Source organism: Tachyglossus aculeatus, chromosome 3 (genome assembly GCF_015852505.1).
Source record: "Tachyglossus aculeatus isolate mTacAcu1 chromosome 3, mTacAcu1.pri, whole genome shotgun sequence".
Classification (NCBI taxonomy): Eukaryota; Metazoa; Chordata; class Mammalia; order Monotremata; family Tachyglossidae; genus Tachyglossus; species Tachyglossus aculeatus.
Window position 1 is genome coordinate 12,272,716 of NC_052068.1, and position 144,179 is coordinate 12,416,894.

Genomic DNA, 144,179 nt, shown 5'->3' on the forward strand with positions numbered 1-144,179 from the left:
AACGGGCTCACAGTCTTGAAGGGAATTGATCTATATTGATGCCTGTTTACTTGTTTTGATGTCTGTCTCCCCCTCTCCAAACTGTTAGCCCGTTGTGGGCAGGGATTGTCTCTATTGCTGCTTTGTACTTTCCAAGCATTTAGTACAGTGCTCTGCACACAGTAAGTGCTCAAGAAATACAATTGAAAGAATGAATGAATGAATGGAGTCAGAAGAACCGGAGTTCTAATCCTGGCTCCACCACTTGTCTTGCCGTGTGACCTTGGACAAGTCACTTCACTTCTCTGTGCCTCAGGTACCTCATCTGTAAATGGAAATTAAGATTGTGAGCCCCACCTGGAACAAGGACTGTGTCCAATCTGAGTAGCTTGCATCTACCCCTGTGCTTAGTACAGTGCCTGGCACAGAGTAAGCACTTAACAATCTCCATCCCCCTCTTGACCTTTGGGGATACCAGTATCCACATGGATGTCTCCAACAAGCCTTACATTCATTCATTCAATCATATTTATTGAGCACTTACTGTATGCAGAATACTGTACTAAGCGCTTGGAAAGTACAATTTGGCAACAAATAGTGACAATCTCTACCCAACAACAAGCTCACAGTCTAGAAGAAGGAAGACAGACAACAAAACAAAACAAGTAGACAGGCATCAGTAGCATCAATATAGATACATAGAATTGTAGATATATGCACATCATTTATAAAATAAATAGAATAATAAATATGCACATATATACACAAGTGCTGTGGGATGGGGAATGGGGTAGAGCAGAGGGAGGGAGTGGGGGTGATGAGGAGGGAAGGAGGAGCAGAGGAAAAAGGGGGCTCAGTCTGGGAAGGCCTCCTGGAGGAGGTGAGCTTTCAGTAGGGCTTTGAAGGGGAGATGTCCACCTCCTCTCACTCATCTATTCACTCCTGCTCCAGCTTACCTCAAACACTCGCCAACTCAGGCACCCAGTTGATCTTGAAATCTCCAGTAACTGTACAATCTCTACCCCCTCCAATTCTGAAACTCCTCTATCTCACCTGCTCCTCTTTCCTATACGCCCACTCTCCGACAAATCTGTTCTTTTTCCCCACATAGACCTCTGTTCTTTTGACCCCCCACTTCAACTATTCTATAGCCATCCTTCCCCAGTTGGTCTCCATACCCAAACGACCTCCCCCTGATGCACAAATCAAAACACTCGATACCACTCGACACCACCCTTTCCACTGAACTGAACTCTCTTGCTCCCCTGCCCCTCCTCTGGTCTCGTACCACTAACCCACAACCATGGATCACTTCCATAAGTTGGCTTCCTCCGCTCTCGTGCCCAAGCTGTGGAGCGCTGTTGGATGAAATCCGGACATCTCCCTGATCTTTTCCACCTTAAATTCATTCTTATCTGCTTCAATTTGGCCCTCTCCACTGCCTGACAACACATCTCCCTCCTCATTCACTCTCAAACCCACTGCCCCCATAGCTACTCCAGACACTTAACCCTCTCCTCAAACCTTCCGTCCCTGCACTCACCGTCTCTTTCCCCAAGTGACCTGGCCACATACTTCATCATCAAAATTGAAACCATCTGGAGTGAGCTCCCTAAAAATCTCCTTTGTTTCTCTCCAATCCCCACCGCCCCACCCACCCTCTCCTTCTCTCCCTGTGTTCCCTGCAGTAACTCAGGATGAAAGGGCCTCCTCTCTAAATCTATCCTGTCTAACTTTACTTCTGACCTCATCTCCTCATAACTTTTTTAAACACTTGTCCCTTCCCTTCTTCCTTCCTTGACTGCCGTCTTCAGCTGTTCACTTCTTCCCCTCTACTTTCAAACATGATTATATACCCCCTATGCTAAAGTACTCTCCCTTGACCCCATGGCTCCCTCCAGTTATCGCCCCATCTCCCTCCAACCATTTTTCTCCAAACATCTTGACTGAGTTATTTATCCAGCCTTTCTCCACTTCCAATTCTCTCTTTGATCCCCTCCAATCTGGCTTCCTCCCCTTCACTCCACAGAAACAAACGCTTAGTACGGTGCTCTGCACACAGTAAGCACTCAATAAATACGATTGAATGAATGAAACAGCCCTCTCCAAGGTAACAATTGACCTTCTTCTTGAAAGCTTCTCTCTCTCCTAATCCTCCTAAATCTCTCAGCTTCCTTCGACACTGTAGACCGTCCTCTTCTCCTTGAAACTTTAACTAACCTTAAATTCACTGACTCTGTCCTCTCTTGGTTCTCCTCCTAACTCTCTGCCCGCTCCTTCTCAGTCTCTTTTGCTGGCTCCTCCTCTGCTTCCCATCCTCTGATAGTGGGGGTCCCTCAAGGCTCAGTTCTAGGTCCCCTTCTCATCTCCATCAACATCCACTCCCTTGGGGAACTCATTCACTCCCAAGGCTTCAATTACCAACTCTATGCAGATAATTCCCAAATCTACAAGTCCAGCACTGATCTCTTGCCTTCCCTGAAAGCTCACATTTCCTCAGTCAGTCAGGCTTTTATTAAACACTTACTTTGTGCAGAGCACTGTACTAAGTACTTGGGAAAGCACAACAGATATATTTCTTCCTGCCGGCACCTCAAACTGAACATGCCCCTAACGGAGTTTCTTATTTTCCACCTAAATCCTGTTCTCCCCGGTCTTTCCCATCACTGTAGCCAATACCATTATCTTCACTACCTCACAAGTCAGTAGCCATCATTGTCCTCAACTCGCCATCCACATATTCAATCTATCACCAAGTCAGGTCGGTTCTAGACTGTGAGCCCACTGTTGGGTAGGGACCGTCTCTATATGTCGACAACTTGTACTTCCCAAGCGCTTAGTACAGTGCTCTGCACACAGTAAGCACTCAATAAATACGATTGATTGATTGATTCTACCTTCACAACATTGCTAAAAACCACCCTTTCCTCTGTATCCAAACCGCAGCCATGCTCATCCAAAAGCTGTATCCTTATTAGCCTCCTCGCTGACCTCCCAGTCTCTCATTCATTCATTCATTCATTCATTCATTCATTCATTCATTCTTTCAATAGTATTTATTGAGCACTTACTGTGCACAGAGCACTGTACTAAGCACTTGGAAAGTACAATAAAGCAATAGAGACAATCCCTGCCCACACCAGGCTTGCAGTCTAGAAGGAGAGAGACAGACATCAAAACAAGTAAATGGGCATCAATATAAATAGAATTATAGATATACACTTGTATACATAAGTGCTGTGGGATGGGGGAAGAGCAAAGGGAGCAAGTTGAGGTGATGCGGAAGGGAGGGAGAGCTGAGGAAAAGGGTGCTTAGTCTGGGAAGACCTCTTGGAGGAGGTGTGCCTTCAGTTGGGCTTTGAAGCGGGGACATCCAAGTAGAGATGTCCTGAAGACAGGAGGAGATGCGAGCCTGGAGGGAGGGAGAGAGAACAGGAGAGGAGATGTAGATTTGGGGTCTCCACACTCCAGTGCAAACTTCACTCTGCTGCCCAGATCATTTCGCAACAGAAACACTCAGTCCATATCTCCCCATTCATCAAAAACCTCCAATAGCTGCCCATCCACCCCTGCATTAAACAAAAACTCCTTACCACTGGCTTTAATGCACTCATTCAGCTCATCCCTCCTACCTCACCTTGTTGATCTTCGGTTAGAGCCCAGCCAGCACACTCTGCTCCTCTAGTGCTAGCTTACTCACTGTGTCCTGATCTTGTCTAGCTCACCACTGACCCCTGCTCTCTCTTCCTCCCTTCAGGCTCATGTCTCCTCCTGCCTTCAAGACATCTCCATCTGGATGTCTGCCCGCCATCTAAAACTCAATATGTCCAAGACTGAACTCCTTATCTTCCCTCCCAAACCCAGCCCTTTCCCTGACTTTCCCATCATTGTAGATGGCACTACCATCCTTCCCGTCTCAAAAGCCCACAAACTTGGTGTCATCCTAGACTCTTCTCTCTCGTTCACCTCTCACATCCAATCCGTCACCAAAACCTGCCGGTCTCACCTCCGCAACATTGCCAAGATCTGTCCTTTCCTCTCCATCCAAACTGCTACCCTGCTGTTTTAATCTCTCATCCTATCCCGACTGGATTACTGCATCAGCCTCCTCTCTGATCTCCCATCCTCCTGTCTCTCCCCACTTCAGTCTATACTTCAGGCCGCTGCCCGGATCATCTCTGTGCAGAAATGCTCTGGGCATGTTACACCCCTCCTCAATAATCTCCAGTGGCTACCAGTCAACCTACACATCAGGCAAAAACTCCTCACTCTCGGCTTCAAGGCTGTCCCTCCCCTCGCCCCCTCCTACCTCACCTCCCTTCTCCCCTTCTCCAGCCCAGCCTGCACCCTCCGCTCCTCTGCCGCCGCTAACCTCCTCACTGGGCCTCGTTCTCGCCTGTCCCGCCATCGACCCCCGGCCCACATCCTACCTCTGGCCTGGAATGCCCTCCCTCCGCACATCCGCCAAGCTAGCTCTCTTCCTCCCTTCAAAGCCCTACTGAGAGCTCTCCTCCTCCAGGAGGCCTTCCCAGACTGAGCCCCCTCCTTCCTCTCCCCCTCCCCATCCCCCCCGCCCTACCTCCTTCCCCTCCCCACAGCACCTGTATGTATGTTTGCACAGATTTATTACTCTATTTATTTTACTTGTACATATTTACTATTCTATTTATTTTATTTTGTTAATATGTTTTGTTTTGTTGTCTGTCTCCCCCTTCTAGACTGTGAGCCCGTTGTTGGGTAGGGACCGTCTCTATATGTTACCAACCTGTGCTTCCCAAGCGCTTAGTACAGTGCTCTGCACACAGTAAGCGCTCAATAAATACGATTGAATGAATTAAGGTCACTGCTCCTCCAAGAGGCCATCCCTGATGAAGCCATCTTTTCCCCAGCTTTTTGCATCTTCTGTGACCTTTGGACATAATAATAATAATGATAATAATAATAATAATAATGGTATTTGTTAAGCGCTTACTATGTGCCAAGCACTATTCTAAGTGCTGATTTGACATTCACCCGACCTTCAACTCCACAGCACTTAAGTACATATCTTTGAATTATATATTAGAAATTATTTGTCTATTCATATTAATGTCTGTCTCCCCCATCTAGACTATAAGCTTGTTATGGACAGGGAATGTGTCCGCTAATTCTCTTGTATTGTACTCTTCCAAGTGCTTAGTACAGTGCTCTGCATATACTAAGTCCTCGATAACTATAATTGATTGATTGATTAGCAGATACCAAAAAAATAAGCAGTCAACAAGTACAGTTGATTAACTGATTGATTGAGAGTCTAGCTTTGAAATGATGTTTAGTCATTTTTCTGAATCTAAGTAGAACCCTAAGGATTTGTAAATCAATCAATCAATCAATCAATTGTATTTATTGAGCGCTTACTGTGTGCAGAGCACTGTACTAAGCACTTGGGAATTACAAATTGGCAACATATAGAGATGGTCCCTACCCAACAGTGGGCTCACAGTCTAGAAAGAGCTTTAGCTTTGAGATTTGGGTTCAAACCCCCCTCTAATCCTGCCCCTCTACTGCCTCTCTCCCCTTCTCTCCCTGGAGGTGGCGAGGACACCATTCATTCATTCATTTAATCGTATTTGTTGAACGCGTACTTCGTGCAGAGCACTGTGCTAAGACCTTGGGAGAGCACAATACAACAATAACAGACATTCCCTGCCCACATTGAGCTTACAGTCAGATGACTGCTGATCCCACCTGCCAAGGATTAGGAAGTATCTTATTCCTATTTTACAGATGAGAAAACAGAGGCACAGAGAAGTAAGGGTCTTGAGCAGGGCCACACAGCAGATAAGAGGTGGAGCTTGCAAAGGACCCCAAGACCCCTTGCGAATTATAAGGTCCCTGTGGGCAGGGATCACATCTAACAATTCTGTTGTCTTGTATTTTCCAAGTATAGAGTGCTCTGCACCCAGTAAATGCTCAGTAAATGCCATTTATTGGTTGACTGAGTGCCCTGACTCCCAGTGTGAGCTTAGTACAGTGCTCTGCACACAGTAAGTGCTCAGTAAATATGATTGAAGGAATGAATGAGCTCTTTACAATAATGTGAGCCCCTTGTTGGGTAGGGATTGTCTCTATCTGTTGCCAAATTGTACTTTCCAAGTGTTTAGTATAGTGCTCTGCACACAGTAAGCGCTCAATAAATATGATTGAATGAATGAATGAAAAATAATAATAATGATTCATTCATTCATTCATTCATTCAATCGTATTTATTGAGCGCTTACTGTGTGCAGAGCACTGTACTAAGCACTTGGGAAGTACAAGCTGGCAACATATAGAGATGGTCCCTACCCAACAACGGGCTCACAGTCTAGAAGGGGGAGACAGAAAACAAAACAAAACATGTAGACAGGTGATAATGATATTGGTAGTGGTATTTGCTAAATGCTTCTTATGTGCCAGACACTGTTCAAAGAGCTGGGATAAATGCAAGATAATCAGGTTAGACACAGGCCCTGTCCCACGTGGGGCTCACGGTCTTAATCCCCATGGTACAGAGGAGGGTACTGAAGCCCAGAGAAGTTAAGTGACTTGCCCAAGGTCACCAGCAGACAAGGGTAGAAGGTGGGATTAGAACCCATGACCTTCTGACTCCCAGCCCCGTGCTCTGTTAGACTACACCTCTTCCCACAGTCCTTCAACCTTGTTTCAGAAGCAACGTAATCTCTTTTCAGTTTCCATCAGAGACAAGCATTCCCTCTCAGACGGAGTCTATGAAGATCTCAATAATATCCCGTTGGAGGAGAAGTATGAGGAGATCGAAGACACTGAAGACAACCCACCAGGGGAGCCATACGATGACATTGAGGAGATCGGTGACCAGCTAAATGAGAAGGAGGCCAGCCCATTGGCAGGTCTGGGGCTGTTTCAGGATCCTTTCTACTGCAAATCACTGATCCGAGGGTGATAATGACAATAACAACAATAATAATAATATTTGTTAAGCGCGTACGATGTGCCAAGCACTCTCCAAAGTGCTGGGGTAGATATCAATCAATCAATCAATCATATTTATTGAGCGCTTACTGTGTGCCGAGCACTGTACTAAGCGCTTGGGAAGTACAAGTTGGCAACACACAGAGACAGTCCCTACACAACAGTGGGCTCACAGTCTAGAAGGGGGAGGCAGAGAACAAAACCAAACATACTAACAAAATAGAATAGATATGTACAAGTAAAATAAATAAATAAATAAATAGAGTAATAAATATGTACAAACATATATACATATATATGATAATCAGAACCCACATGGGGCTCACAGTCTAAATAGGAGGGAGAATAGGTATTGCGTCTCCATTTTGCAGATGAGGGAACTGAGGCATCAAAGTGGAGTGACTTGCTTAAGGTTACATATGACGGAGCAGAGATTGGAACCCATGTCTTCTTGCCTCCGGATCTGTGCTCTAGCCACTAGGCAATGCCACTTCTTTTGCTGCTGTGAGGGTAAGCCATAGCCCAAGGTGGGCAATCAGTAGCAACAATGTTGGACAGGGACTGTCTCCAACCTGATTATCCTGTATCTACCCTAGATATTAATACAGCGCCTGGTACATACTAAGGGTTAAACTCACTGTGGATGGGAAATATGTCTGTTTATTTTCATATTGTATTTTCCCAAGTGCTTAATTCAATTCAATTCAATCGTATTTATCGAGTGCTTACTGTGTGCAGAGCACTGTCCTAAGCGCTTGGGAAGTACAAGTTGGCAACATCAATCAATCAATCAATCGTATTTATTGAGCGCTTGCTGTGTGCAGAGCACTGTACTAAGCGCTTGGGAAGTACAAGTTGGCAACATATAGAGACGGTCCCTACCCAACAGTAGGCTCACAGTCTAGAAGGAGGAGACAGAGAACAAATCAGAACATATTAACAAAATAAAATAAATAGAATAAATATGTACAATAAAATAAATAAATAGAGTAATAAATACGTACAAACATATATACATATATACAGGTGCTGTGGGGAGGGGAAGGAGGTAAGGGGGGGAGATGGGGAGGGGGATGGGGAGAGGAAGGAGGGGGCTCAGTCTGGGAAAGTCTCCTTAGTAATAATAATAATAATAATGGTGGTATTTGTTAAGTGCTTACTATGTGCAAAAAACACTGTTCTAAGCGCTGGCGGGAGATACAAGGTGATCAGGTTGTCCCACTTGGGGCTCACAGTCTTAATCCCCATTTTATTCATTCCTTCATTCATTCAATCATATTTACTGAGTGCTTACTGTGTGCAGAGCACTCTACTAAGTGCTTGGGAAGTACAAGTTGGCAACATATAGAGACGGTCCCTACCCAACGGCGGGCTCACAGTCTAGAAGGGGGAGACAGACAACAAAACAAAACATATTAACAAAATGAAATAAATAAAATAGTGAATATGTACAAGTAAAATTAATAGAGTAATAAATCTGTACAAACATATATACAGGTGCTGTGGGGAGGGGAAGGAGGTAGGGTTGGGGGGTGGGGAGGGGGACGAGGGGGAGAGGAAGGAGGGGGCTCAGTCTGGGAGTTGCTATTCATTCATTCATTCAATCGTATTTATTGAGTGCTTACTGTGTGCAGAGCACTGTACTAAGCGCTTGCGAAGTACAAGTTGGCAAATGTGCCAAGAACTGGGGTAAATATAAGACAACCAGATCAGCTACAGACCACCATTTTACCAGGGCATGGAGAAATTAAGTCACTTGCACAAGGTCTCACAGCAGACAAGTTAAAGAGCTGGGATTAGAATCCAGTTCCCCTGTCTACCAGATTTATGTTCTTTTCACTAAGCTATGCTGCTTCTCATTTATATGTCTCTATTGGGAACCCAAATGTTTTACGTTTTCCAGTTCTCTGATCATCCTTCTGGTGAAGGACTGGGAAACTCTATATCCTACTATACAGACGGAGAAGCAGCGTGGCTCAGTGGAAAGAGCCCGGGCTTTGGAGTCAGAGGTCATGGGTTCAAATCCCGGCTCCGCCAGTTGCCAGCTGTGTGACTTTGGGCAAGTCACTTAACTTCTCTGGGCCTCAGTTCCCTCATCTGTAAAATGAGGATTAAAACTGTGAGCTGCCCTGTGGGACAACCTGATCACCTTGTAACCTCCCCATCACTTTGAACAGTGCTTTGCACATAGTAAGCGCTTAATAAATGCTATTATTATTATTACTATCAGTTGGAGCTGCCTTGGATCAGATGGATGGGGTCAAATCCTTGACCAAGTGGCAGGGCAGAATCCATACCTTAGTTCTGATTCTCTCTTCCTAACACTTTGCCTGCACTTGGCCCCCAGACTGGACTTCCTTCCTGCTTCAGATCTGCTAGGCCATGGCTCACGGCTCTTGGAATTTTCAAATTCCCACTGGAAGCCCCCTTCTCCAAGAGACAATCCCCAACCCTCAGTCATTCTAGTAAATACTGTAAGCTCATTGTGCGAGCTCAACGAGGTGGATCAAGTTTGAGGCTGCCGATGGCACCAAAATCTGATTTCCAAAAACTCTTTCCCATGTCTCGTGCCAGTTCTCCCTGAAACTCCCCTGGCTAGTTCTCTCTTCAACTATTATGCGGTTGGGCACCTTTCTATAGAAATTCTTCTAGACTGTGAGCCCACTGTTGGGTAGAGACCGTCTCTAAATGTTGCCAACTTGTACTTCCCAAGCGCTTAGTACAGTGCTCTGCACACAGTAAGCACTCAATAAATACGATTGAATGAATGAATGAATGAATTTGTGGAGTTTCCAGATACCTGACTGGTATCTTCCCCGCCCCACAGCACTTGTTTATATTTGTACATATTATTTACTCTATTTCACTTGTACATATTTACTACTCTATTAATTTTATTAATGATGTGCATATAGCTATAATTTTTATTTATTCTGATGGTTTTGACACCTGTCTTCATGTTTTGTTTTGTTGTCTGTCTCCTCCTCCTAGACTGTGAGCCCATTGTTGGGTAGGAACCATCTCCATATGTTGCCAGCTTGTACTTCCCAAGCACTTAGTACAGTGCTCTGCACACAGTAAGCGCTCAATAAATACAATTGAATGAATGAAGGATGCCATCCTGGTCAAGTCTTCGGTTGATCAATAGTACACACTGAGCATTTACTGTTTGCATAGTACTGTACTAAACACTTGGGAGATTTCACCATCATTAAACAAGTCCCATATTATCCATCTTATTCCAATAGCAAGCAAGATGTCAGAGAATTTTAGTGGAAAGTGACTTGCAGAGTATATGTGTAAGACCTGGGTTCTAATCCTGGCTCGGCCATGAGTCTGCTGTGTGACCTTGGGGAAATCACCTTACTTCTCTGTTCCTCAGTTACATCATCTATAAAATAGGGATTAAGACTTTGAGCCCAATGTGGGACAGGGGATTTATCTAACCCAATTACTTTGTATATACCTCAGTGCTTGGTACAGTGCCTGGAACATAGTAAGTGCTTAAAACACCATTATTTTATTAATTATCATTATAAATATTTAAATTACATCACTACAATAATAATTATTATGATCCTTCTATTCCTCCTCCCCTCCTTCTCCTCCTTCTCTTTCTCTTCAACTTTTCCCTCTTCTTCCACCTCCTCCTCCTCTTCTTCTTCCTTCTATTTCTCTTTCTCCTCCTTTTCCTCTTCTTCCTCTTCCTCCTTCTTCTTTTCCCCCTTCCACTATTTCTTTCTTCTCCACTTCCTCCCTCTTCTTTGTCCTTATCCTTCATCTCTTCCAACCCCATCTCTATCTCCATCCTCTGAAGAAGATAAACTGAGGATGGAGGAGGTTTTCCTGAATAATAAAAATAATAATGCTGATATTTGTTAAACGCTTACTATGTGCTGAGCACTGTTCTAATTGCCGGGGGGGTGGGATGTAAGGTAATGAAGTTTGTTCCATGTGGGGCTCACAGTCTTAATCCCCATTGTACATATGAGGGAACTGAGGCACAGAGAAGTTAAGTGACTTGCCCAAAGTCACACAGCTGACAATTGGCAGAGTGGAGATTTGAACCCATGACCTCTGACTCCAAAGCCCACACTCTTTCCACTGAGCCACGCTGCTTCTCTAGTAGCATGATCACAGGTGGACCAGCTAAGTTTCCCAACTGTTTCTCATGGATTTGTTTTCCATGAATCACTTGATTAATCAGGCATATTTATTGAGAGCCTATTCTATGAAGATCATTTTATTAAGTGATTGCGAGAGTACAATATATTTAGTTGATGTGATGCCTGACCTCAAGGACCTATCAGGGTGACAAACAAACTATATACACTCATTTTTCCATAATGTGTGTTTTTACTGTATGGTTTGGGTAGAACACTGTTGGGAAATTTGGGAACATTGTTCTGACAAAGTGCCTCTGTCAGGATATGATGCTTTGTGATGTTAAATAATAATAATAATAATAATAATTATGGTATTTGTTAAGCACTTACTATGTGCAAAGCACTGTTCTATGCAATGGGGAGATACAAGGTGATCAAGTTGTCCTACGTGGGGCTCACAGTCTTAATCCCCATTTTACAGATGAGGGAACTGAGGCACAGAGAAGTTAAGTGACTTGCCCCAAGTCACACAGCTGGGACATATGGGACATGGATTGTGTCCAACCTGATTGTCTTGTATCTATCACAGGGCTTAGAACAGTGCCTGGCACATAGTAAGCACCTAACAAATGTCATTTAAAAAAATGCAAAGAGTTTTCATTCGCCTCTTTCTGTTTCAGGTTGGGCTTCACAATCGCTGGATGGAGTTGTCCCATCTGGAGTGGAAGAAGAACGCCTATCACCGCCTCCCGGCTATGATGATGTTGAGTTGCATAACTTGGAATATTATAATCGTTGAATTTGAACATGCTTTGCTGGAAACCTCCCTCCCTGCCCACCCCGGACCCATGCCTTCCCAGTCTTTCCTTCAGTCTTACTCTCTCTGAATTAATTTGCATGAACTTTTGAATATCCTTTGAATGTTTCCCCTCCTGCGTAAGTACTGTGCATTGTGCAGCTTCTTAAGCTTTGGCTGGTTTGTCCAAGAAATGCAAGACAACTCATTTGTGTTTTGCCCTTCAAACACTGTCTGCACTTTGGTGACGGAGCTCTGCCTTTAGGAAAGGAGATCATTTGTACCCTGAAACGTCTTTGAAGGATGTGATCTGGGTTCTCCCTGGAAGTGGGTTTCAGTCAGATTGATAAATTTAAGAAAGGTGGGAAAATCTGGAAAAGATGATGGAATGAGGAACAGATTTGGTAATGCCAATTCTGGATCCACGTCCTAACTTGGGAATCTAAGGGAATGGAATGACTCAATCAATGCAGTGCACAACCCGCGGCCCTACCTGTTCCAGGTGTTGAAGGCTGCCATAGGGATCATGAGGTGAGCCCGCTGTTGGGTAGGGACCGTCTCTATATGTTGCCAACTTGTACTTCCCAAGCACTTAGTACAGTACTCTGCACACAGTAAGTGCTCAATAAATACGATTGAATGAATGAGGTCATCCCGAGGGGAGGGGCAGCAACAGACTGGGGTTTTCATGGGGTTTATGAGCGGGACAGGGTCAAGGAATGGCATGCAAATGTTGAGAAGTTAATGTTTCAGGTAGCTTGGTTCTTTCAATCGCCACTCAGAGATTCTTAGATTTTTCAGATCTTATTGGCACGAAACAAACAAAAGAAGCCACGTCCCCACTTCCCTCCAGACTGTAAGTTCCTGTGGACAGGGACTGTGTCTACCAACTCTATTGTATTGTATTTTCCCAAGCTCTTAGTACAGTGCTCGGCACACAGTAAGCGCTCAATAAATACGATTCATTGATCAGCAGGTGGCAACCACGTGGACTGTGTTTTACAAGAAATTCGGTAGGCTGAAAATAACAGCTGACTCGAGGGGATCTGGGGCATATTCATGGATGAGTTACAGAGGAAAAGTTAAGGACGTAGAGGAGAAAATCTGGGGTCAGTCCAGAATTTAGCTACCAAGATTAGGAACCACCAATCCACCTCCAGCTCAATGTTCACCTTATGGAGAAAGAAGAGATCCTCTAGGAGGTCTGTACTGATATCCCAGCTAAAAGGAAAAAAATGGACACTTCTCCATGATCAACGTGTTGAGGAGTACCGAACAAATCACCAGTGGCTTGTGTCACAAATCACTCGGAGACAAAAAGTTTTGTCGAGAAATGTCTCCTGCATCTGATGAGGCCCTCCAGAACTCAGACAGGAAGGAGACTTTCTCCAGAAGCCTGCATGTCAGCATGCAAATTAAATTAATGAACAAATGCAGCAGGTTGTGGAATGCCAAAACAGAAGAGATCCAACAGCTTCTACACAATCAATGATAATATTGAGCATTTACTGAGTGAGCAGAAGCTGCTTGAGAAACCTTCAGGTTAGCATTAAAGGCATGATAACGTAGTGCATAGAGCCCGGGCCTGGGAATCAGGAGGTCATGGGTTCTAATCCTGGCTCCACCACTTGTCTGCTGTGTGGCCTTGGGCAAATCACTTCTCTAGTACTCATTTACTTATCTATTAAATGGGGATTAAGACTGTGAGCCCTGTGTGGGACAGGAACTGTGTCCAACCTGATTTGTTTGAATCTATCCTAGCAATTACTACAGCGCCTGGCACATAGTAAGTGCTTAACAAATACCATTATCATCATCATCATCCTATACCTGCCACCAAGGCACCTTCTTACCTCACCACAATCAAGGAGGGAATCCCGAAGGCACGGCAACAACAATCCATTATTCTCCACAGCACACCTACTCTTGAAGATGAAGCCTTTCAAAGGATACAAAACCTTCCAACGTGTGAAGATAAGGCATTTGTCCCAATGGTTGAAGGAGTTACCACAGCATTCAGAGCCATGTTTACATAAGTAGCATAATAATAATAATAATTATGAAATAATGATGATATTTGTTAAGCGCTTTCTATGTGCTTTCTATGTGCTATCACAGTCTTAATCCCCCTTTTACAGATGAGGCACTGAGAAGTTAAGTGACTTGCCTAAAGTCACACACAACTGACATGTGGCATGGGCGGGTTTAGAACCCACGACCTCTGACTCCCAAGCCCAGGCTAAGCAGCATGGCTTAGTGGAAAGAGCATGGACTTGGGAATCAGAGGTTGTGGGTTCTAATAGCAATAATAATAACAATAATGGTATTTGTTAAGTGCTTACTATGTGCAAAGCACTGTTCTAAGGGCTATGGGGCAACAGGGTGATCAGGTTATCCATGTGGGGCTCACAGTTTTAATCCCCATTTTACAGATGAGGGAACTGAGGCACAGAGAAGTGAAGTGACTTGCCCAAAGCCACACAGCTGACAATTGGTGGAGTCGGGATTTGAACCCATGGCCTCTGACTCCAAAGCCCGGGCTCTTTCTGCTGAGCCACGCTGCTTCTCAGCTCTGTCACTTAGCTGTGTGACATTAGGCAAGTCACTTCACTTCCCTGTGCCTCAGTTCCCTCATCTGTAAAATGGGGATTAAGACTGTGAGCCCCACATGGGACAACCTGATTACCTTGCATCTACCCCGGCACTTAGAACAGTGCTTGGTATGTAGTAAGCACTTAACAAATACCGCCATTATTATTATTGTTATTTCCACTAAACCACGCTGCTCCTGCTTGGCCCAGTGGAAAGAACCCCACTAACATGAGGCCTCCACAAAGCCTTGCGAAGACCAGAGATTGAGGAAGCGGTCCTTGTGGCTATGTTTTGGACTCTGGGCTACAAGGAGCCTGCAATTCTTCTTTGGCTATAGCACTCAGTGGATTTGCAGTTTTATTCTGTGCATTGGTCCTTGTCTCTTATGTGGTCTTGGTGTTTAATTGTTGGATAAAAATAATAATAATGGTTATGGTATTCGTTAAGCAGGGCCCGGGGTCATCAGAGGACCCGGCTGTTAATCCCAGCTCTACTCCTTGCCTGCTGGCTGACTTTAGTCTCTACTAAGCACAGGGAAAGAATATTCAGGTGGAAATTAAACACCGTCCTTGTCTCTCAGGGGCTCATAATCTAAAGAATATATGAGAATGAGAGAGGACTGTAAGGAGACACATAGAGAGGGATCAAACAGCACGGCTCAGTGGAAAGAGCACAGGCTTGGGAATCGGAAGACATGGGTTCTAATCCCGGCTCCGCCCCTTCATTCAATTGTATTTATTGAACGCTTACTGTATGCAGAGCACTGTACTAAGCGCTTGGGAAGTACAAGTTGGCAACATATAGAGACGGTCCCTACCCAACAGTGGGCTGACAGTCTAGAAGGGCTGACGGTCTAGAAGTCTAAATATTACTCTATTTATTGCTCTATCTATTACTCTATTTATTTTACTTGTACATATTTATTCTATCTATTTTATTCTGTTAATATGTTTTGTTTTGCTCTCTGTCTCCCCCTTCTAGACTGTGAGCCCACTGTTGGGTAGGGACCGTCTCTATATGTTGCCAAATTGTACTTCCCAAGCGCTTAGTACAGTGCTCTGCACACAGTAAGTGCTCAATAAATACAATTGAATGAATGAATGAATAGAAGGGATAATAATAATGATGGTATTTGTTAAGCGCTTTCTATGTCTGCCGTGTGACTTCGGGCAAGTCACTTCACTTCCCTGTGCCTCAGTTACCTCACCTGTAAAAAGGGATTAAGAATGTGAGCCCCACGTGGGACAACCTGATTACCTTGTCTCTATCCCAGTGCTTAGAACGGTGCTTGGCACATAGTAACTGCTTAACAAATACCATAACCATTATTATTATTTTTATCAAACAATTAAACACCAAAACCACATAAGTCTTTTAGACTGTGAGCTCACTGTTGGGTAGGGATTGTCTCTATATGTTGCCAACTTGTACTTCCCAAGCGCTTAATACAGTGTTCTGCACACAGTAAGTGCTCAATAAATACGATTGATTGATTGATTGATTAATAAGAGACTAGGACCAATGCACAGAAGAAAACTGCAAATCCACTGAGTGCTTAGCCAGAGAAGAATTTCAGGCTCCTTGTAGCCCAGAGTCCAAAGCATAGCCACAAAGACTGCTCCATCAATCTCTTGTCTTCGCAAGGCTTTGTGGAGGCCTCATGTCTTGGGGGCTCTTCTCTTTCCCGCTGGGGAGGTGGAAGGCAGAGTGGGATGGAGGCTTCTAGATGATGCAGAGATGAGCATGTTGTGGTGGGGGTGTGTGTCCCATTCATTCATTCATTCAATTGTATTTATTGAGCTCTTACTATGTGCAGAGCACTGTACTAAGCGCTTGGGAGAGTACCATCTAACAGTAAACAACATTCCCTGCCTACAATGAGCTTCCAGTCTAGAGGGGGGTCCCTGGGGAGGAGTGTGGCTGTCTGGTACTTGTGACCCTGGGTCTGCAGACCATAATAATAATAATGATGGTATTTGCTAAGCGCTTACTATGTGCAAAGCACTGTTCTAAGCGCTGGGGAGGTTACAAGGTGATCAGGTTGTCCCACGGGGGGCTCACAGTTTCAATCCCCATTTTACAGATGAGGTAACTGAGGCACAGAGAAGTTAAGTAACTTGCCCAAAGTCACACAGTTGGCAATTGGCAGAGCCAGGATTTGAACTCATGACCTCTGACTCCAAAATCCGTGCTCTTTCCACTGAGTCACGCTGCTTCTCCGAACAGCATACCGAACACAGGGGCCCTCAGTGGGGCAAAGGGGCTACCCGACTAGCTTGACTTGTCATTTCCGTGCCTATATGTGGGACCCTAATGGAAATTGTCATTGACTAATAATAATAATAATGATGTTGGCATTGGTTAAGCATTTACCTTCTAGACTCTGAGCCCATTGTTGGGTAGGGATTGTCTCTATTTGTTGCCGAATTGCACTTTCCAAGCACTTAGTACAGGGCTCTGCACACCTTAAGTGCTCAATAAATATGATTGAATGAATGAATTTACCATGCTCCAGGTACTGTACTAAGTGCTGTGTTGGATATAAGCAAATTGGGTTGGATCCAGTCCCTGTCCTACTTGGGGCTCAGAGTCTCAATCTCCATTTTACACATGAGGTAACTGAGGCACAGAGAAGCAGCGTGGCTCAGTGGAAAGAGCCCGGGCTTTGGAGTGAGAGGTCAGGGGTTCAAATCCTGGCTCCGCCACGTGTCAGCTGTGTGACTTTGGGCAAGGCACTTAACTTCTCTGTGCCTCAGTTACCTCATCTGTAAAATGGGGATGAAGACTGTGAGCCCCCCGTGGGACAACCAGATCAGCTTGTAACCTCCCCAGCGCTTAGAACAGTGCTTTGCACATAGTAAGTGCTTAATAAATGCCATCATTATTATTATTATTATTAAGTGAAGTGACTTGCTCAAGGTCATACAGCAGACAAATGGTGGAGCTGCGATTGAACTCATGACCTTCTGGCTCCCAGCCCATCCACTACACCATGCTGCTTCTTATTGAACCCCTCTAGAATTCATCCCTCAAATACCCTGCCCCTCTGTGACCCTTCCCCTCTAGAATTCATCCCTCAAATACCCTACCCCTCTGTGACCCTTGGGCTCTCAGTAAATCAAACCGGAAGCCAAGCTCCTTATATTTTCCCAAAAACCAAACCTGGATGAGATTTAGCTGCTCTCACGTGACTCCCCTTCATTCCTAGGGCTGCAAGGAAATTGTCACCCAAGGAGTTTTCTCTCTCATTTTTTAAAATGGTATTTTTAGGCACTGTTCTAAATACTGGAGTAGATACCAGCTAATCAGGTTGGACATTGTCCCACATATGACTAACAGTCTTCATCCCCATTTTACAGATGGGGTAACTGCAACATAGAGGAGTTAAGTGACTTGTCCAAGGTCATACAGCAGACAAGTGGCAGAGCTGGGATTAGAACCATTGGTAGATAACACTCTATCAAGAAAGTCAATTTTGGATGAGTTCCCAGTGACCCTGGGAGGAATAGAGAGAGGTTGGGAAGGAGAGAGCATTCTGGAAGGAAGGGAGGGAAGGGAAGTGGGAAGGAGGGAAGGAGGGAAAAAAGGAGGGAGGGAGAAGCAAAGAGAGAGAGAGAGAGAGAGTCAGTCCTTGGAGGGAAAGAGGGAGGGAGAGACAAAGGGATGGAGGGAATCCTGGAAGAGAAAATCTTAAGGAGACCCTTACTGTGTAAACTGTACTCTGCACACAGTAAGCGCTCAATAAATATGATTGAATTGAATGAATGAATAAACTTGTTGCTTCTTCAGCACATCTCAGTGGAAAGAGTGCAGGCTTGGGAGTCAGAGGTCATGGGTTAGAATCCTGGTTCTGCCACTTGTCAGCTGTGTGACCTTGGGCAAGCCACTTAACTTCTCTGTGCCTCAGTTACCTAAACTTTAAAATGGGGATTAAGACTGTGAGCCCCACGTGGGACAACCAGATTACCTTGTATCCTCTCGAGTGCCTAGAACAGTGCTTCGCACATAGTAAGTGCTTAACAAATGCCACCACTATTATTATTCTTCCTACGCACACTCCAAACACTTCCTCCAGCCTATCAAGCTCCTTAGTAGTGAAAGTCGGGAAGATTCCCCAGGAAGAGTAAACCCAACCCTCAAGTCGCAAGCCCCAACCCAGATCCACTAGCCACAGCCTTTGCTGCCAACACCAGACAGAAGCCCCAGATCAAATCTTCTAGACTGTAAGCCTGGTGTGGGCAGGGATTGTCTCTCTTTATTGCTGAATTGCACTTTCCAAGTGCTTAGTACAGTGCTGTGCACAGAGTAAGTGCTCAGTAATATGATTGAATGAATGAACAAATGACTAATCACCTGCTGGCAGACAGAGGCTTGGGTGTCTGTCCTTTCATTCATTCATTCATTCATTCAATTGTATTTATTGAGCACTTACTGTGTGCAGAGCACTGTACTAAGCGCTTGGGAAGTACAAGTCGGCAACATATAGAGACAGTCCCTACACAACAATGGGCTCACAGTCTAGAAGGGGGAGACAGACTACAAAACAAAACATGTGGACAGGTGTCAAGTCATCAGTCCTGGTCCCAGACAGGCGATGGCATCTCCTCCCAATCCCATCTGTCTCTATCCCACTTCAAGGCTACTGATTCCCTAAGTTTTAATTAAATTCAACTTGAAAACCTGGACCACTACCACCATCCTTCCGGTCTCACAAGCCCATAATAATAATAATGATTGTACTTTTTAAGGGCTTACTATGTGCAAAGCACTGTTCTAAGCACTGGGGAGGCTGCAGGGTGATCAGGTTGTCCCACAGGGGGCTCACAGTTTTAATCCCCATTTTACAGATGAGGTAACTGAGGCCCAGATAAGTTAAGTGACTTGCCCAAAGTCACACAGTTGACAGTTGGCAGATCTGGGATTTGAACCCATGACCTCTGACTCCAAAGCCTGTGCTCTTTCCACTGAGCCACGCTGCTTCTCCCATATAATAATAATAATGATGGTATTTGTTAAGCGCTTACTATGTGCAAAGCACTGTTCTAAGCACCGGGGAGGGGGGGGGGAATACAAGGTGATCAGGTTGTCCCACGGGGGGCTCACAGTTTTAATCCCCATTTTACAGAAGAGGGAACTGAGGCACAGAGAAGTGAAGTGACGTCCAAAGTCACACAGCTGACAATTGGCAGAGCCAGGATTTGAACCCATAACATCTGACTCCAAAGCCCGTGATCTTTCCACTAAGCCACACTGCTTTTCTTATCCTTGGATATCCTTATCCTTATCTGTCATATCCTTGGCGTTTTAATAATAATAATAATAATAATAATAATAATGGTGTTTGTTAAGTGCACACTATGTGCCAAGCACTGTTCTAAGCACTGGGATAGATACAAGGTAATCAGGTGGTTCCAAGTGGGGCTCACAGTCTTCATTCCCATTTTCCAGATGAGGTAACTGAGGCACAGAAAAGTTAAGTGGCTTGCCCAAGGTCACACAGCGGACAAGTGGCGGAGGCGGGATTAGAACTCATGAACTCTGACTCCCAAGCCCGGGCTCTTGCCACTGAAGCCATGCCGATCCTCAGCTCCTCTCTCTCATTCAACTCACACATTCAATCTGTCAATTTTCAATTAAAAATTCAATTTTGTTGCTGAATTTTACTTTCCAAGTGCTTAACAATAATAATAATAATGATGATGGCATTTATTAAGTGCTTACTATGTGCAAAGCACTGTTCTAAGCGCTGGGGAGTTTACAAGGTGATCAGGTTGTCCCATGTGGGGCTCACAGTCTTAATCCCCATTTTACAGATGAGGTAACTGAGGCACAGAGAAGTTAAGTGACTTGCCCAAAGTCACACAGCTGACAAGTGGCGGAGGCAGGATTTGAACCGATGACCTCTGACTCCAAAGCCCCGGCTCTTTCCACTGAGCCACACTGCTCCCCCTTAGTACAGTGCTTAGTACGGTGTTCTGATTACATTCATTCATTCATTCAATCGTATTTATTCAATCAATCAATCAATCAATCGTATTTATTGAGCGCTTACTGTGTGCAGGGCACTGTACTAAGCACTTAGGAAGTACAAGTTGAGTAAGCGCTCGATAAAAAGAATTGAATGAATGAATGAAAGAATGAATCCGTCACCAAATCCCATCAGTTCAACCTTTAAACCCTGCTGAGAAGCAGCGTGGCTTAGTGGAAAGAGCACGGATTTGGGAGTCAGAGGATGTGGGTTCTAATCCTGGCTCGGCCACTTGTCTCCTGTGTGACCTTGGGCAAGCTACTTAACTTCTGTGTGCGGAGCACTGAATTAGAGAGCTTAGAACAGTGCTTTGCACATAGTAAGCACTTAACAAATACCACCATCATTATTATTATTCTTTTCTCAGATTGAAAGAGTTGTTCTGACATACTGGGGACTTGATGAAGTATCAGAATTGTGTATATCTAGGAACTGTGCTTGGGTAAGAATCTTGTACATTTAGAGTGCTGGGAATTTCTGCTGTCAGTGTGGCGTGGTGTCAACGGACAGACTGTTAAAGTTAGGCTCTGATCAATCAATCAATCATATTTTTTTGAGCGCTTCTATGTGTAGAGCACTGTAGTAAGTACTTGGGAGAGTAGAATATAAGAAAGTTGGTAGACATGTTCCCTGCCCGCAGTGAGATTACAACATAAAGGGAGAGGCTCTGATCATTAATTATTGAGGGTCAGCTGGGTCTATCTGGGTCTATCATTCATTCATTCAATCACATTTATTGAGCGCTTACTATGTGCTTGGAATGTACTAAGTACTTGGAAAGTACAATTCGGCAACAGATAAATAATAATAATAATGATGGCATTTATTAAGCGCTTACTATGTGCAAAGCACTGTTCTAAGTGCTGGGGGATACAAGGTGATCAGGTTGTCCCACGGGGGGCTCACATTCTTAATCCCCATTTTACAGATGAGGTAACTGAGGCTTAGAGAAGTTAAGTGACTTGCCTAAGGTCACACAGCAGACATGTGGTGGAGCCGGGATTTGAACCCATGACCTCCGACTCCAAAGCCCGTGCTCTTTCCACTGAGCCACGCTGCTTCTCGACAACGGGCTCACAGTCTAGAAGGAGGAGACAGACAACAAAACAAAACAGTAACATCCATAACAACAAAATAGATAAATAGAATTATAGATATATACACATCATTAATAAAATAAATTGAATAATAAATATGGACAAATATACACAAGTGCTGTGGGGAGGGAGAAGGGGGTAGAGCAGAGGGAGGGAGTAGGGGTGATGCGGAGGGGAGGAGGAGCAGAGGAAAAGGGGCTCAGTCTGGGAAGGCCTCGTGGAGGAGGTGAGCTCTCAGTAGGGCTTCGAAGGCGGGGAGAGAGCTATCAGTCAGGGATTTTTTAAATCAATGAATCCGTGGTATTTATTGATTATTAACTGTGTGCAGAGCACTGTACTAAGCTCTTGGGAGAGTACAGTTCAGTAGAGTTGGTAGAAACATTCCCTGTCCACTATGAGTCTACTGTCCATTGCCAAGAGGTGGGTCCCCTTGGGCTACCTGAGGGGGTCACTTTGGCAACCTCAACAGGACACCTGGCCCTTCCTGCACACCCAGAAAATTAACAAATACCTTTAAAATAAAGACCTGAATGAGTTTTGAGGTATCACCAATTTAGTAAGATAGTGACCTTGTTGTGAGCAGGGACGGTATCTGTTTGTTGTTACATTGTACTCTCCCAAGCACTTAGTGCAGTGCTTTGCACACAGTAAGTGCTAAATTAGTAAGTGCTTAATAAATGCCATCATTATTTAGAGAATCAGCATGGCTTAGTGGAAAGAGCATGGGCTTTGGTGTCAGAGGTCATGGGTTCAAATCCCAGCTCCGCCAAGTGCCAGCTGTGTGACTTTGGGCAAGTCTCTGGGCCTCAGTTACCTCATCTGCAAAATGGGGATTAAGACTGTGAGCCCCCCATGGGACAACCTGATCACCTTGTAAACCCCCCAGTGCTTCAAACAGTGCTTTGCACATAGTAAGCACTTAATAAATGCCATTATTATCATTATTTATTTAATAAATAGAACAGTGTTTTGCACATAGTAAGCACATAACAAATGCCATTATAATTATGATTAAATATGATTGAATGAATGAATGAGTAGATGAGACCAGGATGACTCTTTTCACTCTGAGGCTTTGTTCTCTATCTCCACAGTCCTTACAGGTAAAGTGTCTTCATGTTTTGTTTTGTTTTTGATGGTATTTAAGTGTATGCTATGTTCCAGGCACTGTACTAAGAGCTGGGGTACATACAAGACCATCAGGTTGGCCTTGGTCTGTGTCTCACCTGGTACTTACAGTCAATCCCCATTTTACAAGTGAGGTAACAGAGGCACAGAAAAGTTAGGTGACTCACCCAAGGTCTCAAAGCAGAGAAATAGAGGATCCAGGATTTGAACCCAGGTCCTTCTGATTCCCAGTTCCATGATCCATCTGCTAGGCACCGCTAGACTGTAAGCTTCTGAAGGTGAAAATTATGCCTATTTGTTCTATTGGATTCTCTTAAGTGCTTAGTGCAGTGTTCTATGTAAGCGTTCAATAACTACCACTGATTGATTTCATCGGTACATCTACACTGTCCTGGCCAAATGATTAATGAGTCACCTAAACAACGAGCTATTGGATTGAAGGAAAGGAACTTAGAGAGAAATGATCAAGGTAAGAGTGGTGTCCACTTTTCATTGTAAATGTGGGGGTGAGAAGGGGGCAAGGATTTTAGGAGAAGCCACATGGTCAGTAGAAAGACCAAGAAAGGGTGTAGGAATCAAAGGGATTGGGATTCTAATTCTGCCACTGCCACTTACCTGCTGTGTGACCTTGGGCAAGTCTATTAACTTTCCTGTGCCTCAGTTTTGACATCCAGAAAATGGGGATTTAGTAGCTGTTTTCCCTCCCCCTCAGTCGGAGCACATGTGGGAGCCCTTTAGGTAGGGATTGTCTCTATTTGTTGCCGAATTGTTCTTTCCAAGCTCTTAGTACAGTGTTCTGCACATAGTAAACGCTCAATAAATATGACTGAATGAATGAATGTGGGACAGGAACCGTGTACAAACTGATTAGCTCGTCTCTACCCCAGTATTCAATTCAATGCTGAACAATGGAAAGTGCTTAGAAATATTCTCATTATAGACATCTCTATGGCTTATTGCATGAACATCCAGATCAAACCCACTTTCTCCAGACTTTGGAAGGAGTTGAGAGTCTCTCTTGTTTTAAAGATTGCTAGATAATAATAATAATAATGGCATTTATTAAATACTTACTATGTGCAAAGCACTGTTCGAAGTGCTGGGGAGGTTACAAGATGATCAGGTTGTCCCATGGGGGGCTCACGGTCTTAATCCCCATTTTACAGATGAGGTAACTGAGGCACAGAGAAGTTAAGTGACTTGCCCAAAGTCACACAGCTGGCAATTGGCAGAGACGGGGTTTGAACCCATGACCTCTGACTCCAAAGCCCGTGCTCTTTCCACTGAGCCATGCTGCTTCTCTATGCCATTTCTAGTTCAGTGAAAATATTTGAGAAAATGCCTGCCACTTTAAACTTGATGAGTAGGTTGATGATATGTATTGAGCACTTACTATGTGCCAAGCACTGTGTTCAGTTCTGGAGTAGATCTAGAGTAATCAGATTGGACACAGTCACTACAGCATGGATTTGGGAGTCAGAAGGACCTGGATTCTAATCCCAGCTCCATTGCTAGTCTCCTGTGTGACCTTGGGTGACTCACTTCACTTCTCTGGACCTCAGTTCCCTCATCTGTAAAATGGGGATTAAGACTGCGAGCCCCACGTGGGACAGGGAATGTGCCCAACCTGGTTAGCTTGTATCTACTCCAGTGCTTGACACACAGTAAATACTTGACAAATACCATCATCTTTATTATTATTATTACACTACACAGAGATCACAGTCTAAGAGGGCAGGAGGGAAAGCAGGAAGTTAATTTCCATTTTACAGATGAGGAAACTGAGACACAACAAAATTTAGTGACTCGTCAAGGACAGGCAGCAGGATCTACTCCTTTTTGGGCTCAGGGCATGCAAATGATGTAGATAGTCGGCATGCGAAGCTACATATTTGCAACCCAGACTAAGTAATGCCTAGCAACACTATGAGAATGTTCAATGCAAAATAGTTTTCTGGGCAGGACATTTGAGGAGAAGGGAAGACAGTGGTTGATCAATTAATCAGTCAACAATATTTATTGAGCATTTACTCCAGGCAGAGCACTGTGCTAAGCACTTGGAAGAGTACAATAAAACATGAAAAAACTTGTACTTCCCAAGCGCTTAGAACAGTGCTTTGCACACAATAAGTGCTCAATAAATATGACTGAATGAATGAATGAATGAATGAGGAAATTAGGAGCAGGTGCTATTAGTCTCCAGCACTTCAGTACATCCAAGAACAATTTTGATATGGAATGGAACATCCATCACTCATTGATATTTTCAAGCACACCCATCGAATGGAGCACTTCGTACAGTGCTCTGCACACAGTAAGTGCTCAATAAATACGATTAAATGAATGAAGGAGTCTTCTCTGTCAAACCTATAAAACGGTAGTCAAAGTCAACTCAGTTCTGACTGACAAGTCCTGCAGCCTTTGGGGAGGAGCCAATCCTAACCCAGAAGGAAGGATGTGGTATAACCTAGTGGCTAGAATAATAATAATAATGATGGCATTTATTAAGTGCTTACTATGTGCAAAGCACTGTTCTAAGCGCTGGGGAGGTTACAAGGTGATCAGGTTGTCCCATGTGGGGCTCATGGTCTTCATCCCCATTTTACAGATGAGGTAACTGAGGCTCAGAGAAGTTAAATGACTTGCCCAAAGTCACCCAGCTGACAACTGGCGGAGCTGGGATTTGAACCCCTGACCTCTGACTCCAAAGCCCGGGCTCTTTCCATTGAGCCACGCCGCCTCTCCATGGAACCCGGGCTTGGGAGTCAGAAGGATGTGGGTTCTAATCCCGGCTCCTCCACTAGTCTGCTGTGTGACCTTGGGCAAGTCACTTCACTTCTCTGGGCCTAAGTTACCTCATTCATTCATTCATTCATTCATTCATTCAATCGTATTTATTGAGCATTTACTGTGTGCAGAGCACTGTACTAAGCACTTGGGAAGTACAATTTGGCAACATATAGAGACGGTCCCTACCCAACAGTGGGCTCATCTGTAAAATGGGGACTGAGATGGGGCTCACAGACTGGGACAGTGTCCAACCCGATTTGCTTGTATCTATCACGGCACTTAGTACAGTGCCCGGCTTATGGTAAGTGCTTAACAAATACCACAGTTATTCTTATCATCACTAAGAAAAGAAAAAGACATGGTCGCTGGCCTTGGGGAGCTTACAATCTACTGAACTGAGGGAGAAGCAGTCATTTCCAGGCTATACCCCAGAAGTTTCCACCCAAATGTTCTGACAAGCCCTACCCACGTCCTCCATGGATCCTCTCAATTAATCAATCGTATTTATTGAGCGCTTACTGTGTGCAGAGCACTGTACTAAGCGCTTGTACTCTCACAAAGGACAGTCAACCATCAGCCGTGTCAGCACAGTACGTGAACACAATATATGCCTTCATCATCACTATCCATTATTAGTGATTGTCATCTATTCTGTCAAACTCTAAGGTGCATTCATTCATTCAGTTGTATTTAACGAGCGTTTACTTTGTGCAGAGCACTGTACTAAGCACTTGGAAAGTACAATTCAGCAACAGAGACAACACCTGACCACAACAGGCTCACAGTCTAGAAGGGGGGAGACAGACATCAATACAAGGAAACAGGCAACAGTAGCATCGATATAAACAGAATTATAGATATATACACATCATTAATAAAAAATAAGTAGAATTACAAATATGTACATATATACATGGTTTTCAAACTGTATGGTATTAATAATTATGATACTTGTTTAGCACTTACTATGTACCATGCTCTGCACCAAGTGCTGGAGTCGATGCAAGATAAGCAGAGAAGCAGCGTGGCTCAGTCAAAAAAGCCCAGCCTTTGAAGTCAGAGGTCATGGGTTCAAATCCCTGCTCCACCAATTGTCAGCTGTGTGACTTTGGGCAAGTCACTTAACTTCTCTGGGCCTCAGTTACCTCATCTGTAAAATGGGGATTAAGACTGTGAGCCCTCTGTGGGACAACCTGATCACCTTGTAACCTCCCCAGTGCTTAGAACAGTGCTTTACACATAGTATGTGCTTAATAAATGCCATCATTATTATTATTATTCATTCAATCGTATTTATTGAGCGCTTACTGTGTGCAGAGCACTGTACTAAGCGCTTGGGAAGTACAAGTTGGCAAGACGGTCCCTACCCAACAGTGGGCTCATTATTATAAGTAGGTTGGACACAACCCCTGTCTCACGTGGGGCTCAAAGTCTAAGTGGGAGGGAGGAGGATTTAATTCCCATTTTACAGATGAGGAAAATGAGGCATGGAGAAGTTAAGTGACTTGACCAAGATTACACACCAAACTGTGAGCAGAGTCAAGATTAGAACTCAGGTTTTCATTCTCCCAGACCCAGGCTCTTTTCACTAGGCCACGTTGACAACTGTTCAGAAAGGGTTCCTGTCAGTCCTCGTGACCCAATCGGTGGAAGTGGCTACACATATGCTTTCTACCTCTCCCTTCCTCTCCCTCCCCAACCCCCACATTCATTCATTCATTCAATCGTATTTATTGAGCGCTTACTGTGTGCAGAGCACTGTACTAAGCGCTTGGGAAGTCCAAGTTGGCAACATATAGAGACGGTCCCTACCCAACAGCGGGCTCACAGTCTAGAAAGGGGGTGACAGACAACGAAACAAAACATATTAACAAAATAAAATAAATAGAATAAATATGTACAAGTAAAATAAATAGAGTCATAAATCTGTACAAACATATATACAGGGGCTGTGGGGAGGGGAAGGAGGTAGGGCGGAGGGGATGGGGAGGGGGAGAGGAAGGAGGGGGCTCAGTCTGGGAAGGCCTCCTGGAGGAGGTGAGCTCTCAGTAGGGCTTTGAAGGGAGGAAGAGAGCTAGCTTCGTGGATGTGTGGTGGGAAGGCATTCCAGGCCAGAGGAAGGATGTGGGCCGGGGGTTGACAGCAGGACAGGAGAGAACGAGGGACAGTGAAGAGGTTAGCAGCAGAGGAGCGGAGGGTGCGGGCTGGGCTGGAGAAGGAGAGAAGGGAGGTGAGGTGGGAGGGGGTGAGGGGATGGACAGCCTTGAAGCCGAGAGTGAGGAGTTTTTGCCTGATGCATAGGTTGACTGGTAGCCCCTGGAGATTTTTGAGGAGGGGAGTAACATGCCCAGAGCATTTCAGCACAAAGACAATCTGAGCAGCAGCGTGATGAATAGATTGAAGTGGGGAGATAAGGGGAAACACACATCGTACCTACAGGCAGTTCCAACATGCTCTGTGTAGCCTACGGACTGACATGATTGTCTATCCTTGTCCCCAATGACTGACCATCACTATAAGTTTATATGGCTGTAAATAAATATCCTACTGAGAGCTCAACTCTTCCAGGAGGCCTTCCCAGACTGAGCCCCCATTTTCCTCTCCTCCTCCCCATCCCCCCCACCCTACCTCCTTCCCCTCCCCACAGCACCTGTATATATGTTTGCACAGATTTATTACTCGATTTATTTTGCTTGTACAGCTAGCTTTATTTCTATTTATTCCTATGCCTTGACCCCTGTCCACATATTTTGTTTTGTTTTGTTGTCTGTCTCCCCCTTCTAGACTGTGAGCCCACTGTTGGGTAGGGACCTTCTCTATATGTTGCCAACTTGTACTTCCAAAGCACTTAGTACAGTTCTCTTCACACAGTAAGTGCTCAATAAATACGATTGAATGAATGAATGAATGAATATTCCCCCCTCTCAGGGTTGCAACTGGAGAGTTTCCAGTACTCTACCAGTCACGAATACAGGAGGGAGAGTCAAGCAGAGGCATCAGCATGGCTCAGCGGAAAGAGCCCGGGCTTTGGATTGAGAGGTCATGGGTTCAAATACCGGCTCCGCCAATTGTGACTTTGGGCACATCACTTCACTTCTCTGGGCCTTAGTTACCTCATCTGTAAAATGGGGATTAAGCCTGTGAGCTCCCTGTGAGACAACCTGATCACCTTGTAACCTCCCCAGCTCTTAGAACAGTGCTTTGCACATAGTAAGCTCTTTATAAATGCCATTATTATTATTATTATTATTATTATTATTATTATTATTATTATTATCATCAGTGTGGCTTAGTGGTAAGAGCACGAGCTTGGAAGTCAGAGGATGTGGGTTCTAATCCCACCGCTGCCACTGGTCTGTTGTGTGACTCTGGACAAGTCACTTAACTTCTCTGTGCTTCAGTTACCTCATCTGTAAAATGGGGATTAAAAGTGTGAGCCCCACGTGGGGTAACCTGATTACCCTGTATCTACTCCAGTTCTTAGAACAGTGCTTGGCACATAGTAAGCACCTAACAAATACCATTATTATTATTATTATTATTATCATACCCACTCCATTCCTAGTTTGGCCAGTGGCTATCGAGGCGCAGGCAATCTGCTACAAGTTAAATCTCACCAGTGCTGGGGAACGGTGGTACGGGAGAGATCGAGGGCAGAGACTCATTTACTGAGTGGAAGGTGGCAATGGTAAACCACTTCCAGATTTTTACCAAGAAAACTCTATGGATACACTACCAGAATGATTGCAGATGGAAGTGGGGCATTCTGGGGGAGATGTGTCTATGGCGTTACTCTGGTTCACACATGACTCGACAGCATAAGACAACAACAACGTATAAACATCCAGGTTGTCCTGAAGCTTGTAACATTTATATTTATTGAACTCCCACTTGGCGCACTGCATTGTAATAATAATAAGATGGTATTTGTTAGGTGCTTACTATGTGCAAAGCACTGTTCTAGGAGCTTGGAGAAGCACAAAACAAACAAGTGACCTATTCCCTTCCCACGAGAATCTTACACTCTAGTGGAAGAAGCAGACATTAAAAATACTTTCCACTAGAGAAGTCAAAATAAATAATCAAATGAACATTTAAATAAACGTATTTTTAAGAACGCTGAGCCTGAGTATAACTAAGTTCTTAAATGCTAGAGTTGGATGTTCTATCTGCAAGTGTCACAGAGGAGAGAAGCAGTCAAGCAAAAGCTCCTCACTATTGGCTTCGAAGCTGTCCATCCCCTCACCCCCTCCTACCTCATCTCCCTTCTCTCCTTCTCCAGCCCAGCCCGCACCCTCCGCTTCTCTGCCGCTAACCTCCTCATCGGGCCTCATTTTCGCTGTCCTGCCATCAATCCCTGGCCCACGTCCTTCCCCTGGCCTGGAATGCCCTCCCTCCACACATCCGCCAAACTAGCTCCCTTCCTCCTTTCAAAGCCCTACTGAGAGCTCACCTCCTCCAGGAGACCTTCCCAGATTGTCCCCCCATTTCCTCTCCTCCTCCTCCTCCCCTCCTCATCCTTCCCTCTCCCCCTCCCAACAGCACTTGTGTATATTTGTACATATTTATTACTCTATTTTATTAATGATGTGTATATAGCTATAATTCTATTTATTCTGTTGGTATTGACACCTGTCTACTTGGTTTGTTTTGTTTTTTGTCTGCCTCCCCCTTCTAGACTGTGAGCCCATTGTTGGGTAGGGACTGTCTCTATATGTTGCCGATTTGGACTTCCCAAGCGCTTAGTACAGTGCTCTGTACACAGTAAGCGCTCAATAAACACAATTGAATGAATGAATGAATGAAAAGGAATGGAATGGACAGGCCTCTGCTTGACTCTCCCATCCATAGTCAAGACAGGTAGAGGACTGGAAACTCTCCAGGTGTGACCATGACAGGGGTTGGGCATATAGTAAATACTTAACAAATGCCATGGATATGATTGATTGATTGATTATTATTAATAGGTTCTTTGATTCCCAGGTCTGTGCTATTTCCAGTAGGTCACACTTCCTCCCTCCCATCTAATCTATCATCGTCCAGGTCCTTTCTGTGGTCTGAAATGTCTTCCCTCATCATATCTGACAAACAATTAACTCTCCACTCCTTCAAAGCCTTATTCAAGGCTTCCCTAAGCACTCTTTTCCTTTCTTTCCACTCCCTTCTGTGTCACCCTGCCTTGGAGGGGGCTGGGAGTTAGAGGACCTGGCTTCTAATCCAGGCTCTGCCACATGTCCGCTGAGTGACCTTGGGTAAGTCACTTCACGTCTCAGTTCCTCAGTTCCCTCATCCGTACAAAGGGGATTAAGGCTGTGAGCCTCATGTTGGACAGACACCATATCCAACCCGATTATCTTGTATCTACTCCAGCACTTAGTACAGTTCCTGGCACACAGTAAACACTTAACAAACACCATGGCCTTCTGGATTTGTTTTGCTTTCTCTTTATCGATCGATGCATTGTGACACACAAGTTACCTAGGAAACAGAATTCTGAGCAAAGCCCTTTGGCTGTTTGTAGGTCTCTTTGTCTGGTTTCAGCCCCTCTGGAAGAGAAGTAGAATGGTTTCTCCCTTCACCTCATCTTGCTTCAAACACCTTACGCTGGAGGAATGAATTTTCGCTCAGCTCTGCAGAAAGAATGACAAAGCAGCTTGTAGGCGAGGGAAAGAAGAGATGACTGTGAAGGTAATGCTAAAACCCCCTAGATTCAGATCACAGCCTGTGGATAGAGAAGGAGTAAAGAAGTGTGGACTGGTTAGATTTGGGAATTACGCATTTCCTGCTCTACCTGGCGGCATGACGAAGTTCTAATGTTTTTAACTTTGCATCCAGGTGTAAAGTGTCATTCTGTCAGTCGGAGCTCAGTGGCAACAGAAGCAGGTCTCTTCTGATGGATTTCGAAGCTTCATGGGGGCTGCATTTTAGCTAGAAAAACATTTCAGGAGTTATCTCACTGAGGCAGCCAGAAACTGAAAGGGTGAGGCAGGCAGAGAGTAGCAACGTTGCTTGTAGAGACCGGAAAACTGGGCTCTCTAAATTACCCACTCTTTTCCTTTCACTTATCTTTTTCTATATTCATTCATTAATTTATTTATATTATTGTCCGTCTCCCCCTGGAGACTGTAAGCTTATCATGGACAGGGAATGTGTCTGTTTAGAGTTACATTGTACTCACCCAAATGCTTAGTATAGCTCTCTGCACTCAGTAAGTGCTCAATAAATACAAATGACTGACTGACTGTTCTCTAGCCCGCTGAGCTGCTGCTGCTTTTGACAATTTTATGTCCCCTTATTATGTGTTTTTCCCCTTCCCTTTAATGGGGGCACCGACCACTTCTTCATTTTTTCATTTTTCATGGAGGCAAAAAAGGGTTAGGGGCTTTGGGTACTGGCAGTAGGCAAGCTTCAGAGCAAATGATAACGGTATTTTTTAAGCGCTTACTATTCATTCATTCATTCAATCGTATTTATTGAGCGCTTACTGTGTGCAGAGCACTGTACTAAGCGCTTGGGAAGTACAAGTTGGCAACATGTAGAGACGGTCCCTGCCCAACAGCGGGCTCACAGTCTAGAAGGGGGAGACAGACAACAAAACAAAACATTCATTCATTCATTCAATCACATTTATTGAGCGCGAGCACTGTACTAAGCCCTTGGGAAGTACAAGTTGGCAACATATAGAGACGGTCCCTACCCAACAGTGGGCTCACAGTCCAGAAGACATATTAACATATTAACAAAACATATTAACAAAATAAAATAAATAGAATAAATATATACAAGTAAAATAAATAGAGTAATAAATATGTACAAACATAAATACATATATACAGGCCCAGGCACTATGCTAAGCACTGGGGTGGATTCAAGTAAATTGGGTTGGGCACAGTCCCCATCCCACAGGAGGCTTCCAGTCTCAACCCCCATTTTACAGATGAGACAACTGAGAAATGCAGTGACTTGCCTGAGGTCACACACAACAAGCAAGTGGTGGATCATCATCATCAGCAATCATATTTATTGAGCGCTTACTGTGTGCAGAGCACTGTACTAAGCGCTTGGGAAGTACAAGTTGGCAACATATAGAGACAGTCCCTACCCAACAGTGGGCTCACAGTCTAAAAGTGAGCCCTGGCGGATCTGGGATTGGAATCCATGACCTTCTGAGGCCCAGCCCAGTGCTCTAGCCACTGGGCCACGCTGCTTCTCTAGGCAGGGAAGCCTCCATTTGGGGTCTTTTTACCTTGATTGGAAAAGTCTCAGTTCTCACTGGAGGCCGAGAATCCAGCTCAGAAAACTCTGGTTGGCATCACCCTCAACGCCCACTGGGATTCATCTTAGTGCCCTCCTACAGAAAAAAGTTCTGCCCATGGACACTGGCAGGTCAAACGGCTTATTACTGAGAAACAATCAGTGGCATTTACTGAGTCCTTCCAGACTGTGAGCCCACTGTTGGCTAGGGACCGTCTCTATATGTTGCCAACTTGTACTTCCCAAGCGTTTAGTACGGTGCTCTGCACACAGTAAGCGCTCAATAAATGCGATTGAATGAATGAATGAATGAGTGCTTACTGTGCACAGACAGCCCTGGACATAACTCTTGGGGGATTACAATATGACAGAGTTGGCAGACACTTCCTGGACACAACGAGCTTATAGTTTAGAGGGGGAGATGGACATAAATATTCCTTTGATCGTATTTATTGAGCACTCACTGTGCGTAGAGCATTGTGCTAAGCGCTTATATGTAATATATATTAAATAATCATAAGTACACATATTATATAATTATGTATTACATACTATATTATATGTATAATATATAAGTGCTTTATACAATATAAATAAATAAATGCAGCCCTCTAGACTATAGGCTCATTGTGGACAGGGATCATGTCTACCCATTCTGTTGTACTTTCCAAGCGCTTGAATTGTACTTTCCAAGTGCTTAGTACATTGCTCTGCACACAGTAAGCACTCAATAAACATGACTGAATGAACGAATGAATTGTACTTTCCCAAGTGCTTAGTACAATGCTCTGCACACAGTAACCACTCAATAAATATCGTTGATTGATTGATTAATACATCACTGTATAAGAAGTATGTGAGGAGCTGAGAAATGGGGACTGAAAGCATTTTTGATAGCCATTCTGCCAATCAATGATATTCATTGAGCACTTTCAGTGGAAAGAGCCCGGGCTTTGGAGTCAGAGGTGATGGGTTCAAATTCCAGCTCCGCCAATCGTCAGCTGTGTGACTTTGGTCAAGTCACTTAACTTCTCTGGGTCTCAGTTACCTCATCTGTAAAATGGGGATTAAGATTGTGAGCCCACGTGGGACAACCTGATTGCCTTGTATCCCCCCAGCACTTAGAACAGTGCTTTGCACATAGTAAGCACTTAACAAATACCATTATTATTATTATTATTACTTACTGTGTGCAGAGCACTGTACTACGTTCTCAGAGGAGTACGATATTTATTCATTCATTCATTCAATCACATATACTGAGCGCTTACTGTGTGCAGAGCACTGTACTAAGTGCTTGGGAAGTACAAGATGGCAACATATAGAGACAGTCCCTACCCAACAATGGGCTCACAGTCTAGGACAGAATTGGTAGACGTGTTCCCTATCATCATCAATCGTATTTATTGAGCGCTTACTATGTGCAAAGCACTGTACTAAGCGATTGGGAAGTACAAATTGGCAACATATAGAGACAGTCCCTACCCAAGAGTGGGCTCACAGTCTAAAAGACTGTGTCACAGTCTAACTATCCACACGGAGCTTACACTTTAAACAAGTGTGTCATGCCTTTACTACTGAAATCCTAAGAAAACATTCACTGACCAACCTACATCACATATTTGTGTGGCATCATGGGCTGAGAATCCTATTGGGTATTTGGTGTGAAGTTTCAGGTGCCACCTCTGATTATTTCGAAAATTGGATTGGAGTTTTCAATGGTTCTTTCTTCTGCTGCTGAACTGACCCTCTTAGCTCCATTTCCTTTCCATTTCCTCAGGTCGGAGATCCCATGAGTGGGTGTTAAGTGCCCCTGCTGTGGAGGACAGAAGCCAGAAGCCAGGCCAGGATGGCTGTTAAGAACTTTATCTGCTCTCTGATCCTGTCGCTCCTCCTGATTATCTGGACCATCCCTGTGGGTAAGCGACTTCTGTTTTCATTTGCTTTCACCTTCTGCCTGCTGCTTCCTCTATTCAAATCTCAAGGGAGATTGTTCCATTTGGGAATGTGCAGAGCTAAGATATGACCAAAGTCTAAAATGTGCAGAAAGCACTGCGTAAGTTTGACCTCCCTTGCACTAATAATAATAATAATGGCATTTGTTAAGTGCTTACTATGTGCAAAACACTGTTCTACGTGCTGGGGGGGGAGGGGGATACAAGATGATCAAGTTGTCCCACGTGGGGCTCACAGTCTTAATCCCCATTTTTACAGATAAGGTCACTGAGGTTCAGAGAAGTTAAGTGACTTGCCCAGGGTCACACAGCAGACATGCGACCGAGCTGGGATTAGAACCCATGACCTCTGACTCCCAAGCCCATGCTCTTTCCACTGAGTCAAGCTGCTTCTCTAAGTTCACTAGACTGTAAACTACTTGAAGGCAGGGATTGTATCTAACAACTGTATTGTATTGAACTTTTCCAAGTGCTTAGTGTGGAGGGGTTTGAGAAGCAGTGGAAAGAGCACGGGCTTTGGAGACAGAGGTCATGGGTTCAAATCCTGGCTCCGCCAACTGTCGGCTGTGTGACTTTGGGCAAGTCACTTAACTTCTCTGTGCCTCAGTTACCTCATCTGGAAAATTGGGATTAAAACTGTGAGCCCCTCGTGGGACAACCTGATCACCTTGTAACCTCCCTAGTGCTTAGAACAGTGCTTTGCACTTATTAAGCGCTTAACAAATACTATTATTATTATTATTCTTATTTTCTTCACGCAGTAAGTGCTCAGTAAATATCATTGATTGATTAATCCAACAATCAATGGTCTTTATTGATTGTCTACTGTGTGCGCAACACTGAACTGAGCACTTGGAAGAGTACAATATAAGTGAATTGAACTCCCTGCCCAGAATGATTGCTTGGTTCCTTTGACGGCTGAAACTCAATAGGATAATTTCCTGGGAGCCATTTTCTGCCTACTGAGCCTTCCTTGTAAAAGCTCTGCTGCTACAGCAACAACAGGGGAAGTACAGACATCTAGATGTTGGAAATAAAACCATTGAAAGTTGAAGTTGACCATTGGGTTGGCATTCACTCAATACTGATACAGGGAAATCCCAAAATGTAATACATCTGAACAACTCTAATTTCTCTGAATTTCTCCTCTAGTTTTCAGTTGCCTTTCACATTGTATATTACTTCCTTCTCCTGCAAACATTATCTTAATCAATCAATCATATCTTTTGAGTGCTTATCATATGCAGAGAACTGTACTGTTTGGGAGAGTACAATATAACAGAATTAGTAGACATGTTCCTTGTCCACAGTAAGCTTATAGTCTACAGGAAGAGACAGACATTAATATAAATAAGTTACAGCTATGTCCATAAGTGTCGGGGGTTGGGGGTGATTGTGAATAAAGGGAGCAAATCGGGGCAATGCAGAAGAAAGTGGGAAAAGAGGAAATGAGAGCTTAATCAGAGAAGAACTCATGGAGGAGATGTGACTTCTATAAGGTGTTGAAGGTGGGAAGAATAATTGTCTATAGTGTATGAAGAGGGAAGGTATTCCAGGAGAGACGCAGGACATGGGTGAGAAGTCAGCAGTGAGATAGACAAAATAAAGGTACAGTGAGTAAGCTGGCATTAGAGAAGAAAAGCAGTGTAGCTCAGTGGAAAGAGCCTGGGCTTTGGAGTCAGAGGTCATGGGTTCAAATCCTGGCTCCACCAACTGTCAGCTGTGTGACTTTGGGAAAGTCACTTAATAGTAATAATGATAATGATGGTATTTGTTAAGCGCTTACTACATGCAAAGCACTGTTCTAAGTGCTGGGGAGGTTACAAGGTGATCAGGTTGTCCCACAGGGGGCTCACGGTCTTAATCCCCATTTTACAGATGAGTTAACCGAGGCACAGAGAAGTTAAGTGACTTGCCCAAAGTCACACAGCTTACGGAGCCGGGAATTGAACCCACGACCTCTGACTCCAAAGGCCGTGCTCTTTCCACTGAGCCACACTGCTTCTCCAATTTAACTTAACTTCTCTGTGTCTCGGTTACCTCATCTGAAAAATGGGGATTAAAAACTGTGAGCCCCCCTTGGGACAAGCTGATCACCTTGTAACCTCCCTAGTGCTTAGAACAGTGCTTTGCTCATAGTAAATGCTTAACAAATACCATCATTATTATTATCAGAGGAGCAAAGTGTGTGGACTGGGTTTTAGTCAGCGTGGCTCAGTGAAAAGAGCCCAAGCTTTGGAGTCATAGGTCATGGGTTCAAATCCCGGCTCTGCCACTTGTCTGCTGTGTGACTTTGGGCAAGTCACCTCACTTCTCTGGGCCTCAGTTCCCTCATCTGTAAAATGGGGGTGAAGACCGTGAGCCCCCTGTGGGACAACCTGATTGCCTTGTAACCTCCCCAGTGCTTAGAACAGTGCTTTGCACATAGTAAGCGCTTAATAAAAGCCATTATTATTACTATTAATAGGAAAACAGAGAGGTATCATGTAGGTGGGGGCAAGGAGATTGAGTGCTTTAAAGCCTACGGTGAGGTGTTTCTGTTTGATGCAGAGGTGGATGGGCAACCACTGGAGATTTCTCGAGTGGGGAAACATAGACTGAACATTTCTGAAGAATGACCTGAGCAGCAGAGTGAAGGATAGACTGGGGTGGGGAGAAATAGGAGGCAGGGAGTGCAGATCGGAGGCTAACTCCCCTTTTTTCCCATTTTCCTCTCTGGTGATCCTTCTTCATCCCTTCTATCACCTTTTCTTTGGCCACTCACCTCTATCTGTGTGTGTCACTCAAGGCAATGGGGATCCCCTACTCTTTCACTCTATGCTCACTTCTAACAGCAGCTTTTAAAGGATGACTGTACTAAGCGCTTAGGAGAGTTCAATATTAGTAGACTTAATCCCTGCTCTTGAGGAGCTTACATTCTACGCACAACAAAGAATGACGAATAATAATAGTAATAATGATGGCATTTATTAAGCGCTCACTATATGCAAAGCACTGTTCTAAGCACTGGGGAGGTTACAAGGTGATCAGGTTGTCCCACAGGGGGCTCACAGTCTTAATCCCCATTTTACAGATGAGGCCACTGAGGCACAGAGAAGTTAAGTGACTTGCCCAAAGTCACACAGCTGACAAGTGGCGGAGTTGAGGTTTGAACCCATGACCTTTGACTCCAAAGCCCATGCTCTTTCCACTGAGCCATGCTGCTTCTCATCATCATCATCATCATCAATTGTATTTATTGAGCGCTTACTGTGTGCAGAGCACTGTACTAAGCGCTTGGGAAGTACAAGTTGGCAACATATAGAGACAGTCCCTACCCAACAGTGGGCTCACAGTCTAAAATTCTCATGAGTCTCATAGTCTCATGAGTTTGGGTGGGGTGGTCAGAAGCAATTAGCCCAGTTACAGCCCCCAGCGAATCCACTGGTTGTTCTGCCCCTGATTCCGTGCAATTCCCTGGAATCTCCCAACCAACACTCTCCAGATTTGCCATTAGAGGTTAATTTTCTGCCTGGGCCTTGATCTTAGCCCTGCTGTACACCTGATCACTGTACCCCGTAAGCTTCTTGTGAGCCAGGACCACATCTCCTGTGTCTGACTGTACTAATAATGATGGCATTTATTAAGCACTTACTATGTGCACAGCACTGTTCTAAGCACTGGGGAGGTTACAAGGTGATCAGGCTGTCCCACAGGGGGCTCACAGTCTTCATCCCCATTTTACAGATGAGGTAACTGAAGCCCAGAGACGTGAAGTGACTTGCCCAAAGTCACACAGCTGACAATTGGCAGAGCCGGGATTTGAACCCATGACCTCTGACTCCAAAGCCTGTGCTCTTCCCACTGAGCCACGCTGCAGACCGTGAACCTCTTGTGTTACAGGAACTGTATCTTAACTGATTATTTTATATCTACCTCAGTGCTTTGTATGGTGCTTAACTCAGAGTAAGCATTTCTCAAATACCGCTGCTCCTCCTTCTTCTCTTTCTTTTAGAGCACTGACCACTCAAAAATGCTGCCCTGGCTGCTCTGGCCAGAGATGTTGCCCTTGGCCATGAGGGACTGAGTCTGGGTCTGATCTGATTATCCTCTATTCATTTATTCAATCATATGAGGAGTTATCTCAAATATAATTATTTTCATTGATTGACTGAATATGTTGGGCAGTGACCATGGGTCAAAATGAGCCCAGTTTGGAGAACTGAACCTACTGAATCTCTAGTGTAGTTTGACTCTCTGAACTAACTTTGCTCATTCAAAAGGTAACATATCTGAGGTTTTTTTTATGGCATTTGTTAAGCCCTTACTATGTGCCAGGCACTATTCTAAATGCTGGGTTGATACAAGCTAATCAGGTTGGACCCAGTCCATGCCCCACATGGGGCTTCCAGTCTTAACCCTGATTTTACAGATGAGGTAACTGAGGCCCAGAGAAGTGAAGTGACTTGTCCAAGATCACACTACAGACAAGTAGCAGAGCAAGGATTAGAACCCAGGTCCTTCTGAATCTGAGGCCCGGGCTCTATCCACTAGGCCACACTGCTTCTCTGTGGGTGACGTCTGATAGGAATTCCTGTACTGGAATTCCACATATCCAGAAAACCCAGTTATCTGGTCTTGGGAAGCCACAGAGGGAGCAGCAGGCCTGGCTTAGTTTAGTAAATCTACGTGTCCCCTATTAAAGTGGAAGAAATGTAGGTGGCCTCTTTGGGTCATAAATCTGACTTACTGTATAAGCGCAGGCCCAGGAATGGGCAAGCTAAATCTAGGCACTCTCTAGTCAACCTGAGATTAAAGTCTGGAACCTGGTATTACTAGAGTATTACTCTATTTATTAATAATAATAATAATAACAGTATTATTATTAGAGTATTACTCTATTTATTATTACTCTATTTATTTATTTATTACTCTATTTATTTATTTATTACTCTATTTATTTATTTATTTATTTTATTTGTACATATCTATTCTATTTATTTTATTTTGTTAGTATGTTTGGTTTTGTTCTCTGTCTCCCCCTTTTAGACTGTGAGCCCACTGTTGGGTAGGGACTGTCTCTATATGTTGCCAATTTGTACTTCCCAAGCGCTTAGTACAGTGCTCTGCACATAGTTAGCGCTCAATAAATACGATTGACGATGATGATGATGGTGGACCCCTGCAGGCCAGAGAACAGGGCCAATAGTAATAATAATAGTAATAATAATAACAGTATTTGTGAAGCACTTACTATGTACCAGACACTGTACTAAGTGCTGGGGTGGATGCAAGCAAATGGAGTTAGACACAGTCTCTCTCCCATGTGGGGCTCAAAATGGTGGAGTCCCTTCAGGCTAGGGAGCAGAGCCAGTAATTACAATAATAATAATAATAATGGTATTTGGTAAGTGCTTACTATGTACCAGGCACTGTACTAAGTGTTGGGGTGGATACAAGCAAATGAAGTTAGACACAGTCCCTCTTCCATGTGGGGCTCAGAGTCTCAATCCCCATTTTACAGTAGGGAACCACTGACCACAGCTGACAGTTCTGACTTTGAAAACTCCTGAGATGACTAGACTTTCTTTTAGAGCACTGACCACTCAAAAATGTTGCTCTGGACGCTCTGTCCAGAGATGTTGCCCTTGGCCATGAGGGACAGAGTCTGGGTCTGGTCTGATTATCCTCTATTCATTTATTCAATCATATGGAGAAGCAGCGTGGCTTAGCGGAAAAGAGCCCGGGCTTGGGACGCAGAGGTTGTTTGTTCTAATCCCAGCTCTGCCACTTGTCTGCTGTGCAACTTTGGCGAAGTCACCTCACTTCTCTGTGCCTCAGTGACCTCATCTGCAAAAAGGGGATAAAGACCGTGAGCCCCATGTGGGACAACCTAATTCATTCATTCATTCATTTAATCGTATTTATTGAGCGCTTACTGTGTGCAGAGCACTGTACTTGGGAAGTACAAGTTGGCAACAAATAGAGATGGTCCCTACCCAACAGTGGGCTCACAGTCTAGAAGGGGGAGACAGAGAACAAAACAAAACATATTAACAAAATAAAATAAATAGAATAAATATGTACAAATAAAATAAATAGAGTAATAAATACGTACAAACATATATACATATACACAGGTGCTGTGGGGAGGGGAAGGAGGTAAGGCGGGGGGATAGGGAGGGGGAGAAAGGGGAGTAAGCGCTTCATAAGTGCAATTATTATTATATTTATTGAGCACTTACTGTATGCAGATTATGGACTAAGTGCTTGGGAGCGTACAATAAATCAAAAACAGACCATGTTTACCCACAAGGCGCTTACAGTCTAGAGGGGGGACAGATATTAATAGAAATAAGTAAATGACAGATATGGACATAAGTGCCGTGGGGCTGGGAGAGTGCGTGAATAAAGGGAGCAGGTCAGCACAGTCAATCAATCAATCGTATTTATTGAGCATTTACTGTGTGCAGAGCACTGTACTAAGTGCTTGGGAAGTACAAGCTGTCAGCATATAGAGATGGTCCCTACCCAACAGTGGGCTCACAGTCTAGAAGGGGGAGACAGAACAAAACCAAACATATTAACAAAATAAAATAAATAGAATAGGTATGTACAAGTAAAATAAATAAATAGAGTAATAAATACGTACAAACATATATACATATATACAGGTGCTGTGGCCCACATTCACTAGAAAGCATTTTTTAGATGATACAGACTAACGGGCTTCATCAAAATCTCCTAAAAAACATACTCTGGCCCTGGCAATTCCTGGCAAGAGACTGGTGAATGGGAAAGATTTCCTGCATTATCTTGGTGAAAGCTCTAGGCTGTAAGCTCGCTGTGGGAAGGGAATGTGTTCTACTGTACTTTCCCAAGCCAGCTCTCAGTACAGTGCTCTATACACAGTTAAGTACTCAATAAATACAATTGAATTGAATGAATGCTGACTACGATGAAACATTTCAGCATAACTTCAAGTATGCAAGGGCCGCATTTGGATGCCTGAAGAAACGAGGGTTCGAGGACTGCGGTGTTAGACGTGAAAGTACCTCGGTGGCTTAAAGCACACAGTCGGCTCACCTCCTCCTACCTTACCCTGCTGATTTCCTACTACAGCCCAGCCCACACACTTGGCTGCTCTAATATCAACCTACTCCCAGTACCTCCATAGCCATCTATCTCACCACCTTTGTGACCCTTTGTCCACATCCTCCCTCTGGCCTGGAGCTCCCTCCCCCTCCATGTCTGACAAACCACTGCTCTCCCCACCTTCAAAACCATCCTAAAATCCCATCTTCTCCAAGAGGCCTTCCCCAATGAAGCCCTCTTTTCCTCTACTCCCTTTCTCTTTTGTGTTGCCTATGCACTTGGATCTGTATGCTTTTAGCACTTGATATTCACCCCACCCTCATCACTTGTATACATATCCATAATTTGTTTATTTGTATTAATGCCCATCTCCCCCTCTAGACTGCAAGCTCCTTGTGGACAGGGAATGTGTCTACTGGCTCTGTTGTACTATACTTCCCCAAGCGCTTACTACGGTGCTCTGAACACAGTAAGTGCCCAGTAAATATCATGGATTACTAAGGAGTCAGTGCAGAGCTGGATACCATTGAGACATTTTTACCATGCTGGAAAAATTCCAATTCTGCTACAATAGACAGAAGGAGGGCACACAGAAGGAAGAGGAGAAATGTTTTAATATGAGCCTCCTCTTTCAAGCAGCGTGGCCCACTGAAAAAAGCACAGGCCAAGGTGTCTAATCCCAGCTCTGCCCTGTACTTGCTGTGTGACCTTGGGCAAGTCACTTCACTTCTCTGTGCCTCAGTTCCCTCATATGCAAAATGGGGATTCGATACCTGTTCTTCCTCCTGCTTACACTGTAAGTCCCATGTGGAACCTGATTAGCTTGGATATACCCGTGCTTAGCATATAGTAAGCCTAGGCTCTAAGGAACTAGTTCTAAACCCAGCTCCACCATTTGTCTGCCATTTGACCCTGGGCAAGTCACTTCACTTCTCTTTCCCTCAGTTCCCTCACCTGTAAAATGGGAATTCAACACCTGTTCTCCCTCCGATAAAGACTGGGAGTCCCATGTGGGACCTGATTGTCTTGTATCTACCCCAGCGCTTAGTACTGTACTTGGTACAGAGTAAGCACCTTAAGAAATACCACACATTATTATTAATAGGAGGGCCAGGGAAAGTCTCCTTTTATAGAGAGATGAAGGGGCTCCTGACTTCATGTCCAAGGTCACCAGAACTGGCCCAACGGCCTCCTGAAAGATCCTTTCTGGCTACTTCCAGTTAAGCCCCCAGTGCTTTTGCTAAAGCAGGTCCCAGGCCAAGTCAGCCGGAGCAGGGACGGGTATTAGGATGGATCCTGACCTTCAACTAGTGCAACCACAGAAGAACAGAAAAGAAGTTAAGGGGGGAATAAAGCTGTGATTTCACTACCATCTTATTTAGCTCTGCAAATACAGGAATGCCTGCTGGGCTATGCCATCAGTGGTAAAGGTTTCTGACAGCACAACTGCCTAGGGCATTGTGCCCAATAAGGAATCCTGAAAAATAGCTGGCTGGCATGGGTTGTGAAGCCCGCAGATGTTACCATGGAAACCACCTCCTGGGTTACGGCGCTCTGGTACAGCTTGGGGACTGTCACTTAGGTTATAAAATCTTTACATGCCCTTTGCCACGTGTTGCACCCTTGCCCTCCTACTCACTCGCTGCACTCCGTGCCCCAGCAGAAACACGGCTGGCAAGAAAGAGAAAGGGTGAGTAGTGCCGTGCAAACTACCAGTCCCACAATCGACTCCTTCATGCACGTTCTCAATCCTGAAGTTTCAGGACCAAGACTCATCGTTGTTCCTGAAGGGAGACTCCATCATCCTGTGGCTGAAAGGATTCCATGTATAGCAGAATATCCCCATCCACTCATTTTGTCCGTCACTATTTTACATTCCATCTCTCTAGAAGCCTGGCTGAAAATCGTCACTGAAAATTGACAAACACATGTATCTCTGTCACGGAAAGAGAGATCCATTAAAAAGTACGTTTTTAGGTGGGTATATTCTGCCTATGGACATGCTCTTTCCTAGCTTTCTAGGAAATCTCAGATGCTTTCAAAAGTTCTGTCATTCCTTTGAATGATAAAAACAATGAAGGCAAAAAAAAAATCCTCCACTCTACACGATGATTTTTATGAAAAGATAATAGGAGTATTTCCATTATCTTGGAACATCCAAGAATGATATTCATTTCACAATTGCATGAAGAAAAAATTTATCCTTTTTAATAAACCAGTTCCCAAGTGCTGAATTCCATGCTCTGCACATAGTAAGCACTCAATGAATACAATTGATCGATCGATGCATATGCCCCACGCAAGCTCAGTGAATGTTCGACACCTCAGAAAAAAGAAGCTATGAGTACATAGTAGGATTACTTCTATGTAGCAGTGACATAGCTAATCTTGCCAGCCTTTAAAGTAGAAAAAAGCCAACACACAAAAGAGTATTCTTTTTCCTATCAATTCACTTGCTCCAACATAGCCCTCAGCACTGCTTTTTCCACACGAAAACGCCAAAACATGCCATGTCTTTCAGAAAAACTACTTTCTAGCTAGCCAAGACTGAAATAAAGCAGTTTTCAGAAAATACAAACACTTCAGATGTCAGAGAACCACCATTGGAGTTCCGAGGGCATGTGACAGGATGATAACAGGAGCTGCTAAACAAAAATCCACTGGGTGTTTTTTTCTGACCACTGTGGAAACTATGGAGAACTTGGGGCAAGATGCCAAGTGGTTCTTCAATTAATCTGTTGTATTTATTGAGTACTTACTGTGTGCAGAGCTCTGTGCTAAGCACTTGGGAGAGTGCAATTCAACAGAGCTGGTAGACACATTCCCTGTCCACAAAGAGCTTAAAGGACAACAACACAGAAGGGAGTGGGAAATGAGGATAAGTGGGGCATAGTCAGGGAAGGCTTCTTGGAGGAGAATTGCCTTTGATAAGACTTTGAAGGTGGGGAGACTAATTGTCTGTTGGATTTGAGGAGGGAGAGCATTCCAGGCCAGAGGCAGGACGTGGGCAAAGTGTAGGTGGCTAGATAGATGAAACCTCTATCTACCCTAGCGCTTAGCACAGTGCTTAACCCATAGTAAGTGATTAGCAGACACCACAATCATTATTATTAAGCACGCACAAAGAAGCAATTTATCCACCCCTCTCTACAGAGGCCTGCCACAAATGCCCTATCATTACCTCTAGACTGTAAGGTTCTTGTGGGCAGGAGATGTGTCCAGCAAGTCTATTTGATGATACTTTCCCAAGCACACAGTAAGTGCTCAATAAATATGATTGATTGATTGATTGGTATCATCTTATGCCCAACCGCTTCCTGCTATGCTGGGCACCTTAAAGTCTGGCGAGAGCTGGGAGGTAGGAGATTCATGCTCCCATCACTTCTCTGCCCCTGCCATACAGTGTTACCTGTATATATGTATATGTGTTTGTACATATTTATTACTCCATTTATTTATTTATTTTACTTGCACATATCTATTCTATTTATTTTACTATGTTAGTATGTTTGGTTTTGTTCTCTGTCTCCCCCTTTTAGACTGTGAGCCCACTGTTGGGTAGGGACTGTCTCTATATGTTGCCAACTTGTACTTCCCAAGTGCTTAGTACAGTGCTCTGCACACAGTAAGCGCTCAATAAATACGACTGATTGATTGATTGATTGATTGATTGATTGATTGATTTATCCCCCTCTTACCCCAGGGTCTCAGGTCCCTGCCTCTCCCTTCCCCTTAGATTGGCAGCCCCATGTGGGACAGTGACTGTGTTTGCCTCACTATCCTGGATCTGCTTCAGGGATCAGCACACCATCATGTGCTTAGAGAAGCAGCATAGCTCAGTGGAAAGAGCCCGGGCTTCGGAGTCAGAGGTCATGGGTTCAAATCCTGGCTCCGTCAATTGTCAGCTGTGTGACTTTGGGCAAGTCACTTCACTTCTCTGGACCTCAGTTCCCTCATCTGTAAAATGGGGATTAAGATTGTGAGCCCCACATGGGACAACCTGGTCATCTTGTATCCTCCCCAGCGCTTAGAACAGTGCTTTGCACATAGTAAGTGCTTAATAAATGCCATTATTATTATTATTAATAAAAACAATGGGAGTCACAGTGGAAAGAATGCAGGGCAAGGAGACTGGAGATCTGAATTCTAATTCTAGCTCCAATCAATCAATCATTGGTGTTTATTGAGTGCTTACTTTGTGTAGAGCACTGTGCTAAGTGCTTGGGAAAGTACAGTACAACAGAGATGGTAGATATGATTCCTACCCACAAGGAACGCACAGTCTATGGGGGATTACAGTCTACTTACAGTCTACTTGTCTGCTGTGTGATAATCTGTGATGTGATAAATTGCTAAAATCTGCCCTTTCCACTCCATCCAAACTGCTACCATGTTAGACAATCACTTCTCCTTGCCTGCCTTGATTACTGTATCCCTTCTAGACTGTGAGCCTGTTGTTGGGTAGGGACCGTCTCTATATGTTGCTAACTTATAGAGTGCTTAGTACAGTGCTCTGCACACAGTAAGCGCTCAATAAATACTATTGAATGAATGAATGAATGAATGTATCAGCCTCCTTGCTGACCTCCCAGCCTCCTGTTTCTCCCTACTCCGGTCCACACTTCACTCTGCTGCCCAGATCATTTTTCTTCAAAAACATTCAGGACATGTTTCTCCACTCCTTGAGAAACTCCACTGGTTGCCCATCCACCTCCACATAAAAAACACCTCTTCACCATTGGCTTTAAAGCTGTCAATCACCTTGCCCCCTCCTACCTCACCTTACTACTCTCCTACTACAATCCAGCCTGCACCCTTGGCCCTTCTGATGTTAACATTTTCACTGTCTCAATCTCATCCATCTCGCTGCCAACCCCTTGTCCACATCCTCCCTCTGGCCTCGTATCTGACAGAAAGTGACTCTCCCCCACTTCAAAGCCTTATTGACAGCACATCTCCTCCAAGAAGCCTTCCCTGACTAAGCTCCCCATTTCTCTTCTCCCACTCCCTTCCGTGTTGTTTGCTCCCTTTATTTCCCCCCACCCCACTCCAAGCCCCACAGCAGTTAATCTGTGATTGATTTATTTATATTAATGTCTGTCTCCCCTCTAAATTGTAAGCTCATTGTGGGCAGGGAATGTCTATCTGTTGGTATAGTGTACTCTCCCAAGCGCTTAATACAGTGATCTGCACCCAGTAAGTGCTCAATAAATACAATTAAATGAATGAATAAACATTGGGCAAGCAGCGTGGCTCAGTGGAAAGAGCATGGGTTTTGGAGTCAGAGGTCATGGGTTCAAATCCCGGCTCTGCCAGTTGTCAGCTGTGTGACTTTGGGCAAGTCACTTAACTTCTCTGGGCCTCAGTTACCTCATCTGTAAAATGGAGATGAAGACTGTGAGCCCCTGTGGGACAACCTGATCCCCTTGTTAGCTCCTCAGCACTTAGAACAGTGCTTTGCACATAGTAAGCACTTAATAAATGCCATTATTATTATTATTACTGGGCAAGTAACTTCTCTGTGGCTCAGTTCCCTCAGCTGTAAAATGAGGATTCAATACCTGTTGTCCCTGCTGATCAGACACCTGTCTACATGTTTTGTTTTGTTGTCTGTCTCCCCCTTCTAGACTGTGAGCCCGTTGTTGGGTAGGGGCCGTATCTAGATGTTGCCGACTTGTACTTCCCGAGCGCTTAGTACAGTGCTCTGCACACAGTAAGCAGTCAATAAATATGATTGGGCATATCACTCCCCTCCTCAAAAATCTCCAGTGGCTACCAATCAATCTGCGCATCAGGCAGAAACTCCTCACCCTGGGCTTCAAGGCTGTCCATCACCTCGCCCCCTCCTACCTCACCTCCCTTCTCTCCTTCTACTGCCCAGCCCGCAACCTCCGCTCCTCCACCGCTGATCTCCTCACCGTACCTCGCTCTCGCCTGTCCCGCCATCGACCCCCGGCCCAAGTCATCCCCTGGGCCTGGAATGCCCCCAATCCCTCTGCCCATCCGCCAAGCTAGCTCTCTTCCTCCCTTCAAGGCCCTACTGAGAGCTCACCTCCTCCAGGAGGCCTTCCCAGACTGAGCCCCTTCCTTCCTCTCCCCCTCGTCCCCCTCTCCATCCCCCCATCTTACCTCCCTCCCTTCCCCACAGCACCTATATATATGTATATATGTTTGTACATATTTTTTTTACTCTATTTATTTATTTATTTATTTAATTTATTTGTACATATCTATTCTATTAATTTTATTTTGTTAGTATGCTTGGTTTTGTTCTCTGTCTCCCCCTTTTAGACTGTGAGCCCACTGTTGGGTAGGGACTGTCTCTATATGTTGCCAATTTGTACTTCCCAAGCGCTTAGTACAGTGCTCTGAACATAGTAAGCACTCAATAAATACGATTGATGATGATGATGATGATGAATGAATGAATGGTCTGGAATTGGTTGTGTTTGAATATGCTTGGCTGCCAAGAGTCAGGGGAAAACCCCTGTCTTAATCAAGTGATGAAGATAATGAGGTTTGTATGTATCTCTGCAGGCAGATCCTACTCCCGGGTGCACCTGGCGGGCAGAGGCAGCCCCTGTGCGGGGATCCCCCAGCTCCAGGAGAGGACGTCTTGGCTACCCCTATGTGGGGTCCAGAGGGAGGAGGCTGCAATGCTCTGCAGGCAACTGGGCTGTGGCTCGGTCCTCCACGCCCCCAGCATGGACGGGCAGAGGGAAGGCTCTGTGCCCATCGGGAAGAAGTTCGTCAACTGCAACGGAACCAATTCCACCATCGTCAACTGCAAAGTAAACCGCAACTTGTCGGGCCACTGTGACCCTAGGGCAGAGGTGATCTGTTCAGGTAGGGTCGGCAGCCAGCAGCTGAGGGGAAAGGGGAAACCTTTTTTTATGGTATTTCCTGGGGGGAAGGCCATCCCTCTCCGGGAAAATGGGAATACAATACCTCCTGTCCCTCCCCGTTTGACTGTGAGCCCGGGATGGGCCAGGGAGTGTTTCGTATCTGTACCTGTGCTTAGCCTAGTGCTTGACATATAGAAAGACATTAACAAATTCCATAATTATTATTATCATCATCATCATCATCAGTCGTATTTATTGAGCGCTTACTATGTGCAGAGCACTGTACTAAGCGCTTGGGAAGTACAAATTGGCAACATATACAGTCCCTACCCAACAGTGGGCTCACAGTCTAAAAGATAGAGATTATCATCTCTATCATAATTTTGAATTTGTCTTTTCCACTGTTTTGGGATTTTCTTCTACATTCAGCTGGACAATATTTATTCCTTCTATTACAGTATAGCAGTCAAGGTGTGGTTATCTGAGCCTAGTTTTAAAAAGTGCTTAGATTCAGATCCAAACACAGTTAAGGCCTTATCAAACAAGTCATCAGTGTTATTTATTGGGCACTTGTTGTGTACAGAGCACTAAACTAAGCGCTTGGCTGAGTAAAATAAGGTTGGTACCCCTGATCCTTACCCACAAGGAGGTTTTGATTTAGTGGATTATTTTTGTGACAGGCTGATTCCTAAACCTATCCTGAGCTCCTCAATTCATCAGTTTGTGGGTCTCATATTTTATTTTCTAGACTGTGAGCCCTCTGTTGGGTAGGGACCGTCTCTATATGTTGCTAACTTGTACTTCCCAAGCGCTTAGTACAGTACTCTGCACACAGTAAGCGCTCAATAAATACAATTGAATGAATGAATGAATGAATGAGTGAATCTCTGCCCTATCGGTCAGTTGTTCCATCAGTCAGTCAGTCAGTAAATCAGTCAATCAGTCAGTCAGCAATCCAGTCAGCCAATCAGTCAGTTGGTAATCCAGTATGTCAACCAGTCAGTCAGCAATCTAGTCGGTCAATCAGTCAGTCGGTAATCCAGTATGTCAGTCAGTCAGTCAGAAATCTAGTCTGTCAATCGGTCAGTCAGTACACCAATCAGTCAGTTACTAATCATCAGTTCATTCATTCATTCATTCAATCATATTTATTGAGCCCTTACTGTGTGCAGAGCATTGTACTAAACGCTTGGGAAGTTCAAGTTGGCAACATATAGAGATGGTCCCTACCCAACAACTGGCTTACAGTTTAGAAGGGGGAGACAGACAACAAAACCAAACATGTGGACATGTGTCAAGTCATCAGAATAAATAGAGATAAAGCTAGATGCACGTCATTAACAAAATTAATAGAATAGTAAATATGTACAAGTAGAGTAATAAATCTGTACAAACATATTTACAGGTGCTGTGGGGAGGGGAAGGAGGTAGGCCAGGGTGGATGGGGAGGAGGAGAGGGAAAAGGGGGCTCAGTCTGGGAAGGCCTCCTGGAGGAGGTGAGCTCTCAGTAGGGCTTTGAAGGGAGGAAGAGGGCTAGTTTGGTGGATGTGGGGAGGGAGGGCATTCCAGGCCAGGGGGAGGATGTGGGCTGGGACAGGAAAGAAGGAGGTACAGTAAAACCAATCAGTCATTCACTCAGTAATCCAGTCGAGAATTGAGTAACCAGTCAGTCAGTCAGTAATTGTCAGTTGGTCAATCAGTCAATAATCCAGACAGTCAGTAACCCAATCAGTCAATCAGTAATCCAGTCAGTCAATCAGGCTGTCCACATACCAGTCAATCAGTTAGTCAGTAATCATCAGTTAGTCTACAGACTGGTCAGTCAACAATCCAGTCAGTCAGTCAGTAAAGAAGTCAGTCAGTCAATAGTACAATCAGTCTGACATAAAGAAAACCAGTCCATCATTCTGTCAGTAAATGTCAGTCAGTCAGTCAGAAATCTAGTTAGACAACCAGTCAGTCAGTAAACCAGTCAGGATTGAGAGCCCCCAAAGTTCAGAGCAGACTACTGGGTTAACACAGTCCCTATCCCACATGAGGTTCACAATCTAAGATAGGTTCAAAAATGAGGAAACTGAGGCCCGGGGAGATTAGGTGACTTCCCCAAGATCATCATTCATTCATTCATTCATTCATTCATTCAATCATATTTATTGAGCACTTACTGTGTGCAGAGCACTGTACTAGGCGCTTAGGAAGTACAAGTTGGCAACATATAGAGACGGTCCCTACCCAACAGTGGGTTCATCCAGCAGGCCAAGGGCAGAACTGGAGCTAGAATACAGTTTTTTTGACTCCCAGTCATGTATTCTTTCCACTAGGCTTGCGGTTTCTGAATCTAACATATGTTTATGAGTTGTAAACTACTTTCCAAGGATTTCAGAGACCACTCTGCTAAGAGACAATTGGTGGCTTCTCTCTACCCCAAGCTGAGGGAGACTGAGGGCTAGATTAGAAAGAAGGCAGTGGTGGGAACAGAGGAATTTACATCTCTCCACCATGTGGGTCTCCCCAGGCCGTAACACCACATTTGCTTATTCATTCATTCATTCATTCATTCATTCATTCATTCATTCAATCATATTTATTGAGCGCTTACTGTGTGCAGAAACTGTACTAAGTGCTTGGGAAGTACAAGCTGGCAACCTATAGAGATGGTCCCTACCCGACAATGGGCTCACAGTCTAGAAGAGGGAGACAGACAACGAAACAAAGCATGTGGACAGGTGTTGAGTCATCAGAACAAATAGAATTAAAGCTACATGCACATCATTAACAAAATAAATAGAATAGTAAATATGTACAAGTAAAATGAATAGAGCAATACATCTGTACAAATATATATACAAGTACTGTGAGGAGGGGAAGGAGGTAGGGTGGGGGGATGGGGAGGAGGAGAGGAAAAAGGAGGCTCAGTCTGGGAAGGCCTCCTGGAGGAGGTGAGCTCTCAGTAGGGCTTTGAAGGGAGGAAGAGAGCTAGCGTGGTGGATGTGTGGAGGGAGGGCATTCCAGGCCAGGGGAAATGTGGTCCGGGTTCGATGGTGGGACAGGTGAGAATGAATTCATGCCTCCCTGATTCTATCTTGTCTCCGCAGGGCACAGGGAGGTGCGCCTGATGGATGGGGATCACCCATGTGCGGGGCGCCTGGAGGTGCGGCGGGGCCTGGAGTGGGGCACGATCTGCCAGTCGGACCTGGACCTGGCCACGGCCCACGTGGTCTGCCGGGAGCTGCACTGCGGAGCCGCCGTGTCCACCCCTGGAGAAGCTGGCTTCGGTCATGGGCCGGGCCCTCTGTGGACCCAGGAGACCTTCCGCTGTCGAGGGAACGAGTCTCTCCTGTTCCACTGCCCCCGTGGGCCAGCGCGGACAGAACCCTGCTCCCACAGACAGGTCGCCGCCATCCGCTGCTCAGGTGAGTCCCCCAGACCCAATACTTGGGGAAGTCTGAGTGTTCGGGTCTCTTCCCCAGAGAAACGTGATTCTTCAAGATGATTTCTTTGTCTCTGATGCTTCAGGTTTCCTTTATCCCCACTGCCTTGGGAATGTGCCACTGACTTTTCCCAAAAAAAGACTCCATCATTTTACCTCATCTGTAAAATGGGAAATAGATTGAGAGACCCATGCAGGACAGGGACTGTGTCCAATGTGTTGATCTTGTATTTACCCCAGCACTTAGAATAGCAGTTGACGCATAGTAGGTGCTTGACAAGTACCACCACCATCATCATCATCAACTCCACTATGAGCTTACAGTCTTTGGATCATAAGCTCGAGTGGTCAGCGAACGGGTTGATCAAGTCTTATATTGTACTATTATACAATATTATACTATTATATATATACTATACTATTATATATAATATTGTATTATTACTTTGTAATCATAATAATAATGACATTTATTAAGCACTTACTATGTGCAAAGCACTGTTCTAAGTGCTGGGGAGGTTACCAGGTGATCAGTTTGTCCCATGGGAGGCTCACAGTCTTAATCCTCATTTTACAGATGAGTTAACTGAGGCACAGAGAAGTTAAGTGACTTGCCCAAAGTTACACAGCTAATTGGCTGAACCAGATTTGAACCCATGACCTCTGACTCCAAAGCTCATGCTCTTTCCACTGAGCCATGCTGCTTCTCTACAGTGATCTGCACACAGAACATGCTCCATAAATACCACTGATTGATCGGTCAATGCATGAGCAATATTCTGGCAGGATCAAGTCATCATGTATTGAAATTTGTTCAATTCAATCATATTTATTGAGCGCTTACTGTGTGCAGAGAGATGTGGGGAAGAAGGTCCTTGCTACTGACCCAGGACAGTGGAGAGGAGTTTTTCTGAGTGGAGGGGCTGCTTTATGTTTCAAGAAGTAGAAACCCCTGCTTCCTCTGGGAAGTCTCCTGGCTGAACACTTCTCTACTTCCAGAGCCATCCTACTCCCTGTGCTTCGCTCTTGTCTCTCCGGTCGCCGACCTCTTCCTCACACCCCCCCCCTCCTGCTTGGAACTTCCTCCCACTTCACATTTGGCAGACCACTACTCTCCCCATCTTCAAAGTCCTACTAAAATCACATCTCCTCCAGGAAGCCTTCCCTGATTGATTTCTAACCTCTCCACTTATATCCACCATGTAGCTCGCGTGGCTCACTGGAAAGAGCACGGGTTCTGGAGTCTGAGGTCAGGGGTTCAAATCCCGGCTCTGCCAATTGCCAGCTGTGTGACTTTGGGCAAGTCACTTCACTTAAGCGCTTAGTACAGTGCTCTGCACACAGTAAGTGCTCAATAAATATGATTGATTGATTGATTCTCTGGGCCTCAGTTTCCTCATCTGTAAAATGGGGATGAAGACCGTGAGCTCCCCTGTGGGACAACCGGACCACCCTGTAAGCTCCCCAGCACTTAGAATGGTGCTTTGCAAACAGTAAGTGCTTAATAAATGCTATCATTATTATTCAGCGCTTAGAACAGTGCTTTGCACATAGTAAGCGCTTAATGAATGCCATCATCATCATCCAAATGCTTCCCCAGCATTTATGTATCTATCTGTGGCTCAGTGGAAAGAGCACAGGCTTTGGAGCCAGAGGTCATGGGTTCAAATCCCAGCTCCGTGTGACTTTGGGCAAGTCACTTAACTTCTCTGTGCCTCAGTTCCCTCAGCTATAAAATGGGGATGAAGACTGTGAGCCCCCCATGGGACAACCTGATAACCCTGAAACCTCCCCAGTGCTTAGAACAGTGCTTTGCACATAGTAAGCGCTTAATAAATGCCATTATTATTATTACTATCTATTATTGAAGTACAGTGAATAGTTTGGTGTTCGAGGAGCAAAGCATGTGGTTTGAGTTGTAGGAAATCAGTAACATAAAGTAGGAAGGGATAAGCCGATCACGTCGTAGTACGGTGCTCTGCACACAGTAAGCACTCAATAAATACAATTTAATGTCTTTGAAAGCTGATGTTAAGGAGTTTTTGTTTGACGTGGAGGTGGATGGGCAAGAGCTGGAGGTTCTTGAGGAGTGAGGAGACGTGTATTGAACAACTTTTAGAAAAATGAAAGAGGCAGCAAAGTGAAGTTTGGATTGGAGAGGGGAAAGACAGGAGGCAGGAAGGCAGTGAGGAGGCCGATGCAGAAGTCAAGACAGAATAGGATAAGTGCCTGGATCAGTGTGGCGAGAAAGGACAGATTCTAGTGATAATAATAATAATGATTCTGGTATTTGGTAAGTACTTACTGTGTGCCAGGACCTGTAGTAAGCACCGGGGTGGATACAAGGAAATCAGGTTGGACACAGTCCCTGTCCTGCGTGGGGCTTCCAGTCTCAATCCCCATTTTACAGACAAGGGAACTGAGGTACAGAGAAGTGAAGTGACTTGAGCAGGGATGCATAGCAGACAAATAACAGAGCCAAGATTAGAACCCCAGACCTTCTGATGCCCAGGTCCGTGCTCTATCGACTACACCACGCTGCTTCTCCAATGTTGCGGAGGTAGAATTGACGGGATTTGGTAGGTTCTGAATATGTGGGTTGGATGAGACAGATGAGTCTAATGTAATGCCAGAGTTAGGGTGATGTTGTCTATAGTGATAGGAAAATTGAGGGAGGACAGGTTTAGGGTGGAAAGGTGAGGAGTGCTATTTGGGAGATGTTAAGATTGAGGTGTTGCTAGTATTTGATGTTAAGTATGGCACATTAGCATGGTTGGAACTGCACTAGGAATGGGATTGCAGATGATCCAAATGTTCCAGTCTTAATAATAATAATAATTATGGCATTTGTTAAGCGCTTACTATGTACAAGGCATTGTACTAAGTGCTGGCGTGGATACAAGCAAATCAGGCTGGACACAGTCTCTGACTCACGTGGGGTTCACAGTCTCCATCCCCATTTTACAGATGAGGCCCAGTCAAACGAAATGAGTTGCCCAAGGTCACACAGCACACAAGTGGCAGAGCTGGGATTAGAACTCATGACCTTCTGATTCCCAGGTCCATGCTCTAGCCACTAGGCCATGCTGAAGGTTGCACACTGTGGTTACTCTATAGAGCTTTTAGGTTTTTCTGAATCTTGATGTCCTGTTGATGCCAAACTCTTGTGAGTTCCACTGGGGATGGACTAATACAGTTTCTAATACAGTTTCCATCTCTTTGTCCATCTGTGCATCACTGAACACCATGCTGCCTGGGAAAGATAATTCAATTCATAATTCAGCTATGTCATTGGTTTGGTTAAGAATTTGTCTGATACAAGCTGGTATCTGACCTCGGTTTTCTCAGGCGAGTTAACAGTCCTTAGACATTTATTAATTTTACAAAGTGGTTCTTCATCAACAGGCTGTCTACTTGTGTACATTTCATAGGGAATAAGAGCTCCTGTCTTGAGCTATTCAAGAAGTGTGGATGATATTCCCAGGCTGTTGGGCTGAAAAGATTTTACAGGGATCGGAATCATATTAGATTCCGGGTGGGATTCCGGGTGGGATGACCCCACCCATCTTTCGGAGCGCCTCACACCCCACCTCGCCGCCCTCTCCTCTCTACCCAGTCTTGATGATCAGATTACTGCTCTCAACTCTACCCTTTCTACTCAGCTCGACTCACTCGCTCCCCTTTCCCTTCGCCGCTCTCGCACCACTAACCCACAACCCTGGATCACTGCCACTGTCCGCCTCCTTCGCTCTTATGCTCGAGCTGCTGAACGCTGCTGGCGAAAGTCTAAACACCATGCCAACCTTGTTCACTTCAAGTTTATCCTTTCCTGTCTTAACTCAGCCCTCTCTTCTGCCAGACAAAACTATTTCTCCTCCCTTATTGACACCCATGCCCATCACCCCTGCCAGCTCTTCCGTACATTCAACTCCCTTCTCAGGCCCCCGGTTCCTCCCCCTCCTCCTTCCCTCACCCCCAACGATCTGGCCTCCTACTTCATTAACAAAATTAAATCCATCAGGTCCGACCTCCCCAAAGTCTCTTCCCCCCTTTCTCCATCCCCCCGGCTCTCAACACTCTCTGCTACTCTCCCATCCTTCCCAGCGGTATCCTCAGAGGAACTCTCCTCCCTCCTCTCAAGTGCTACTCCGGCCACCTGTGCTTCTGACCCCATTCCCTCTCATCTTATGAAATCTCTCGCTCCATCCCTTCTCCCCTCCTTAACTTCCATCTTCAACCGCTCACTCTCCACTGGTTCCTTCCCCTCTGCCTTCAAACATGCCCATGTCTCTCCCATCCTAAAAAAACCCTCTCTTGACCCCACCTCACCTTCTAGTTATCGTCCCATATCCCTCCTACCATTCCTTTCCAAACTCCTTGAACGAGTTGTCTACACGTGCTGCCTAGAATTCCTCAACGACTACTCTCTCCTCGACCCCCTCCAGTCTGGCTTCCGTCCCCTTCATTCCACGGAAACTGCCCTCTCAAAGGTCACCAATGACCTCCTGCTTGCCAAATCCAACGGCTCATATTCTGTCCTAATCCTCCTCGACCTCTCAGCTGCCTTTGACACTGTGGACCACCCCCTTCTCCTCAACACGTTATCTGACCTTGGCTTCACAGACTCCGTCCTCTCCTGGTTCTCCTCTTATCTCTCCGGTCGTTCTTTCTCAGTCTCTTTTGCAGGCTCCTCCTCCCCCTCCCATCCCCTTACTGTGGGGGTTCCCCAAGGTTCAGTGCTTGGTCCCCTTCTGTTCTCGATCTACACTCACTCCCTTGGTGACCTCATTCGCTCCCACGGCTTCAACTATCATCTCTACGCTGATGACACCCAGATCTACATCTCTGCCCCTGCTCTCTCCCCCTCCCTCCAGGCTCGCATCTCCTCCTGCCTTCAGGACATCTCCATCTGGATGTCCGCCCGCCACCTAAAGCTCAACATGTCGAAGACTGAGCTCCTTGTCTTCCCTCCCAAACCTTGTCCTCTCCCTGACTTTCCCATCTCTGTTGACGGCACTACCATCCTTCCCGTCTCACAAGCCCGCAACCTTGGTGTCATCCTCGACTCCGCTCTCTCATTCACCCCTCACATCCAAGCCGTCACCAAAACCTGCCGGTCTCAGCTCTGCAACATTGCCAAGATCCGCCCTTTCCTCTCCATCCAAACTGCTACCCTGCTCATTCAAGCTCTCATCCTATCCCGTCTGGACTACTGCACCAGCCTTCTCTCTGATCTCCCATCCTCGTGTCTCTCTCCACTTCAAACCATACTTCATGCTGCTGCCCAGATTATCTTTGTCCAGAAACGCTCTGGGCATATTACTCCCCTCCTCAAAAATCTCCAGTGGCTACCAATCAATCTGCGCATCAGGCAGAAACTCCTCACCCTGGGCTTCAAGGCTCTCCATCACCTCGCCCCCTCCTACCTCACCTCCCTTCTCTCCTTCTACTGCCCAGCCCGCACCCTCCGCTCCTCCACCGCTAATCTCCTCACTGTACCTCGTTCTCACCTGTCCCGCCATCGACCCCCGGCCCACGTCATCCCCCGGGCCTGGAATGCCCTCCCTCTGCCCATCCGCCAAGCTAGCTCTCTTCCTCCCTTCAAGGCCCTACTGAGAGCTCACCTCCTCCAGGAGGCCTTCCCAGACTGAGCCCCTTCCTTCCTCTCCCCCTCGTCCCCCTCTCCATCCCCCCATCTTACCTCCTTCCCTTCCCCATAGCACCTGTATATATGTATATATGGTTGTACATATTTATTACTCTATTTATTTATTTATTTATTTATTTTACTTGTACATTTCTATCCTATTTTATTTTGTTGGTATGTTTGGTTCTGTTCTCTGTCTCCCCCTTTTAGACTGTGAGCCCACTGTTGGGTAGGGACTGTCTCTATGTGTTGCCAATTTGTACTTCCCAAGCGCTTAGTACAGTGCTCTGCACATAGTAAGCGCTCAATAAATACGATTGATTGATTGATATTCGGATCCTAGCATTCGTTCTAGTCCTATGGGGATGCACTGCTATGACAATAATAATGATGATGGCATTTATTAAGTGCTTACTATGTGCAAGCACTGTTCTAAGCGCTGGGGCGGTTACAAGGTGGTCAGGTTGTCCCACGGGGGGCTCTCAGTCTTAAGCAACAGCAGTCTTAAGCAGTCTTGAGAAGCAGCATGGCTCAGAGAAAGACCACGGGCTTTGGAGTCAGAGGTCATGGGTTCGAATCCCAACTCCACCACATCTGCTGTGTGACTTTGGGCAAGTCACTTAACTTCTCTGAGCCTCAGTTACCTCATCTGTAAAATGAGGATTAAGACTGTGAGCCCCCTGAGGGACAACCTGATCACCTTGTAACCTCCCCAGCACTTAGAACAGTGCTCTGCACACGGTAAGTGCTTAACAAATGCCATCATTATTATTACTATATTATAATCCCCATTTTACAGATGAGGTAACTGAGGCACAGAGAAGTGAAGTGACTTGCCCAAAGTAACACAGCTGACAATTGGCAGAGCCGGGATTTGAACCCATGACCTATGACTCCAAAGCTCGTGTTCTTTCCACTGAGCCACGCAGGTAACCCCCATCATGCCCGTAATGCCCACTCACCTGCCTGTCAGTCTATCACCCAGCTTGGACCCTCACACCCAAAAGACAATCATTACCAGATCTGGAGCATAGGGAGTAGAGCAGCTGGAACAGACGAGAAGAGGAAGTTGTACCCCTTGGGCTTTCAAGTTTCCCAGAATTTACGCCTCCGGGCCGAGTGGGACCTCCTCTCGTGGTGCTCCCGGCGGAGGCATGAACTCCAGTGAGTTGCTGGTGGCCTTGGCCACCAAATCTCTTCCCTCCTCCCCCCATCTCCTTCTTACTTTAGAAGAGATTGGTGGGAAGAAGCCCTGCAGTATCCAAAGTTGGAGCTGTAGTCGCCATTAATAGCTGAACCCTGGGGCACTTGCAATCCTGGTTGAAAACACCCTCTATGAAGGTCAGGAATAGAGTAGTAGTAGTATTTATTAAGCATTTCCTGGGTGCGGAGTGTACTAAGCGGTGGGGGAGGGTGCAGAGGTGGGAAGTAGACACTCTTCCTCGAAGATCTCACACACACTTCCCCCCCACCTTACCTCCTTCCCCTCCCCACAGCACCTGTATATATGGATATATGTTTGTACGTATTTATTATTCTATTTCTTTATTTATTTTATTTGTACATATTTATTCTATTTATTTTCTTTTGTTAATATGTTTTGTTTTGTTGTCTGTCTCCCCCTTCTAGACCGTGTGCCCGCTGTTGGGTAGGGACCGTCTCTATATGTTGCCAACTTGTACTTCCCAAGTGCTTATTATTATTATTATTATTATTATTATTATTATTATTATTATTATTATATCTACCCCAGTGCTTAGAACAGTGCTTGGCATACAGTAAGCACTTAACAAATACCATCACTATTATTATTATTATTATTATTATTATTATTATTATTCATTCCTCCTTCATTCAATCGTTTTTATTAAGCACTTACTATGTGCCAAGCACTGTTCTAAGTGCTGGGAAGGTACAAGGTAATCAGGTTGTCCCATGTGGGGCTCATAGTCTTAGTCCCCATTTTACAGATGAGGTAACTGAGGCCCAGAGAAGTGAAGTGACTTGCCCAAAGTCACACAGCTGACAATTGGCAAAGCCGGGATTTGAACCCATGACCTCTGACTCCCAAGCTCGGGCTCTTTCCACTAAGCCATGCAGCAGCTTCTCACTTCATCCTACTCCAGCCCAGCCCTCACGCTCTTCTCTAGGGTCAGCTTACTCACGAGGCCCCGATCTCACCTATCTCACCACCGGCCCCTTTCCCAAATCATCTCCCTAACCCGGACATCCCCCCACTTCCACCCCCTGTTCCATATATGCCAGGCCATCATTCTCATTAATTAAATTCATTCATTAAACCCTATTTATTGAGCACTTACTGTGTGCAGAGCACTGTACTAAGTGCTTGGAAAGTACAATTTGGTAACAGATAGAGACAATCCCTACCCAACAACGGGCTTACAGTTTAGAAGGGAGGAGACAGATAACAAAACAAAACAGAATAGAATTATAGATATATACACATCATTAATAAAATAAATATAATGATAAATATGTACATATATACACAAGTGCTGTGGGGCAGGGAGGGGGATAGAGCAGAGGGAGGGAGAGAGGTGTTCTCTCCAACTTTAAGGCATTATTAAGATCCCATTTCCGCCAAAAGGTCTTCCCTGATTAATTCTTCTTTGCCCCAGCTCTCTCTCCCTTCTGGGTCATTTAGGCACTTGTATCTGTGACCTTCAGACATTTGGTATTCGACCAACCCCCAACTAACAGCACGTACAGTGCTCTGCACACAGTAAGCGCTCAATAAATATGATTGAATGAATGAATGAATGAATTATCTATTATAAATTACCGATTTATTCAGGCTGATGAGTTCTCTCCCCATCAAGACTGTAAGCATGTTATGGATAGGGAGCATACCCATTAATTCTGTTTTACTGTACTCTCCCAAGTGCTTAGCACCGTGTCCTGAACATATTAAGTGCTCAATAAATGATGATGATAGTATTTGTTAAGTGTTTACTATACGCCAAGCACTGTTCTAAGCGCTGGGGTAGATGCAGGGTAATCAGGTTGTCCCACGTGGAGCTCACAGTCTTCATCCCCATTTGACAGATGAGGGAACTGAGGCCCAGAGAAGTGAAGTGACTTGCCCAAAGTTACACAGCTGATAAGTGGCGGAGCCGGGATTAGAACACACGACCTCTGACTCCCAAGGCCAGGGTGTTTCCACTGAGCCACGCTGCTCGACTGATTGATTTACTGATTGATCTCCATAGGAAAGACAGAGGAACCACTTGGAAAGGCTGGAGAGGACCTGAACTGCTCCGACTCCGACAACTGCACAGGTAGGTGTCTCCCCTCTGTCCCTTCTTCCTCTCTGCCCCCCTCATTGCTCCCGGCAGGCAGGTGAGACGGACAGGGGTGTCGATTACAGCGCAGGAGAAGGTGCGCGTGCGGGGTGGCGAGGACGGCTGCTTAGGGCGTGTGGGAGGTGTGGCACGGCGGGTCCTGGGGCACGGTCTGCGATGACGCCTGGGACCTGGCGGATGCCCACGTCGGGTGCCAACAGCTGGGCTGTGGAGCGGCGTTGGCGGTCCGGGGACGGGCATCGTCTGGCTGGATGAGGTCCATTGACGGGGCAGCGAAGCCTCTCTCTGGGACTGTCCGGCCACCCCCTGGGGCCAAGCCGACTGTGGCCACAATCAATCAATCAATCGTATTTATTGAGCACTTACTGTGTGCAGAGCACTGTACTAAGCGCTTGGGAAGTACAAGTTGGCAACAGGGAAGATGCCGCCATCAACTGTTCCAGTCAGTGTCGGGGGACCGTTCAGAGGGAGGGAGAATTACTCATTGGTATGAGGTTACCTGCTGCCGGGCACCTATCCGCTGGACAAGTATCTGTGGAGCAAAAAGGGCATGTGATCAAACAGCTGGTTCAGAGCACCGCACTGCCCTTCTTTCCAGCCTTGAGTGGATGCTTTAGTAGGGCATCAACCCCCAGATTTGGCCTGACCTTTGTGTCATCCAGGGGTGCAAGACTCCCAGGGAGCTGGGTACACTCTGCTCTAGCGTTCAGGTCCAACGTGGCCTAGAGTATGAGCCTGAGAGCCAGGAGACCTGGGTTCTAATCCCGGATCTGCCGCTTGGCAGCTGTGTGACTTTGGGCAAGTCACTTAACTTCTCTGTGCCTCAGTTACCTCACCTGTAAAATAGGGATTAAGACTGTGAGCCCCCTGTGGGACAGCCCAATCACCTTGTAACCTCCCTAGTGCTTAGAACAGTGCTTTGCACATAGTAAGTGCTTAATAAATGCCATCATCATTATTATTATTATTAATCTTGACTCCACCACTTGTCTGCTGTGTGACTTTGGGCAAGTCACTTAACATCTCTGCCTCAGTTCCCTCAGCTGTAAAATGAGCATTAAATGACTGTTCATCCTCCCCTTTAAACTGTAAATCCCCATGTGGGACTGTGTCCAACCTCAGAGCTTAGTACAGCGTTTGGCACATAGTAAGTGCTAAACAAACTCCGCTATTATTCTAACTCTAATCGATTCTCTTGGCTGAAAGGCTTGGCACAGCCCAAGACCTGCCTCGCCTTCACAGAGTCCCTGGAGTCTAACAGATTTTCTGTTCCAAGCACTTAGTGGCATGTTTTAGAACAGTGTTTCGCACATAGTAAGCACTTAATGAATGCCATTATTATTATTATGTTCTGCAGACAGTAAAACACGTGGTGCTCAATAAATACCTCAGATGACACTGATGACACCAAGGACTGCCGCAGATTCTAACCCAGAGACCAGGCCTCACTAATAATAATAATAATGTGTTATTATTATTATTACGGTACTCGTTAAGTGCTTACTATTTGCCAAGCACTGTTCTAAGCACTGAGATAGATACAAGTTAATTAGGTAGGACACAGTCTCTGTCCCACATGGGGCTCACATTCTTTTCCCCATTTTATAGATGAGGTAACTGAGGCCCAGAGAAGTTAAGTGACTTGCCCAAGGAAATACAGCAAACATGTGGCTGGATTAGAACCCAGATTCTACTAACTCTCAGGCCCATGCTCTATCCACCAAGCTGGCTGCTTCTTACTTCCACACCTCCTCGGGGGGCCGAGGCCATTGTCAGACTCAATACCGGGCCCAGTGTCAGTGGCCCCCAAACTTTCTCAGTTTAGTAGACTTTTTTTTTTCTCCAACATGACTTGGGCAAACTGCAAACATCTGATTTGATTTTGGTCCCTGAGATTAGTGGACCACTGTCCTGTAAGTGCAACCTCTCCCCCTCGCCCCCCCCTCCATCCCCCCCGGCTTACCTCCTTCCCTTCCCCACAGCACCTGTATATATGTATATATGTTTGTACATATTTATTACTCTATTTATTTATTTATTTATTTATTTTACTTGTACATATCATCATCATCAATCGTATTTATTGAGCGCTTACTATGTGCAGAGCACTGCACCAAGCGCTTGGGAAGTACAAATTGGCAACATATAGAGACAGTCCCTACCCAACAGTGGGCTCACAGTCTAAAAGGGGGAGACAACATATCTATTCTATTTATTTTATTTTATCAATATGTTTGGTTTTGTTCTCTGTCTCCCCCTTCTAGACTGCGAGCCCACTGTTGGGTAGGGACTGTCTCTATATGTTGCCAACTTGTACTTCCCAAGCACTTGTACAGTGCTCAGCACACAGTAAGCGTGCAATAAATACGATTGATTGATTGATTGATTGGCCCCAGGACTCCAGGGCATCCTGTTCCATTTCAGGCTATTTGTTCTAGCACTGAGGCAATAGCCAACTCAACGTGTCTGCTTATTCTGCTGTATTATACTCCCCCAAGTGCTTAGTACAGTGCTCATTGCATAGTATGTACTCAGTAAATACCATTGACTGACTGGGGCAATTGGAAAAATCCATCCCTTTGGCTCAATTCAGGGGCAGAGGGAGGGTGGTCCCCTCAGGACAGAGGACCCCCACACCCTCCACATTTGACCTCTCTCTTCCACCTCCCTGGCTGACACTTGAACTTGCCACAACCAACCACAAATAGCTCAGGTTCCTAAGTCCCAGAAACAAAGCCCCTGGGCACCAGGAAATCCCATATTCCAAAGGCGTCAATCGCATCATGTGCAGAGATGAAAACGAGGCTGGAAATATGGGTGGGATGGTAGAACTGGATGAGGAAATGCTGGGAACTGCTCTTCTGCTCCTGTTCTTGAGCCTGACTCCCTCTGCTTCTACTCTCTACAGGTGGAATCCAGTTGAAAGCATCCCCCAAAACAGGTAAATCTCCAGTCTCCTACCTGACCCAGAAAAAAAATGTTCCCATGGAATCTGAGGCCAGTGGGCTGGGGGCCACCCTGTAGACTCCATTGAAGCAGGAGGGCGGCCCAGCATCAGCATGGCCTAGTAATAATAATAATGATAATAATAATGGCATTTATTAAGAGCTTACTATGTGCAAAGCACTGTTCTAAGCGCTGGGGAGGTTACAAGGTGATCAGGTTGTCCCGGGGGGGCCCACAGTCTTAATCCCCATTTTACAGATGAGGGAACTGAGGCATAGACTTGGCGGAGTCGGGATTGGAACCTATGACCTCTGACTCTACATTCATTCATTCAATCGTATTTATTGAGCGCTTACTGTGTGCAGAACACTGTACTAAGTGCTTGGGAAGTACAAGTTGGCAACATATAGAGACGGTCCCTATGAAACAGCGGGCTCATAGTCTAGAAGAGGGAAATGAGCATAGCCCGTGCTTTTTCCACTGAGCCATGCTGCTTAGAGCACGGGCCTGGGAATCAGAAGGATTTGGGTTCTAATCCCGGCTCTGTCACTTTTCTGCTGCGGGTCCTTGGGCAACTCACTTCTCTGTGCTTCACTTACCTCATCTATAAAATGGGGCTCAAGACTGTGAGCTCTATGTGAGACGGGGACTGTATCTAACCTGATAATCTTGTATCTATCCCAGTGCTTAGTACAGTGCCTGTCACATAATAAGCACTTAACAAATACCAAAGATTATTATTACTGATGGCCTACAAATCCAGCATCTCAGCTATAGTCTTTCTGTGGTTCTGGAGGTTGGGTAGCTGATGGGACCCCTTCCTGATTGTCTTCTTTTTCGGGAGTGGTGGGTGGTTTTGTGTGTGTGTCTGTGCGTGCACACGTGACCATGTGTCCTCTTGTGCATTTTCAGGCCTCAGTGCATTCCCTCCAGCCATCCAAGAGATACTCTCGTCCCCCTGGATTGCCTCCATTATTCTGGGGACCCTTCTCTGCCTCCTCCTTGCATACCTGGTGATTCAGACACGGAGGACAAATATCCCAAACAGCGGTAAGTGGCCCAGATTCATTACTCCCCTCAAATCTCTCCAGTCCCCTGTCCTGCACCTAGCTGGGTTTAGATATTCTTAGGGCCCCACCAGCCCGGAGCAGATCCCCCCACTAAACTCCGTGATGGCCCCAGGGAATTCCCCCTTTGGAAAAACAAGGGGCCTTGGAGTTTCACTAGGCACCAGCAAATCTACTGTTGAAGAGTTGAGGAAGTGGCTCCCTCATCGGTGAGGATGTGCCCTGGGCTACAGGCCCTGAAGAACCACTAAAGGGAAAATGATGAGACAGGCAAGGGTGGGGCCAAAAACATAAATAAAATAAGCAACCAGAACAAACTGCAGCTTTGTTCCTAGCTGGTAGGTATAGCTGTCCCTTTTATAGAAAATAAGATAACAGGCCAGGTTGCTCTACCTCCCCTCAGCCCCCCTACGTACACTCCCATTCTACCATCCACCATTACACCATTCAAACCATGAGAAACAGTGTGCCTTAGTGGATACAGCATGAGCCTGAGAGTCAGAAGGACCTGGGTTCTAATCCCCGCTCTGCCATAAATCTGCTGTGTGACGTAGGTAAGTCAGTTCACTTCTCTGGTACCTCATCTGTAAAATGGGGATTAAGAGTATGAGCCCCATGTGGGACAGGGACTGTGTCTAACCTGATAATCTTGTATCTATCCCAGTGCTTAGTACAGTGCCTGTCACATAGTAAGTGCTTAACAAATACCAAAGATTATTATTATGTTAATCGTCAACCTGATAAACGTGTATCTACTCCAGTGCTTAGAACAGTGCTTGGCACATAGTAAGCACTGAACAACTTCCAAAATTATTTATTATTGTTATTGTTACTAATAAGTTCCAGGTATTGGAAGGTGAATCTGTCATTTTCTGAACTGGAAGTTGGAAATGGTTTCACTGCACTGCCTCTCTGGGAGAGGCCACAGGCTGCATTTGTTTCTTACCTTGGTTTAACTGAAGACTTTATTTCACCAGTAAAGAAGCTCCGTGAACCTCATAGACATACATTACGAGGATGCTGAAAGAAGCAGATGGAACAACTTTCTTTACAGCTTGCAGCTGGGAATCCCTATACCCAAGGGTCTCATCTGCAGCCCAGACCTTAAAGTCAACCCTGCTTCATAATAATAATAATGAAATTTGTTAAACACTTACTATGTGCCAAGCACTATACGCTGTCCTTCATGGCACAGATAATTGCTCTTCCTCACTTCAAAACCTTAGTGAAGGCAAATCTCTTTCAAGAAGACTTTTCTGACTAAGCCCTCCTCTCCTCTTCTCCCACTCTCTTCTGCACCGTTATTACTTGCTCCTTCATTCATCCTCCCTCCTGTCCTCACAGCACATATGTATATATCTGTATAGGTCTTTCATTTATTTATCTTTTTTTTTATTAATGTCTATCATCTCCCTCTCTAGACTGTGAGCTCACTGTGAGCAGGAATGTGTCTGTTGTTATTTTGTACTCTCCCGAGTGCTTAGTGTGGTGCTTTGCACATAGTAAGTGCTCAAGAAATACAGTTGAATAAATGAATGAATGAAAGATAGGTAAAAGATATAGAAAATAGAATCCAAAAGTCCAGCTTGGTCTGGGGAGGATTACCAGACTAAGTGAGCTATAGTGAAGCATCAAACTCCATACCATTAAGTGCTTAATAATAATAATAATGACATTTATTAAGTGCTTACTATGTGCAAAGCACTGTTCTAAGTGTTGGGGTGGTTACAAAGTGATGATCAGGTTGTCCTACAGGAGGATCACAGTCAATCCCCATTTTACAGATGAGGTAACTGAGGCACAGAGAAGTTAAGTGACTTGCTCAAAGTCACACAGCTGACTATTGGTGGAGTCGTAATTTGAACCCATGACCTCTGACTCCAAAGCCCGGGCTCTTTCCATTGAGCCACGCTACTTCTCTAAGTACTTCACAGTACTTCTCTAAGTTCTTAGTACAGTGCTCTGCACACAGTAAGCGCTCAATAAATACGATTGAATGAATGAACAAATGAATACCAAGGTGCAAATCTACAAGGGTCTGGGGTGTCCGACCTTCTACAGAAAGCCCAGTCAGCTCTTTGACCGGTTTCATCAGCATCACCTGTGGACCATAATAGACACAAATGATCAGGGCAATGTTTGTATGTATTTATTACTCTATTTATTTATTTTATTTATACATATTTAATTTATTTTATTTTGTTAATATGTTTTGTTTTGTTCTCTGTCTCCCCCTTCTAGACTGTGAGCCCACTGTTGGGTAGGGACCATCTCTATATGTAGCCGACTTGTACTTCCCAAGCGCTTAGTACAGTGCTCTGCACACAGTAAGCACTCAATAAATACGATTGAATGAATGAATGAACTGAACTAAGCACTTGGAAGAATATAATACAACAGACTTAGTAGACACGTTGCTTTTGTCTCCTTTAGACTGCAAACTCGTTCTGTGCAGGGAACACGTCTTCCCAGCCTGTCATCTTGTAATAATAATAATGGCATTTGTTAAGCCCTTACTATGTGCAAAGCACTGTTCTAAGCACTGGCTGAAGGCCTTACTTAGCGCAGCTCTCCGACCATGGTAAGTGCTCAATAAATATGATTGATTGATTGATTGATTGTTCAACTAGAGAGCAAACTAACACGAGCAGAGCCCTGGCAAGAACAATTCTGAACTGAAGAGCAGCAGGGCTGGGATTACCTAAAGGCAGAGCTGGACGAAACTCCGTGAGAGCTCACAGCCCTGTCTACTAGACTGTGAGCCCACTGTTGGGTAGGGACCGTCTCTATATGTTGCCAATGTGTACTTCCCAAGCACTTCGTACAGTGCTCTGCACAAAGTAAGCGCTCAATAAATACGATTGAATGAATGAACTAGTGCACCTGCATTAAGGCAATGTTTCTCACAGCAGCACAGCTCCACCGGGCAGGTCATGTTCCCCAGCAGCTTCTGTTGCAACCGAAGGAGTTGGAAAAAAATCATCTCTAGATATGGGAAAGGACAATCTCCATCACTGTGACCTCTCAGTGACCTATCAGTTACTTGGGAGACCCCTGTGGCAGGCTGACCACCCTGGTGGGCAGAGATGGGGAAAGGGTGACTCTCCTGGAGTAAAGGAGTCTGCCCCTCTAGACCATAAGTTCATTATGGGCAGGGAATGCATCCGCTATTTCTGTCGTACTCTCCCAAATGCTTAGTAGAGTACTCTGCACATAGTAAGGACTCAGTAAATACCATTGATTGATTAATTGATGGTATTTTTTATGATTTGTTAAGTGCTTACAGTGGCTCAGTGGAAAGAGCCTGGGCTTTGGAGTCAGAGGTCGTGGGTTCAAATCCCAGCTCCACTAATTGTCAGCTGGGTGACTTTGGGCAAGTCACTTCACTTCTCTGGGCCTCAGTTACCTCATCTGTAAAATGGGGATGAAGACTGTGAGCCCCTCGTGGGGCAACCTGATCACCTTGTAACCTCCCCAGTGCTTAGAACAGTGCTTTGCACACAGTATGTGCTTAATAAATGCTATCATTATTATTATTATTATTATTATTATGTGCCAGGAACTACTCTAAGCACTGGGGTAGATACAAGATAATCAGGTCGGACACAGTCCTTGTCCCACATAGCACTCATTGTCTTAATCCCCATTTTACAGATGAGGTAACTGAGGCACAGAGAAGTGCTGTGACCCGCCTGAGGTCACCCAGAAGTCAAGTAGTGGAGCTGGGATTAGAACCCAGGCCCATGTTCTATCCATTATTCATTCATTCATTCATTCAGTCGTATTTATTAAGTGCTTACTGTGTGCACAGCACTGTACTAAGCGCTTGGGAAGAACAAGTTGGCAACATATAGAGATGGTCTCTACCCAACAACGGGCTCACAGTCTAGAAGGGGGAGACAGACAACAAAACAAAACATATTAACAAAATAAAATAAATAGAGTAGTAAATATGTACAAATATCCATTAGGCCACACTTGCTTATTGCGTGCAGAGCGGTAATGCTTGGGACAATACACTTCAACAGAGTTAGTAGATGCACTCCCTGGCCTCAAGGAGCTTGCAGTCTACAGGGGGAGACAGGTATTAAAATGGATTACAGATAGGGAAAATATTAGAGTATAAGAATATTTACATAAATGCTGTGGGGCTAGGGTGACTATCGAAGTGTGCAAAGGGTACACAGCCAGTTGTGCAGTTCATGCAGAGGGGAGGGCAGAGAGGAGAAATAAAGAGAGGAGTTGTGATTTTAGAGGGCTTTTGAAGGTGACGAGGGTGGAGGACTGTGGGGAAGTGGTCGGTGGTGGAATAGGTGAGATCGAGATACAGAGAATAGGTTGGTGTTAGGGGAGAAAAGCGAGCAAGCTGGGTCATAGAAGGAAACCAGTGAGATTTGGTAGGAGAAATATAGCTGATTGAGTCCTTAAAGTTGATGGTAAGGAGTTTCTCTTTGATGTGAAGGTGGATGGGTAGTCATTGGAGATTGTTCAGGAGTGGGGAGATGTAAACTGAACAGGGTTTTGTCAAAGTCATTCAGGCAGAAGACCATGATGCCAGGAGGGACACACCCATCAGCTAGGTGAGGGTCCATCTCCCCCTTCTAGACTGTGAGCCCATTGTTGGGTAGGGACCGTCTCTATATGTTGCCAACTTGTACTTCCCAAGCGCTTAGTACAGTGCTCTGCACACAGTAAGTGCTCAATAAATTTGATTGAATGAACAAATTAATTAATATAAGCAATGAAGGAGGATGTGCCAGTTTGGCATCATCAGCCTTTTTATCGACACTCCCATGAACGGATAGGGCCTTGTTGTGGGATTGATCTTTCCCATTCAGGCTTTGTCTGATTTTTCAGACAAATTATTATTAGTTATTGGTCATTTATTTATTTATTTATTTATTTACTTATTATCATTATTTTATTTATTTTATTTTATTTTATTATGTATTTGTTATTATTATTATTATTGGTGGCTTACTCCTTCATCAAATGGACCAGCTGTTTCTAAGGGAATATTTCAGCAGTGTTCCTGGCTTGGGGGATATTCTCATAGGGCTTTGGTTCTATGAATCCAGCAGTAAGTAAATTTGAATAAAACTGAGTTTGAATAAAAATGATCATGACCTATTACTGCCTGATCTCTTATTTACCACCCTGTTTCCCTGGAAGGATAAGTCCCTCAGCTACCTCTCTCTGCTGGTCTGACTCCACAGTTTATGATCTCTCCCTTTCTTGCGTTTCCCATATTTATTTAGGAGCGTTAGAAAGTATCCTTTAATACTGAAGATCCAGTGGCTAATTTTATCATCTCTCTTCAGTCTCTGAAATCTGTGACGAAAGTTTTCAAATCAGCCACTCAAGAGGACTTTACAAAGAGAACCAGGAGATGAAGGATTACCTGATGGGAGAGGGAAAAAAGGAGAATATTGGCAAGGGGGACAAAGAGGAGAAGCCACTGGCTAGTGGCTCAGGTCTGTGTTCTTCCATTATCATTTATTAGTGTGAGAAGAAGGGGAAGGAGGAAAAAAGCTAATGTTAATTGCCTTGAGTGTTTCCTTAGTGCAGCGCACTGCATTATTATTTGTATAATTACTATTGTAGTTATTATTTTATTACATTTGTTAAGTGCTTACTATGTGTTAAGCACTGTTCTAAGTGCTGGGATAGATACAAGATAATCAGGTTGGACATAGGCCGTATACCACAAGGCGTTCACAGTCTTAATCTTCATCTTACGGATGAGATCACTGAGGCACTGAGAAGTGAAGTGGCTTGCCCGAGGTCACACAGCAGACAAGTGGTGGAATTGGGATTAGAAACCAGTTCCTCTGGCTCCTAGGCATGGCTCTTTCCACTAGACTACACTGCTTCTCCTCTAAGCATTGGAGAGAGCTAAGCCTAGGGTGAAAGATTGTCCTAGGGCCTGACTAACCTTTCTGCCAATGCTTCCTCTCATCCTCCAGTATTCCTGACTGGGCTGGCAAATATCCAGGAGGATGACTACGATGACTCTGGAAATGTTCTAGTCTCTTCTGGTGAGCTTTGTTCACCACTGAAGCAGCAGGGAAAGCACCTGGAGGAAGAGACGTAAATTGACAGGTGAGAAAGGGGCCCCACCTTCGTCCATCTTTGTGGTGTGTACTTTCTACCTCAGCTGCCTGTTCAAAATCGGGTCGGGACCTTGAGTCGTTTTCATGGAGCGCCGTTTGAAGAACACACTCTGAGGTGAGTGAGCAGACACCAACTGATTTTTAGATTGGTCCTGATCAGGCTGGAGTGGAAAACCATTTCCCGTTGGCAGTCCCAGCTCTGGGAAGCGAACAAGCATTCATCATCAATTCAGGTTTTATCCCTGTCCTAGATTTGACAATCTGCTTCCCCCCGATGCAACCAAGAAAGAGAAAGGAGTTGGGATCTCTTGAAGCCAACTTTGACAGTCATACTGTCATGATTGTCCCAATAATAGTAACCATATAGGGGCCAAGCACTCTGTGCTAAGCACTGGAGTAGATCTAAGATCATCACTGTCTCACATGGAGCTCACAGTCTAATGGGGAGGAAAAACAGGTGCTTCATCCCCTTTTTATAGATGAGGAAACTGAATTCTTTTTTGTTCTTGGTTTAAGGTTGGATTCCAAGTGCCCTGGGATGGTGACAAGGCACTGACGATGATGATAAAGAATCCTGGGGCAGTCAGCTGTCTCTGGAAAATATCTAACAAAACATCGAGTGAAGTTGTGAAAATACTCTGTCCATTTGTTCCAACATTCTCACCAATATCTTCAGGTTGTGCATCTGTGCTTTTCCCTAAATAAATCCTCTGAAAAAACTTCTCTCAGGATCCAGGATTCTCTTGGCAAAACGTGCCCATGTCTACACTTTATGAGGTGACACTTGTGAGATTAAATCCTGAGATTCAGCCACCAATCATTCTCAGTGTCCTTCTCCCAGGGCCTGATGATTGGCAATGTCACCCACCACTGTGGGTGGGGATTTGTCCAAGTCTCAACTCCTTATCTCCCCTCCCAAACCCTGCCCTCTCCCTGACTTTCCCATCACTGTAGATGGCACTACCATCCTTCCTGTCTCACAAGCCCGCAACCTTGGTGTCATCCCGCACCCTCCGCTCCTCTGGCGCTAATCTCCTCACCGTGCCTTGTTCTCGCCTATCCTGCCATTGACCCCCAGCCCACATCATCCCCCGGGCCTGGAATGCCCTCCCTCTGCCCATCCACCAAGCTAGCTCTCTTCCTCCCTTCAAGGCCCTACTGAGAGCTCACCTCCTCCAGGAGGCCTTCCCAGACTGAGGCCCTTCCTTCCTCTCCCCTTCGTCCCCCTCTCCATCCCCCATCTTACCTCCTTCCCTTCCCCACAGCACCTGTATATATGTATATGTTTGTACATATTTATTACTCTATTTATTTATTTTACTAGTACATATCTATTCTGTTTATTTTATTTTATTAGTATGTTTGGTTTTGTTCTCTGTCTCCCCCTTCTAGACTGTGAGCCCACTGTTGTGTAGGGACTGTCTCTATATGTTGCCAACTTGTACTTCCCAAGCGCTTAGTACAGAGCACTGTACTAAGTGCTCAATAAATATGATTGATAGATTGATTCATTGATCCTTGACTCTACTCTTTCATTTACCCCACACATCCAATCCGTTACCAAAACCTGCCGGTCTCACCAACATCCCCAAGATCCGCCCTTTCCTCTCCATCCACACTGCTACCTGACTGGTTCAATCTCTCATCCTATCCTGACTGGATTACTGCATCAGCCTCGTCTCTGATCTCCCATCCTCCTGTCTCTCCCCACTTCAGAATCTTTGTGCAGAAACGCTCTGGGCATGTTACTCCCCTCCTCAAAAATCTCTAGTGGCTGCCTGACAACCTACGAATCAAGCAAAAACTCCTCATTCTTGGCTTCAAGTCTCTCAATCACCTTGCCCCCTCCTACCTCACCTCCCTTCTCTCCTTCTCCAGCCCAGCCCTCACCTTCTGCTCCTCTGCCACTAACCTCCTCACTGGGCCTCATTCTCATCTGTCCCATCATTGACCCCCGGCCCACATCTTCCCCCTGGCCTGGAATGCCCTCTCTCCACACATCCACCAAGTTAGCTCTCTTCCTCCCTTCAAAACCCTACTGAGAGCTCACCTCCAGGAGGCCTTCCCAGACTGAGCCCCCTTTTTCATCTTCTCCTCCCCATCACCCCCAGCCCTACCATTCATTCATTCATTCATTCATTCATTCAATCATATTTATTAAGCACTAACTGTGTGCAGAGCACTGTACTAAGTGCTTGGGAAGTACAAGTTGGCAACATATAGAGATGGTCCCTACCCAACAGCGGGCTCACAGTCTAGAAGGGGGGGACAGACAACAAAACAAAACATATTAACAAAATAAAATAAACTGAATAGTAAATATGTACAAGTAAAATAAATAGAGTACTAAATATGCACAAACATATATACAGGTGCTGTGGGGAGGGGAAGGAGGTAAGGCGGGGGGATAGGGAGGGGGAGGAGGGGGAGAGGAAGGTGCTCAGTCTGGGAAGGCCTCCTGGAGGAGGTGAGCTCTCAGTAGGGCTTTGAAGAGAAGAAGAGAGCTAGCTTGGTGGATATGCAGAGGGAGGGCATTCCAGGCCAGGGGGAGGACGTGGGCCGGGGGCCGGCGGTGGGACAGGCGAGAACGAGGCCCAGTGAGAAGATTAGTGGCAGAGGAGCAGAGGGTGTAGGCTGGGCTGGAGAAGGAGAGAAGGGAGGTGAGGTAGGAGGGAGGGAGGTGAGGTAGGAGGGGGCGAGGTGATGGAGAGCCTTGAAGCCGAGAGTGAGGGGTTTTTGCCTGATGCATAGGTTGATTGGTAGCCACTGGAGATTTTTGAGGAGGAGAATAACATGCCCAGAGCACTTCTGCACAAAGACGATCTGGGCAGCAGCGTGAAGTATGGATTGAAGTGAGGAGAATAGGAGGATGGAAGATTGTAGAGGAGGCTGATACAGTAATCCAGTCAGAATAGGATGAAAGATTAAGGAGCAGGATAGCGGTTTGGATGGAGAGGAAAGGGCGGATCTTGGCAAAGTTGTGGAGGTGAGACCGGCAGGTTTTTGTGACAGATTGGATGTGAGGGGTGAATGAGAGAGCGGAGTCGAGGATGACACCCAGGTTGTGGGCTTGTGAGACGGGAAGGATGGTAGTGCCGTCAACAGTGATGGGAAAGTCAGGTAGAGGGCAGGGTTTGGGAGGGAAGATAAAGAGTTCAGTCTTGGACATGTTGAGTTTTAGATGGCGGGCAGACATCCAGATGGAGATGTCCTGAAGGCAGGAGGAGATACGAGCCTGGAGGGAGGGAGAGAGAGCAGGGGCAGAGATGTAGATTTGGGAGTCATCAGTGTAGAGATGATAGTTGAAGTTGTGGGAGCGAATGAGTTCACCAAGTGAGTGAGTGTAGATAGAGAACAGAAGGGGACCAAGAACTGACCCTTGAGGAACCCCTACAGTAAGGGGATGGGAGGGGGAGGAGGAGCCCGCAAAAGAGACTGAGAATGAACGGCCGGAGAGATAGTCATCAGAACAAATCGAATTAAAGATATATGCACAACATTAACAAAATACATAGAATAGTAAATATGTACAAGTAAAATAAATAGAGTAATAAATCTGTACAAATATATACAAGTTCTGTGGGGAGGGGAAGGAGGTAGACTTTGGGCTAGTCACTTCACTTCTCTGTGCCTCAGTTACCTCATCTGTAAAATGGGGATTAAGACTGTGAGCCCCCTGTGGGACAACCTGATCACCTTGTATCTCTTGGGCAAGGGGTGAAAAGATTACCAGAAAATTAGATGGAGCTGCCAACTTTTCTTTCCCTGTTCCCAATTAATTCACCATGCCCCAGCTGTTGTAATAATAATAATAATGGCATTTGTTAAGTGCTTACTATGTACAAAGCACTGTTCTAAGCACTGGTTTCCCAGTCCTTCGGCCCCCTAGACCTTTATCATGCCCAAAACAGAACTCATCACCTTCCCACCCAAACCCTGTCCTCTCCCTCTCTTTACCGTCACTGAAAGCAGTAGGAGGGTAGTGGTGCTATTTATTTTACTTGTACATATTTACTATTCTATTTATTTTGTTAATGTTGTGCAGATAGCTTTAATTCGATTTGTTCTGACGATTTTGACACCTGTCTCCATGTTTTGTTTTGTTGTCTGTCTCCCCCTTCTAGACTGTGAGCCCGTTGTTGGGTAGAGACCATCTCTATATGTTGCCGACTTGTACTTCCCAAGTGCTTAGTACAGTGCTCTGCACACAGTAAGTGCTCAATAAATACGATTGAATGAATGAATTGAATGACTGAATTTGCAGTCAGATTGGGGCACTGCAGCCATTTCATTGGCTGATTCAATCACCTGTCTGAGGCCTTTTATAGTAAACAAGGTAAGAAGACGGCAAAACGGTTTTGACCAGAAATTTGCATCTAGGGTGGCAACTTGGCTCCTGGACAGGCATAATATAAGTAGAGTAAATGGGGTTTGGCACAAGACAAACTATCAGTCATTGAAAAAGCCATCTTTTCTCCTTCACAGTCTGTTCAACCATCATAACATTGCTAAAATCCACCCTTCTTCTCCATCCAAGTGCTACCATGCTAATCCAATAATTTATTCTATCTATCCTCCCTGTTGACCTCCCTTCCTCCTGTCTCTCCCCAGTCCAGTCCATACTTCACTCTGCTGCCCAGATTATTTTTCTACAAAACCATTCAGTCCATGTTTTCCCACTTCTCAAGAACCTCCAGTGGTTGCCCATCCACCTCCACATCAAACAGAAACATCCTCCCTTTGGCTTTAAAGCACTTGATCAGCTTGCCTCCTCCTACCTTACCTCCCTGATTTCTCACTACAATCCAGCTCAAACTTGGGGCTCTCTAATAATAATAATGATAATAACAATGATGGCATTTGTTAAGCGCTTATTATGTGTAAAGCACTGTTCTAAGTGCTGGGGAGAATACAAGGTGATCAGGTTGTCCCACGGGGGGCTCACAGTCTTGATCCTCATTTTACAGATGAGGGAAATGAGGCACAGAGAAGTGAATGACTTGTCCAAGGTCACACAGCTGACAATTGGCAGAGCAGGGATTTGAACCTATGACCTCTGACTCCCAAGCCCGTGCTCTTTCCATTGAGCCACACTTGTTCTCGTGGCTCTAATGCTAATCTACTCACTGTACCTCAATCTTTTCTTTCTTTCACCTCTGAATTCTTGCCCACATCTGGCCTAGAATGCCCTCCCTCTTCATATCCAACAAACAATCACTCTCCCCATCCTCAAAGCTTTATTACAATCACATCTCCTCCAAGAGGCCTTCCTCAGCTAAGTCCTCATTTCCTCTTCCCCCATTCCCTTTCTGGTCACTCTTGCACTTGGATTTGCACTCTTTATTCACCCATCCCTCAACCCCACAACACTTATGTGCACAGCCATAATTTGTTTATTTCTATTAAATGTCTTTCTCTTCTTTTGCAAACCCCCAGTTCATTCCAACCAGGACCTTCCAGGACCCGGGGAGCCTCAGTGATGCATAGTACAAGTCAAACCACACCTCTGAACACCAAGGTTACTGTGGAAAGTTTGTTACTTCATTTTACCAACGGGCAAGGGAGTGACCATACATATGCTCACTCACTCCACTCCACCAAGGGTCCAATACCAGTCTGTGGTCAAAGGAGCCCATTCTGCCAATGCTGCTTCTTTCTGCTTCCAAGTGTGGCTCTCCTGCTGCTTCTGCCCTTTGCTTGTGTTTTATCTGCCTTAGGTGTCATAGCTGTGGCTCTACATGGCAGTCATTGACTGGTCCAGGCCTGTTACTGGGTAGAGCAAGGAGAGAAGGCCACATCTCTGTTCATACTCCACCCCCACAGGCCTGCCATCCCCTGCCTCAAGTAGAGCCCATCAGTGCCTTTGCCAGTCTCATCCTTGTTGTTGTTCACGGGATCACAAATAGTCACTAATAAGGCCACTTGTTGTGGACTCACCACACCCTCCTATTGATGGTAAACTCACAGTGGGCAGGGAATGTGTTTACCAACTCTGTTTTATTGTACTCTCCCAAGGGCGTTGTACAGTGCTCTACTATAATTGACTGATTGACTGATTGTCCACACTATATCAGTTCCTGCTCTTTTTAGTTTGAGATTCTGTTTCCTCCACTAGATTTTAAGGCCCTTCAGGGCAGAGATAATGTCTAATCTACTACAGTGCTCTGCACACAGTAAGCACTCAATAAATACGATTGAATGAATGAATAATAATGATGGCATTTATTAAGTACTTACTATGTGCAAAGCACTGTTCTAAACACTGGGGAGATTACAAGGTGATTGGGTTGTCCCACATGGGGCTCACAGTCTAAATCCTCATTTTACAGATGAGGTAACTGAGGCACAGAGAAGTTAAGTGACTTGCCCAAAGTCACACAGCTGACAATTGGCAGAGCCGGGATTTGAACCCATGAACTCTGACTCCAAAGCCCGGGCTCTTTCCACTGAGCCACGCTGAATGAATGAAGTGCTCAGTAGAGTGCTCTGCATTCAGCAGGTGCTCCATAAATTCTGTTGATTGATTGATTAATTAATTCATTCATTCAATAGCATTTACTGAGCACTTACTGTGTGCAGAGCACTGCACTGAGCACTTGGGAGAGTACAATACAACAATAAGCATTCACATTCCCTGCCCACAATAAACTTACAGTCTAGAGCCGGGGAGACAGACATTAATGCAAATAAATAAAATGACAGATGTGTACATAAGTGCTGTGGGGCTGGGAGAGGGGAAGAGCAAAGAGAGCAAGTCAGAGTGATGCAGAAGGGAGTGGGAGATGAGGAAAAGAGGGACTTAGTCTGGGAAGGCCTCCTAAAGGAAATGTGCCTTCAATCAGGCTTTGAAGAGGGGGAACGTAATTGTCTGTCGGATTTGAAGAGGGAGGGCATTCCAGGCCAGAGGCAGGATGTGGATTAGGGGTCAGCAATGAGATGGGAGAGACCGAGGCAAAGGGAGAAGATTAGCCCTAGAGGAGCTGAGTGTGCATTCTGGGTTGTAGAAGGAGAGACGTGAGGTGAGGTAGAAGCGGGCAAGGTGGTGGACTGCTTAAAAGCCAATGGTGAGGAGTTCTTGTTTGATGCGGAGGTGGGTGGGAAACCACTGGAGTTTCTGAGGAGCAGGGTGACGTGTCCTGAACGTTTTTGAGAAAAATGATCCGGGCAGCAGAGCCAAGTATGGACTGGTGTGGGAGAGACAGGAGGCTGGGAGGTCAGCAAGGAGGCCGATATACTAATCCAGGAGGGATAGGATGAATGACTGTACTAACATTGTAGCATTTTCGATGGAGAGGAAAAGGCAGATTTTAATAATGGTGTGAAGGTGGGACTGACAGGATTTAGTGATGGATTGAATATGTGGATTGAATGAAAGAGAGGAGTCAAGGATAATGCTAAGGTTATGGGCTTGTGCTGTCTACAGTGATGGGAAAGTTAGGGGAGGATAGGGTTTGGGTGGGAAGGTCATGGATTCTAATCCTGGCTCCACCAGTTGTCTGCTGTGTGACCTTGGGCAAGTCACTTCACTTCTCTGTGCCTCAGTTCCCTCACTGGTAAAATGGGGATTAAGACTGCGAGCTCTAGGTAGAACAGGGATTGTGTCCAACCTGAATATCTTGTAACTTTCCCAGCACTTAGAAGAGTTCCTGGCACATGTTTTCCACATAGGTTTTTCCTCCCTTCTGTGCGTGCACCATTTATCAAAAAGAAGTTTCCCCTTATCCTCGATAAGCAGTGTGACCTAGTGTAAAGAGCACAGGCCAGAGACTCAGAGGAGCTGGGTTCTAATCACAACTCTGCCATTTCCCCACTGTATGACCTTGGACAGGTCACTTCACTTATCTGTGTTTCAGTTTCCTCATCTCTAAATTGGATTCAATCCCTGTCCTCCCTCACCCTTAGTCTGTGATCTCTATGAGACACACATTGTGTCTTAACTGATTTCATTTAATCTACCCTATCACTTGAGCCTGTTGTTGGGTAGGGACCGTCTCTATATGTTGCCAACTTCTACTTCCCAAACGTTTAGTACAGTGCTCTGCACACAGTAAGCACTCAATAAATTCGATTGAATGAATGAGTGAACGAATGAATGCTTAACAAATGCCACAGTCAAGCACCATGGTGTAGCAGATAGAGCACAGGGCTGGGAATCAGAACGTCCTGAGTTCTAGTCTCGGCTCTGCCACTTGTCTGCTGTGTGACCTTGGGCAAATCACTTAATTTCTCTATGCTTCAGTTACCTCAGCTGTAAAATGAGGATTGAGATTGTGAGCCCCACCTGGGACAAGCAACTGTGTCCAATCCAATTCCTTCTACCCATCTCAGTGCTTAGTACAGTGCCTGGCACATAATAAGCTCTGCACACAGTAAGCACTCAATAAATGCTACTGAATGAATGAATGAATAAGCTCTTAACAAATACCACTATTGTTTTTATTATTATCTTCTCCCTAGTTTCTTTTCAGATCTATAATCTGTCTGCTTCCTCCTCCTGCATGAAGGCCACTATACAATAACAACCATACAATAACTGCAAATATCTTAGAGAAGCAGCATGGTTACATGGTAAGAGTATGGGCTTTGGAGTCAGCGGTCATGTGTTCAAATCCCGTCTCCGCCAATTGTCAGCTGTGTGACTTTGGGCAAGTCACTTAACTTCTCTGCACTGCAGTTGTCTCATCTATAAAATGGGGATTCACTGTGAGCCCCCTGTGGGACAACCTGATCACCTTGTAACCTCCCCAGTGCTTAGAACAGTGCTTTGCACATAGTAAGCACTTAATAAATGCCATTATTATTATTATCTGCTGGTTATGAAGGACTTTTGGAAATACTGGGGCAAATTAATGGAAATTTAGTCCCGTGTCTCCCCAATAAACTGTAAATTCACCGAGGGTAAGGAATTTGATTCCTGCTTCTGTAGTGATATCCCAAGAGCTTGGTATGGGGCTTCACACTCAGAGGGGGGTTCACAGGGGACATTTTGGGTGGTGAGCATACGAGGGTGGGTGCCAGGCTAGTGTCAAAAGGCCTCCTATGGTTGCCATATGTTAATCATAGAGGACGTGGCTCATTGGTGGTTGTAATTCAACCCCTTCTATTAGGGGGTGAGAGATCTGATAAGGTGGTCAGGTGCACCCAGATTCCAATCAAACATCAATCTTGCAAATCGTGCCCCTGTCCTATACCCTCAGCAGTTGCTATGTAAATTCAGGCATACCTCAGATTAGATTCAGTCAATGATACATACCAGAAAATCAACTGTTAGGCTATCATGCCCAACTTCATCTTACAGCTGCCCCAAGATAGTTGGTGAGCCCCTTAGATTTTTTTTGTTATTTGTTAAACAACTATGTGACAGGCATTCATTCAATCGTATTTATTGAGCGCTTACAGTGTGCAGAACACTGTACTAAGTGCTTAGTAGGCAAGAAGCAGTGTGGCTCAGTGGAAAGAGTCCGGACTTCGGAGTCAGAGGTCATGGGTTCAAATCCTGACTCCGCCAACTGTCAGCTGTGTGACTTTGGGCAAGTCACTTAACTTCTCTGGGCCTCAGTTCCCGCATCTGTAAAATGGAGATGAAGACTGTGAGCCCCCCCATGGAACAACCTGAACACCTTGTAACCTCCCCAGCGCTTAGAACAGTGTTTTGCACATAGTAAGTGCTTAATAAATGATGGCATTTACTAAGAGCTTTCTATGTGCAAAGCACTGTTTCTAAGCGCTGATAATGATGGTAACAACCTGAACACCATGTAACCTCCCCAGCGCTTAGAACAGTGCTTTGCACATAGTAAGCGCTTAATAAATGATGGCATTTATTAAGCGCTTTCTATGTGCAAAGCACTGTTTCTAAGCGCTGATAATGATGGTATTTGTTTAGCGCTATGTGCAAAGCACTGTTCTAAGTGCTGGGGGGATACAAGGTGATCAGGTTGCCCCACGTGGGGCTCACAGTCTTAATCCCCATTTTACATATGAGGTAACTGAGGCCCAGAGAAGTGAAGTGACCTGCCCAAAGTCACACAGCTGACAAGTGGTGGAGCCGGGATTAGAACCCATGACCTCTGACTCCCAAGCCCGGGCTCTTTCCACTGACCCATGCTGCTTCAATAAGCATTGGGGTGATCAGATTTTACGAGATGGTCAGATTTTACACAGTCCATTTCCCAGGTGGGGCTCACCATTTTACAGATGAGGTAACCGAGGTACAGAGAAGTGAAGTGACTTATCCAAGTTCATACAGCGGACAAATGGCAGAGCCAGGATTAGAACCCAGGTCCTTCTGACTCCAAGAAGGACCTATCCACTAGGTCCTATCCACTAGGCCATGCTGGAGAGAAAGGTTCAAAAGGGAAAGAGATGTTCAGAAGGAGTGGGCCTGCTACAAGGCACTTTATGTGGGCAAGAAGAAGGCTGTTGTTCTATCTAATAAATTGGACAAATTCTTCACTTCAATTAAAGAATCATGGATGCAGGCAGCTGAACGAGCTTCTACTAAGGTAGCCTCCGATGAAGATAATAATAATTGTGGTAATTGTGTTATTTGCTATGGGCTTACTACGTGCCAAGTATTGTTCTAAGCTCTCCGGTAGTTACAAGATAATCAGGTCCCACGTGTGGCTCACAGATTAAGCAGGAGGCAGAACAGGTATTAAATCCCCATTTTACAGATGAGGGAACTGAGGCACAGAGATGTTCAGTGACTTGCCCAAGATCACACAGCAAGTGTGTGGCAGAGCTGGTATTAGCGTCCAGGTCCTCTGTCTCCCAGTCCCGTGCTCCATCCAGTAGGCTATGTTGCCTACGAAGATCCGTAATCATACTACAACTCCTTATTTGGTTAATGTGCTGATGTTATGCTTTGAATTACTTTAACAAAGATAGCTTCATGATGCCTAATTTAATAATAATAACAATAATGATGGCATTTATTAAGCACTTACTATGTGCAAAGCACTGTTTTAAGTGCTGGGGAGATTACAAGGTGATCAGGTTGTCCCATGGGGGGCTCACAGTCTTAATCCCCATTTTACAGATGAGGTAACTAAGGCACAGGGAAGTTAAGTGACTTGCCCAAAGTCACACAGCTGACAATTGGTGGAGCCAGGATTTGAACCCATGAATTCTGACTCCAAAGCCCATGCTCTTTCCACTGAGCCACGCTGCTTCTCTAATTTAAAAGCATACAGAACTTAAAAGAATGTTATATTTTTCTAGATGTTCCAGAACAAATCCCAATTCATAACATCGAAATGTATGGGTAAATGAATCCCGTAATATATCCTTCTGTGTTTTAGGGGAACACATCATTGCTGAATAATGGGGACTACCTCTACCATTGACTGACTGATCAATTGAGTGACTGACCCACTAAGAGCTTCATGATCAAATCCAGATAGGACAGACCCATCATAATAGTAGTAATAGTATTTACTGAGCACTTACCATGTGCAGAGTCAAGCGCCCAGTACAGTGCTCTGCACACAGTAAGCGCTCAATAAATATGATTGACTGAATGAATGAATAAATGCAGAGCACTGTGCTAAGTGTTGAGAAAGAGCACACAGGTAGGAATTAGGCACAGTAGAGGAGTCAATAAATATAAGGACATTCAAAATTCAAAACTGAAAATCGCATGTCAAAAATGAACCACATTTAGCCTTAATCTTGGTTTTCTCTTTCTCCCCCTTCTCTCTGCTAATCTCACCTCAAATCCGATCCCTATCATTTCCATCTCATTACTAGGGCCTCTTTCTGCTTCCCACAGAGACAGGTGCAACACAAGGCTTAGCTATGAAGATGCTTATTTCACAACTCCAGAAAATTAAGGCTGTGAGGAGCAGGAGCAGAGTTGTGGGGGAAAAGAGTTGCTTATGTATCATCACGCGCTACGATGACTTCTATTTCACTGTGTCGTGTCTCATTAGCCAGGGTGTCAGAGATCTGCAAAGTGTGCTAGCCTCAGCCGGAGGCTTGACGGAAGAACGTTGGAGGATCTGGTTAGTATAATAGTTGTCACCTTCAAGAGAAAGAAACACCCAGGGACAGGATGTGATGTGGAGAGCCAGCACAAGAAACAGAAGAGAAGAGCAAGGGGAGGCATTTCCATGTTCACAGATACATCCTGTAAACAAGTTCTTTGCCGTTTTATAAAATTGGCCATGAGTGAATAGTTGATGGGTGAAATTTCACAACATGCTTCTGGGAGTGAATTGAAAACAGAATACGTCTGATGTCTGATGACGTGTTCTTGGTTATATTTGATATAGATTTAAATAGCAATTATAATAATAATGATATTTGTAAAGCACTTACTATGTGCTAAGCACTGTTCTAATGGCTGGGGTAATAATAATAATTATGATAGCATTTATTAAGCACTTACTTTGTGCAAAGCACTGTTCTAAGCGCTGTGGAGGTTACAAGGTGATCAGGTTGTCCCACAGGGGGCTCACAGTCTTAATCCCCATTTTACAGATGAGGGAACTGAGGCCCAGAGAAGTGAAGTGATTTGCCCAAAGTCACACAGCTGACAAGTGGCGGAGTTGGGATTTGAACCCATGACCTCTGACTCCAAAGCCCAGGCTCTTGCCACTAAGCCACACTGGGTAGATACAACATCATCACGTCCCACACGGGGCCTGTAAATAAGAGGGAGAACAGGCTTAATGTTGCCAACTTGTACTTCCCAAGTGCTTAGTACAGTGCTCTGCACACAGTAAGCGCTCAATAAATAGAATTGATTGATTGATTGATTGATTTGAGCCTCCATTTTACAGATGCGGGAGCTGATGCAAAGAAAAGTGATTTACCCAAGGACACACAGAAAACAAGTGGCAGCCATGAGATTACTACCCAGGTCCTTTGACTCCAAGGCCCATATTCTTTCCACTAGGCAACACTGCCTCACGCACACACAAAAAAATTCTAAAGATTTAAAATTGACTATAATTGTTATTCAAGCTGGGAAGGTTTGACTTTTCACCGAGGGAAAATGAAGTAAATCAAAAAGAGGATACTAAAAAATTACACTATTCCTTAATACAGCAGAAAAATAAATTATCTACTTAGTGGCTTTAATCAATAGAACCTGAAAAGTGAAGATTTCAGAATTATTTTTTCCTATGTATAATGTGACAGTTAAAACAATTAAATTTCATGTAAATTATTAGGCAGAAGATGAATCCTTTTGCCATCAAACAAGGCTAAAAATTTTGTTACAATGAGAAAGAGTTATTAGAGAGAAAATATTGACTGAAATTATAAATACAAAGGTAGAGGGAAAAAAATCTTTCTGGAAATCCATCAGCTGGATTTAAATAAAACCATTGAAATGTTGCAAACAGCTAAATCTAATTCATTTATGCTTGTCATTGACAGTAAGCCAATTGGTACAGTTGGTAGAATTTATTGAGCAGCTCCTCTCCGAAGAAGATGGCTGAGGATAACTGATGTAGGAGACTGTATCCCTAACCAAAAGGATTTTACAATCTAATGGAGGGAGACAAGCACAATCATTTACAGAGAGGAGGAAAATATTTTTAAAAGGAGTAACGACTGAAGTGTCAAAGTATTAAATGATAATTGGGAGGCTATGAACTGGAAAGAAGAAAAATTAATAAAAAAACTGCTAGTGGCAAAGAGTTACCAGAATTTGGGCAATGTGGCGCCAAGAAAACATGACAATCTTATCTCTTCCAAGAGGTTTTTCCTATGTCCTCATTTCCCCTATTCGTTCTCCTGGAGGAGATGTGCCTTCAATAAGGCTTTGAAGGAGGGGAGAGTAATTGTCTGTCGATTTGAGGAGGGATTTCATTCATTCATTCAATCGTATTTATTGAGTGCTTACTGTGTGCAGAGCACTGTACTAAGCGCTTGGGAAGTACAAGTTGGCAACATATAGAGACGGTCCCTACCCAACAGTGGGCTCACATGGCATTCCAGGCCAGAGGCAGGATGTGGGCGAGGAGTTGGCGGCAAGATAGATGAGCCCAAAATACAGTGAGAAGGTTAATATTAGAGGAGCGAAGTGTACAGACTGGGTTGTAGAAAGAGAGTAGCAAGGTGGGGTAAGAGGGGCTAAGGTGCTGGAGTGTTTTCAAGCCAATGGTAAGGAGTTTTTGTTTGATGCGGAGGTGGACGGGCAACATCTGGAGTTTTTTGAGGTGTGGGATGACATGTTCTGAACGTTTTCGTAGAACAACGATCCGGACACCAGAATGAAGTATGGACTGTAGTGTGGAGGATGCAACCAGAGACTCTCTCCTCCACATAGGAAGGAATTACAGTTTTAGACAGAACAAAATCCTTTGGGGCAAGTAGAGAGGAAGTGGCTAGGTCAGGAAGGAAGCTCTAATTGACACTATTCTAGCCTTGCCTTGTCCTCTACAGAGATAGGCAGGTGCAGAGGGGCTAGATGAAAACACTGCTCCAGTGGCTATTTGACTTGTCTTGGCTTACCAGCCTGCCCGAGGGCAACTGGGATCTATTGTAACCAGGGAGTAGGAGATGGCTTACGGACTATTAGTGTATTACTGTCCTTCTACAACCCAGCCTGCACACTTGGCTCCTCCGGTGTTATCCTTCTCACTGTACCTCCATCTCGCCCGTCTCACTGCCAACCCCTGGTCCACGTCCTGCCTCTGGCCTGGATGCCCTCCTTCCTCAAATCCACCAGACAATTACTCTGCCCCGCTTCAAAGCCTTATTGAAGGCACATCTCCAAGAGACCTTCCCAGACTAAGCCCCACTTTTCCTCATCTCCCACTCCCTTCTGCGTCATGCTGACTCGCTCCCTTTGCTCTTTCATGTCAACCCTGCAGGACAGCACTTATGTGTGTATCTGTAATTTTATTTATTTGTATTGATGTCTATTTATTTGTATCAATGGCTGTCTTCTCACCCCTAGAGTGTGAGCTTGTTGTGGGCAGGGATCGCCAGTGTTTATTGTTGTACTGTATTCGTTCTTTCATTCATTCATTCAATCGCATTTATTGAGCGCTTACTGTGTGCAGAGCACTGTACGAAGCGGGATGTACAAGTTGGCAACATATAGGGACAGTCCCTACACAACAGTCGGCTCACAGTCTAGAAGGGGGAGACAGACAACAAAACAAAACATATTAACAAAATAAAATAAATAGAATATGTACAAGTAAAATAAATAAATAGAGTAATAAATACGTACAAACATATATACATATATACAGGTGCTGTGGGGAAGGAAAGGGGGTAAGGCGGGGGGGATGGGGAGGGGGAGGAGGGGAAGAGGAAGGAGGGGCTCAGTCTGAGAAGGCCTCCTGGAGGAGGTGAGCTCTCAGTAGGGCCTTGAAGGGAGGAAGAGAGCTAGCTTGGCAGAGGTGCGGAGGGAGGGCGTTCCAGGCCAGGGGGATGATGTGGGCCTGGGGTCGATGGCGGGACAGGCGAGAACGACGTACGGTGAGGAGATTAGCGGCAGAGGAGTGGAGGGTGCGGGCTGGGCTGGAGAAGGAGAGAAGGGAGGTGAGGTAGGAGGGGGCGAGGGGATGGACAGCCTTGAAGCCGAGGGTGAGGAGTTTCTGCCTGATGCGTACGTTGATTGGTAGCCACTGGAGATTTTTGAGGAGGGGAGTAATGTGCCCAGAGCGTTTCTGGACAAAGACAATCCGGGCAGCGGCGTGAAGTATGGATTGAAGTGGGGAGAGACAGGAGGATGGGAGATCGGAGAGGAGGCTGATACAGTAAGGAGGCTGATACAGTAAGGAGGCTGATACAGTAGTACTTACAGTAGATACAGGCTGATATTGTACTTTCCCAAGCACTTAGTAAAGTGCTCTGCACACAGTAAGCACTTAGTAAATATGATTGAATGAATGAATGAATGAATGAATGCCTACTACTCCCACGGCAACCCAGTGAACTTTAGTCACTCTAAAATGAATCTACTCACCATACCTCAATCTTGTCTATTTCACTGCCAACCTTCACCCACATCCTGCCTCTGGCCTGGGACCCCCTCCCCCTTCATATCTGACAGACCATCACTCTTCCTACCTTCAAAACCTTATTAATAATAATAATAATGGCATTTGTTAAGCACTTACTATGTGCAGAGCACTGTTCTAAGCGCTGGGGGGGATACCGGGTGATCAAGTTGTCCCACGTGGGGCTCACAGTCTTAATCCCCATTTTGCAGATGAGGTAACTGAGGCACAGAGAAGTTAAGTCACACAGCTGACAAGTGGCAGAGTCGGGATTCAAACCCATGACCTCTGACTCCCAAGCTCGGGCTCTTTCCACTGAGCCACGCTGCTTCAATTTATTAAAATTGTATCTCCCGAAAGAGGTCTTCCTGGACTAAGTCCTCATTTCTTCTATTCCCTCGCCCTTCTGAGTCGCCCCTTCCCTTGGGTTGGTACCTTTTATTCACCCCACCCTCAACCCCAAGGAACTGATGTACATATCTGTAATGCATTTTACTATCTACCCCTCTAGACTGCAAGTTCCTTGTGGGCAGGGAACATGTCTACCACTGTGTCTTCTCACAAGGATCTTAAAGTCTAGAGGGTGAGACAGATATTAGAGAAGCAGCATGGCTCAGTGGAAAGAGCCCAGGCTTTGGAGTCAGAGGTAATGGGTTCAAATCCCGGCTGCTCCAGTTGTCAGCTGTGTGACTTTGGGCAAGTCACAACTTCTTTGTGCCTCGGTTACCTCATCTGTAAAAAGGGGATTAAGATTGTGAGCCCCACATGGGACAACCTGATCACCTTGTATCCTCCCCAGTGCTTAGAACAGTGCTTTGTACATAGTAAGTGCTTAACAAATGCCAACATTATTATTATTATGTGTTCAAATCCCGACTCTGCCAATTGTCAGCTGTGTGACTTTGGGCAAGTTACTTCACTTCTCTGTGCCTCAGTTACCTCATCTGTAAAATAGGGATTAAGACTCTGAGCTGTGGGACAACCTGATCACCTTGTAACCTCCCCAGCACTTAGAACAGTTTTGCACATAGTAAACACTTAATAGATGCCATTATTATTATCACTAGTATAAATTAATGATTTATGGAAATTTACATGAGTGCTGTGAGGCTGAGGGTGGGATGGATAAAGGGTACACATTCAAATGAAAGGGTGACGCAGCAGGGCGTGGGAGAAGAGGAAATGAGGGCTTAATCTGGGAAGGCTTCTTGGAGGAGATGTACCTTGAATAAGGCTTTGAAGGTGGAGAGAGTCGGATAAGTTGCCAATTTATATGCTATATATTGCCAGCTTATACTTCCCAAGCGCTTAGTACAGTGCTCTGCACACAGTAAGCACTCAATAAATATGTTTGAATGAATGAATGAATGAATGAATAAGCAGCGAAGCAGCGTGGCTTAGTGACAAGAACCCGGGCTTGGGAGTCAAAGGACAGGGGTTCTAATCCAGGCTCCACTCCTTGTCTGTTGTGTGACCTTGGACAAGTCACTTCACTTCTCCGGGCCTCAGTTACCTCATCTGTAAAATGGGACAACTGTATTATCTTGCTTCTACCCCAGTGCTTAAAACAGTGCTTGGCACATAGTAAGCGCTTAACAAATACAATAATAATAATAATAATGATGGCATTTGTTAAGTGCTTACTATGTGCAAAGCACTGAACAATAATAATAATAATAATAATAATATGAAGAGGGAGGGCATCCCAGAGGCAGGATGTGGATGAGGAGTTGGCGGAGAGATAGATGAGATCAAGGTTCAGTAAGTATTTATTACTCTATTTATTTATTTATTTATTTATTTATTTATTTTACTTGTACATTTCTATCCTATTTATTTTATTTTGTTGGTATGTTTGGTTCTGTTCTCTGTCTCCCCCTTTTAGACTGTGAGCCCACTGTTGGGTAGGGACTGTCTCTATGTGTTGCCAATTTGTACTTCCCAAGCGCTTAGTACAGTGCTCTGCACATAGTAAGCGCTCAATAAATACGATTGATTGATTGATTGATTAAGTAGGTTGGCACTGTACAATAATAATAATAATATGAAGAGGGAGGGCATCCCAGAGGCAGGATGTGGATGAGGCGTTGGCAGAGAGATAGATGAGATCAAGTTTCAGTAAGTAGGTTGGCATTAGACAAGTGAAGTTTGCAGGCTGATTTTTCAGAAAATCAGAAAGGAGAGGTAGGAGGGGCAAAGTAATTGAGCGCTTTAAAGGCAATGGTAAGGAATTTCTGCTTGATGCAGAGGTGGATGGGCAACCAATGGAGGTTCTTGAGGAGTGGGGAATCATGGACTGAATAATTGTGTAGAGAATGATGAGGCAGTGGCGTGAAGTATGAACTGAAGCCGGCAGAGGCAGGAAGTAAGGAGGTCAACAAGGTGGCTAATGCAGCAGTCAAGAAAGGATTGCATAAATGCTCGGGTTTGCAACATAGGAGAGAAAAGGGCTGATTTTAGCAATGTTGTGAAGGCTGAACTGAAAGGGTTTACTGATAGTTTGAATATATGGGTTGAATGAGAGAGAGGAGTCAAAGATAACACCAAGGTTATGGATTTTTAAAATGAAGAAGGTAGTGGTGTATTCTACAGTGAGGAAAAGTCAAGGGGAAGACAGGATTTGGGTGGGAAGATGAGGAGTTCAGTATTGGACATGATAAGTTTGAGGTTTCCATGCAACAACCAAATATAAATGTCCTGAAGGTAGGAAGAATTACAAGATTACAGAGAAAGAGAAAGATCAGGGCTGGATATGTAGATTTGAGAATCATCCACATAGAGATGGTAGTTGAAGCCATAATAATAATAATAATAATAATGATGGTATTTGTTAAGCGCTTACTATGTGCAAAGTATTGTTCTAAGTGCTGGGGGATACAAGGCAATCAGATTGTCCCACGTGGGGCTCACAGTCTTAATCCCCATTTTACAGATGAGGGAACTGAGGCCCAGAGAAGTTAAGTTAATCTCTCATCCTGTCCTGACTGGATTACTGCATCAGCCTCCTCTCCAATCTCCCATCCTCCTGTCTCTCCCCACTTCAGTCCATACTTCATGCCGCTGCCTGGATCCTCTTTGTCCAGAAATGCTCTGGGCATGTTACTCCCCTCCTCAAAAATCTCTAGTGGCTACCAATCAACCTACGCATCAGGCAAAAACTCCTCACCCTCGGCTTCAAGGCTGTCCATCACCTCGCCCCCTCTTACCTCACCTCCCTTCTCTCCTTCTACAGCCCAGCCTGCACCCTACACTCCTCTGCCGTCAATCTCCTCACTGTGCCTCGTTCTTGCCTGTCCCACTGTCGACCCCTGTCCCACGTCATCCCCTGGCCTGGAATGCCCTCCCTCCGCACATCCGTCAAGCTAGCTCTCTTCCTCCCTTCAAAGCCCGACTGAGAGCTCACCTCCTCCAGGAGGCCTTCCCAGACTGAGCCCCCTCCTTCCTCTCCCCCTCCCCCTGCCCCCTGCCTTACCTCCTTCCCCTCCCCACAGCACCTGTATATATGTATATATCTTTGTACGTATTTATTACTCTATTTTATTTGTACATATTTATTCTATTTATTTTATTTTGTTAATATGTTTTGTCTTGTTGTCTGTCTCCCCCTTCTAGACTGTGAGCCCACTGTTGGGTAGGGACTGTCTCTATTTGTTGCTGACTTGAACTTCCCAAGCGCTTAGTACAGTGCTCTGCACACAGTAAGCGCTCGATAAATAAGATTGAATGAATGAATGAATGAATGAATGAAGTGACTTGCCCAAAGTCACACAGCTGACAATTGGCGGAGCCAGGATTTGAACCCATGACTGCTGACTCCAAAACCCGGGCCCGTTCCACTGAGCCGTGCTGCGAGTTCTCCAAGGGAGTGGGTTTAGATGGAGAATAGAAGGAGACACAGAACTGAGCCTTGAGGGACTCCCCAAATTAGGGGGTGGAAGGCAGAGGAGGAGCCCACCAAAAAGACGGAGAATGAAGGGCCAGGGAGATTAGAAGAGATCCAGCTCAGGACTGTGTCATTGAGGCCAATAAATATGATGACTGATTGATTGATTGAGCTACAGTCTCAGGAAAAAGGGGACGGAAGCAATATTTCCTTTATTTTAGCCTTATGCCTATGTGTGTCACCCACAGTCCTCTCTTCTGGGGTAGGGAGACTAGGGCTGATTCTCCTGAGTGTGACCATGAGGCATTTCAGGACATTTTTGGAATGGCAGTGACGACATCCTAAGGCTGTGTATAATCAATCAATCCTTCAGTCGATGACATTTGTTGAGCCACCACTGTGGACTAAGTACTTGGGAAAGTACAATATAATAGTGTTAGTAGACCTGATTCCTGCCTACAAGGAGTGTTAGAATAAAATGTGGTTACTGTTTCTAAGGATTCTATAGTGTGTTCTAGTAGCATTTGGTGGAAGGCAGCATGATCTAGCACAGAGCATGTAACTGGGAGTCAAGAGACTTGGGTTCTTGTCCTAACCCTGCTACCTACATGAGGCAAGGCACTTAACTGATCTGGGCCTCAGTTTCCTCATATTCATTCATTCAATTGTATTTATTGAGCGCTTACTGTGTGTAGAGCACCGTACTAAGTGCTTGGGAAGTACAAGTCGGCAACACATAGAGACGGTCCCTACCCAACAGCGGGCTCACAGTCTAGAAGGGGGAGACAGACAACAAAACAAAACATATTAACAAAATAAAATAAATAGAATAAATATGTACAAATAAAATAAATAAATAAATAAATAGAGTAATAAACGCATACAAACATATATACATGTATACAGGTGCTGTGGGGGGGGGAAGGAGGTAAGGCGGGGGGGATGGGGAGGGGGAAGAGGGGGAGAGGAAGGAGGGGGCTCAGCATGGGAAGGCCTCCTGGAGGAGGTGAACTCTCAGTAGGGCTTTGAAGGGAGGAAGAGAGCTAGCTTGGCGGATGTGCAGAGGGAGGGCATTCCAGGCCAGGGGGAGGACGTGGGCCGGGGGTCGATGGCAGGACAGGCAAGAACAAAGCACAGTGAGGAGAACGAGGCACATTCCAACTGGTCCCCTGCCCTAGGCTTTCACCAGAGTCCTGGCCTATATGTTTGCCCCCGTCCCCTTTGTCTCTTCTTGTCTGTGCTGAAAAAGGCCCTGGGTTGGGGAGAGGGGCTGAGGAGGTGGGGGCAGGAGACAGTGGAGCTGGAAGACGGGACCCAGGATGTCAGCTCTCCTCACGCTGGGGCTCGGGTCTCTCCTTCTAGACACCTGGCTTGGCCTGGCGGGTGACTGTATTTGCTTCACTGGTGCCAGGAAGCCGGACTTGGTTGGAGGGGGTTTCAAGCCTGTGGGACTGAAGCCGGCGGGACAAGTAATACTCAGTTGAATAATAATAATGATGGCATTTATTAAGTGCTTACTATGTGCAAAGCACTGTTCTAAGCTCTTGGTAGGTTACAAGGTGATCAAGTTGTCCCACGGGGTGCTCACAGTCTTAATCCCCATTTTACAGATGAGGGAACTGAGGCCCAGAGAAGTGAAGTGACTTGCCCGCAGTCACACAGCTGACAATTGCTGAAGCCTGGATTTGTACCCATGAGCACTGACTCCAAAGCCCGGGCTCTTTCTGCTGAGCCACGCTGCTTCTCTAGGTTTCCTGGAGATCCAGTGGAGATGGGAAGCTTGGTGAATTTCCCCCTAGTTTTGCCAAGGATTCCACATGTGGTTCCACAATTCACCCACTGAGATCCTTGGAAAGGAGCAACTTGGGATGTGGGGAGGTGGAGATGGTGGGGTGGGAAGCTGGGGTTGGACAGTGGAAGCCTAGTGGAGTAAATTTGTACAATACATGTGTCTTTAGAGGATTTTTCCCAAAGAAACATCACCCCAGGGAAAATCCCTCAAGGGCAATTTATGCTTCCCCAAAAAGCTCTGAAGCGTCACTCAGTGGCAACTCCACAAATGCTACTGATGGCTTGATTGAGTAGTGATGGCATTTATTGAGCACTGCTAAAAGTGACACACTGTACCTTAGTGTCTTAGCACTTGGGGAAGTACAATAATAATATTATTATTTTTATTATTAGAGAAGCAGCATGGCTCAGTGGAAAGAGCACGGGCTTTGGAGTCAGAGGTCATGGGTTCAAATCCAGACTCCACCAACTGTCAGCTATGTGACTTTGGTCAAGTCACTTAACTTCTCTGTGCTTCAGTTACCTCATTTGTAAAATGGGGATTAAAACTGTGAGTCCCCCGTGGGACAACCTGATCACCTTGCAACCTCCCCAGTGCTTAGAACAGTGCTTTGCACATAGTAAGCACTTAACAAATACCATCATTATCATTATTATTAATAAGAATTAATAGGTATGATACTTATTAAGCACTTTCCATGTTCCAAGCAATGTTCTAAGCATTGGTACAGATATAAGATAATCATGTTGGAGACAATCATTGTCTGTTGTAGGGTTTATGGTCTAAGAAGGAAGCCAGAGGAGCAAGAGGCATGTTCTCAGCCCACAAGAAGCTGATAATTGAATTGGGCAACAGTCATAGAAAATAGTTGCTTATATTGAGGAGCAGACAGAAGAGCATATGGAGAAGCAGCGTGGCTTAGTGCTTAAAACAGTGCTTTGCACATAGTAAGCGTTTAACAAATGTCATAATTAATTAATTAATTTTTTAGTGGGTTCTAATCTCCGCTCCACCATTTATCAGCTGTGTGAATTGGGTAAGTCACTTAACTTCTCTGTGCCTCTGTTACCTCATCTGTAAAATAGGGATTAAGACTGTGAGCCCCCACATGGGACAACCTGATTACCTTGTATCTACTCTAGTGCTTGGCACATAGTAAGCGCTTAACAAATACCATTATTATTATTATTATTACTATTATAGATGGGGAATGGAGTGACTGTGTTGGGAGGAAATAGAATAAATCAGAAATGAATGGAGAACTGAATATACATATGCGTTGATAAATGTTATTTGGCATGCAGTAAGCACTTAAGTACAAAAATTATCATATGTAAATGTAATATAATATGATGTTACCGGGGCTTTTCAGTCCTAAACCTTGGCCGAAAGAGCCTCCGGTGTTGGCGTAGGACTGTCAGGACCCCAATCAGCCTCCACTGGATCCTTATGGCCTCCAGATTTTTCATTCCTCTTCTGCAGGTTTGGGGAGTCCTTCTCCATGTCTCTTGAGTCCCTGCTCCCCTCTTTTTCCTACTATTCTATGATGGAAGGCAGTCCCCCAAAGTGTAGAGGTCATTGTAGACTAGCCTACCACCCCCTTCCTGGGGCTGGTTGCAGGAAGCTCTCAGACAAAGCACTCCTGCTCACGGCTCCCCAGGTCACGTGTTTCCTTGTCACCCTGAGCTTCCATCTCAGCCCCTACCGCAGGCTGACACCAAGATCTGGGCTCTCTGCAATATTTAATTTATTGTTAATAAGGTATTAACTGAAACAAATCTAGGTTAAGAGGTTAAGCCTTCTTTCTCTGGATTTAATTCTGTTCCCTGCAGGGCCCTCTGTACTCCCATATCAGCATTCCGGGACTCATGAGCCTCCCTCAGAACCTTCAGGGATCCTCTATGATAATGATAATAATAATAATGGTATTTATTAAACATTTAATAATAATATAGTAGTATTATTGGCAATGCGGCACCACCATACTTCCTGTTTCACAAGCCCGTAATCTTGATGTTATCCTTGACTCCTAACTCTCTCATTCAACCCACATATCTAATCCATTACTAAATCCCTTCGGTTTGACATTCTCAACATTTCTATGATCCGCCCTTTCCTCTCCATCCAAACTGCTACCTTATCTTATCCCTCCTTGATTACCTTAACAGACTCTTTGCTGACCTCTCTGCCTCGGGTCTTTCCCCACTCCAGTCCATATTTCACTCTGCTGCCCAGATCATTTTTCTATAGAGACATTTGGGCCATGTTTCCCTACTCCTCAAAAACCTCCAGTGGTTGCTTATCCACATCAAACAGAAACTCCTTACCATTGACTTTAGAGCATTCAGTCACCTTTCCCCTGCCTACGTCACTTGCTACTCTCCTATTACAACCTGGCCTGCACTTTCTGCTCCTGCAATGCCAAACTTCTCACTGTTCCACGACCTCATCTATCTCACGGCTGACTCCTAGTCCATGTCCTGCCTCTGGCCTGGACTGCCCTACCTCTTCATATCTTTCAGACAACGACTCTCCCCAACTCCTAAGTCTTGTTGAAGGCCCATCTCCTCCAAGAGGACTTCCCTAACTCCTTCTCTCCTCTTCTTTCACTCCCTTCTGTGTCACCCTGACTTGCTCCCTTTATTCATCCCCCATCCCAGCCCCACAGTACTTAGGTATAGGTCTGTTATTTTATTTATTTATATTAGTGTCTGTTTCTTCCTCCTGACTGTAAGCTCATTGTAGGAAGGGAATGTGTCTGTTATGTTGCTATCTTGGACTCTCCCAAGCAATAGTAAAGTGGTCTGCACACAGTAAGCGCTCAATAAATATGATCACTGACTGACAGACTGACTTGCCCAAGGTCCCACTGCTGACAAGTGGCAATCAACTCTGATCGCCAAGGTTACCGTGGAAAGCTTTTTACTTAGTTTTACCAATGTGCAAGGGGTGACACTTACACATACTCACTCACTCCACCAAGGGTCCAGTATCAGTCTGTGGTCAAAGGAGCCTGTTCTGCCAATGCTATTTCTTTCTGCTTCCAAGTGCTGCTCTCCTGCTGCTTCTGTCCTTGGCGCGACTCTCGCGATTCAAAACAAGCACCTTTTATCTGCCTTAGGTGTCACAGCTGTGGCTCTATGTAGCAGTCATTGATTGGTCCAGGCCTGTTACTGGGTAGAACAGGGAGAGAAGGCCACACCTCCCTCCATGCTCCACCCCTCACAGGCCCACCATCACCTGCCTCAGGTAGAGCCCATCAGTGCCTTTGCAAAGTCTCTCCCTTGTTGTTGTTCATGGAGTCACAAACACTCACTAAAAAGGCAGCTTGTTGTGGGATCGTCCCAGTAAGGACTTAACACATACCATCATTATTATTATTATTATTTATTGAGTAAAGAGAAACAGTGTGGTCTAGTGGATAGAGCATGCCTGGGAGTCAGGAAGACCAGAGTTCACAACTTGGCCCCTCCACTTGACTTCTGTGTGACCTTGGGCAAGCCGTTTTGCTTTTCTGTGTCCCAGTTACCTCATCTTTAAAATGGGGATAAAGACATGGAACATGGACTATTTCCATGCTGATTAGCTTGTACTTATCCACTACATAGTACAGTGTCTGGCACATAGTAAGCACTTAACAAATACCATATACAAAAAAATGACATTCACAAGTTTTGTTGCCATCTGGTTGCCTCGATCTTTTGCGCACGCTCTTGGTTTCCGCAGTCGGGAGGAGACATTTAGCTCTTGTCTCTCCTCAGATACACACACATACACATATATGGTGATAGCTGAGGCTGAGAACCTCATTGGATGCTTGGTTTTATAATGTTTCAGATAAAACCTCTGATAATTTCATAAAAGGTAATCGTCATTCCAATTGGGCCCCAGCCCTGGGCTTTCACCAACGGCTGAATCTATATATGTTTGCCGCTGGCCCCTTTGTCTCTTTCTGCCTGCGCTGAAGAAGGCCCTGGTGGAGGGAGAGGGGCCGAGGAGGTGAGGGCAGGAGCTGGAGGAGCTGGAAGATGGGACCCAGGATGTCAGCTTTCCTCACAGTGAGGCTTGGGCCTCTCCTTCTAGCCATCTGGCCCGGCCTTGTGGGTGAGTGTCATTGCTTCACTGGCCGAAGGGTGCCAGGCTCAGCTGAAGGAGGTTTCAAGCTTGTGGGACTGAAACCAGAAGGATGCTAAGTACTACTGGTTTTCCTGGAGATCCAGTGGAGATGGGAAACTCGGAGGCTTTCCTCCTAAATTTGCCAACAATTTAACATGCGGTTCCACAGTTCACCCACCGAGATCCTTGGAAAGGAGTAACTTGGGATTTGGGGAGGTGGAGATGGTGGGGTGGGCATCTGGTCGGGGGGGCCGGCCGGGCGGAAGCTTAGTGGGGTTAGTTTGTAATTTGTTAACTTGTTAATTTTAGCAATATTTTGAAGGTTGAAAACACCGGAATTAGCGATCGATTGAATGTGTGTGTTGCTCCTCTAAGGCCAACCTACTCATTGTACTTCGACTTTGTGTCTCTCATCATTAACCCGTCTCCCATGTCCTGCCTCTGGCCTGGAACTCCCTCCCTCTTTATATCTGACAGACCATCACCCACCCCAGCTTCAAAGCCTTATTAAAATCTCATCTCCTCCAAGAGATCTTCCCCATCTAAGCCTTCATTTCCTCTACTCCCTCTCCCTTCTGCATCACCCTCGCTCTTAGAACTGTGCCTGAAACACCCCACCCTCAGCATTCATGTACAAATCTGTAATTTATTTATTTCTACTGATGCCTGTCTCCCCCTCTAGACAATAAGCTCATTGTGGTCAGGGAACGTGTCTACCAACTCTTCTGTACTGTACTCTCCCAACGATTTAGCATATTGATCTGCACATTGGTAAGTGCTCTATAAATATGGATGATTTATGCATTGATTGATCTCCTAGAAGGTTTTCTGAACTAATTCCTCATTTCCCCTTCTCCCTCTCCCTTCTGAGTTACTCTGGCATGTGGATATGTGCCCTTTAAGCACTCGATATTCACCTCACCCTCAGCCCTACATTATATATATATGCATATATATAAATAATCTTATGCATATACATTACTTACATATATATGAATAATCTTATGTATATACACACACATATATACATAAGATTATTTATTGATTATTTATTGATTGTTCATTTAGCATATCCATAGAGTGTAACCTAGTTAAAAACTTCCTTAAATGAAACTGAAGGCAGAAGTTTGGCTAAACTTTGTCAAATGGAAGTTTTTTATGGGGATTTTTTCAAATTTTACAACAAAAAGAGATTTAGTAATTTCAAATTACTATTTGCCTTCCTTTCCACATGACTTCTCCAATTTGCCCTCAGTTCAGCATTGCCTATCCAGTTGGGTCTGTAATCCTTAAGCCCTTGACTGTGTTTCAACCCACATACTCAATCTGTCACCAAATCCTCTTAGTTCTATGTTAACACCTCTGTAATCTATCCTTTCCTCTCCATGAAAAAGTTACTACCTTATCAAAGCCCTTATGCAAATCTCAATGCAGCCCTCTCAACTGAACTCAACTCTCTCTCGTCAGGCTTGTACCACTAACCCACAGCCCTGGATCACCTCTACAGTCCACTTCCTTTGCTCCCGTGTACAAACCGCAGATTGCTGCTGGTGTAAATTTACATATCAGCGCTTAGTACAATGCTGTGCACACAGTAAGCGCTCAATAAATACGATTGATGATGATGATATCAGGCTGAACTAGTCCACCTCAAGTTCATCTTCGAGTTCTTTAACTCTGCCCTTTCCTCTGCCTGACAAAATTATTTCTCCATCCTTATTGGCACGAATGTCCATTGCCCTCGCCAGTTGTTCCAGACATTTAATTTTCTCCTCAAACTCTCTGTTCCCCCATATTCCCCATCTATGGCCCCTAATGACCTAGTTACCTTCTTTATTGAGAAAATTGACACTATCAGCCATGATCATCTTAAAACCACTCCTGCACTTCTCTAGTCCCTCCTTCCTCCTGTCTCTTCTTCAACTATCCAGTACTTCCCAGCAGTACCTTGAGATCTCTTGCCTTCTCTCAAAATCCACACCCTCCACCTGTGCATCCAACCCCATCCCATCTTACTTCATCAAAACACTTGCCTCCTCCCTTCTTCCTTCCCTGACTGCCATCTTCAACTGTTCACTCTTCATTGGCTTCTTACACACTGCCTTCCAACATGCTCATGTCTCCCCTATCCTAAAAACCCTCCCTGAACCCCATGGCTCCCTCCAAGTATCACCCTATCTCCCTTTTACCATTCTTCTCCAAACTCCTTGAGCAAGTTGTCTACACCCTCTCCAATTCTCTCCTTGACCCCCTCCAATCTGGTTTCTGTCCTCTTCACTCCACAGAAACTGAGCTCTCAAAGGTCACAGGTGCTCTCCTAGTTACCAGATCCAACGGCTCTACTCCATTCTAGTCCTCCTGGCCCTCTCAATTTGCCATCGACATGGTCGACCACCCCCTTCCCCTGGAAACATTATCGAACCCTGACTTCGCTCACACTTTCCTCTCCTGGTTCTCCTCCTATCCTCCTCCTATCTCTCTGGCTACCCATTCTCATTCTGGAAATGGCCTGAGCCTGGAAGTCAGAGGACCTGGGTTCTTATCCCACCTTTGACACTTACCTGCCGGGTGACCTTGAGCACAACACTTCACTTCTCTTTGCCTCACTTTCCTTTCTAGGAATTAAATCCTACTCTCTCTCCATAGGCTCTGAGCCCCATGTGGGTGAGGGACTGTATTCAACCTGAAAATCTTGTATCTACCCCATCGCTTGGCACACAGTAAGGGTTAAACAAGTAACATCACCTTGTATCATCCCCAGCACTTATAACAATGATGTGCACATAGTAAGTGCTTAACAAATGCCATCATTATCATTATTATTAACATAGCTACCATAATTATTATGAGGGCGCGTGGCTTCTCTGGAGTAGGAGGCTACTCATGCTGCTCGCAATGGAGGAGAAAGACTATGAAAGTGTTATCCAGTCCTCCCTCTTCTCATCCCCATTGCCTAAGCATTCCCCCTCAGCTGTCTGTCATTTTGCCTGGTCATCCCTATGGTCCCACCCTGCCTTTGAAGCAAACAGAGATTTTGGAGTCTGGGAATCTCAAGACTGTTTGAGGTGGAGGCTTGGGAGATGGGGCCATCCTCAAGAGCAGCATTGTGTTACCCTGTGGCTTGCTGACCACAGTGACTAGTCTCAGACCCTCAGGTGGAGGCTAAGAAATTCAATTACTCACTCCCCTGGGATGGTTTAGGTCTGGCCTGTGGATTCTCGAGGAGGAAAAGGGCAACAGTAGGGACCATCTTGAAGACCTTTTAGCCCAAAATTCCATGTAAACATGACTAACCTATCTCATGACTATTTCTCTCTGAAGGATGTGTCGAGGAAGTAGTGAAGCTGTATTCTTCTGAAGGTCCCTGTTCAGGAATCGTTCTGGTTAACCACCAGGATCAGTGGGGGTTGGTGTGCAGTCATTCCTGGGATATGGAAGAAGCAGCCGTGGTTTGTAAACACCTGAACTGTGGAACCGCCTTAGCAGCGCCAAAGTTTTCTCCAGTGATTCAATATTATCAAGACTTGTCAAATGCTCCCTGGCTGCATGGAGTTTCATGTAAAGGCAACGAATCTTCTTTCCGGAACTGCAATCAAGGGGACTGGAGTTGGAAGGACTGTTCCCATGACTGGTTTAATTGTGTCCTTTGTACAGGTAAGACAGTGGTGGTCTCAAATTTCCAAACATCTCCCCACTAGATTGTAAATTCCCTGAAGGCAGGGATCCTTTCTATCAACCAGATTGTATTGTACTCTCCCAAGTGCTTACTACAGTGCTTTCTGCACATAGTAAGCACACAATATAAATATTGTTTATATGGAAGTGGTTTACCATTGCTTTCTTCTGCACAGTAAAAACTTGAGTCTCTGCCATTGTCTTTGATCCACGTTTTGATCACTTGAACATCCCCCTTTGACTCTTTCTCTGCTGACCAGCACATCTGAATTGACTTTGTCTGATGCTTCAGTTTAGACCTTTCCATTATAGGTAGCCCTATATGGCAGAGCCCTAAGCTTCATCAGCGTACATAAACCTTTCTGCCCCGATGAGACGTCGATTCATAGGAGAGCTAAAGGGGACAGCCTGGTACAAATTGAAAACATATAGCTACAAGCCCCATATTTCTGGTGTCTCAATGAAAACATCCATCTGTCTGAATTGGACAGGGTTGAGTATTTCCTCTAGGAATACCTGTGCACCCTAAAACCCACAAACTGTCTCACTGGGTGGACTCTCCTCTCCAGGGTCCAGGGTGCCAATAGAAGAAAGTACGGAACTCTTTGAATTCAAATTTGTGTTTCTCTCTGAAAATGGGAAATTGCCCATGAAGGTTTTGAAAGACTTTCTTTGAAAATTGATTGATTTAGTGGAATGTTTTCCCTGACTCTCAGGTCTGTGTTGTTGCAGAGAGTGTCTATTCGAAAGCAATGCTGGTGAAAGGAAATAGCCCCTGTGCTGGGTTTCTGGGACAAATCATGTCCTCAGAACATTTGAGGATCACATGTGGCTTTTGGAGCAAAGAGGCCACTGTTCTTTGCAGAGAGCTGGGATGTGGTTCAGCGCTTCAACCTTCCAAGGACGCCCATCTAAGAGAAGACTTGGGAAATACATCCAAGGCTGTGACCTGTCAGGGCACTGAACCTACTATCCTAAACTGCTTATTTCAACAAACACTTTTAGATAGCTGCGATCTAGATTCAGCGTCTGAAGTGATCTGTTCAGGTGAGCTTGGCTTCCAACTGGAAGAAGATATATCCATGTATTAAGGAGGAAATCAAATAATCAATCCAGAATGGGAATTCTCTTCTTGGGAGTTCATACCCAGGCGGCAAATAATAATAATAATAATAATAATAATTATGATGGTATTTGTTAAGCGTTTACTATGTGCCAAGCACTGTTCTAAGCCCTGGGGTAGATACAAGGTAATTGGTTTGTCCCACGTGGGGCTCACATGAGGCACAGAAAAGTCAACTGCCTTGCCTAACATCACACAGCAGACAAGTGGCAGAGCTGAGATTAGAACCCACCTCCTCTGACTCCCACTAAGCCATGTTGCTTCATGCTCAATTCTTTTGTCACAGACCCATTGAGCATACCTATCCATCAATCGCAAAAACATTTTTCATTTATTCACATTTATTATCCTCCCTTTCCTGCCCTTTCCCCAATCCTCATACCCACTTGCTCCACTGTCCCCAAGCTGCCTTTATTTCAATAATGGTATGTATTGAGCACCATATGCTTTCTTTTTACTTTTCTGTTATTGTTAAAAACTTACTTTGAGTCGAGAACTGTTCTAAGTTCTGGGGTAGATACAAGATAGTCAAGTTGGACACAGTCCCTGACCCTCATTGAGCTCACAGTCTAAATCAAAGGGAGGAAGATTTAACCAAAATTGTAAAGATGAGATAACTGAGGCACAGAAAAGCAAAGCGACTTGCCCAAGGGCACCCACCAGAGAAACAGAGGAGCCTGGGTTAGAATCTAGGTCCTCTGGCTCCCATTCCATGCTTTTTTCACCAGGCCATGCTGCTTCTGTGTGCACAGCAGTCTACCAGGCTTTTGAGAGAGTCTCAATGACTAAGTAGGTACGATCACTGCCTTCAAGAAGCTTACAGTCCTTTGTGATTTTCTAATGGAAACAGCCTGGTTTTCATTAACTAGGCAGGAAGTGAGTGAAGGGGGCAGAGTGAGGTCTTTGAAGTCCCCGACTGGAGAGTGGGCCTTATCGTTGGCATTAACATTGATATTACTGCTATGATTCTGAGGTAATAGTTTCCTGGATGAAGAGGAGACTGGGACCCCCAAGTATTAGATGTTCTTAGGAGAAAAGACTGTTTCTCGGTCTGAATGAGGAGGATCTGTCGTCGCTCTGTGTGGGGGCGCTGAGGACATTGTGGGTCCACTTATTTAGTTAGGGCCAAACTGGCAGGGAGACCCGGCGTGAACATGGAAGGTCAGGATTGGTTTTGTGGGCATGTGGGGACTGAGAGGGTTGCAGCGGTTGAGTGTCTGCTTGTCTCCGCAGGGCACCGGGAGGTGCGCCTTGTGGGTGGGGAGCACCCATGCGCGGGGCGCTTGGAGGTGCGGCGGGGCCTGGAGTGGGGCACGATCTGCCAGTCGGACCTGGACCTGGCCACGGCCCATGTGGTCTGCCGGGAGCTGAGCTGCGGAGCCGCCGTGTCCACCCCTGGAGGTGCTGGCTTTGGCCGGGGGCAGGGCCCTCAGTGGACCCAGGAGACCTTCCGCTGCCGAGGGAACGAGTCTCTCCTGTTCCACTGCCCCCGCGGGCCCGCGCGGACAAAACCCTGCTCCCACAGACAGGATGCCGCCGTCCGCTGCTCAGGTGAGTCCCCCAGACCCAATACTTGGGGATGTCTGAGTGTCCGGGTCTCTTCCCCAGGGGAACGTGATTCTTCAAGGTGATTGTTTTGCCCCCAGGTGCTTCTGGTTCCCTTTATCCCTGCTGCTCTGGGATTGTGCCAACTTTTCCCAACAAGAGGCTCCATCATCTCCACCATGGGCAAGGAACGGGTTGACCAACTCTGTTATACTGTACTCTCCCAAGCATTCATTCATTCAATTCAATTCATTCATTCATTCAGTCGTATTGATTGAGCACTTGCTCTGTGCAGAGCACTGTACTAAGTGCTTAAGAAAGTACAAAACAGCAATAAACTGACACATCCCCTGCCCACAAGGAGCTTACAGTCTAGAGGGGAAGACAGACAATAATATAAACAAATCGATTACAGATATGGACATAAGTCCTCTGGGGTAAGGTGGGGGGATGAGTAAAGGGAGTAAGTCAGAGTGATGGAGAAGACAGTGGGAGAAGAGGAAAGGAGGGCTTAGTCAGAGAAGGCCTCTTGGAGAGCTTCAAGGCTCTCCATCCCCTCGCCCCCTCCTACCTCACCTCCCTTCTTTCCCTCTACAGCCCAGCCCACACCCTCCACTACTCTGCTGCTAACTTCCTCACTGTGCCTTGTTCTCGCCTGTCCCGCCATCGATCCCCGGCCCACATCCTCCCCCAGGGCTGGAACGCCCTTCCTCTGCACATCCGCCAAGCTAGCTCTCTTCCTCCCTTCAAAGCCCTACTAAAAGCTCACCTCCTCCAGGAGGCCTTCCCAGATTGAGCCCCCTCCTTCCTCTCCCCCTCTCCCCCACTTTACCTCCTTCCCCTCCCCACAGCACCTGTATATATGTTTGTCCAGATTTATTACTTTATTTATTTTACTTGTACATATTTACTATTCTATTTATTTTATTTTGTTAATATGTTTTGTTTTGTTCTCTGTCTCCCCCTTCTAGACTGTGAGCCTGCTGTTCGGTAGGGACTGTCTCTATATGTTATTATTATTATTATTATTATAGTTTGCCAACGTGTACTTCCCAAGCGCTGCCCACAGTAAGCGCTCAATAAATACGATTGAATGAATGAATGAATAAATGCTTTGGGGCTGGGGCAGGTGGGTGAATAAAAAGAGCAAATTGGGACCGTGCAGAAGGGTAGAGAGGTGTGGAAGAAAAGTAAAAGAGGGCTGAGTCTAGAGCCAACCTACTCCTTGTGAATTGCTCTCATCTTTTCTATCGCTGTCTTCTTGCTCTCACCCTTCCTCCTGCCTGGAATTTCTTCCTGCTTCACATGCAGCAGACCACTACTCTCCCCATCTACAAGTCCAACTATTCATTCATTCATTCATTCATTCAATCGTATTTATTAACCACTTACCGTATGCAGAGCCCTGTACTAAGTGCTTGGGAAGTACAAGTCGGCAACATATAGACAATGGGCTCTGGAAAATAATAATAATAATGGCATTTATTAAGCACTTACTATGTGCAAAGCACTGTTCTAAGCACTAGGGAGGTTACAAGGTGATCAGGTTGTCCCACAGGGGGTACACAGTCTTAATCCCCATTTTACCGATGAGGCAACTGAGGCACAGAGAAGTTAAGTGACTTGCCCAAAGACACACAGCTGGCAATTGGCAGAGCTGGAATTTGAAACCATGACCTCTGACTCCAAAGCCCAAGCTTTTTCCACTGAGCCACGCTGCTTCTCTAGAAGGGGGAGACAGTCTAGAAGGGGGAGACACTGGGCTCACATTGTAAAAGGGGGAGACAGACAACAAAACAAAACATGTAGACAGGTGTCAAAACCATCAGAATAAATAGAATAATAGCTATATGCCCATCATTAGTAAAATAGAGTAGTAAATATGTACAAGTGAAATAGAGTAATAAATATGTACAAATATATACAAGTGCTGTGGGGAGGGGAAGGAGGTAGGGTGGGGGTGGCTATGGGGAGGGGAGGAAAGGAAAAAGGGGGCTCAGTCTGGGAAGGCCTCCTGGAGGAGGTGAGCTGTCAGTAGGATTTTGAAGGGAGGAAGAGAGCTAGTTTTCCTGATGTGTGGAGGGAGGGCATTCCAGGCCCGGGGAAGGCCCTGGGCCAGGGGTCGACGGTGGGACAGGCAAAAATGAGGCCCAGTGAGGAGATTAGTGACAGAGGAGCAGAGCATGCGGGTTGGGCTGTAGTAGAGAAGGGAGGTGATTTAGGAGGGGGCGAGATGATGGAGAACTTTGAAGCTGAGAGTGAGGAGTTTTTATTTGATTTGTAGGTTGATAAATAGCCCCTGGAGATTTTTGAGGAGGGGAGTGACATGCCCAGAACATTTTTGTACAAAGATAATCTGGGCAGCAGAGTGAAGTATAGACTGAAGCAGGGAGAGACAGGAGGATGGGAGATCAGAGAGGAGGCTGATGCAGTAATTCAGTCGGGATAGAATGAGAGATTGAACCAGCAAGGTGGCTGTTTGGATGGAGAAGCAAGGGCAGATCTTAGTGATGTTGTGGAGGAGAGACTGGCAGGTTTTGGTGATGGATTGGATATGTGGGGCGAATGAGAGAGCGGAGTCTAGGAAGCCTTCCCTGATTGAGTTCTAATCTTTCTACTTTATATCCTCCAACTGCTTCTCCAGAACCTATGCACCTATCATAAATACACTATTACTTTCTCTGACCCATAATCGATTACTGTTCTTGCGCCTCGTGCTGACTTCTGTCAACTCTGTGGAGAGGGATCTGATATGATTCTATTGTAAGCACTTAGTACAGTGCTCTGCACACAGTAAGCGCTCAATAAATATGATAGATTGATTGTACTCACTCGAGCATCTATTACTGGGTTTTGCACATGGTAGGAACTCAGTAAATACTGATGGACTGATGTGATTTATTTTGTCCCACACAGAATACAGGCTGGTGAATGGCAGCAGCCGCTGTGAGGGGCGAGTGGAGCTGCAGGTTGGGGGGTCATGGGGCCCCCTGTGCGCCGCCCACTGGGACTTGGCAGATGCCCACGTCCTCTGCCACCAGCTGGGCTGTGGGGTGGCCTTGGCGACCGCGGGTGGAGTGTTCTTCGGGTCAGGAGATGGCCCTGCCTGGACCGATGCCTTTCACTGCACGGGGACAGAGCCCCATCTGTGGAACTGCCCGCGGAGCGCCCTGGGGGCCTCCTCCTGCCCGCCCCACCACGTGGCCAATGCCATCTGCTCCGGTGAGTGCCAGCCCGGAATGGGCACTGGGGGTGGGTGGAGGACTGGGCAGTACTGTCCAGCTGCGGGGTCACCAATGAACAGCCAGCTCTGGACATAGAATGGTTTCTTCGTGAAAATAAGGGCAACCCCTTCAAGTTCATTCTGATCCACCCAGAACGGAGAAGCTGATTTCAGAAACATTAGCTCTGAATTTATTTGGAATCATACCCGAAAGAGAGAAAGGGTGATCAGGGCTAGCTTCAGTCAGTTGCCCCATCCTGACCATTCCTCCTGATGTCATTTTAGGCACCGTATGGTGCAGTGATATCATGGGCAACATTTTGCAGAAAAGTGTTTCTCTTGCCTGCTGCCCCTGCCACCCCCTCAACCCAACATCCTGAGCAATTGGACTCCTAGACCGCAATGTATTCCCTGCTAGAGGGCCCTTCCCTCCCATCGCCATTTTTGTAAAAGATGGTAGTGGACCCGTCATCTAGGACAAAGACCAGGTGTCAGCCATCTTTGGGAAATCCCATATGGCCTCCATCCTTGGGAAATTTCACAGATGACCATTGGGTGGTCATCCATGTCCAACACCTTTGGAAGAGTCATTGCCACTGCCTCTGCCATTGCCTCTGTCAGAAAAGCAGTGTGGCCAGGCCGAAAGAGCAAGGTCCTGGACATCAGAAGATCTGCATTCTAATCCTGACCCCACCATGTTCTTGCTGTGTGACCTTGGGCAGGTCACTTAACTTCTCTTTGCTTCAGTTACTCATCTGCAAAATAAGTATTCAACACTTGTTCACCCTCCAACTTAGACTGTGAGCCAAATATGGGACGTGATGATCCTGCATCTGCCCCAGCCCTTAATACAGTGACATACAGTAAGCGCATCACAAAAATGATTATTCTTCATTATTATTTTTAATGGCATTTGCTAAGTACCTACAATGTGCCAGGCACTGTACTCAGTGCTGAGGTAGATACAAGCCAATCAGATTAGACCCAGCTACTGTTCTACATGGGGCTCACAGTCTTCATCTTCATGTAACAAATGAGGGAACTGAAGCCCAGAAGAGTGAATTGACTCGCCTAAGCTTACATAGCCGACAGATGGTGGAGCCGGGATAAAAACCTAGGTCCTTATGACTGCCAGATTCATGCTTTATCCACTAGGACGCTTTGCTTCTTAAGCATATATGCATTGGAGTATATGCATACATTACCTGGTACCCTGAGGGGATGGCTTATATTATTTTCCGCATGAAATCATCCATGGGTTTCCTGCTCTATGGGAATAAGATTGTTCTCTCTTTCTTTCCTCGCTTGAAATGTTGAATAAGAGCTCACCACCCTGCAGCTGATGGTAGTCTTCCTGTCAGTTCTTACCCTCCTTCAGTGAGGAGTTCTTGCTCTGGTCGTTGTCTCTTCTGAGTGCTGCCCTTCTCAGAGGGATGCTGGCAGTCCCTCTCTGCATGTGTCCACATTTTCGCTCTCCCTGAGCCCAGGTGAATCGGCGGAGGTGCTGCGGCTGCAGGGCGGGCAGAGCCGGTGTGACGGCCGTGTGGAGATATTCCTGCGGGGTGCCTGGGGTCGGATCGTGGCTGAGGCCTGGGGCCTGGTGGAGGCCGGGGTGGTGTGCCGACAGCTGCACTGTGGAGAGGCTCACAGAGCCTACAGCCTCGATCAGATGGCCTGCGGCCCAGAGGCCACCCCCGTGGGGCTCAGCGCTGTCACCTGTGCTGGGAACGAAACCCGCCTGACACAATGCCAGGTCTCCATCACCCCGCCATCTCCTGCGGGGATGGCCTGGGATGTGGGCGTTGTTTGCTCTGGTAAGTTCCCACCAGGGCCCTGCCCCACCCCCGGCAGTAATCCCACCCCCAGTCCCTTTCAAGATCATGGTCCCACTTTGACCATTGCCCCCCCTCCCCAGCCATGTTCCCCACCACTAGCCCCATCCCAAGTCTTGTCCCAGCCCCGATGGTGGTCCCATTGCCCCACCCCTGGCTATGTCTCTCATCCATGCCTGCAGAGAGCGAAGGCCTGCGTCTGGCAGGAGGTCCTGGGCGCTGTGCTGGGAGGGTGGAGGTGCTCCACGATGGGCACTGGGGGACGGTCTGCGACGACTCCTGGGACCTGGCAGATGCCCAGGTAGTCTGCCGGCAGCTGAGCTGTGGCATGGCCCTCGGGGCCCCCGCCCCCACCGGGTATGGGGCCGGGACAGGGCCCATCTGGCTGGACGAGCTGGCCTGCACGGGGAACGAGTCTCGCCTCTGGCAGTGCCCCTCCGCCGGCTGGGGCCAACACAACTGCCGACACAAGGAGGACGTCGGCGTTCTCTGCTCGGGCAAGTTCTGCATCCCTTGGGGGTCGTCTCCGCGTTGTGTGAGAAGAGGGGTGGTGGGCTCCAATGGGGCATTCATTCAACACCACAATATAAGCCAACCGGAAACAGTCAATCAGTGGTGCTTCTAGAGTGCTTACTATGTGTTGAGTACTGTATTAAGTGCTTGGGAGAGTACAATCCAGAAGAATGAGCATACATTTTCCCTGCCCTCGACAAGCTTACAGTCTAGAGGGGGAGACCAACATTAATATATATAAATAAGTAATGCATAATATATAATTTAAGGATGGGTACATAAGTGCTGTGGGGTTGGAGGTGGGGTGACTATCAAATGTGCAAATGTCACTGACCTGAGTAGATGATACAGAAGGGAGAGCAGGGAAGGCCTCCTCGAGGACATGGGGTTCTCTGTCTAAGGGAGAGGGAAAAACAGGTATTATACCATATTTTACAAATGAGGAAACTGAGTCCCAAGTAGGTTAAGTGGCTTGCTCAAGGTCACACAGGAGGCACATGGTGGAGGCGGTATTAAAATCCAGTCCTCCTGACTCTTTTGCCCGGGCTCCTTCCACTAGGCCCCACGGCTTCAAACTTCAGGTTTTGCCCCTTAGCCGACACAGATTCTCAGCGGTTCCTCTCTCCTCAGAGTTCATAGACATGCGGCTCGCTGGTGGTTCCTGGGCCTGTACCGGACGGCTGGAGGTTTTCTACAATGGGACGTGGGGAAGCGTATGCCATAACTCCCTGACGGGTGTCTCCCTCACCGTGATATGCAAACAGCTGCAATGTGGAGCCCGGGGGCAGCTCTTGGACACACCAGAACCAGATGCAGAATCCAGGTTGACCTGGGTGGACCATATTGAATGCCGAGAGAAGCACCACACCTCTCTGTGGCAGTGCCCCTCCTCACCTTGGCATCCACATTCGTGCCCCAGGACGGAAGAAGCCTGGATCAGTTGCCAAGGTGATCACCTTGTCCTTCTATTGTCTCTGGCCTGGAAACCACTTTAGGCAATAGAGTCTCTTGATTTGTGATGTAACATGAGAGTGAAAGCTCTTCGTGGGCAGGGTTAGCACTAGCTAATTTCAATTCCACTCTTGATTACAGGGCTCTCTCGCTTTGAAACGACTCTGCAAACTCTGCTTTCCTCAGCTGGATATTATAATCAATCAATCAATCAATCATATTTATTGAGCGCTTACTGTGTGCAGAGCACTGTATTAAGCACTTGGGAAGTACAAATTGGCAACATATAGAGACAGTCCCTACCCAACAGTGGGCTCACAGTCTAAAAGGGGGAGACAGAGAACAAAACCAAACTTACTAACAAAATAAAATAAATAGACTAGATATGTACAAGAAAAATAAATAAATAAATAAATAGAGTAAAAAATATGTACAAACATATACACATAACCTTTCCTGTTACAGTCTTTGCATAACAGAAACAACTCTGGTTTACATATATCTCTAGGAAGCATTTTGACAACTTGAATAAAGCAATTAAAGCCCTTTTCAATTTAGGATGAGAAAATTACACCGATATTTCATAGGTATTGGCAGATCTCCAATGTGTTAATGCATGATGTTTTGTTGCTCAAAGGATGTGAAGGCTAATATTTGAACATTATATACACTCACCATCTTTGTAAGATTGGGAGTGGTTGGTTAAAGTATATTAATAATAATAATAATGATAATAATAATAATTATGGTATTTGTTAAGTGCTTACTATGTTTCAGACACTATATTAAATGCTGGGGTGGATATAAACAAATTGGGTTGGTTACAGCCCATGTTCCATGTTAGGCTCACATTCTCAATCCCCATTTTGCAGATGAGGTCACTGAGGCACATAGAAGTGAAGTGACTTGCCTAAATCACACAGCAGACAAGTGGAGGAGATGGGATTAAAACCCATGACCTTCTGGCTCCCAAGCCATGCTCTAGCCACTAAGCCATGTCGCTTCCAGCATGGTAGCAGTTGGTATTTCTATCCAGCATCATTGGCTACAGTAATTCCCTTCCCTTTTCCCTCCTCAGAAGAGAGAGATGAAAAAAATGAGAGCCCGGAAGAGACCCTTAAATGCTCAGTCTTCAACAACTGCACAGGTATCTGGTTCATCTCTCCTCTCCTCTCACTCCAATCTGACCCCCTCTTTCTCACTCTCTCTTTTCCTCCTTCTCCCTTTTTCCTCTCCCACTTCCTTTTCTTCTCTCTCTTCTTCTCCCTCTCCTTTTCTATTTCCTTCTTTCTTCTCCAGTCTCCTCCCTCTCTGTTTTCCTCTCCATCTCCCTTTACTTCTCCATCTTCCTCACCCTACTTTTCCATCTCTGTCTCCATATTTTTCTCTCCCTATTTTATCTCTCCCTGTGTTTCTCTCTTTCTCTCTCTCTCCCCATGTGTCTGTCTACCCTACTATTCCTTTTCCTTGCCCTGCCCCTCTCTGCCCCCTCATTGCCCCCGGTGGTGTGGGTGAGATGGACAGAGGTGTTGTTTTCAGCGCAGGAGAAGGTGCGCGTGCGGGGCGGTGAGGACGGCTGCTCGGGACGTGTAGAGGTGTGGCACGTCGGGTCATGGGGCACGGTTTGCGATGACGCCTGGGACCTGGCAGATGCCCACGTAGTGTGCCGACAGCTGGGCTGCGGAGCGGCGCTGGCAGCCCCGGGACGGGCGGCCTTCGGTCCGGGGACGGGCACCATCTGGCTGGATGAGGTCCGGTGCCAGGGCAGCGAGGCCTCTCTCTGGGACTGTCCGGCAGCCCCCTGGGGCCGCACCGACTGTGACCACAAGGAAGACGCCGCTGTCAACTGTTCTGGTCAGTGCTGGTGACAGGTCAGAGGGAGGGATGTGAGAACCAGAGGGAGGAAGCTTCATCCTGCTGGGAGGGAGTGGGACTGAACTGAGAGGCCAACGTTTTTGGTTCATCATTTTCAGTTAGGACCACTGTCCCATCAGCACCCAAGTCCCTGGTCGTCCATGCCCTCCCCGCACCCCAGACCCATGTGACTCGAGTTTCCTTCCTGTGATCATCACTTTGGCACCAGAGATTATATCCTTCATGGAACCACCTCAGAAAACCCAGCAGCAAGTCTTCTGACTCCTTGAATCCTCAATGCCCCTTTCCTGCCATGTCAAACCCACCTCACCTGCTCTCTTTGGCAACAAAAGCAATTTCTCCAACTTTATTGACGCCCACACTCATTGTACATGCCAGCTCTTTCAGAAATTCAACTTCCTCCTCATATCTCCTGAGCCACTGTTCCCACCGTCTCGTATCCCTAATGACCTGGACAAGTACTTTATTGATAAAATTGAAATCATTACGTGTGATCTCCCTAAGTCTCTTGTGATCCTCTCCTGGCCCTCCTGTGCCCTACCCTTTCTTCAGTGCTCCCATTTTTCCCGGCACTCTCTGAAGAGATTTTCTGCTTCCTCTCCAAATCGTTTCTGCTCCTACCCCAGCCCTTTACACCTTATTAAAATCCTTGCCCCTTCCCTTCTTTCCTCCCTGACTGCCACCATCAATTGTTCGCTTTCCAATGGCCTCTTGCCTACTTCTCTCAAACATGTTCTTGTCTCCCCATCCTAGAAAAAACCTTCCTTTACCCCACGACTCCCTTCAGTAATGGTCCCCTCTGCCTCTTAGCATTACTCTTCCAATTTCTGGGATGAGTTGTCTTCACCAGCTGCCTCCACTTCCTCTCCTCCAATTCTCTCCTTGACTCCTTCTAATCTGGCTTCCATTTCCTTCGCTCCACAGAAACTCCTTTTCAAAGGTCACCAATTGTCTCATTCTTCCCAAATGCAATGGCCTCTACTTCATTCTAATCCCCCTTGACCTCCTAGCTGCCTTGGACAGCTTAGAAACAGCTTAGGTTCTCTTAGAAGCATTATCCAAACCTGACTTCACTGACAATTTTCTCTGCTGCTTCTCCTTTTCCTGGAACCTCTCATTCTCAGTCTCTTTCACAAGCTCTTTCCTCTGCCTTCCACCTTCCAACTGTGAGAGTCCCTGACAGCTCAGTTCTGGGTCCCCTTCTGTTCTTCATCTACACCCACTTCCTTGGAAAAGCCCCTTGCACTCCTAGCTTCAACTTCCATCTCTATGCAGATGATTCCCAAATCTATTTCTCTAGCCCTAATCTCTCCCTAACTCTGCAGTCTTTTCTCCTGCCTTCAGGTCATCTTTAATACCATATCCTGCTGATACCCAAAACAAGATGTTCATAGTAGATCTCCTCATCTTCTCACTCAAATCCTGTCCTCCACAGCTTTTCTTTCACTGTAGAAAGCATTATGTTCTTACCTGTCTCACAAACCCATAACCTTGGCATCGTCCTTGGCTCATCTCTCTCATTCAACCCACATATTCACTCGATTGCCAAACCATATTGGTTCTTCCTTCACATCAGAAAATCAGCCCTTTGCTACTTTGCAGATCCAATCAGTCCTTATCTCCACACCACTCTCTTCTCTATCTCTACCACAGTCTCGTCTATGTCACTGCAGGCCACTTGCCCATGTCCTTCCCCTATTCTGGAACTACCTTCCCCTTCATATCTGACAGACCACTACTTTCCCCTCCTTTGAACCTTTATTAAAAGCACATCTCCTCCAGGAGGACTTCTTCTACTAAACCCTCATTCATTCATTTAATCATATTTATTGAGCACTTACTGTGTGTAGAGCACTGTACTAAGTTCTTGGAAAGTACAGTTCAGCAACAAAGAGAGACAATTCCTTCCCACAATGGGCTCAAAGTCTAGAAGGGAGAGATAGACATCAAAAGAAGTAAAGAGTAAACAGGCATCAATATACTATATACCCCGCATTTCCTCTATTCCTTTCTGTGTTGCCCTTGCATTTGGATCTCTAGCCTTTAGCACTTAATAGTCAGCTCCACAGTGCTTATATACAAATCTGTACTTCATTTTGCAGTGTGTTTTCCCCCCCAGACTGTAAATCATCTTGGCAGGAATTCATTCATTCATTCAATCGTATTTATTGAGCGCTTATTGTGTGCAGAGCACTGTACTAAGAGCTTGGGAAGTACAAGTTGGCAACATATAAAGAAAGTCCCGACCTAACAATGGGCTCACGGTCTAGAAGGGGGAGACAGACAACAAAACAAAACATGTGGACAGGTGTCATCAGAATAAATAGAAGTAAAGCTAGATAATAATAATAATAATAATAATAATGGCATTTATTAAGTGTTTACGATTTGCAAAGTACTGTTCTAAGGGCTGGACATCATTAACAAAATAAATAGAATAGTAAATATGTCCAAGTAAAATAGAGTAATAAATCTGTACAAACATATATACAGGGGCTGTGGGGAGGGGAAGGAGGTAGGGTGGGGGGGATGGGGAGGGGGAGAGGAAAAAGGGGGCTCAGTGTGGGAAGGCCTCCTGGAGGAGGTGAGCTCTCAGTATTCGTTCATTCAATTGCATTTATTGAGCGCTTATTGTGTGCAGAGCACTGTACTAAGTGCTTGGGAAGTACAAGCAGCGGAGAATCAGCATGTCTCAGTGGAAAGAACCCGGGCTTTGGAGTCAAAGGTTGTGGGTTCAAATCCAGGCTCTGCCAATTGTCAGCTCTGTGACTTTGGGCAAGTCACTTAACCTCTCTGGGCCTCAGTTACCTCATCTGTTAAAAAGTGGGATGAAGACTGTGAGCCCCCGTGGGACAATCTGATCACCTTGCAATCTCCCCAGTGCTTAGAACAGTGCTTTGCACATCATAAGCACTTAATAAATGCTATTATTATTATTATTATTATTATTACAAGTTGGCAATGTGTAGAGAGGGTCCTTACCCACCAACGGGCTCACAAGGGCTTTGAAGGGAGGAGGGGGCTCAGCCGGCGAGTGGTATTTATGCCTGGCCGGCCCAGCAACACAAGCAGCCTGCCCGAAATTTCCACGGCAGGAAGCTGGGGTGGCCCGGCTGTGAAGTCATTGTCGATCTTACTGGGAATGTGTCTACCTACTCTGTAGTGCTTAGTACGGTGCTCTGCAGACAGTAAGCACTCAATAAATACCACTGATTAATTGAGGGTGACACAAACAACCCACACAAACACGGACACACAGTCACACATGCAAGCATGTTAACTATCCTCTGGACTAGTAGACGATACTACCTACCGACACTTTTATCACTGAATACTCATATGTCAGATCAGATCTCAATTCAAAACTGACAATCCCTTCCACAGGGTAGGCTTATATGATCCCCTTTTTCTTTCCGGGTACATCTGTTACCCACGATGATCAGGACTGCCTCTCTTGGTGTTACGATAGCTGGCAGGGGGAGCCAATGGTGAGGCTGTGGTAGATAAGGTTGGAACAGCTAATCTACCAATCTCCCTCCCCGATTCTCATTCACCTCCTTTCTCTTCTTAGGTGAGAGACAAATGATAACCTTGCTGCCAAAAACAGGTAACTCTGTCCGATGTGCTTTGGTATTAAGTCATCTGTAAAATGGGAATTGAGACTGTGAGCCCCACATGGAACAGGGATCCGATTTGCTTGTATCCACCCTAGTGCTCGATAGAGTGCCTGCCACATAGTAAGTGCTTAAAAAAACCCACAATTATTATTAACCCTGCTTACTTTTCCCCTGCTCCCCCTAATCCCTGAGTTAAACAGGCAAGTCAACAGTAATGACAGGCAAGCCAGTGAGGGTGGAGCTCCCTAATAATAAATAATGATAATAATAATTATTATGGTACATTTTAAGCACTTCCAATGTGCCAAACACTGTTGAAGCATTGGGGTAGACACAAGCTAATCAGGTTGGACACAGTCTCAGTCCCCGATGGGCTCATAAAGCAGCGTTGTTTAGTGGAGAGAGCCCGGGCTTGTGAGCCAGAGGACATGGGGATTAAAAATGTGAGCCCCATGTGGGACAACCTGATTACCTGGTACCTATCCCAGAGCTCAGAACAGTGCTCAGCACATAGTAAGCACTTAGCAATTATTATTATTATTATTCTTAATCCCCATTTTCCAGATGAGGTAACTGAGACCTAGAGAAATAAAGTGCCTTGCTGTTGTTATTACCCTACAAAGCTTTGACAAAACGCTGTGGGCAGATCCTGGAGAAGCGCCATTAGCCTGTTTGTATTCTCAGGGGAGAGACTAGAATTGAACTGGTGATATTCCAATTAGGGTGATGGTCACCAACTCAATGTGGGTAATGGATGCTTTCCTGGAGAGTTCCCTAGGGCTCATACTAAAATTTCCAAGGAAGCAGCATGGCTCAGTGGAGAGAGCACAGGCTTTGGAGTCAGGGGTCATGGGTTCGAATCCCGGCTCTGCCAATTGTCAGCTGTGTGACTTTGGGAAAGTCACTTAACTTCTCTGTGCTTCAGTTCCCTCATCTGTAAAATGGGGTTTAAGACTGTGAGTCCCCTGTGGGACAACCTGATCTCCTTGTAACCTCCCCAGCACTTAGAACAGTGTTTTTGGCCGAGTGGAAAGAGCCCGGGCTTTGGAGTCAGAGGTCATGGGTTTGAATCCCGGCTCCACCACATGTCTGCTGTGTGACCTTGGGCAAGTCACTTAACTTCTCTGAGCCTCAGTTACCTCATCTGTGAAATGGGGATTACGACTGTGAGCCCCACGTGGGACAACCTGATCACCCTGTATCCCCCCCAGCGCTTAGAACAGTGCTTTGCACATAGTAAGCACTTAACAAATGTCATCATTATTTGTACATAGTAAGCACTTAATAAATGCCACTATTATTATTACTATTATTATTCACTTATCTGTACCTCAGTTGCCTCATCTGTAAAACCCTACTCCCTTCTATTTAGACTGTGAGCCCCATGTGGTACAAGGGGCTGAGTCCAATCTGATGAACATGTAGCTATCCCAGGGCTTAGTACAGTACTTTGTACATAGTAGGTACTTAACAAGTACCATAACAATAATAATTCCCAGGGGGCATGTCTTCCCATTTAGTATCCAGCCCGTCTCCTCCAGAGACCCAAGGGTCTTACTCAGCGTCTGGAATCGCCTGTATCGTCCTTGGGACAATTCTCAGTCTTCTCCTCATAGTCCTGGCAAACGAGATGTGGAACAACAGATGCCAACGCAGGGGTAAGTGCAACAGCCAAAGAGGTTCTCCCAGTGACCAATCATTCCTCTCATTTCCCGACGATCAATGGCGAAGCAGCATGGCGCAGTGGATAGAGAACTGACATGAGTTCCAATGCTGGTTCTGTCACATCTGCTGAGTGACCTTGGTCAAGTCACTTAACTTCTCTGCACCTCAGTTACCTCATCTGTAGAATGGGGATTAATATTGTGAGCCCCACATGGCACAATCTGATAACCTTGTATCTACCCCAGCGTTTAGAACAGTGCTTGGAACATAGTAAGCACTTAACAAATATGTGGCATCTGGTGTTGGTGAGTAAGACTCTGAGAGAGATGAATCAACAAGACAAATAGTCTTTGGATCACATCACTCCTAAAATGAGTCTGGTCCTGGACAAACATCTATGGTTTGGACCATTACTGGTGGGAGACAGACTGTACCAGAGGCCGACCTCTGTGGTCAGGAGTCCCGGCAGGATCTAGACATTCCCCCAATAGTCCCAAGAAGATAGAATGGGTTGGTTCATTCATTCATTCATTCATTTAATCGTATTTATTGAATGCTTACTGTGTGCAGAGCACTGTACTAAGAGCTTGGGAAGTCCAAGTTGGCAACATATAGAGATGGTCCCTACCCAACAGTGGGCTCACAGTCTAGAAGGGGGAGACAGAGAACAAAACAAAGCATATTAACAAAATAAAATAAGTAGACTAAATATGTACTAATAAAATAGAGTAATAAATACATACAAACATATATACATATATACAGGTGCTGTGGAGAGGGGAAGCAGGTAAGGCAGGGAGATGGGGGAGGGGAGGAGGGGGAGGTTCTGGTGGCATCTGTGGATTTTGATCAGTGCCTGCTGAGAAGCAGTGTGGTGTAGTGGAAAGAGCAAGGGCCAGGGAATCAGTGGACCTGGGTAAGGAAACTGAGGCACAGAAAAGGTATGTGACCTATAGAAGGGAGATGAGAACCCAGGTCCTCCTGATGCTCGGGCCCATGGTTTTTCCACTTGACCACGCTATTTATTAGAATTAATCCCTCCTTGAACTGTTGAATTGTTATTTTAGCCACCTTAATGCAATATTTCATTCATTCAGTCGTATTTATTGAGTGCTTACAGTGTGCAGAGCACTGTACTAAGTGCTTGGGAAGTACAAATCAACAACATATAGAGATGGTCCTTACCCAAGAACAGGCTCACAGTCTAGAAGGGGGAGTCAGACAGCAAAACAAAACCAGAACACAGGTGACAAAACAATTAGACAGGTATCAATACCAAATAGAATTATAGCTATAAACACATCATTAATAAAATGAATAGAGTAATAAATCTGTACAAATATACACAAGTGCTGTGGGGAGGGGAAGGGGGTAGGACAGAGGGAGGGAGTGGGGGCGATGGGGAGGGGAAGAGGAGCAGAGAAAAGGGGGAGGCTCAGTCCGGGAAGGCCTCCTGGAGGAGGTGAGTTCTCGGTAGGGCTTTGAAGGGAGGAAGAGAGCTAGTTTGGTGGATGTGTGAAGGGAGGGCATTCCAGGCTAGAGGTAGGACATGGGACGGGGGTCGATGGAGGGACAGGCAAGAACGAGGCCCAGTGAGGAGGTTAACGGCAGAGGAGCTGACTGTGCCAGCTGGTCTCTTTTCTTTAGGTATGTCTTCCCCTAATTCTGTAAACTCTCTCCAGACTGTAATCTCCCTCTAGAAAATAAGGTTATTGTGTGTAAGGGATATGTCAGTTTATTGTTATATTGTACTCTCCCAAGCATCTACCGCAGTGCCCTGTACACAGTAAGCACTCAATAAATATGACTGACTGACTAATCCCAGCTCTGCCAACTGCCTTCTGGGTGACCTTGAGCAAGTCGCTTAGCTTCCTTGGTGACTCTGATCAAAGCATTTAGCTTCCCTGGGCCTCAGTTTCCCCATTTATAAAATGGGGATTCAGTACCTGTTCTCCCTCCTTCTCCTTCTCGTCCTCCTCCTCTTCTTCTTCTCCTCTTCTTCTTCTTCTCCTCCTCCTCCTCCTTCTTCTTCTCCCTCTCCTTCTTCTTCTTCTCCTTCTCCTTTTCCTTCTCCTTCTCCTCCTTCTCCTCCTCCTCCATCTTCTTCTTCTTCTTCTTCTTCTTCTTCTTCTTCTTCTTCTTCTTCTTCTTCTTCTTCTTCTTCTTCTTTTCTCCTCCTCCTCCTCCTCCTCCTCCTCCTCCTCCTTCTTCTTCTTCTTCTTCTTCTTCTTCTTCTTCTTCTTCTTCTTCTTCTTCTTCTTCTTCTTCTTCTTCTTCTTCTTCTTTTCTCCTCCTCCTCCTCCTCCTCCTCCTCCTCCTCCTCCTTCTTCTTCTTCTTCTTCTTCTTCTTCTTTTCTCCTCCTCCTCCTCCTCCTCCTCCTCCTCCTCCTTCTTCTTCTTCTTCTTCTTCTTCTTCTTCTTCTTCTTCTTCTTCTTCTTCTTCTTCTTCTTCTTCTTCTTCTTCTTCTTCTTCTTCTTCTTCTTCTTCTCCTTCTCCTTCTCCTTCTTCTCCTTCTTCGCTGGAACAATCTTAGATCTGCTGCAGACTTTTGACACTCTGGATCAGTTTAGATGTCTGCCACTCTGTATCAGTTTACTCAGTTTTAGCAGGGGAAAATACTTTTAAATTCTAACGATGTGGATCATGAGATTGTCAGCTTTCTAAGGGCAGAAACTGTAGCTTCTACTTTTATGGTATGCTTCCAAACACCTAATCCAGTAGTTTGCAAAAAAATTGATATCCAGTGGGAAAAGGTAGTGGCTGTGATTGCCATTGCTGTGAATTCTGAATCATGAAGAGAAAAGTTCTGCTCCTCCCCTTGCAGATCCCTAGGGCATGATTTTATTTTATGTATTGAGTCTTTGTCTTTGTCTTTCATCATGTTTTAATGTTTTAGCATTACACTGATCCCAATACATCCATCTCCAGTCCTCCCCCTGCCTCCATATTCATAGATTGTGAGACTGTTGAGAGACAGGGTCCATGTCTAATTTCCACCTGTGTACTCTTTCCCAGTGTTTACTGCAGCAAGTGCTTAATCAACATCATTACTACTATTTCTACTACCTGTGATGATCAGGTTGATGCAGTAAATGGAATTTAGGATTATCAATCTAAACAAATAATAATAATAATAGTATTTGTTAAGCACTTACTATGTGCAAAGCACTGTTCTAAGCGCTGGGGGGATACAAGGTGATCAAGTTGCCCCATGGGGGGCTCACAGTCTTACTCTCCATTTTACAGATGAGGGAACTGAGGCTCAGAGAAGTTAAGTGACTTGCCCAAAGTCATACACCTGACAAGTGGCAGAGTCGGGATTTTAACCCATGACCTCTGACTCCAGAGCCCGTGCTCTTTCCCCTGAGCCACCCTGCTTATATCCCAAACAATACCGCTCAGCTATGGGAACTTGGGATATATCTGGGAACTACATGAAAATATTAGTGCATTAGTGAGAAATAGTGATGGTTTAGGAGTCTCAAAGGACATTCAGTGATCTCATTTATGTATATGACCATTGGCTTATTACACACCTAACCTGCTCCTTTTATGGAAACAAAATTTCTAAAGAAATCTGGTTTTCTTTTTAGATTTTAGAAAAGATGTGACTGCTCTCCCTGAGGACATCTATGAAGAAATTGCAAGCTCTATAGAGTCCAATTATGAGGAGATAGAAGAGACTGAAAAGAATCCAGTGGCAAAGGACTACGATGAATTTCCAGACACTGAAGCCAAGCTGGTGGATGAGCAGAAGGGGGCAGCTTTTTCAGGTCTGGACATTTCTCTTTTTGCCACCATTGAAATAAATGTTGCCTGGTCTCTTAGACCAACTGACAGTCGCACTGCTAAACGAGTCCAGTTCAAGAATCTTTCTTTTTTAGTGGCATTTGTTAGGCTCTTATAATGTGCTGACAACTTGTACTTCCCAAGTGCTTAGTACAGTGCTCTGCACACAGTAAGTGCTCAATAAATATGATTGAATGAATGTGCCAGGCACTGTACTAAGTGCTGGGGTAGGTACAAGCTAATCAAGTTGAATACAGTCCCCGTCCCACAGGAGCTCACAGCCTTGATCTCTAGACTGTAAGCTTGTTTCGGAAGGGAACGTATATGTTATATTGTTGTTTGTACTCTCCCAAGCCCTTAGTACAGTATCCTGCACATGGCAAGCACTCAATAAAGTTGATTGATTGATTGACCCCTATTTTCCAGATAACTGAGGCCCAGAGGAATGAAGTGAGTTGCCCAAGGTCACACAGCAGATCTGTGTGACCTGGGGTTGCTGGGATTAGAACACAGGTCCTTCTGATTCTCAGGCCCAGGCTCTAACCATTAAGTCATACTGCTTCTCATTGTGAAGATTTTCAGCAGAATCTGCCAGAACTAGCCAGTGAAAGAGTAGCTTGATGATCCATTGTTCTGGGACCACAATGGTGCTGCCCTGACAGACCTCAGCTTTCTCCAACTTCTGAGCCCTCCTAAAATCCCATCTCCTCCAACAAGCTTTCCCTGACAAATCCCCTACATCCTGAGATGGATCTACCCAGCATCTCCCTCTAGAATACTATGCACCTAGACCCATCTTTTACACTTCTGTGGATTTGTTAATTTTATTCTTTATTTTGGTTTTTTTATTTGTAAATATTTTTTTCTGTCTCCCTCAACTGAGCACAAGATATCTGAGGGGAGGGAAGGTAGCTGTCATGTCTTAGATACAAGCTAATAGGTTGGACATAGTCTATGTCCACATGGGAATCCCAATCTTAATTCCCATTTTACAGATGAGGTAACTGAGGCACAGAGAAGTGAAGTGACTTGCTCAAAGTCACACAGCTAACAAGTGGGGAAGTCGGCATTCGAACCCATGACCTCTGACTCCCAAGCCCGTGCCTTTCCACTGAGGCGGGTGCTTCTCTAGAGAAGGAACAGTATTTCTGATAAACTTTGTTGATTCTAACTCTGCATCTCCAGAATTTGCTCCTTGTTCTTCTTTCAAACACTGGTTCGAGAACTTCTCATACCTCAACTTGACCACTGCATTAGCCTCCCCGTTGACCTCCCTGCCTCCAGTCTCCTCTCTACTGCGTACGCCACTCTGCTGCCCGGATCATTTTCCTAAAAAAAATGACTCTATACACATCTCCCCATTCTCTAAGTGTCTCCAGTGGTTACCCAACCATCTCCCCAGCAAGCAGAAACTCCTCACCATCAGAATTAATGCATTCATTCAGCTCTCTCCCTTACTTAGCCTCACTCTTGTTCCACTTTAACCAGCCCACACACTTTGCTTTTCCTAGACCAACCTTCTCACTGTCCTTCATTCATCTCTCACCCATTTTCACCATTTCTTATGCCCTTCCTCCAACTCCCTCCCCCTACATATCTGACAGAACAGTACTCTCCCCATCTTCAATTCATATCACCTCCATGAAGACTTCCTGGACTAAGCTGTCATTCTCCCCATCCTGTTTCTTCCCTCTGCTGCCTCTCCCATGAATTTGCCCCAACTCCAATCATTTAGATACCACAGGACTATCTTCTTGCCCTCCATTGCTTCTCTTACCTTTCATTCATTTCAATGCCTGTCACCCCCTCTAGACTGTAAGCTCCTTGTGGACACAGACTGTATCAACTAACTCTGTTGTAGCATACTCTCTCAAGTGCTTAGTACAGTAAGTGCTCAGTGAATAGCACTGATTAATTGATCATATTTCTTCTAACCGTTCATCTTACTTTTATTTTTCAGACTCCTTAAAAAATGAAGTCACTAAAGAAGGTCTTCAGAAACAGTCATTGAGGGAGATTTATGATGATGTCATAACAGTGGAGGAGGAGAGGGAGGTAGATGAGAATGTGGTGGAGAAGGAGAGGCAGGTAGATGAGGAGGTGGTGGAGGAAGATCCAAAGGAAAAGGCCAATGAATCAGGTGAGTTTGGGAGCCCCATGGGGGACCAGAATATCTCATATCTACCCCAGTGGTTAGTACAGTGTTTGGCACATAGTAAACTCTGAAGCGCTACAATTATTATTAATTATTATTATTTTTATCAGGTGTGTATCATTCATTCAGTTGTATTTATCATTCACTATCATTGATATCATTATTGTTAGTTGGTCAGTCAGTCATTCAATCATATATATTGAGCAATTCTCGTGTGCTTGGAAGAGTACAATTTGACTGTATAATGGACACATTCCCTGCCCACACTCAAGGCTACAGTCGAGAGGGAGAAAAAAATATTAATGTAAATAAATATTCTTGTAGTATTTGTTAAGCACTTCCTATGCACCAAGCACTGTACTAAGCACTGGGGTAAATATAAGTTAATCATGTCTGACAAAGCCTTGTTTCACACGGGGCTCACAGATATAGTAGGAGGGAGAATTGGTATTGATTCCCCATCAATCAACCAATCAATCATAAATCTCTTCTCCGTGATCTTCAAGGCTCTCCATCATAGTAATAATAACTGTAGTATTTGTTAAAAGTGCTTACTGTGTGCCAGACACTGTACTAAGTGAAGGGGTGGATACAAACAAATTGGATTGGATGCAGTCCCTGTCCCCACATGGGGCTCACTGTCTCAATTCCCATTTTACAAATGAGGGAACTGAGGCCCAGAGAAGTCAAATGACTTGCCCAAGGTCACATAGTAGACGAGTGGCAGAGACAGGATTAGAACCCATGACCTTCTGACTCCCCTGCCTGTGCTGTAGCCATTATGCCATGCTGCTTCCCATCATCTGGACCCACTTCATTTATCCTTCCATCAGTTGTATTTATCAAGTGTGTATTGCTCTAGATGCTTGGGAAAATACAATATAACAGAGTTGGTAGACACATTCCCCGTCCTCAGTGAGCTTGCAATCTAGATTGGGAGACAGACATCGATATAAATAAATTTAATTACAGAAATGAACATAAGTGCTGTGGGGATGGGTGGGGGGAGGTGTAAATCCAAGTGTAAGGATGACACAGAAGGGAATGGAAGAAGAGGAAATGAGGGCTTATTCAAGGAAGGCCTCTCGGCGGAGATGTACCTTCAATAAGGCTTTGAAGGTGAGGAGAGTGATTGTCTGACACATATGAAGAGGGAAGAGGTTCCAGGCCAAAGTTAGGACATGGGCAAGAGATTATGAGATAGGTAGATAGATAGATAGAGAGAGAGATAGATAGATAGAGAGAGAGAAATGAGATTGAGGTGCAGTGAGTAAGGTTGGCCTTAGAAGAGTGAAGTGTTCAGCCTGGGTTTTAGTAGGAAATCAGGGAAGTAAGGTAGGAGGGAGCAAGGTAATGAGGGCTTTAAAGCCAACGGAAGAATTTTCTGTTTGATGTGATGATGGATGGGGCAACTACTGGAGGTTCTTGAGGAGTGGGGAAACATGGATTGAACATTTTTGTAGAAAAATGACCCGGACAGCAGAGTGAAGTATGACCTGAAGTGGGTAGAGACAGGCTGGCTGGGTTGTCAGAGTGGCTGTCAGAGTGGCTGGGAGGTCAGCAAGGAGGCTGAGGCAGTAATCAAGGTGGTATAGATTGCTTCTCAAGGTGGTGAGAAGCAGCGTGGCACAGTTGAAAAGAACCCGGGCTTTGGAGTCAGAGGTCGTGGGTTCAAATCCCAGCTCTGCCAATTGTCCGCTGTGTGACCTTGGGCAAGTCACTTCACTTCTCTGGACCTCAGTTACCTCATCTGTAAAATGGAGATGAAGACTGTGAGCCCCCCGTGGGACAACCTGATCACCTTGTAACCTCTCCAGCGCTTAGAACAGTGCTTTGCACATAGTAAGCACTTAAATGCCATCATTATTATTATTATTATTATAGGAGAAGTGCTTGGATTAATGCAGTAGCAGTTTGGATGGAGAGGAAAAGGTGGATTTTACCAATGCTGTGAAGGTTGAAAGAGCAGAATTTGGTGACACTGAAGATGTGTGTTGAATGAAAGAGTTGAGTCATGGACATCCCAAGGTTATGGGCTTGTGAGTCAGGAAGGGTGGTGGTCCTTCTACAGTGATGGGAAATTCATGGGGAGGACAGGGTTTAGGTAGGAATACAAGGAATTGTTTTGGACATGGTAAGTTTTACAGTTGAGGCAACTGAGGCACAGAGAAGCTAAGTGAGTTGCCCAAGGTCACAAAGTAGGCAAGTTTAGATCCAGGTTTAGAACCCATTTTTTCTGACTCTAAGGCCCATGACCTTTCCACTAGACTATGCTGCTTCCCACTGGACTATGCTGCCTCCAAGTGCTTGCTGTGTACAGAGTACTGTGCTAAGCGCTTAGGAGAGCACAATGCAGTTAAGTCGGTAGACATGTTCCTTCTCCACAAGGAGCTAGCAGTTAGAGGAGGAGACAGACAGTAAAACCAATTAGGGATCTGTACATCAATGCTGTGGAGCTAAGGTTGGGATGAATATCAAGTGCTTAAAAGGGTACAGATCCTGGTTCAGAGGTGACACACGAGTTCCCTGACTATTGCTTTGAAAGACGGAGGGGAGTAGGAGAGAAGGGGAAATGAAAGGAAGGGAAAGAGTCCATTCCCTATTCCAAATCCCATCCCTGATCTTAAAATTTGAGTAAGAGCGTCAGCACTACCCCATCATGGATCAATGGGAGAGGCTATTCCTTTTGCTTCTTTAGACTGTAAGCTCCAAGTGGGCAGAGACCATGTCCATCAACTCTGTTGTATTATACTCTCACAAACACCTAATACAGTGTTCTCTCTGTGCACACTCAGTGCTCAGTAAATAACACTGATGGAGTGATTGATTGATGGATTTCCCACCTCATTTTCTCCACTTCCTGCCATCCCTTAGTGTCTCTGCCAAAGCCAGAGGATGTCCTGGAAAATGAATATGATGAAGCTGGAGAGGTTTCAGGCTTTGACCATCTCCCTGGTTCACTCCCAAGTCATGAGGAACCACAGGGGCACTCTGAAGAAAGAAGCTGGAGGACGCATGTTCTGGGCAGTAAGTAGGGATTAATTACAATAATAATAATGATAATGATAAAAATGATAACGGCACTTGTTAAGCACTTACTATGTGCCATACACTGTACAAAGCGCAGGGGTGGATACAAAGAAGTCGGATTGGATACAGTCACTGTCCCATGTGGGCCTCACTGTCACACGCCCATTTTATAGAAGAGGTAACTCGGGTAGGGAGAAGTGAAGTGATTTGCCCAAGGTCCCAAGGCAGACAAGTTGCGGAGCAGGGAGTAGAACCCACGACTTTCTGATTCCCAAGCCCATGCCTTATCCACTGCACTGTGGCCTAAGTTGTCAGTTAAATATTGGATTCACTTTCAGATACCGGCACTCTTTTTTTAAAATGGTGAGCAAGAGAAAAGCCAGTTGCTTTGAGAAAACAGTTTCACAGCCTATATTTTCTGAGCTTGGTTAGGGCACAAAAATCCCTGATCCACATTTTTACCTGGAAAGAGCTAAGGGAGCAACCTTCAGCTTCAACAGCAAAACAATGCTGAAGCGATCTGGAATGATCTTTCCCACAGGCCTGCTCCTAAATTGGGCAACTTCGGGCATTTGGGCTCAAGCAGTGGTTGAGAGATTGTGGATTCTCTCCACTCCTTTCCCGGGCCTTGATTCTGCCTTCTTCATTAAAGGCCTAAGGGGTTCAGAGATATAGGTGAAGATACGTATGAATACCTAAGATACATATACATATGTGAAGAGAGATACAGCTGCTGCTTTAATCATCTCCCACACAGTGACATGATGTCCATTTTCAAGAACTTAGTGTGCCATTCTCTGCACGTAAAAGTCACTCAATAAATACAACTGCCAGCACTACTACCACTGGATTTTAGTTCCCTCTTCCATCATAACCTGGCTGAAGAGCACTCCCAAAATCTCAACAGAAGAAATCATTCATTCATTCAATCACATTTATTGAGCTCTTACTGTGTGCAGAGCACTGTACTAAGCGCTTGGGAAGTACAAATCGGCAACATAAAGAGACAGTCCCTACCCAACAACTTGCTCACAGTCTAGAAGGGGGAATAATAATGGTGGTATTTGTTAAGTGCTTACTATGGCCAAGCACTGTTCTAAGCCCTGGGGTTGATACAAGGTTATCAGGTTGTCCCACGTGGAACTCAGTCTCAATCCCCATTTTACAGATGAGGTAACTGAGGCACAGAGAAGTTAAGTGACTTGCCCGAAGTCACGCAGCTGACAAATGACAGATCCGGGATTAGAGCCCACGACCTCTGACTCCCAAGCCCATGGTCTTTCCACTAGGTCAAATGCTTTTTATTTCATTAGAAACACTTCCCTGATGAGAGGATTTACCTCAGAAATAGAGCAAGACTTTACTGGCAAGGCACTGAGCTGTGATAATAAGAACAATAATTGTGGTATTTGTTAAGCGCTTAGTATGTGCCAGGCCCTGTATTAATCCCTGGGGTAGATATACGGTAATAGGGTTGGATACGGTTCCTGTCCCTTGTGGGGCTCATGGTCTTAATAATCCCCATTTCATAAATGAGATAACGGAGGCTCAGAGAAGTAAAGTAACTTGTCCAAGCTCAAGTGGCAGACAAGAGGCAGAGCCAGGATTAGAACCTTAGTCCTTTTTACTCCTAGGTCCATCCACTAGGCCAAACTGCTTCCAGAATCAATGAGGGAGATATTTGCCCTGGGATCAGGGTGTCTGTGAACAAAATGGATTCTGAGAGAGCAGTGCTTCTCTCTTGCTATTTCCAGAATGCACTCTCCTTCCCTCGAGAGGAGGCTCCGTCTCAGGATTGGAAGAAATGGGCTACGATGATATCGAATTCAGCATCTTAGAGTCTTAACTGTCAAGACCGAATTTGAAGGCAGCATTCCCGTCAGTTACTCATGCTCTGCAGCTTTTCCGTGGTCCAGTTCTTTCTAGCCGTAATGTTTTCGCTTGGCATGTGAATAAATATTTTGAAAAAAATCTGGTTTTCTTCCTCAGTATAAAATATGTCTCAACTCCTCCACAAGGGAGAAATGGTGGATCAAAACTCTCCAGTGTCTCCATGTGTCTCTTGGCATCAAATCAATCCTCCACTCTATCATCTTTGAGGCTCTCCATCTTCTGAATCTACATCTCCTATCAATCAATCAATTATATCTGGGTTTACTGTGTGCAGAGCACCATTCCAAGTGCTTGGGAGAGTACGATATGACAGAGTTGGCAGATGTTCCCTGGCCACAGTGAGCTTCCAGCCTAGAGTGGGGAGAACAATCTAGAAACCTGTCTACTCTCTTCACCCCCTATTCCCTGACTCACTGACTTTGCTCCTCCTAAGCCAGATGTATGTGTGGTACAGTGTCCTCCTAAAAACTCTCTAGACATCATTTCCCACAATAGGAAGCTGAATGAAAATTCTTGGTTGGCCCCAAAGATTGAAACCATGGAGGCCAAAACAGCTGCACTCACTAAGTGCTCAATAAATACAACTGACAGGCTGATAGGTGATTGCAGTGGTAGAAATACCATTTATATTTATTAAGTGTCCATTGGGTGCGATGCACTACACTACGCACTTGGGAAAGTACAATGTAGAAATGAAATTTTCCCTGACAACAAAGATTGTACACTCTGCAGGGGGAAGACAGGCATACACGCATTTGTAACTGCAGTGATCAAAATAAATAACCAAATATACAATTGAATACATCATTCCTCTCAAACCAACATCTCACTGGTCTTTACTACCATCTACCTTTCATTCTACCTCCCCCTTCTAGACTGTAAGCCCACTCTTGGGTAGGGACCATCTCTATATGTTGCCAACGTGTACTTCCCAAGCACTTAGTACAGTGCTTTGCACACAGTAAGTGCTCAATAAATACAATTGATTGATTGATTGATTAATAGTACCCTCCCTCTTGATGAGAACTCCCTTTCCCTTTATATCCAGCAAAATCACTGTTTCCGCAGTCTTCAAGGCCTTTCTCAAATCAGAGGTCTTCTAGGATTAATCTTTCATCTCCCCACTCTGTATTTCCCACAACTGCTACTTCAGCACTTCCTCATCACCTAAACACTTGGATACTCATAACTTCCCTTGGTACTTATATATGTCACTTTACACTCTATTTTTTCCTTTTATCTATAATTTATTTTAGTGCTTGCCTCTCCTATTCATTTGTAAGCTTCTTGAGGGCAGGCATCTGATCTACTAACTCATTTTCACTCTGCCAAATGCTAACTACAGCATCTGCACACAGTAGGTGGTCAATAAACACAATTGATTGCTTGCTATACGTATATACACAAATGCTGAGGATGGAAATACATAGACTCTAGAAGAGCTAGAAATGGATGGTAGGTTTCTTCATTTTGGATTTGGGGGATTATATGGGAAAGGCTTGTTGGAGGAAGTGGGATTGTAGGTGGACTTTGAACATGGGGAGAGTTGGGGTCTAAGTGATTTGGGAAGGAGAGGAACAGTATGGACAAGGGCGATTAGTCACAGTAGAGTCAATAAATACTAGGACATTCCAAATTTAAAACTCTGAAGATCACATGTCAAAACCAAACCATCTTGAGCTTTAATCTTCATTACTGCTTATTTAAATCTATGTTTCTCTTTTTCTCCCCCCCCCCCACCCCCAGCTAATATCACCTCAAACCTGTCATTTCCATCTCTCTACCGGGTCTTCTTTTGCTTCCCACAGATACAGGTGAAATATAAGGCATAGCTATAAAGGTGCTTAATTTATGCATCCAGAAAGTTAAGACTGTAAGGAGCAGGAGCAGAGACGGGGGAGAAGAATTGACCGTGTATCATCACACGCTAAGTTGACCTCTATTTCAGTGGTTAGCATCTCATTAGCCAGGGTGTCAGAGATTTTCAAAGCGTGTAAGCCTCTGCTGGAGGCTTAATGCTAAGAATGTTGGAGGATCTGGTTAGTATGACAGTGGGACATCTTCATGAGAAATAAACACCCAGAGACAAGATGTGATGTGGAGAGCCAGTACCAGAAACAGAAGAAAAGAGCAAGAGGAGGCATTACCGTGTTCACAGATGGATGCATCCTGTAAATAAGTTCTTTGCTGTTTCATAAAATCTGCTCCGAATGATTTGCTGATCAGTGAAATTTCACAACATGCTTCTGGGGGTGAGTTGAAAGTATACATCTGATGACTGAAGAAGTTATAGTTATATTTGAATCAGATTTAAATTGCAATTATAATCATAATAACAGTATTTGTCAAGAGCATGCTATGTGCCAAGCACTGATCTAATGTCTGGGGTAGATACAAGATCATCGAGTCCCACATGGGGCCGGTAAGTAGGAGGGAGAACGGGCATTGAGTCTCCATTTTACCAATGAGGGAACTGATGCACAGGGAAGTTCAGTGACTTGTCCAAGGACACCGAGCAAGCACGTGGTAGCCACAAGATTACATCCTAGGTCCTCTGACACCCAGGCCCATGCTCTTTCTACTAGGCAATATTGCTTCACCAAAAAAAAAAATCTCAAGATTTAAAATTGCCTATAATCACTACTCACGTTGGAAAGGTTTCATTTCACAATTTGACTTTTCACTGAGGGAAACTGAACTAAATCTAAGAGATGATACTAAAAAAATTACATTATTTCTGAATACAGCAGAAAAATAAATGATCTTTAATCAATGAGAGACTGAAAAATACAATTATGATGCAAAGGTTTCAGAATTATAAAATGTGACAGTTTAAAAACTTGAATTTCATGCAAATTATTAGGCAGAAGATTAATCGTTTTGCCCCCGAACAATGCTAAAAGTCTTGTTACAATAACAGAGCAGAGCGATTAGAGATCAAATAGTGATTGAAATTAGAAATATAGAGGTAGAGAAAAAAAACTGGAAATCCATCAACTGGATTTATATAAATTCACTGAAATGTTGCAAACAACTAAATCCAATTCATTATGGGTGTAATTGACAGAAAATAACAGTAAACCAGTGGAAAGAATTTATTGAACACCTCTGTGAAGAAGTTGGCTGAGGATAACTGATGTAGGAGACTCTATCCCTAACCATAAGGGTTTTCCAATCTAATGGAGGGAGACAAACACAATCATTTATAGATAGGAGGAAAATAGGCTTAAAAAGTGTAGGATGCAAATCTATGTGTGCAGAATTTCAAAGGGAGGACAGAAGGCCAAAGTGCTAAGTGGTAACTCGGGGGATATGATTTGGAGAGAATAAAAATTAATCAAAGAATTGTTTGTGGCAAAGGGTTACCTGAAATTGGGCAACGTGAAACTAAGCAAACATGATAATCCTATCTCTTCTGAGACGCTTTCCCTGACTACACCCTCATTTCTCCTAGTCACCTTCCCTTCTGAGTCTCCTGCAATTGGATCTGTGCCCCTCAAGCATTTTGATATTCTCCCCATCCCCATCCTACCGCAATTATTGACATACCCTTATACTCTGCCATTTTCCTTTTAAGTAATTCACTTTAATGTCCTTCTGCCCATCCAGACTGTAGTGTCCTTGTGGACAGGAATCATGACTACCAACTCTGTTGCATTGTACTCTCTCAAGTGCTTAGAGCAGTACTCGAAATAAAAAATAAGTGCTCAATATATACCATTAATGGATGGGTTGACTGATGAAATGAGAATGGCAATGCTATTAAGTTGAAACAAACTGGTAGGAATCCTCATTTGGGAAACTCTGTTCCTGCTCAACAAATAGAATCACTGGGACTGTTGAGAATCTAGGAGAGGAAAAGCAGCAATTTTCTCTTTTGTCTTTCCCTGTTTCAGTTCAGTTCCATGGTTCAGTGGTTCCACACTCTCCTCCCACCCAGGGAGGCCTTAACTATTCACACCCCAAGCTTTTTCTCTTATTCTTCAAAGGAGTCTCTCCTCCAGGTTAGAATTCATTTATTCATTTTCATTTTTTCAATCCTATTTATTTAGCACTTACTTGTGCTGAGCACTGTACTGAGTATTTGGTAGAATACAATATAACAATAATCGGACACATTCCCTGCCCATAGTGAGCTTAGAGTCTAGCCAGGGAGACAGAAATGAATATAAATAAATACATTACAGATATGGATGTAAATGTTGTGGAGCTAGGAGGGTGATGAATAAAGGGAGCGAGTCAGGGGGAAGCAGAAAGGAGTGGGAGAAGAGGCAGAGGGGAGATTGGTCAGGGAAGGCCTCTTGGTGGAGATGTGTCTTCAATAAAGTTTTGAATGGGCTGTGGGGGAGAGGAATTGTCAGTCGGATTTGAGGAAAAATGACATTCCAAGCCTGGGGTAGGACGTGGGTGAGTAGTCGGTGGTGAGATCGATGAGACCAAGGAATAATGAGTAGGATGGCATTGGAGGAGTGACGTGTGTGGGCTGGAAATCAGTTGTAGGAAATCAGAGAGGTGAGGTAGGAGCAGGCATCGTGATTGAGTGCTTTAAAGCCAATGGGAAGGAATTTCTGTTTAATATGGAGTTGGGTGGGCTACCAATGGAGGGTCTTGAGGAGGGGAGAAACATGTTCTGAATAATTTTGTAGAAAATGACCAGACAGTGGAGCAAAGTATGGACTAAAGTGGGGAGAAGCAGGAAGCAGGGAGGTCAACAAGGAGGCTAATGCAGTAATCAAGGCAGGACAGGATAAATACTTGGGTTTACATCATAGGAGAAGAAAGGTCAGATTTTAGCAACGTTGTGAAGGTTGAACTGACAGCATTTAGTGATAGTTTGATTGTATGGGTTCAGTGAGAGAGAGGAGTCAAGGATAACACCAAGGTTATGGGCTCATAAAACAGCGAAGATGGTGATGTGAAAATCCCAGGGAGGACAAGATTTGTGTGCGAAGATTAGGAGTTCATTTTTGGACATGATTAATTTGAGGTTCCCGCGCAACATCGAAGTAGCAATGGCCTGAAGGCAGGAGGTTAATATGAGTCCACAGAGAAGGAGAGAGATCAGGGCTGGAGATGCAGTTTTGAGAATCATCTTCTTAGGGATGGTAATTGAAGCCATGGGAGCAAATGAGTTCTCTAAGGGAGTGTGTAAATGGAGAATAGAAGGAAACACCAAACTTCAAAGGACTTCCTCAGTTAGAGAGTGGAAGGCAGAAGAGGAGCTCACCAAAGATACTCACAGAATGAGAGGCCAGAGCTATAGGAGGAGATCCAGCCAAGGACAGTGTCATTGAAGCCAATACATATGATTAATTAATTGATTGATTGAGCCATAGTGTCAGGGAATAGGGGAAGGAAGCAATATTTCCTTTGTTTTAACCTTAGGCCTTTTTGTCTCACCCACAGTCCTCTCTTCTGGAGTAGGGAGAATAGGGCTGATTCTCCAGGGTGTGGCCATGATATATTTCAGGAAATTTTTGGAACAGCAGTGACTATTGTTGTGAATAATCAATCAATCAATCAATTCTTCAGTTGATAACATTTATTAAGCTCTTACTGTTTGCAAAGTCCTGTACTAAGTATTTGGGAAAGTGCAATATAGTAGTGTCTGTAGACATGATCCCTTCCCACAAGGAGCTTACAGTCCAGTGGTATAATAAACCCCAGTTATTGTTCCTTGGAATTCAATAACATATTCTAGTAGGATTTAGTGGAAGGCAGCATGACCTAGTGGAAAGAGAATGGAACTGGGAGTCAAGACACTTGTGTTCTAGTCCTGGCCCTGCTACCAGCTTGCTGGGTGACTTTAGGCCAGGCATTTGTGCTGGGCCTCAGTTTCCTCATATGTGAAATGGGGATGCAATATTTGCTCTCTCTCCCTCAAAGACCATGAGCCCCAAGTGGGACAGGAACTGTGCCTGATTCGATTGTCTTGTATCAACTGTAGTGCTTAGAGTAGCAGTGTGGCTTAGTGGAAAGAGTATGGATTTGGGAGTCAAAGGATATGGTTTCTAATTCCAGCTCTGCCACTTGTCTGTTGTGTGACTTTGGGCAAGCCACTTAACATCTCTGTGCCTCAGTTTTCTCATCTGTAAAATGGGGATTAAGACTGTGAGCCCCACGTAGGACAACCACATTACCTTGTATCAAACCCATCGCTTAGAACAATGCTTGGCACACAACAAGCACTTAACAAATACCATTATTATTATTATTAGCACAGTGCTTGTTACATAGTAAGCCTTTAAACAATAACATAGTAATGGTAATAATAAGAGTAATAATAATTAGCAAGTAATGCCATGGTGATCATTAAGGTTAATTATTGGTAAGAATAATACCATTTGTTATCCATGAAAAATCTAACCCGGGGCTTCGCAAGTTGCTTGTTACTTAGTAAGCCTTTAATAAGTACCATGATAATGATACTAATAAAAGCACTCTACTAAGTGCTTGAGAGAGTACAATATGACAGTAAATAGAAACATTCCCTGCCCACAATGAGCTTTCACATAATAAGCCCTTACTAAATTCTGTAACAAGGATAATAATAAGAGTAATAACAGTTAATGAGTAAATAATGTCACTGTGATGATAATTAATGACAATTATCAATGGCAATAATATCATTATTTGTCATGCATGATAAAACACCTCTAGAGTGACATCTCCAGAGTTACTGGTGAGTTTATTGAGTAATGTCTGTAGATCTCAACAAAGCAATGTGGCTTAGTGGATAGAGCATGGGCCCAGAAATCAGAAGGACCTCAGTTCACATACTGGCTCTGACACTTGTCTTCTGTGTTACCTTGGGCAAGTTGTTTCACATTTTGGTGCCTCAGTTACTCTTAGGGACATGGAGTATATCCAACCCTATTACCCCATCTCCACCCCAGTACTTAGTACAGCTCCTGGCATACAGTAAACACTTAACTGATACCATAAAAAAAATGAAATTCACAAGTTTTGTTGCCACCTGCTTGCCTCAATCTAGTGCGCACGCTCTTGGTTTCTGTAATCGGAAGGAGACCTTCAGCTCTTGTCTCTCTTCACACACATACATATATGGTGATATCTGAAGCTGAAAATACCATTGGATGCTTGGTTTTTAGAATCTTGCAGATAAAACCTCTGATAATTTCATAAAAGGTAATCATCATTCCGATTGGTCCCCTGCCCTAGGCTTTCATCAACGGCAGGGTCTATTTATGTTTTCCCCCTGCCCCTTTGTCTCTTCCTGCCTGCGCTGAAGAAGGACCTGGTTGGGGGAGAGGGGCCAAGGAAGTGAGGACAGGAGACGGCAGAGCCAGAAGACGGGACCTGCGATGTCAGCTCTCCTCCCGCTGGGGCTAGGGCCTCTCCTCCTAGCCGCCTGGGCCGGCCTTGTGGGTGAGTGTCTTTGCTTCACTGTCTCCAGGCCGCAGGGCTCTCCTGGAGGAGGTTTCGAGCCTGAGGGACTGAGGCCGGGAGAACGCCAAGTAGGGATCTAGTAGTAAAGGGAAACTCGGCTACTTTCCTCCAAGTTTTGCCAAGGATTCCACATGTGGTTCCACAGTTCACCCACCCAGATCCTTGCAAAGTGGCAATTGGGGATTTGGGGAGGAGGAGATGGTTGGATGGAAGGCTGGGGTGTGGGTGTTAAGCGGAAGCTTAGTAGGGTTAATTTGTAAAATACAAGTGTCTTTGGAGGATTTTCTCCACATTCATTCATTCAATCGTATTTATTAAGTGCTTACTGTGTGCAGAGCACTGTACTAAGCGCTTGGGAAGTACAAGTTGGCAACATATAGAGATGGTCCCTACCCAACAACGGGCTCACAGTCTAGAAGAGATGAGGAAGACTACGTGAATTTTGGAGTGAAGGAATAAGAAAAGCTATCAAGCTTAGAAGCAGGATTCTTCTAGGGCTTGACAGAAAACATTTGCTATAAGGAAGAATGATCTTCTACTAGTCAAAGATGATTCTAAAAGGAAAAGAGGGAAAAGCTGTGGCTGCATGGATGGGAAGCAACAATTCCATAAATTCATATCACCCCAAGAAAAATCCCTCCAGTACAATTTTGACTTCCCAAAAAAGTTCTGGAGAGTCAGTCAGCAAGAACTCAATGAATGTCATTGATGGATTGATTGAGTAGTAATGACAATTTTTGAGTACTGCTGAATGTGACAGACTGTACTTTAGCGTCTTAGCACTTGGGAAAGTACAATATTCATAATGCTTATTAAGCAATTTCTGTGGACCAAGCAATGCACTAAGCGGAGTCAAGAACAGCAGGTTGGACACGGCGGTCCCTGTGTGGTGTGGATCTCGTGCTTTAAGTAGGAAAGAAGCAGAAAGAGCAAGAAGCATGTTTCCTGCCCACAGGGAGCTGACAACTGAATCGGGCAGCAGTCATAGAAAATAGTTATTCATGTTGGGAGCAGCTGGAAGATGCATAGATGGGGACTGGGGAGACTGTGCCGGGAGGAATTAGCAGAATAAATCAGAATAAATAAACGAAGAACTGAATATATTATATGTTCATGCACGGTTTTTGGTACGAAGTAAGTGTGGAACAAGTACCATAATTATCCTATATTTCTATGACATAATGTAATGTTACTGGGGCTTTTCAGCCCTGCATCCTGGCCCAAAGAGCCTTTGGAGTTGGTGTAGGACAGCCTGGATCCCAGGCAGCCTCCACTGGGTCCTCAAGCCCTCCAGATTTTTTATTCCTCTACTGCAGGTTTGGGGAGTCCTACTCACTATCCCCCAAGTTCCTGATCCCCTCTTGCTGCTACTATTCTATGGCGGAAGTTGTCTCCCCAGAGGTGTAGAGGTCATCACAGACTAGCTTACCACCCCCCATCCTGGGGCTGGCTGCAGGAAACCCTCGGACAAAGCTTTCCCGCTCACAGCTCCCCAGGTCACGTGTCTCCCTGTGATCCTGAGCTTCTACCCCAGATCCTACCACAGGTCGACACCAAGATGTGGGATCTCCGAAATATTTTATTTATTCTTAATAAGTTAACAACTGAAACAAATCCAGGTTAAACCACTTTCCCTAGATTGCATTTTGTTTCCCCCAGGGCCCTCTCTACTCCCATATCGGCATCCTGGGACTCATGTTCTGGGACTCATGAGCCTCCCTCCCACTCGAGTCCTAGCCACTGTGCTCTGAACCTCCAGGGATCCTCTTTGATTACTCCCTGAGGCCAGTTACCTTCAGGGTCCACAGCATGAGCTCTTCCTGTGTCCTGCTCTCTCAGAAGCACTGCTAGCTTCCCCTCACCTCAAGATGGCCAAAGGTCTCCTTTTTTCCAACCTGCTCCTCTCCTTCCTCCGCAGTCCTTCTTTTTGACTGGTTCGGCTTACCCTTCAGGAGGGCACCAAGGCCTGATTCTCCTGGCTTCCTCCCACTCTTGAGTGTGAGGGCCAGTGGATTTGGTTGTCATTCCTCACTGCCTGCCCTACTTCACTCTGACACCCAGATCATGTTCTAAAAATACTTTTCAATCAATTTCTCCCTATTTCTCAAGAACTACCAGTGGTTGCCTATCCACCTAAGGCTTACTGTCTGTTTGTTGTGGGCAGGGATTATCACTAAACCTCTTCACTGTACCTCGTTCTTGCCTGTCCCACCGTCGACCCCCGCCCCACGTAATCCCCCTGGCCTGGAATGCTCTCCCTCCTCACATCCGCCAAGCTAGCTCTCTTCCTCCCTTCAAAGCCCTACTGGGAGCTCACCTCCTTCAAGAGGCCTTCCCATACTGGGCCCCTTTTTTTCCTCTCCTACTCTCCATCCCCCCCGCCCTACCTTCTTCCCCTCCCCACAGCACCTGTATATATGTTTGTACAGATTTATCACTCTATTTTACTTGTACATATTTACTATTCTATTTATTTTGTTAATGATGTGCATTTAGCTTTAATTCATTCAATTGTATTTATTGAGCGCATACTGTGTGCAGAGCACTGCACTAAGCACTTGGGAAGTACAAGTCGGCAACGTATAGAGACAGTCCCTACCCAATAGTGGGCTCACAGTCTAGAAGGGGGAGACAGACAACAAAACAAAACATATTAACAAAATAAAATATATAGAATAAGTATGTACAAGTAAAATAAATAAATAGAGTAATAAATATGTACAAACATATATACATATATACAGGTGCTGTGGGGAGGGGAAGGAGGTAAGGTGAGGGGATGAGGAGGAGGGGGAGAGGAAGGAGGGGGCTCAGACTGAGAAGGCCTCTTGGAGGAGGTGAGCTCTCAGTAGGGCCTTGAAGGGAGGAAGAGAGCTAGCTTGGCGGATGTGCGGAGGGAGGGCATTCCAGGCCAGGGGGATGATGTGGGCTAGGGGTCGCAGTGAGGAGATTAACAGCAGAGGAGCTGAGGGTGAGGGCTGGGCTGTAGAAGGAGAGAAGGGAGGTGAGGTAGGAAGGGGCGAGGTGATGGAGAGCCTTGAAGCCGAGGGTGAGGAGTTTCTGCCTGATGCATAGGTTGATTGGTAGCCACTGGAGATTTTTGAGGAGGGGAGTAACATGCCCAGAGTATTTCTGGACAAAGATGATCTGGGCAGCAGCGTGAAGTATGGATTGAAGTGGGAAGAGACAGGAGGATGGGAGATCGGAGAGTAGGCTGATACAGTAATCCAGACGGGATAGGATGAGAGCTTGAACGAATAGGGTAGTGGTTTGGATGGAGAGGAAAGGGTAGATCTTGGTAATGTTGTGGAGGTGAGACCAGAATGTTTTGGTGACAGCTTGGTTGTGAGGGGTGAACGAGAGAGTGGAGTCGAGGATGACACCAAGGTTGCAGGCTTGTGAGACAGAAAGGATGGTAGTGCCGTCAACAGTGATGGGAAAGTCAGAGAGAGGGCAGGGTTTGGGAGGGAAGACAAGGCGTTCAGTCTTGGAGATGTTGAGTTTTAGGTGTCGGGCAGACATCCAAATAATTCTATTTGTTCTGACGACTTGACACTTGTTTACATGTTTTGTTTTGTTGTCTGTCTCCCCCTCCTAGATTGTGAGGCCATTGTTGGGTAGGTAGGGACCATCTCTATATGTTGCCAACTTGTACTTCCCAAGCACTTAGTACAGTGTTCTGCACACAGTAAGTGCTCAATAACTTTGATTGAATGAATGAATATTGTACTTTCCCAAGTGCTTAGTACAGTGTTCTGCAGACAGAAAGCGCCCAATAAATAAGACTGGATAAATAAAACCACTTGATCAGCTCTCCCCCTACTGCTTTAATCAGTCTATCAATCAAATTTGTTGAGCACTTACTGAGTGCAGAGCACTGTACTGAGTGCTTGCTAAAGTACAACACAGCAATATAGCAGACATATTCCCTGCCCAGAATGATCTTACAGCCTAGAGGGGGAGACAGATATTAATATAAATTCATAAAATTTCAAATATATACTTAAGTGCTATGGGACTGGGGGTGGTGAATAAAGGGAGCAAGTCAGGGCAACACAGATGGGAGTGGGAAAAGAGGAAATGAGGGATTAGTCAGGGAAGATCTCTTGGAGGAGATGTACTTCCAATCAGCCTTTGAGGGTGAGGAGAATAATTGCCGGACATGAAAAGGGAGGGCGATCCAGGCCAGAGGTAGGACATGGGCAGGAGGTCAGTGGTGAGAGAGACGAGGCCAAGGTACAGTGAGTAGGTTGGCATCAGAGTATTTGGCATCAGAGTGGGCATTAGAGAAGCAGCATGGCCTAGTGCCAAGAGCACGGACTTGGGAGTCAGAGGTCATGGGTTCTAATCCTGGCTCTGCCACTTGTCAACTGTGTGACTTTGGGGAAATCACTTAACTTCTCTGTTGCCTCAGTTATCTCATCTGTAAAATGGGGGTTAAGAACGTGAGCACTAAGTGGGACAACCTGATTACTTTGTATCTACCCCAGCACTTAGAACAGTGTGTGGCACCTGGTAAGTACTTAACGTATACCATCATTATCATTATCATCATTATCTTCTAGACTGTGAGCCCGCTGTTGGGTTTGGACCGTCTCTATATGTTGCCAACTTGTACTTCCCAAGCGTTTAGTACAGTGTTCTGCACACAGTAAGCGCTCAATAAATGCGATTGAATGAATGAATGAATGAATTATTATTAGAGTAGCGAAATGTGTGGTCTGGGTCATAGTAGGAGAGTAGCAAGGTGAGGTAGGAGGGGGCAAGGTGATTGAGTGCTATAAAGTCCATGGTGAGGAGTTTCTGTTTGATGTGGAGGTGGGTGGGAGACCACTGCAATGTCTTGAGGAGTGGGGAAATATGGACTGAATGTTTCTGTAGAAAAATGATCCGGACAGAAGAGTGAAGTATGGAATGGAGTGGGGGGAGATGGGAGGCAGGGAGGTCAGCAAGGGGACTGATAGAGTGATAAAGGCAGGATGGCATACATTCTTGGATTAAGACGGTAGCAGTTTGGATGGAGAAGAAAGGGCCGATTTTAATGATACTGAGAAGGTCGAACTGACAGAATTTAATATAGATTGAATTTATAGGTGGAATTTTACCTTGATTATTTCCTACGACAATCAGCCCACACATCATGCTCCTCTGATGCCAACCTTCTCAAGGCACCTCAATTTTGTCTTTCTCTCCATCGACTCCTCTCCCACGTCCTGCCTCTGGACTGGACTCCCTCCCCTTTCATATCTGAAAGACCAACTCCCTCCCCACCATCAAAGCCTTATGAAAATCACATCCCCTCCAAAGGGTCTTCCCCGACTAAGCCTTCACTTCCTCTACTCCCTCTCCCTTCTACTTCACCCTTGCACTTGGATTTTCACCTTAATCACCCCACCCTAAGCACCACAGAATTTATGTGCACGATAGAAACGTTTATTTCTATTGATACCTGTCTCTACCTCTAGACTATAAATTCACTGTGGTCAGGGAACAAACATCTCTAGCAACTCTGTCATATTGTTCTCTCCACCACAACTTAGTATAGTGATCTGCACACAGTAAGTGCTCAATAAATATAGTTGATTGATGGATCTCCAAGAAGTTTTCCTCAACAAATCCCTCATTGATCCTTCTCCCTTTCCCTCCTGAGTTAATCTGGGACTTGGATATGTCCCCTTTAAGCACTTGATCTTCACCCCACCCTCAGCCCTACAGTATTCATGTATATATGTATAAGTTAATTTATTGATTGTTCATTTTCAATCCCACAGGGTGTAGCCCAGTTATAACTTCCTTAAATGAAACTGAAGCTAGTAATTTGGTGAAAGTTTGTGGAAAGTCTTTATGGTGATTTTCTTAAATTTTGCGACAAAAAGTGATTTTGTGGTTGCAAATTCCTATTTGCCTCCCCTTCAGCATCACTTCTCCAATTTGCCTTCACTTCTGTGATGCCTAACCACTTGGGTCTGTAATCTTTAAGCCTTTTAATTTTCACCCCACCCTTCAACACTTATGCATATATCAACTTGTGATTTATATCAATGTATGTCTGGCACGCTTGTCTTTGCAGTATTCTCGACCCACATATTCAGTCTGTCACCAAATCCTATCAGTTGTTACCTTCACAACAACTCTGGAATCTGCCCTTTCTTCTCCATAAAAAACGGTTACTATGCTGATCAACCCCTCTCACGGTCGCATCTGGGGAGTTTCCAGCACCCTACCAGTCTCGACTATGGGAGGGAGAGTCAAGCAGAGCCATGCCCATTCCATTCCTAGCTTGGCCAGTGGCTAGTTAGTGGAAGGCAATCTGCTACAAGTCAAAACTCACCAGTGCCAGGCAGCAGCGACACAGGAGAGAGTCGAGGGCGGAGACTCAAGTTTACTGTGTGGAAGGGGGCAGTGATAAAACACATCTGGATTTTTATGAAGAAAACTATAGATCCACTAACAGAACTTCACAGTTCCCTCCAGTTACCACCCCACCTCCCTCCTACCATTCCTAGCCAAACTCCTTGAGTGACTTGTCTACACTCTCTGACTCAAGTTCCTCTCTTTTAATTGAGGACTTGACCTGCTCCAGTTTGGTTTCTCCACAGAAACTGCCCTCTCAAAGGTCACCAGTGATCTCCCTCTCAAATCCAACAGCCTCTACTCCATCCTAATCCTTCTCGAACTCTCAGTTGCCTTTGACGCTGTCGACCACTCACTTCTCCTGGAAGCATGTTCCAACCTCGGCTTCACTGACACTGTCATTTCCTGGCTCCCCTCATCCTTGGGATGCCTATTCTCAGTCTCTTTCACCGGCTTCTCCTCTGCCTCCCACCCCCAAACTGCGGGGGTCCTTCAAGGTTAGGTTCTGGGTCCCCTACTATTCTCTATCTACACCCACTCCCTCAGAGATCTCATTTGCTCTCATGGCTTCAACTGCCACCTCTAACAATAATAATTATGATATTTGTTAAGTGCTTACTATGTACCGGGCACTGTACTAAGCGTTGGGGTGGATACCAGCAAATCAGGTTAGTTACAGTCCCTGTCCCACGTGTAGCTCAAAGTTTCATTCTCCATTTTACCGGTGAGTAACTGAGGCACTGAGAAGTGAAGTGACTTTCCCAAGGTCACACAGCAGATATGTGGAGGAGCTGGATGGACTCCTAAGCCCGTGCCTTATTCACTATGCCATACTGATCCCCAAATCTCCATCTCCACCCCTAATCTCTCTTCCTGTCTGCAGTCTCCCATATCTTCTTGCATTCAAGACATCTATTCTTGGATGTCCTGCCATCACCTCAAACTTAACAAGCCTAAAGCAGAGCTCCCTATCTTCCCACCCCAACCCTGTCCTCCTCTGACTTTCCCATCACTGTAGAAAGCACCACCATTCTTCCTGTCACACAAGGTGGTACCCTTCATGTTTTCCTTGATTCCTCTCTCTCTTATTCAACCGACATATTCAATCCATCACTAAATCCCATCAGTTCAACCTTCTCGACATCACTAAGATCAGCCCTTTCCTCTCCATCCCAAATACTACCACACTAGTCCAAGCATTTATTCTTTCCTGCCTTGACTACTGTATCAGCCTCCTTGCTGACTTCCTTACCTCCTGTCTCTCCCCACTCCTGTTCATACTTCACTCTGCTTCCCAGATCATTTTTCTACAGAAATGCTTGGGCCATGTTTCTTCACTCCTCAAGACCCCCCAGTGTTTGCCCATCCATCTCCACATCAAACAAAAACTCCTTATCCTGTGCTTTAAAGCACTTAATCACCTTGCCCTTTCCTACCTACCTCGCTACTCTGTTATTACAACCCATCCTGCATACTTCACTCCTCTAGTGCCAAATATCTCACTGTACTTTGCATCTATCTCACCGCCGACCTCTGGCTGACATACTGCCTCTGGCCTGGGATGCCCTGGCCCTTCATATCCGACAACTACTCTTCCTCTCCCCCTCCTCCCCCTCCCCATCCCCCCCGCCTTACCTCGTTCCCTTCCCCACAGCACCTGTATATATGTATATATCTTTGTACGTATTTATTACTCTATTTATTTATTTTATTTGTACAAATTTATTCTATTTATTTTATTTTGTTAATATGTTTTGTTTTGTTGTCTGTCTCCCCCTTCAAGACTGTGAGCCCACTGTTGGGTAGGGACCGTCTCTCTATGTTGCCAACTTGTACTTCTCAAGCACTGAGTACAGTGCTCTGCACATAGGAAGCGCTCAATAAATACGATTGAATGAATGAATGAATACTCTCCCTAACTTCAAAGCCTTGTTGAAAGCACATCTCCTCCAAAAGGCCTTCCCTTACTAAGCCCTCCTTTTCACATCTCCCACTCCCTTGTGTTTCTTGCTCCCTTTATTCATTTCCACAGCACTAATCTACAGATCTACAACTTTATTTATTTATATTAAAGTCGGTCTCCCCTTTCAGACTGTGAGCTTGCTGAGGGCAGGGAATGTGTCTGTTACATTATCATCTTGTACTCTCTCAAGTGCTTAGTACAGTGCTCTGCACACAGTGAGAGCTAAATAGATATGATTGACTGACCGCCTGCCTGCCTGACTGCCTGACTTGTTGAAGGTCACATAACTGGCAATTGGCAAATTCAGGATTGGAACCTAGGTCTCTTGACTCCCAGGCTTGTGCCCTTTTTAGTTGGGAAGCACAGCCTAGTGGAAAGAGTCAGATCTTGGAAGTCAGAGGACCTGGGTTCTAATCCCACCTTTGCCACTTATCTGCTATGTGATGTTGGGCACGTCGCTTCACTTCCCTGTGCCTCACTTTCATTTTGAAGAATTAAATCCTACTCTCTCTACCTAGGCCTTGAGCCCCGTGTGGGACAGGGACTGCATCCAACCTGAATATCTTCTATCTACTCCTGTGCTTGGTACAGTGCTTGGCACATAGTAAGCTCTAAACCAGTAGGGGCACGTGGCTTCTCTGGAGTAGAAGGCTGCTTATGCTGC

General features: G+C 45.3%; 2 protein-coding genes and 1 non-coding gene across 4 annotated transcripts; all 3 read left to right on the forward strand.

Moving 5' to 3' along the window:
- Positions 1–30,998: 30,998 nt before the first annotated feature.
- LOC119925483 (scavenger receptor cysteine-rich domain-containing protein SCART1-like) lies at positions 30,999–71,865 on the forward strand. Of its 2 annotated transcripts, XM_038743659.1 has the most exons (10): positions 31,001–31,176; positions 34,523–34,661; positions 48,309–48,617; positions 51,712–52,029; positions 60,924–60,992; positions 63,925–63,957; positions 64,875–65,012; positions 70,351–70,503; positions 70,996–71,131; positions 71,659–71,865. In XM_038743659.1, exons 2-9 carry the CDS (start codon positions 34,592–34,594, stop codon positions 71,121–71,123), a joined length of 1,218 nt encoding a protein of 405 aa, XP_038599587.1. In that variant the 5' UTR covers positions 31,001–31,176; positions 34,523–34,591; the 3' UTR covers positions 71,124–71,131; positions 71,659–71,865. The 2 variants fall into 2 exon arrangements, with proteins under 2 accessions (XP_038599588.1, XP_038599587.1); XM_038743660.1 differs by lacking the exon at positions 70,351–70,503 and having other exon boundaries at positions 30,999–31,176.
- An 11,076-nt stretch (positions 71,866–82,941) lies between these two features.
- On the forward strand, positions 82,942–111,631 carry LOC119925225 (scavenger receptor cysteine-rich domain-containing protein SCART1-like). The gene is made up of 12 exons (XM_038743327.1): positions 82,942–83,147; positions 94,268–94,353; positions 96,623–96,649; positions 100,223–100,555; positions 101,309–101,623; positions 102,933–103,250; positions 106,161–106,466; positions 107,955–108,281; positions 108,482–108,796; positions 109,443–109,760; positions 110,842–110,910; positions 111,303–111,631. Exons 1-12 carry the CDS (start codon positions 82,942–82,944, stop codon positions 111,629–111,631), a joined length of 2,949 nt encoding a protein of 982 aa, XP_038599255.1.
- Positions 111,632–141,381: 29,750 nt separating this feature from the next.
- On the forward strand, positions 141,382–141,519 carry LOC119926165. Its single transcript, XR_005450066.1, has one exon. It is a non-coding gene; the product is annotated as a small nucleolar RNA SNORA7 (small nucleolar RNA).
- Positions 141,520–144,179: the final 2,660 nt, after the last annotated feature.

Bases quoted from the DNA above. Each gene is read 5' to 3' on its own strand.
- LOC119925483 (XM_038743659.1), top strand. From the start codon at position 34,592: ATGGCTGTTAAGAACTTTATCTGCTCTCTGATCCTGTCGCTCCTCCTG. The intron at 60,993-63,924 runs GTAGGTGTCTCC...TACTCTCTACAG, and splicing joins CGACTCCGACAACTGCACAG to GTGGAATCCAGTTGAAAGCA. The intron at 63,958-64,874 runs GTAAATCTCCAG...GTGCATTTTCAG, and splicing joins GAAAGCATCCCCCAAAACAG to GCCTCAGTGCATTCCCTCCA.
- LOC119925225 (XM_038743327.1), top strand. From the start codon at position 82,942: ATGAAGATGCTTATTTCACAACTCCAGAAAATTAAGGCTGTGAGGAGC. The intron at 100,556-101,308 runs GTAAGACAGTGG...GTGTTGTTGCAG, and splicing joins TAATTGTGTCCTTTGTACAG to AGAGTGTCTATTCGAAAGCA. The intron at 106,467-107,954 runs GTGAGTGCCAGC...CCCTGAGCCCAG, and splicing joins GGCCAATGCCATCTGCTCCG to GTGAATCGGCGGAGGTGCTG.